At 35.5% G+C, this 144,179-nt stretch overlaps 1 pseudogene; it reads right to left on the reverse strand.

The window, feature by feature from the left end:
• Positions 1 to 23,109: 23,109 nt before the first annotated feature.
• LOC122728827 lies at positions 23,110 to 70,583 on the reverse strand (annotated as a pseudogene).
• Positions 70,584 to 144,179: the final 73,596 nt, after the last annotated feature.

Raw genomic sequence — 144,179 nt, forward strand, 5'->3', positions numbered from 1 at the left:
CATTTCTATTTATTTAAACCAACACTAAAAAGACATGCAATAAATATTTTTGTACACATAGGTCCTTTCCCCCCTTTATCTTTGACCTTTTGGGAATATAGACTTAAAAGTGGTATTGCTGAGTCAACGGGTATGCACAGTTTTATAGCCTTTTTGGCATAGTTCCAGACTGCTCTGCAGAACAGTTGGACCAGTTCACTACTCAACCAACAATTTAATAGTGTACCTATTTTCTCTCATCCCATCTGGGACTTGTCATTTCTGAATAGTGTGAGGTGCTAAATCAGAGTTGTTTTAATTTGCCTTCCCTAGTTAATATTGATTTAGAGTATTTTTATATAACTATACATACATTCAATTTCTTATTCTGAAAACTTCCTTTTTATATTCTTTGCCCATTTATCAATTAGGCTGTGGTTCTCTTTCTCTCTCATTTTAATAAATTTGTCTCAATTCCATATATATTTAAGAAATGAGGCCTTTATCATATTCATGTTCTCTGTCTCTATAGACTCCTAATTGCCCTAGCAATGATTTATTCTTTTTTTTTATTTTATTTTAAATTTTTTTACATATAAGGTATTTTATTTTTTCCATTACATGTAAAGATAGTTCTCAACTTTTGTTTATACAAGCTTTACAATTTCATATTTTTCTCTCTCCCTCCCCTCCCTCCCCCCTCCCCTAGACAGCAGGTAATATGATATAGGTTATATCTATATATCTATATACATATACATATATATAGATATATATTTATACACACATATATATATACACACATATATATACACATAATAACATTAATCCTGCATTAATAATAATAATAACATTAATTCTGCATTAGTCCTGTTATAAGAGAAAAAAATAAGAGCAATGATGAAAAACCTCAAAATAGAAAAAAAAAAAAACCAACAGCACCAAAAACAAAAGAAATAGTATGGTTCATTCAATATCTAAACTCCACAGTTCTTTTTTTTTTTTTCTTGGATTTGGAGATCCTCTTCTATCATGAGTTCCCTGGAACTCTTCTGTACTATTGCATTGATGAGAAGAATATAGTCCATCACAGTAGATCAACACTCAATGTTGATGATACTGTGTACAATGTTCTTCTGGTTCTGCTCATCTCACTCATCATCAGCCCACGCAAGAAGCTACAGGTGTCTCTGAACTCCTCCTGCTCATCATTTCTTACAGCATAATAGTATTCCATTGTATTCATATACCACAACTTGTCCAGCCATTCCCCAATTGATGGGCACCCCCTCAACTTCCAATTCCTTGCTACCACAAAAAGAGAAGCTATAAATATTTTTGTACATGTCGGTCCCTTTCCCCTTTCCATGATTTCTTTGGGCAAAAGACCTAAAAGTGGTATTGCTGGGTCAAAGGGTATGCACAGCTTTATCGCCCTTTGGGCATAATTCCAAATTGCTCTCCAGACTGGTTGGATCAGTTCACAGCTCCACTAATGCATTAGTGTTCCAATTTTTCCACAGCTTCTCCAACATTTATTATTTTCCTTTTTTGTCATTTTAGCCAATCTGATAGGTGTCAGGTGGTACCTCAGAGTTCTTTTAATTTGCATCTCTCTAATCATTAGAGATTTAGAGCATTTTTTCATATGGGAATAGATGGCTTTGGTTTCTTCATCAGAAAACTGCCTGTTCATATCCATGACAATTTCTCAATTGGGTAATGACTTGGATTCTTATAAATTTGATTTAGTTCCCTATATATTTTAGAGATGAGGCCTTTATCAGAAGTACTGGCCTCAAAAATTGTTTCCCAGCTTTCTACCTTCCTTCTAATTTTGGATGCATTGCTTCTGTTTGTACAAAAATTTTTTAATTTAATATAATCAAAATCATCCATTTTGCATTTTATAATATAATCTACCTCTTGTTTGGTCAAAAACTGTTTTCCTTTCCAAAGATCTGATAGGTAGACTATTCCTTTCTCTCCTAATTTTTCTATGGTATCACCTCTTATGTCTAAATCGTGTATCCATTTTGACCTTATTTTAGTATAAGGTGTAAGATGTTGGTCTATGCCTAATTTCTGCCATACTGTCTTCCAGTTTTCCCAACAGTTTTTGTCAAATACTGAGTTCCTATCCCAGAAGCTGGAGTCTTTGGGTTTATCAAACACTACATTACTAGTGTCATTTACTACTGCATTTCCTGAGCCTAGCCTATTCCATTGATCTACTACTCTATTTTTTAGCCAGTACCAGATAGTTTTGATGACTGCCGCTTTCTAGTAGAGCTCCAGGTTTGGTACCGCTAACCCACCTTCCTGTGAATTTTTTTTTCATTATTTCCCTGGATATTCTTGATTTATTGTTTTTCCAGATTGATTTTGTTATTATTCTTTCTAGCTCTATAAAATAATTTTTACGTAGTCTGATTGGTATGGCACTGAATAATTAATTTAGGCAGTATTGTCATTTTTACTATATTAGCTCTGCCTACCCATGAGCAATTGATATCTTTCCAATTATTTAGATCTGATTTGATTTATGTGAAGAGTGTTTGGTAGTTGTGTTCATAGAGTTCCTGGGTTTGTCTTGGCAAGTAGACTCCCAAGTATTTTATATTATCTACTGTTACTTTAAATGGAATTTCTCTTTCTATCTCTTGCTGCTGGACTTTGATGGTCATGTATAGAAATGCTGATGATTTATGTGGATGTATTTTATATCCTGCTACTTTGCTAAAGTTGTTAATTGTTTCAAGTAATTTTTGAGTTGATTCTCTAGGATTCTTTAAGTATACAATCATATCATCTGCAAAGAGTGATAGTTGTGTTTCCTCCTTGCCTATTCCAATTCCTTTAATTCCTTTCTCTTCTATGATTGCTAAAGCTACCATTTCTAGTACAATATTAAATAATAGGGGTGATAATGGACATCCCTATTTCACCCCTGATCTTATTGGGGAGGCCTCTAATTTATCTCCATTGCATATAATACTTGCTGATGGCATTAGGTAGATACTGTTTATTATTTTAAGGAAAGCTCCAACTATTCCTAAACTCTCCAGTGTTTTTATTAGGAATGGGTGTTGTATTTTGTCAAAAGCTTTCTCTGCATCTATTGAGATAATCATATGATTTTGGTTGGTTTTCTTATTGATGTGGTTGATTATGTTAATAGTTTTCCTAATGTTGAACCAGCCCTGCATTCCTGGTATAAATCCCACCTGGTCATAGTGTATTATCCTGGTGATCACTTGCTGTAATCTCCTTGCTAATATCTTATTTAAGATTTTAGCATCAATATTCATTAGGGAAGTTGGTCTATAATTTTCTTTCTCTGTTTTTGCTTTGCCTGGTTTTGGTATCACCACCATATTTGTGTCATAAAACGAATTTGGTAGAACTCCTTCTTGCCCTATTTTTCCAAATAATTTGTATAATATTGGAATTAATTGTTCTTTAAATGTTTGGTAAAATTCACCCGTAAACCCATCTGGCCCTGGGGATTTTTTCTTAGGGAGTTCATTAATGGCTTGTTCAATTTCTTTTTCTAATATGGGTTTATTTAAGGATTTTATTTCCTCTTCAGTTAACCTGGGCAGTTTGTGTTTTTGTAAATATTCATCCATTTCATTTAGATTGTCAAATTTATTGGCATACAGTTGGGCAAAATAATTCCTAATTATTGATTTAATTTCCACTTTGTTGGTGTTTACATCACCTTTTTCATTTTTGATACTGGTAATTTGGTTTTCTTCTTTCTTTTTTTTAATCAAATTAACCAATATTTTATCTATTTTATTGGTTTTTTCATAAAAACAGCTCTTAGTTTTATTGACTAATTCTATAGTTTTTTTGCTTTCAGTCTTATTAATTTCTCCTTTAATTTTCAGGATCTCTAGTTCAGTATCTAATTGGGGATTTCTAATTTGTACTTTTTCAAGCTTTTTAAGTTGCATGCCTAATTCATTAATCTCCTCTTTCTCTTTTTTATTCATGTAAGTGTTTAGAGCTATCAATTTTCCCCTGAGCACTGCTTTGGCTGCATCCCATAGATTTTGGTATGTTGTCTCCTTATTGTCATTCTCTTGGATATAGTTATTGATTGTTTCTATGATTTCTTGTTTGGCCCATTCATTCTTTAGAATGAAATTATTTAGTTTCCAATTGATTTTCATTCTACTTTTCCCTGGCTCTTTCTTACATGTAATTTTTATTGCATCATGATCTGAGAAGGATGCATTTACTATTTCTGCCTTTCTACATTTGCCTATGATGTTTTTGTGCCATAATACATGGTCAATTTTTGGAAATGTGCCATGTACTGCTGAGAAAAAGGTATATGCCTTTCTATCCCCATTCAGTTTTCTCCAGACATCTATCATGTCTAACTCTTCTAGTAATCTATTCACCTCTTTCACTTATTTCTTATTTATTTTTCAGCTAGATTTATCTAATTCTGAGAGGGGGAGATTCAGATCCCCTACTAGTATAGTATTACTGTCTAATTCCTCTTGTAACTCATTTAACTTCTCCTCTAAGAACTTGGATGCTATACCACTTGGCACATACATATTTAATATTGATATTACTCCATTATCTATAGTACCTTTAAGCAAGATGTAATTTCCTTCCTTATCTCTTTTAATGAGATCTATTTTTGCCTGCACTTCTTCTGAGATAAGGATTGCTACCCCTCCTTTTTTTTTACTTTAGCTGAAGCATAATATATTCTGTTCTAGCCTTTTACCTTTACTCTGTGTGTATCTCTCTGCTTCAAATGTGTTTCTTGTAAACAGCATATTGTAGGATTCTGGTTTTTAATCCACTCTGCAATTTGCTTCTGTTTTATAGCAGAGTTAATACCATTCACATTCACAGTTATTATTACTGACTGTCTATTCCCCTCCATTCTATTTACCCTCTTTGTACTTTTCCCCCCTTATTTCACCCTATTCCTCCTCACCGACATTTTAATTCTTACCCCTGCCTCCCCAAATCTGCCCTCCCTTTCTATCACCCCCCTCTCTTTTCTTTACCCTTTTCTCCCTTGCTTTTGTCCTCCCTTCTATCAGTCCCCCCCTTTCCCTTCCCCTTTTGCTTCCCTAAAGAATGAGTTGTTTCTTTATCCAAATGAACGTATATGTTATTCTCTCTTTGATTCAAATCTAATGAGAATAGGGTTGAAACAATGTTCCCCCCTCCTTTCTTTCCCTCTATTTTAATAGCTTTTTTTCCAACTCTTCATATGAAATAATTCATCCCCTTCCACCTCCCCTTTCCTCTCCTCCCCATAGACTCCCTTTTTAACCCCTTAATTCTTTTTTGTATCATCACATCAGAGACAATTTATATTTATACCCTCTGTGTAAAGTCCTTCTCTCTGCCCAAATACATTTACAGTTCTTGAGAGTTATGAGTATTATCTTCCCATGTAGGGATATAAACAGTTTAACCTAATAGGGTAACCTTTTTTTTTCCCCCTCTGTTTACCTTTTTAAATTTCTCTTGAGTCTTGTGTGTTGAGATCGAATTTTCTATTCAGTTCTCGTCTTTTCACCAGGAAAGATTGAAAGTCCCCAATGTCATTAAATGTCCTTCTTTTCCCCTTGAAAGAAAATACACATTTTTGCTGGGTAATAGATTCTTGGCTGCAATCCAAGCTCCTTTGCCTCCCAGAATATTATATTCCAAGCCTTGCGGTCCTTTAATGTTGAAGCTGCCAGGTCCTGAGCAATCCTGACTGTGGCTCTATGATATTTAAATTGCTTCTTTCTGGCTGCTTGGAGTATTTTCTCCTTCACCTGATAATTCTGGAATTTGGCTACAATATTCCTTGGAGTTTTCCTTTTGGGGTCTCTTTCAGGAGGAGATCGGTGGATTCGTTCAATGATCATTTTATCCTCTGATTCTATGATATCAGGGCAGTTCTCCCTAATATTTTCCTGGAATATGGTGTCTAGATTCTTTTTCTGGTCATGGCTTTCAGGCAGTCCAATGATTCTCAAATTGTCTCTCCTGGATCTGTTTTCCAGATCAGTTGTCTTTCCAATGAGGCATTTCACATTTTCTTCTATTTTTTCATTCTTTTGATTCTGCTTGACTGATTCCCGGTGTCTCATGGATTCCTTATCTTCCAACTGTCCCATTTTAATTTTTAAGGCATTGTTTTCTTCAATGAGATTATGCACCTTTTTTTCCATTTGGCCAAGTGAATTTTTTAAGGCATTGTTTTCTTCAGTGAAATTATGTGCTTCCTTTTCCAAGCTGCTGATTCTTTTTTCATAGTTTTCTTGTTTTGCTTTCATTTCCCTCCCCATTTTTTCTTCTACCTCTCGCAACTGATTATTTTTTGTTTGTTTTTTTGGTTTTTTTTTTTTTTAGTGAGGCAATTGGGGTTAAGTGACTTGCCCAGGGTCACACAGCTAGTAAGTGTTATGTGTCTGAGGCCAGATTTGAACTCCGGTACTCCTGACTCCAGACCAGTGCTCTATTCACTGCGCCACCTAGCTGCCCGCAACTGATTTTTAAAATCCTTTTTGAGCTCTTTCAGGAAGGCTCTTTGTTCTTGAAACCAATTCACCTTTCCTCGTGAGGCTTCAGATGCAGGCAATTTGAGGCTAGTGAGATTTAAAATTGGATATTAGATCATAAATCCCCCCTCTTTAACCTTTCCCTTAATTTATCTCCCAGACTAGTAAATGGAAGAAGCTTCTGGTTTTCTAGTTAGAGCTTTTATTGTATGGTAGTCACAAGGTGATGTTGATTAGAAGGATAGGAAAGTAGAAATACAATACAAATCGTCTTAAGTCTAAGTTTAGTCTATATTCCGTATAAAACTCACCAAAAGCCGAAGGCCACCTTTGGGGAGAGTAAGAGACCATGTCAAGCGCGTGCTGCTGCTAACTGCAACCCGGGCCCAGTCGAACTCTCGTCAGCATCAGCCTGTGCAGCGCAGTGAGGAGACCAGCAGAGCAGGAAAAAGCCCCCAGTTCTGTTCTCTCCTTGCCTTTTAAGCTCACACCCCGGAAGTGGAGTGCTAGCAGGCAGTCTGACGTGCGCAGCAGGCGGACTGGCATGTGTAGCTCATGCCATTGGTCTCCTCCCTGAAAGGGTGGTCCTTGAAAAACTGGCATCTCTCCATTATCTAACTGACTGTTAAAACTTTTTACCACAGGCTATTGTCCTCATCTTAGTTTGTGTTGGCTTTGTCCCTATTGATACAGAAGGTTTCAATGGAGAGGGCTCTTTTTTGCTTCTTACTCATTATTGCAGCTTATTTATTTATTTTTTAAGTTGAGGTCTGCTCTGGGGCCACCAGGGTCCCTGTTTTGGGTTTCTTGTGCAGGGGTATAGGTGCTGTGTGACCAGCCTTTTACTCTGAGGCCTTTATGGTGTGTGGAGATCCTCCACCCTGCACTTCCTGTCTGAGTGCGCTCAGCCAGCCAGGCGCCCAACCCCGGCGTCCATTCCCACCTGACCTGTTCCTGGCCCTCCCAGCTGGTGCAGGTTGGTTTTTCCACTGTCCTTCTTGGCCACCAGATTTTTGAACCAGGTTCCAGGGGCCTCAGTTGTTCGGCTGTGGCCCGCAGCTCCTGCTGACTTGCCCTGACCCCCTCGGCACTGGGTTGCTGCCCTGCGCTGGGCCTCCCTTTTGCCTGAGTCAGACCGACCTTTTCCTGAAGTCTTCTAAATTATCTCTGGTTGGAGGACTGTGTCTCTCTGTCCCTTTGCAGGTTCTGTAGTTACAGAATCCGTCCAGAGGCTTGATTTAATGTTCGTTTTGAGGGAACAGAAGGAGAGCTCAGGCAGCTTGCTGCTTCCTCTCCGCCATCTTGGCTCCACCCCTGGATTCAATTATTTATTCTTAACTTACATTTATTATATTCCCATATAGTAATGGAAACAGTTGAACTTTATTGAGTCCATTCTTACTTTTACTCTCCGTTGTTTATCTTTTTATGCTTCTCTTGCGTCTTGTGTTTCAATGCCAAATCTATTCACCTCTCAGCTTTTTATCAGGAAAGCTTCAAAGTACTCTCATTTAATGTCCATTTTTTAACCCTAAAGAATGATACTTAGTTTTCAGGGATTGCTTACTTGTTGTAATTCTAGTTCCTTTCCCCTCCAGCATAGCATATTCCAAGCCCTCTACTCCTTTAATGTGGCAGCTGCTAAATCTTGCGTGATGCTGGCTATACCTCTACAATATTTGAATTATTTCATTTTGGCTGCATGTAATATCTTCTCTTTGACTTGGGAGCTCTGAAATTTGGATATAATATTCATGGAAGTTTTCATGTTGGGGACTCTTTCAGGAGATGATCACTGGATTCTTTCAATTTCTATTTTACCCTCTGCTTGTAGGATATCAGGGTAATTTTTCTTTATAATGTCTTGAAATATAATACATACAAAAATTAAAAAAGAAATATACTTCCAAGACTTTTTTTTAATCATGGCTTTTGGGTAATACAATAATCCTTTTTTGGGGGCGGGGGGAGGGTTGGGGGGGTAGGACAATGAGGGTTAAGCGACTTGCCCAGGGTCACATAGCTAGTTAAGTGTTAAGTGTCAGAGGCCAGATTCGAACTCAGGTCCTCTCGGATACAAGACTGGTGCTCTATCCACTGTGCCACCTAGCTGCCCCAATACAATAATTCTTAATTTATGTTTCCTTGATCTATTTTCCAGGTCAGTTGTTTTCCTGCTGAGGTATCTCACATTTAAAAAAAAATTTTTTTTGATTCTTTTGATTGATTGTTTCTTGATGTTTTATGGAGTCATTAGTTTCCATTTGCTCAGTTCTAATTCTTAAGTAATTATTTGATTGAGTGAAGTTTTTTACCTCTTCATTTGGCCAATTCCACTTTTAAAGTTTTGTGGGTTTTTTTTTCCTTTAATGAATGCATATATCTCTTTTATTATTAGTCCAATTCTGTTTTTAAAGCTTTGGTTGTTTTTTGGTTGTTTGGTTGTTTTTTGTGTGTTTGTTTTGCTAAGTATTTCTTTGTGCCTCTTTTACTAACCTATTCTCTTTTCATACTTTTCTTGCTTCACTTACATTTTTCCCCAAACTGTCCTGTACCACTCTTATCTTTTTTGTCAACTCTTCCAGAAATTTTGCTTTCCTATTAACATTTTTCTCTTTGAGGCTTTTCTTATAGCTGTTTTCATATTCCTGTCTTCTTCTGAGTTTTTTTTTCTTGGTATTCCCTGCTAATGTAGTTGGTTTTAATGGACAAGTTCATTTTTATTGTTTGCATATTTTTTCATCCTATTTCTTGACTTTGTACTTTATGTTAAAGTTTGTCTCTGTTCACTTGAGTGTGGAGAGGTACTGTCTTAAGCTTCAGATTTTTTATGCCACTGTTTTTAGAGCTAGTTTTGTGGGTCAGCAATTTTTCAGTGCTTCCAAGGTAGTATGATACAGGGAGTGGTGTGGTCACTCTTCTCCTGGTCTGTGCTTTGCTATTTACCGAGGACGGGCCCCTAGAACTTTTATGAGGTCCTCTGCTCCCCTCTAACAGACCATAAACACTCAGATCTGCCCAAGAACAGTTACCCACGACTGCTTAAGGACAATGGAGTGCCAATCGTCACTAACTGCACTCCAATGCTAGTAAACGGTGCTTTGCAATTTACTTCTGAGCAGTTGTCCAAACCCATTATCTGTTCTAGGCTTGGGGCTCCTAAAGCTACTGCTGCTGTTGCAGCACCTCCCAAGCTCACCACTGGTGTTATGCCCATGTAGCCCCCACCCTGGTGTCACAGACCTTTTCTGCAGACCTTCTAAGTTGTTTTAAGTGGGGAAAATATAGTACTCCGACCTTTTGTTGACTTTACCACACTAAAATTTTATTTGAGGCATTATTTTAAAGTTGTTTGCAGGGGAATGTTAGGAAAGTTTACCTGGGTACCTTTCTGTATTCTACATGTCCCACCCCACCCGACCCCAATTGCATTTGCCACAAGATATTGGTTTCCTGATTTTACCATGCCCACATTTTGTTTTGAAGGGATTGTGTATAGTGATTTAATTAGGAGGTTCTTATTGAATTACTTTTTAGGGGTAATTAGGTGGTATAGTGGTTAGAATGCCTGGCTTGGAGACAGAACTTATTTTCCTGAGTTCAAATCTGACTACAGACATTTACTAGCTGTGTTGTGTTGGGCACGTCACTTAACCCTGTTTGCCTCAATTTCTTCATCTCTAAAATGAGCTGGAGAAGGAAATGTCAAAGCATTCTAACATCCTTACCAAGAAAACCCAAATGGAATCACAAAGGATCAGGCACAGCTAAAAAAAAAAAAGACTGAACAACATACAATAAAAAAATTGAATTCTTTGAAGGAATTCACTATTTTTCCATATTATCTGACTTGGAGAGTACCAGCCTGCATTAAGCAAAGGAATTTCTTCCCTTAGAGTTTGATATCCATGCAATCAGAGGTCCAGTCTATAACCCTGTCCTCTTAAATTAGTATCAGCACAAAAGCAACCATTATTTCCTTTTTGTGAAAATATTCTTCATAAACACTACAATGTTAGATGATCAAGATTCCCAGGAATTGATGTTTCTGTTGCTTTTGGATGAATCATAAAAACAACAACAACAGCAGCAAAACAAATACTCCAGTTCTTATATTTGTTGCTTTATGTGGAACTTGTATATTCTGCTGTTTTCTGGAACCTCCTTTTGCCCATTGCTTTCATTCTGCAAGCTAATAATGTCTGTATGCACATATATGTATGTGTACATGCATACATATATAACCAAACATACCTGCATATATTTATGTACACATAGAGTATCAATAGCTAAATTAGCAGGTAAGAGGATCCAGGACTTTGTATCACCTATTCAGGCAGTGTCAAGATGAACACTAAGATTCTTAGAACAGCTCTAGTTTAGGATTGACATAGAATCTGATTCTCTTTGTCATTTGGTCTGACAGCCTAGCATTAAAACTTTTTACTCAAATTGTAATTTTATGTAGATGACTTAAAGATAATAGTTACACAAGAAACAAAGATTAAAAAACTCATTTGTCTATATGTAGAAACTTGGTTTTAGGAAAAATTAATTTGAAATCCATATGCCAAATAATAGCATGAGTATCTTTCCATAAGAAGCAATCCCTTTAAAAAAATAGCTATGATGATGGTCTGTGGACACAGTATTATGTGTCTCTCATCCTTGGGCTTAATACTTTCTCATTTTCTCTTAATGTATTGAGTTTAATGCTGCTCTGTTTTGGTTTTTAAAATTAATGTGGGGGGCAGGTAGGTGGTGCATTGGATAGAGCCCCGGCCATGGAGTCAGGAGGACCTGAGTTCAAATGCGGCCTCAGACCCTTGAAACTTACTAGCTGTGTGACCCTGGGCAAGTCACTTAACCCCAATTGCCTCACCAAAAAATAAAATAAAATAAAATGAATGAGGAAATGTTTTAATAATTAGTAGAGTGGAAAGAGGAGTATTGACTAGATTGAGAGAAGTGGTCATTGAATTCTATTCCTAGTTCTTCCACTAACTAGCCAGGCAAGTCACTAAACTACTTTAATTTCTGCTATTGTAGAAAGAAGGGATTGACTTAAATGGTCTCTAACATTCTTTCTAATTAAAAAATTTGCAGTCCTTAGTGATCCTTTTTCAGTCACTTAGTGAGGCTCTTTAGGAATTTAACATATAATTATTTTATGAGACTTTTTTCTTTCATAATATACCACTCCCTTCTAGAAGTATACATTTTTTTGGGGGGGGGGCAGGGTAATGAGGGTTAAGTGACTTGCCCAAGGTCACACAGCTAGTAAGTGTCAAGTGTATGAGGCTGGATTTGAACTCAAGTCCTCCTGAATCCAGGGTCTGTGTTTTATCCACTGTGGCACCTAGGTGCCCCCGAAATGTACATTTTTAATGTAATAAGGAAAAAAAAAACACCTTCCTATAGACTTGTTTAATTTTGACTATCCATTATGGGCCTCTTCTAGAAACATTTAATTAAAAAAATACAGACAGACCTATAGATAGATAGATAGATACTTCAGGGATTTGATTCCATATAAGTTAATGGAACTGGAGATGTTTCTTAGCTAGACAAGTTAGCTGTGTTCAAGTATTTAAAGCTTTGATATAAAGGGATTATATTTTTGTTTGACCCCACAAGGGAAGAACTAGGAATACTAATAATAAGTGGCATAAATTACAATCAAGCACATTTAGGCTTGATGTCAGAACATGAAAACAAACTTCCTGACACTTGCAGACAACGGGTACAACTAGAGCCACCTTGTTTTGAGAGAGCCAATTATAAAATTTTCAATGTAATCATTTACTCCTTAGAAATCAGCAAAATTTACACATCTGGGCTTGATTTACTCTTTTGTTAATTGTTTACACTTAACAAGTCTAAATGTTAATGCATTTAACATTAGTGCTAATGCAGATTAAATTTAAAATATGTTATATCTTTCCTCAGAGAGCCAGTTGTTAAAACAATTACTAGAACACTCATGATAATAGGTATCCCAAAGTGGTACATACTGTTTCATAAGCATGTGGTTTTTCCCTCACTGAAATTTTTCAAGCAGAAGCTGGATGATTAATTATTGGATATATTATTGTTAAGGGCTAAAATTCTAGCTAAACTGTCTAAAATATCTAATGAGTGGTCGCCAATAAATTATAAGCTTTAGCAAGAGTTAGACTTTTAAGCATTTATTAAGGAGAATAAGAATTTGGTAAAGAGAGAGAAAAAGGCCTAGATTCCTATCTATTAAAGGGAGAGCACATTTCTAGCTCCACTCTCCACCAGAGTCCAAAGGAAAGAGCGCGAGACTGAGCGCCAGTCTCTTCCTTCCTCCTCCCACTAGTCCGCGTCACTTCCTGACTCCTGAAGAAAAGACTCCTGGTCTTGCCCTCAAAGACCTTCCCTTCATGGGCAGAACTCTTCTACAGTAAGTATCCAGCAGGTGGCGTTATTCCAATCGTTACAGTCCCCCCTGTTGTTCCTCAAGAAACAAAATGTTTCCTTGACGGAACAGTAAAAAGAATATAATAACTATTGCTAACTAATAATATGTGAACAACAATATAGAAAAGGAAGAGAGGAAAGTTTTGTTCAGAGGGGCGATTTTTTTTTTTTTTGTCCTCATGAACCGACGCTTTGACATTAGTCTTGCAAAGGGAGGGCCTCTGCAGAGAATACATGTTACAGATGGTGTATATTATAACAGAAAGAGAAAAACAACAACAAAAACAACAAATCAAAACTGTTCATTTAAAGTCTCTGAAAGTCTTTTCTCAGATGTCCTCTAGGTGTAGTCGTGGAATGGAAGTCTTTTCAGGGGTTGAGGTATGGATGCTGGTAATCAGCCAGGAAAACTTCCTACAAAATTGAGCTTAACACAACTTTAAAATAGCTTTGTCAATAATCAAATCAAACAATGAAAGTTCTCAAAAACATGTCTAAGGGAATTCAGAATCTTAGTTGTTACACATGAAACATATAATAAAACAAAAATTGAACCATTCTTTAAAATTATAATATTACTATAGTCCCCCCTTATGGAGGGTATTTGAGAAGACAATTGCTGCGATATTAATTTTTAAAAATAATTTTTATCTTTGTTTCATCACTTTTTGCATCATCTGCCTAATTATCCTCATGCCATTATGAGAAATTAAAAAATCTAATATAATTGGTAACAGGTGTCAAGGCCAAATTCAACACTGTATTTATCATGACACCTGAGATAATTATGGGGGTTACCATAAAAGAACAGAGAAATGATGGGATATGAGCATTCCCACACTTGAGCAATATGTACTGCCCATGCAGTATGCCAGGCTTAAAATAGGTGGATGGAATATATGTCCATGCCACCGAACATATTGGAGGAAACTGAGTCAGACTTAATCAGATGCATGGGATTGAGATGGTCCATGGCATCAGGCATATAGGAGGGAGCATAGAAGCCAGGTGTAGAAGTGAGATGGGTGGGATCAATACTTCCAGCCATCTGTACAATATTGTGGGGAAAAATAAAATAAAATATTAAACCAAGAGAATCCAACCTCAACATTAGTCAAAAGCCGTTCCCTCGGCCATACCTTGACTTCATGCATGTCTCCCCTCATGTGACAGTTCAGTGTCTGCTCTTGCATGTATTCCTCTTGTGATTGGATGGCATCTTGGCCAACTGGCATCTGATAACTCAGAATAAAGGCAATTAATGTTTTAAATGATAAGTTCCCATAATTCCAAGTCTCATATGGATTTAAAAATTGAGGATAATAAATGATTGCAAAAAATGTGAATACATCTTGACTCAGAACACAATATATAATTATGCAACAATTTCAAATAATACCCCTTTTTTTTTAACTTAGTATACAATTACTTTTTTGAAAAATCTGAACATATTTAAATACAAGTTAAAGCACAACACAATTTCAAAGAAAACTTTTACAAATGTTCCCCTCTTTTTTTTTTTTTTGGAATATGCTTATCAAAAATAATACTTCAAGAATCAATTTACACTTGCCATGGCAAACAATTTGCCAGGGAAATGCTTTAAAGAGTTTGATCAAATAATCAGTTGAGAAAAAATAACAAAAACAAACAACTCAGAATATGGGAGCACAATACTCCTAGAATTAACATTGTATAATAAAATCAAAACCATCTTGCAATGTTTCAAAATTAGATAGACAAATGAATAGAAGAAAATACACATGGAACAATAAAAGACAATGAAATTCAAACTAAGGAAATCTAAATGAATATGAACTTAATATTAATAAGAGTATTATAAAATATAAACTTGATCACATGACTATAAAAAGCTTTTACAAATATTCTCCTTGTTTTAGAAACTAAGTATAAGACACAATCTCAAAAGCATGAAAATCTCTATGAAAATAAACCCATACCATTAATTTCAAAATGTATATATAATAGCATAGAAATCCTATGTAACCTCTGAACTGATACTATTACTCTGAGTGAATTCAGAACACTTTTGATTCCGATATCTAAAATCCCCAATACTCATATCAATACCTTGCTGCTTACTTCTACATTTCTGTAAAATATATACCCTTCCATGGCAAAAGAAGCAGAGTCTTGAACTATGTTGATTGTCATTCTTATTCAGCTTAAGTTTTTCTTCTTTAACCCCTCTATATTGTCTGTCGGGCTTTTCACCATACAAATGCTTTATAAGATTACTAATTAAAGACAAAAACAGGTTAGCAAAATTATGAACAAAACGAGCATATCTGGAATTTAAAGAGTTTTCTAAGATTGTCTCAAAAGCACAGCCAGGCCGGGGAAGGGCTGAGCCTGAAGCTGCAAATGCAGGTAGAAAAAGTTGCGCATGCTCATCAGATCTCTGGACTTCCCAGGCAGGGGAAGCAATGGGTTTGGCCATGGGAGGAGTAGAGGGTGGGGTCTGGCGAGGAGGGGAGGGACCAGCGCAATTTGAATCAGACTTGATTTTGAACTCAGGCCTGGATTCCTCTTCCCCCACTTTGCCTCCAGGTGCTAGGGGATTAAAAGCTTCTAGAGGGTGGGTCATTGCCTCCAGGCATGCAAAATTAGAGCAACAATTAGTGTTAGAATTGGGAAAAGCTGCAGGAATCTCTTCAGGTTTCTCTGAAAAAGCATGGTTGGGAGAGGGAGAGATATTTCCTTGTGTGAGTAAGTTGCTGGCTCTTTTAACAAAAATAAAAAGAAAAATAGAAAATCCAGAAAAACAAAGCATTAACATGATCTTATCTCCCATTTGTCTGGTTAAACAGACTAAAATCAAAAATAGGGTAATTAGGGAGTTTAAAAGGTCCATTCGAAAAAATTTAAAGGGAAAACGCAGCCAGTACGCCAGTACTTAGCAGTTAAAGGGAGAGCGTGGGGGAAATTTCTTACCCAACCAGAAGATCAGAAGACTGAGGTTTAGCTTTCCTCTTCGTGGTCAGCCATCTGTTAAGGGCTAAAATTCTAGCTAAACTGTCTAAAATATCTAATGAGTGGTCGCCAATAAATTATAAGCTTTAGCAAGAGTTAGACTTTTAAGCATTTATTAAGGAGAATAAGAATTTGGTAAAGAGAGAGAAAAAGGCCTAGATTCCTATCTATTAAAGGGAGAGCACATTTCTAGCTCCACTCTCCACCAGAGTCCAAAGGAAAGAGCGCGAGACTGAGCGCCAGTCTCTTCCTTCCTCCTCCCACTAGTCCGCGTCACTTCCTGACTCCTGAAGAAAAGACTCCTGGTCTTGCCCTCAAAGACCTTCCCTTCATGGGCAGAACTCTTCTACAGTAAGTATCCAGCAGGTGGCGTTATTCCAATCGTTACATTATAGAGAAGTTTCCTTTTTTGTTTGTTAGTGGTTGGATTAGATGGCACCTAAGGTCTTCTTTAACTCTAATATTCTGTGATTTTGTGATGTTGTAGTAAAAAATATATATGTTTGTCTGTGGGTATTTTTATAGCCTTAACAATTTGTACTTCTACCAATCTTGGCTGAAAAAAGTTGTGAAACTTTGGGTTGCACCTTAGGCTATTCTAACATTAACCACAAGATACAAATAAGTTATTTTCACACCTCCTAAGTCCTTTTACAAACCACTATACCACAGATATGTTTGGTGCATCTATTTGTTGTTGTTGTTGTTGATCATAAAAGTATTTTATTATTTTACAGTTATGTGTAAAGATAGTTTTTTCAACACTTGTTTTTTTGTTTGTTTGTTTTTTGTTTTTTGTGAGGGGCAATGGGGTTTAAGTGACTTGCCCAGGGTCACACAACTAGTTAAGTGTCAAGTGTCTGAGGCCGGATTTGAACTCAAGTCTTCCTGACTCCAGGGCAGGTGCTCTATCCACTGGGCCAACTAGTTGCCCCTCAACATTTATTTTTGTAAGACTTTTAGTTTCAAATTATTCTCCCGTCATCCCTTCCCTCCCCCTTCCCCAAGACAGAAAGCAATCTGATATAGGTTATATATGTATAATCACATTAAACATGTTTCTGCATTAGTCACATTGTGAAAGAAGAATAAGAACAAAAGGGAAAAGCTGAAAAAATAAAAAAGGAGAAACAATATGGTTCAATCTCCATTCAGATTCCACAGTTTTGGTTTTTTTTTTTTGAGAGCATTTTCAGTCTTTAGTCCTTTGGAATTGTCTTGGAGCATTGTATTGCTGAGAAGAGCTAAGTTTATCATTGCACAATATTGCTGTTACTGTGTACAATGTTCTCCTGTTTCTGCTCAATTCACTCATCATCAGTCCACTTAATTCTTTCCAGGTTTTGTTTGTTGTATCTATGATATCCACTGTCTAATTGTTCAGCAGGCTTATGAATGCAAAGATCAGAGGAAAAACCATCAAAGTAGCTTAGTAGACTAAATCCACTGTTTTCCCCAAAAAAAACTTGGTGAGGGGAGTCTCTATACCTCAAATCACTTTCCATGAGGACTTCAGTTTTCCATTTTGTATCAGCAAAGTTGCTAACGTTATATGTCACCAGGAGCTTACCAAACAAAACAAAACATCAATAGCATGTATAAAAAGAAACACTCCATAAATATTCCCTCTCGACAAGAGAAATAACAGGCTGACTTTAAAGAGCTGATTAATTGGAAAGAACAAGAAATAGCTCTCTTTGGCTATTGGCTTAAGAGGCTGCTGTTAAATAGGAATAGCCCACCTAATAACTAAATTGCATTTGGGTAGTGTAGAAATTCTACTCCTACCCGTCCTCACCTCCGCTAATAAATATATAACACCACAAATAATTTCTACTACCTGCATTTCACTTTGCTTCTAACATACACTAAGTCTTATTGTCATGCAGAGCTACATAATCGAGAACAATAGACTCCAAAGTAGGGCATTCTTTTCCTGGGGGGGGGGGTTGGTTATATGACCCATTCAGATGCCCACACCCCTCTCCAGGCAGATAAGTAGGGCAGTAGGCAGGCACTCATTCTCTAGCCCATTCTGCCCTTCTTCACCACCACCACCACCCCTGCCCTAGCAGTGGCAATATGCACCCTTAACATGCCTTAGGTTTTTCCTCTTCCTTTTTCTCCAGGAGAATAATAGAATCTCATGACAGGCCTGGCAAGGAGCTACAGAGAGTAGAGTGTGAAAGAACAAGTATAGTACACGAAAGTATTTAATATCAGTGGGAAAGAGGTGAGATGCTGCAAAAGGTATTGTTGTCAGTGGGCTTGGCTTTCAAATCTTGAACCATAGAACTCTAAGATCTGTGACTTTGCTCTCAAGATACACACTGATAGGTACATACAAAATACCTGTATATAAATAAGTAAAGAGTATTATTTTATTAAGTATTTAATGCAAAGTAAGTAGGAAGGGGGTTCTAGCAGTTAGGTCTATCAGGAAAGGCCTCATGTGGAAGGGGCATTCAGGTTGTGCTTCCAAGGAAACTAGTCATTCTATGAAGTAGAAGTGAGAAAGGGCTACATTTCAGGCATGACAGAAGCCTCAGGAAAGTCATAGAAGAGGGACGTGAAATGTTGTGTATGGGGAGCAGCAAGTAGAAATCACAAGATTTAGAAAAAAAAAATAGACATGTGAGGGAATAGGAATAAAGAGAATGATTCTTGGATTAGAAAACCAATTTCCTGGGAAAAAAATGTTGTTTCCAGGGGCAACTAGCTGGCACAGTGGATAGAGCACCAGCCCTGGAGTCTGGATGACCTGAATTCAAATCCAGCCTCAGATACTTTATACTTACTAGCTGTGTGACCTTGGGCAAGTCACTTAACCCTCATTGCCCTGCAAAAAAAAGTAAAAAATAAGAAAAATGTTGGTTCCATCAACAAAAATAAAGGAGTTAGGAAAGGGTTTAGATTTTATTGAAGGGATAATTTACTCTCCTTTGATGTGTTATGCTTGAATTCCCCTAGGACATCCAAATGGAGATGTCATTAAGACAATTAATAATAAAGAATCTCAGATAAGGAGAGAGATGAGCGGTGAATTTTTAAATTTGGAAGTCATCTAAACAGAAAGGAGGTTCTTAGTATTTTTTTTACCATGAACCTTTTTGGCCTGGTGAAGCCTGTGAAACCCTTCTCAGGACACTGTTTGTTGTTGTTGTTTTTAAATTTCATTTTAAAGTATGTGTATGTGTGTATATATGATACATACAAATATATACACATGTACACATATACATACATACATATATATGTATGTATATATTTTAAAATTGAAACTATGGGAGGAAAAGGGGAGGAGGATGATAAAGAGGAGGAGGAGGAAGAAGAGGAGGATGTAGAGGAGAAAAAGGTGAAGAGGAACAAGAAGGACAAGAAGAAAGAGAAAACAGTATTGACAGGCATTGGGAAGGACTGACAGGTTATAAAAACATGTAAAAGTACATAAATAAATATTCTAAAAATAAATGCTTTTCCCATAGAAAATCAAACAAACAAAAAGAACATAGCCTGAGGACTATATCCCTTCAAAGAGGGCAAAATGTGAATGATGAAGTAACACAGAAATTTCAGAAATGGTCAGACAGGTAGGAAAAGAAAGGAAAATCTGGTTGCCCAGAAATTCTGGGAACAGAGAGAATCTAGGAAGAGTGATTGATTTCTGTTGGTGTAATTTCATGAAGAAATGCAGTCAGTGAAAGAATGTACTGAATGTGCCTGGCTCCACAGTGTCATTAAAACTTACAGCTCAATGATGAAAGAAAAAGCAAGAAGTTAACTTCAAAAGACATCACATCACACAGCATTTTGGGAAGATCAAATAGCTCAGTGGTTGTAGCAGGAGGTAAAGGATGTGTAGAGAGGAAACTACCTCCAAAATAAGGCAGTAGGCATTGCATTCATAAAGAGAAACTCAGGTGTTGTGTGTACATTGATGAAAGCAATTGCATTGTAACTTCTTAGAAAACAAAAACCAAACAAATGTAGTTTTGAAAAAAAAAGTTAGCCCTATTAAATGAGATATTGGAATATTAAAATCTACAACATTTCACATAATTTGCAGGTAAACAGGTGCTAGGAAGGTGAGCATTAATGCCTTTGTAGGACAACTCTTTTAAAATATTCATTAAAAAAAAGAACTCTGGGAAGAGAACAGGAAAATTATTTGAGAAAAAGGAAAATTTCCATAGAAATAAAGTCAATGCTAAATAGCTCACATTTACATAGATAGCTTTTGGTAGTTTGCAGAGTGCTTTTGGGCTCTGTGAGGTAAGTAGTGTAAATCTCAGCATTCCCATTTTATGCATTAGGCCTGGACAGGTTAGGTGACATTATTATGGCCTCACATTTAGTAAATGGCAGAACTATGACTCAAATGAAGGATTTCTTTCCACTATACTTTGTCAACCTTCTCCTAGGAAATGGGTCCAGGAATGAGAAGAACTTAATGTAGAAACAAATATAAACTGACATGTACTTTGGGATATGTTACTAAGACCGTTCACTATATATTCTTGCCAGGTAGAGAAAAGAAAAAGTAAGACAGTACCTTTTATGATGTATTTCCAATAGCTCTCTTGAGATATACTTAGCTGCTACCTGTGGCTCTCTGCAATGCTATAAGGGAAAGTTGTAGCTAGGATGTAACTCTCAGACAGTAAAAGATACTGTTCTGCCTTCCATACCTTGATGATGCATGATGCACAAAACCAACCAATTAACTGATAACATTTATTAAATACCTACAATGTGCAGATACTGTGCTAAGCACTGGGGAACACAAAAAGAGGGAAAAGACAATCATTGTCCTCAAGGAGCCTACAGTCTAATTGGGGAGACAACATGCAAATATATACAAAGTGATACAAATATGTACACAACAAATAAGAAATAATTAAAAGAAGGAAGGCATTAAGATGAAGAATGCTTTGAGAAGGATTCCAGTCGAGCAAAGGATTTTAGTTAGAACTTGAAGCTGAAGATGAAGGGATTAATCAAATTCATTAATGTTCTAATTGTTAGGTGAATTTAGAGTAACTTAAACAGAGACCTCATAAAGGATTCTATTTACTCTGACTAAAAATAGTATATTTCTCTGTACTTCTCACTCAGTTGTCTGACTGTCAGTACGTGGTGGTCTGCTGAAGTGAATCACTGGCAAAGTCTGACTATTCTCTTTTTTTCCATTTTTATTATGGGCTTGACAATCATCAACACACTCAAACATTTTAAGAAAAACAGAAAAGATTATATATTAAGCTGAATTTCTGTGATCTACTTTTTTGAAAGTACATATTACATTCGACAAGAATAAGAGTGGAGGCCAAGTAGTAGATCTGTGATTTCACTGATAGAAGGAATTTATAAAGAAATTCTCTACTGTTATAAGACATCATTTTTGGTATGAATTAGAGCCTTACACAGTCTGTCAACCTAAGCTGATGACTTATGAAGAGTGACATACTATGTTTCAGAGATAGGTCTTAAACCCATGTTTTCCTAGGATGAGGCAAGTCTTCTTTCTATCATGTCACCTTTGTAAAAGGTAGCATCATGGAGTTTTTGTTTATATGTATGTACTTTGTGTATTTTTATATCTCTAACTGATTTTTTACATCAATCATTACCTAATATCTAACATACCTTGCAAATTAGAAGCACTTTTTATATTCCAAAGCAAAAGAAAACCCGCAATAAGTGGGTTTAGACACAATAAGTGTCTAAAAACTATCTGGCCCCTTCCCTGTCTTGCAGAAGGCTGGATTCATCATCAGTTTGTTTTTTTAAATTTTAATTATTTTGTGTACACATTTAGTTTTATTGTAACAAAGCAACTTGTATATTTTAACATTTAAAACTGAGCATCTTCCTTTCCAGTGAAACAAAAAAAAGAAAGTTTAAAAATAAACAAGAACAAAATTAGAATAGAGAATGTCAATTCCAAATAAGAACCTATGGGTTTTGCTGATTCTCCTTGAGTGGCAGGGTTCAATGTCATCATTAGGAGAGAATTTTATTTTAAAACTGTCATCTTAAACTGCAAGGATGTCTGTTAAATACCACAATTAACCATGCCAAAGGAGAAGAAGCCATGTTGTCAAAATGCCCACTAAACCCACCCAAACATCTCAAACCCACGCTTACTGACCTGTTATAATCCCATGTTTTGTTTTGTTTTTTAAGTTTTTTCATTTGTTTAAACAAGATAAAGTGGTCAGATACATGTTGGTGTAATTATTGGAATGACGCCACCTACTGGAGACTTACTATAGGAAAGCTCCACCATGAGGAGGATGCCTCAGAGGGCAAGGCCATGCAGCTTTTCCTTGGTGTCAGGAAGTAACATTTGCACATGGGTACTGTCCACCAAGGCTACCAGCCAATCAACTTGAGGAGCCTCCCATTTTCTGGGAGGGGACAGGAAGGAGGAAAGAGGACCTGCGCGGAGAGGTCTCTCTCTTTTTGGTTCCTGACTTGACGGTGGTGGTGACGGTAGAGGACTTCACAGAAAATTTGAGGAAAGATAGGAATGCCAGGCTGTTGGAATTCTGTTCTCAGTCTTTCTCTTTCTATCTTTCAATAAACCCTTAAACACCTAAACTCGTTTTATCAGTGATTTTAGTCAGTTTCCCCCAAAACTGGGGGAACAGATTAGAACCTACATTTAGAATCTTAAATTATATGTTGGTAAATGCTAACTCTCCATATTCACACAGAGACACAGTGTAATCTCTGAGCCCAATTTACAGAGAAAGAAGGAAAAAAGTTATAATTCTATTCCCAACTACACAGGGGCCTAGCACCCTTCAGCTTCCAGCAGTGTGAAGGGAGCAGAGGTTTTCTTTTTACCCACAGAACACAGTGTGTGTTGATTCCATAAACAGTTTGTGTTGAGATAGGAAGGGATAAAAAATATGAACTTGGAACAGAAATGGTAGAGATTCTTTTCCCACTGTATTCTGCTCAAGGTATTTGCCCCCTTCCCCACCCAAAAAAAGTTGTGAACCATCGTGTAAAGAGAAGAGAAAGAGACCTAAAGAGAACAAAGCAAATGCGTACAAGAGAAAAATAAATAAATAAAAAGGCTGCAACTTGCTCCCAGGGACTGAAGAAAACTGGAAAGGTAAAAGGTTTGGAATCTATCAGTATTCTATTAGTTATCTTCTCCTTTATCTTCCTATTCTCCCTAATCATCATCTTCATCTTCATCTTCTTCACCTTCATCACCTTCTTCAACAATATCCATCAATAGCCTTCTTCTTCATTATCCTCATCATCTTCTCCTTTCCCTTCTTTATCATCCATATGAGGAACCAAGTAGTATTGTAAGGGATTTGTCCGGATATCATCATTGATGGCCTCTCCTAATTCATATGCAACTGCATCAGAATGGTCAGTGAACTAAGTGAAAAAGCTTTCTGGTTTTTCATTGCTGCCTCTTCCAGCTGGAGTAATTCTGTGTCTGACTTGAAAGTTTCCTCAGGTCCTTTTGCCTTCAGTTGACTTTGAAGATGGATCTCCATTTTCATTAAAATGAAACTCTTTGGAGAGAACATTAATTTTGAAGAAAGGATTTTCATCAAAATAAAAATCTTTTCTGTAACCTGATGTAATATCTTCAAACTCTGTCACTTCAACCCTGGTCCGTGACTCTTCATCCTCCTCCCCAAGCAGTGTGGACACTTGGGGGTGGTTAACAAATGTTGTTTCCCAGAAGTTTAGTATTTTGGCAACCATTTCTGACCTCTTCTCTATGAAGGGTTGGTAGAGTTTGTTATATTTCTGTTCTAATTTCAAAATTTCTTCACTGGTTTGCTCATTCAGTCTGTCTATTTCATTTCCCTTTCCTATATGGTTACATTCAAATTCTTGCTGGATCAGATTCTAAGCTCTATCCGTACCACTCCTAACCCCACACCAACCCTCCAACCCCCCAGGCCCCAACCAATATTTCTGGCAGGCTGTTCGTCCTAAGCTTTCCACATGAATTCAGGTCACAAGTATATATATATATATATATATATACATTCAGAAGAGTGCCCATCTTCACAAAGATGAATAAAGAAGCTTTCACCCACTGACTGCTGCCTGCTTGGATTCTTTGAGCAGCAACCTGCTAGCAACACTAAAGCTGCCAACACTTGAGCTGCTAACACTCAAGCTGCAACACTAGGGCTACTAACAATAGAGCTGCACAACACTATTTGAGCTGTTAACCATGTTTCTAGTATTATGGTATATGAATAGTCACATAATAAGCATTTACTGAACCCTTTCTACATTCCAGACACTGTGCTAATTGCTGGGGAATACAAAGATAGGTAATAATAGTCTCTTTATTTAAGGAACTGACATTATAAAGGGGGAGACAAATATGAAAGAGCTAAGTCTGTTGAACATACATGCACAGCAGATGAAAAGAAATTTCAGAGGGAAGTCATTGGCAACTAGAAAGAATGAGAAAGGCTTCCTTCTGTAAGGGCCAAATTTAGTATGAGTTATTGGGTGGCTCACCTTAATATTGAGGTAAGAAAAGAAACAGCCTCTTTCAAAAATAAAACAGGTTAATTAATGGGAACAAATTTAAAACAATATCTGAATCACACAAGTGAGATTAATAGAACTAGAAACAATATATAAACAATGTATAAATCTCTGGGGTAAAAAGGCCCTAGGTACCTGAACCTGCCTGCAGCCCAGCTAGCTCCAAGAACTACCTTTGCCTAAAAAAACAAAACAAACTCACCACACCCAAAATCCGTAGCTCTAAGGAGAATTAGTTTGCAGTCTCTTCTGTTTTGGTCCCAAAGTCAAACACCAGCAGCTCCTCTAATTGTCTGCATTCCTTCCTTCCACATTTTCCTCAGAATCTTCTCTAACTACCTTCCCCTCTCACTCCCTCTAACTGTAACTCTAACTGAACTCTCCCACAGGAAGAGGAGGGGCGTTTCTTAACCATGCTGAGTCTTCAATTGGCTCAGCACAGCCACATGGGCTGTCCCAATTATAATCTGGCCAGACCCACATGGGTTTAGTTACTTAGTTTCAATAAATGTTCCCTGTGGTCAGAGTTCCTCTTGTTTGTTCAATTATCACCCAAAGTACACATCCAAGCTTACATTTTTTTTTTTAGTCTGACCATAATAAAGCAGAGATAGGCTTATGAAAACCCTAAATCACAATTAATTCCTTAAACTTCAGAAAGTGGGAATTAAATTGATTTTAAAAACAACAACAATGACAATAAAAAGGGTGATTCAAAGGTTAGGTATAGTTTGATGACTTTGGGCATAGTTCCAAATTGGCTTGGTATTATTTGGAATAATTCACAATTTTGCCAATATGGATGCTCTCTCAAAGCCTCCTCATTAATTGCTCTTTTCCTCTTTTATCATTTTTGCCAATCTCATGAGTTTGAGGTAGAACTTCAGAGGTGTTTTATATGTTCTGTTTTTTTACATTTGTTAATGACATCTTTGTTTCTCATGTAGACTATATTTTTAAAAATGTTATAAAGGTTATAAGTTTGTTGTTATTGTTCTTACAATATCTTATTTGAATATAAATTTCAGCTATGCTTTTTCCATCCTTTCCATGTGTTTTTCTCTAGCCTGGGATATCTTATAAAAATGATCTTTCAGTTCTTTCAAGATTATACTGTTTCCTACAGAATTCCATTTGCCTTGACTTGGTCTGGTCCAGACACCCTTGCTAACTTTGCCTTCTTAACTATCATTTCTACATGTTTTGATAGTACATAATTTTTTATACATTTTATTATGATAAGGTGGAACTGTTCCTGAAAATAGGAGAACCTGAGTTCAAATCTCACCTCAGACACTTACAAGCTTTTATGGCTCTGAGCAAGTCACTTAACCCCAAATTGCCTTAAATATTCAGAGCCACCTCCAGTCGCCCTGATATATATCTTGCCACTGGACCCTGATGGCTCTGGAGGAGAGAGTGAAGGTGGTGACCTTGCAGAGCCCTGCCTTACTTAAATCCAATTCACTGTAAGTAATGACATCACCCTAACAACATGGTCCTCTGAGAACAAAGGAGAAACAACAATGTGAGAATTTGAGGCAACTCTTTAAGACTTGAAGTTTCAGAAAAGAAGCTTACACTGGAGTAGGGCATTTGCACACAAAGAAGTTCATTATACTTATGCTATACGAGGTCAGTTTTCAATTCTATCCTATTTCTATAATCAGTGATCCTTACTGAACAGGTTATCCCTTCCCTCTTAAAACAAACCTTAATGTTTAGATTTTGTTTTATTTTTTGTTTTTTTTTTCACTTGTTTGTTTGGGGTTTTTTTGCATGGCAATGAGGGTTAAGTGACTTGCCCAGTGTCGCAAAGCTAGTAAGTCTCAAGTGTCTGAGGCCAGATTTGAAATCAGGTCATTCTGAATCCAGGGCCAGTGCTTTATCCACTATGCCATATATCTGCCCCCAGATATTTTTTAAATGTTATTTTATTATTTTCCAGTTACATATTACATATAAGGATTTTTTTCAACATTTGTTTTCACTGGATTTTTAGTTCCAAATTTTTCTCCCCCCCCCACAAGCCTTTCCCTCCCTCCTCCCCAAGACAGAAAGCTGTCTGATATAGGTTGTATATATACAATCTCATCAAACATATTGTTACATTAGTCATCTTGTGAAAGAAGAATCAGAGAACAAAGCATAAACCTCAAACAAGAAGGAAAAGAAAAACAGTCTGAAAGTAGAAACAGTATGATTCAATCTGCATTCTTAATTCACAGTTCTTTTTTTCTGGATATTGAGAACATTTTCTATCATGAGTTCTTTGAAACTATTTCGTATTGTTGTACTGCTGAGAAGAGCCAAGTCTATCCCCATTGTTCATCACACAATGTTGCTCTTACTATGTACAATGATCTCCTGGTTCAGCTCCTCTCAGTCAGCATCAGTTCATGTAAGTCATTCCAGCTTTCTCTGAACTCCTCCTGCTCATCATTTCTTACAGCACAATAGCATTGCATTACATTCATATACCACAACTTGTTTAGTCATTCCTCTATTAATGGGCATTCCCCTGATTTCCAATTCTTTGCCACCACAAAGAGATCTGCTATAAACTTTTTTGTACATGTGGGTCCTTTTCCCTTTCCTATGGTCTCTTTGGGGTACAGACCTAGCAGTGGTACCAGTGGGTCAAAGGGTATGAACAGTCCCATAGTCCTTTGGGCATCATTCTAAATTGCTCTCCAGAATGGTTGTATCAGTTCACAGTTCCAACACAAAGCATTAGTATTCCAATTTTTCTACAGCTTCTCCAACATTTATTATTTTCCTTTTTTGTCATATTAGTCAGTCTGATAGGTATGAGGTGATACCTCAGAGTTGTTTTAATTTGTATTTCTCTGATCGATAGTGATTTAGAGCATTTTTTTCATGTGGCAATAGATAGCTTTGACTTCTTCATGAGAAAACTGCTTGTTCATATCCTTTGACCATTTCTCAATTGGGGAATGATTTGGATTCTTGTAAATTTGATATAGTTCCTGATATATTTTAGAAATGAGGCCTTTATCAGAAATGCTGGCTGTAAAAATTGTTTCCCAGTTTTCTGCTTTCCTTCTAATTTTGGCTGCATTGTTTCTATTTGTACAAATGCCTTTTAATTTAATGTAATCAAAGTCTTCTATATTGCTTTTCATAAAATTCTCTATCTCTTCTTTGGACATAAATTGTTTTCTTCTCCATAGATCTGAGAGGTAAACTATTCCTTCCTCTTCTAATTTACCTATGCTATCACCTTTTATGTCTAAATCATGTACCCATTTTGACCTTATTTTTGTAAAAGTTGTAAGATGTTGGTCTATGCCTAATTTCTGCCATACTAACTTCCAGTTTTCCCAGCAGTTTTTGTCAAAAACTGAGTTCTTATCCCATAAGCTGGAGTCTTTGGGTTTATCAAACAGTACATTACTAGTCATTTACTACTGGGTCTCCTGTGTCTAGCCTATTCCATTGGTCCTCCACTCTATTTCTTAGCTAGTTCCAAATAGTGTTGATGACTGCCACTTTATAGTATAGCTTCAAGTTTGGTATGGCTAGCCTACATTCCTGGGCATTTTTTCCATTAATTCCCTTGATATACTTGACTTTTTTCCCAAATGAATTTTGTTATTATTTTTTCTAGGTCTATAAAATAATTTTAGGTAGTCTGATTGCTATGACACTGAATAAGTAAATTAATTTAGGTAGAATTGTCATTTTTACTATAATAGCTCAGCCTATCCATTAGCAATTAATATTTTTCCAATTTTTTAGATCTGATTTTGTGTGGAAAATGTTTTGTAATTGTGTTCATAGAGTTCCTGGGGTTGTCAGGTAGACTCCAAAGGATTTTATATTGTCTGCCATTACTTTAAATGGAATTTCTCTTTCTATCTCTTGTTTCTGAGGTTTGTTGGTCATGTATAGAAATGCTGATGTGGGTTAAGCTTATATCCTGCAACTTTGCTAAAGTTGTTAATTGTTTCAAGCAGTTTTTGAGTTGATTCTTTAGGATTCTCTAAGAATACCATTATATCATCTGCAAAGAGTGAAAGTTTTGTTTCCACTTTGCCTATTCTAATTCCTTTAATTCCTTTTGCTTCTCTTATTGCTATAGATAACATTTCTAATAAAATATTAAATAATAGAGGTAATAATGGAAATCCCTCTTTCACCCCTGATCTTATCGGGAATGCCTCTAACTTAGCCCCATTACATATAATGTTTGCTGATGGTTTTAGGCATATACTGCTTACTATTTTCTAATATGGGTTTATTTAAGGATTTTATTTCTTCTTCAGTTAACCTGGGCAGTTTGTATTTTTGTAAATATTCATCCATTTCATTTAGATTGTCAAATTCATTGGCATACAGTTGGGCAAAATAATTCCTAATTATTGATTTAATTTCCACTTCATTGGTGGTAACATCACCCTTTTCATTTTTGATACTGGTAATTTGGTTTTTGTCTTTCTTTTTTTTAATCAAATTAACCAATATTTTATCTATTTTATTGTTTTTTTTCATAAAACCAGCTCTTAGTTTTATTGATTAATTCTATAGTTTTTTTGCTTTCAATCTTATTAATTTCTCCTTTAATTTTCAGGATCTCTAATTTAGTGTCTAATTGGGGATTTCTAATTTGTTCTTTTTCTAGCTTTTTAAGTTGCATGCCCAATTCATTAATCTCCTCTTTCTCTTTCTTATTCATGTAGCATTTAGAGCTATAAATTTTCCCCTAAGCACTGCTTTGGCTGCATCCCATAGATTTTGGTATGTTGTTTCATTATTGTCATTCTCTTGGATAAAGTTATTGCTTGTTTCTATGATTTCTTATTTGGCCCATTCATTCTTTAGAATGAAATTATTTAGTTTCCAATTGATTTTCATTCTACTTTTCCCTGGCTCTTTCTTACATGTAATTTTTATTGCATCATGATCTGAGAAGGATGCATTTACTATTTCTGCCTTTCTACATTTGACTATGATGTTTTTGTGCCCTAATACATGGTCAATTTTTGAAAATGTGCCATGTACTGCTGACAAAAAGGTATATGCCTTTCTATCCCCATTCAATTTTCTCCAGACATCTATCATGTCTAACTTTTCTAGTAATCTATTCACCTCTTTCACTTCTTTCTTATTTATTTTTTGGCTAGATTTATCTAATTCTGAGAGGGGGAGATTCAGATCCCCCACTAGTATAGTATGACTGTCTAATTCCTCTTGTAACTCATTTAACTTCTCCTCTAAGAACTTGGATGCTATACCACTTGGTGCATACATATTCAATATTGATATTACTTCATTATCTATAGTACCTTTAAGTAAGATGTAATGTCCTTCCTTATCTCTTTTAATGAGATCTACTTTTGCCTGCACTTTGTCTGAGATAAGGATTGCTACCCCTGCCTTTTTTACTTTAGCTGAGGCATAATATATTCTGCTCCAGCCTTTTACCTTTACTCTGTGTGTATCTCTCTGCTTCAAATGTGTTTCTTGTAAACAGCTTATTGTAGGGTTCTGGTTTTTAATCCACTCTGCAATTCGCTTCTGTTTTATAGCAGAGTTCATCCAATTCACATTCACAGTTATTATTACTGACTGTCTATTCCCCTCCATTCTATTTACCCCCTTTGTACTTTTCCCCCCTTATTTCACCCTATTCCTCCTCACCGACGTTTTACTTCTTACCCCTGCCTCCCCCGATCTGCCCTCCCTTTTTATCACCCCCCTCTCTTTTCTTTACCCTTTTCTCCCTTGCTTTTGTCCTCCCTTCTATCAGTCCCCCCCTTTCCCTTCCCCTTTTGTTTCCCTAAAGAATGAGTTAAGTTTCTTTATCCCAATGAACGTATATGTTATTCCCTCTTTGAGTCAAATCTAATGAGAATAGGGTTGAAACCATGTTCCCCCCTCCTTTCTTTCCCTCTATTATAATAGGTTTTTTTCCACCTCTTCATATGATATAATTCATCCCATTTCACCTCCCCTTTCCTCTCCTCCCCATAGACTCCCTTTTTATCCCCTTAATTCTTTTGTATCATCACATCAAAGACAATTTATATTTATACCCTCTATATAAAGTCCTTCTCTCTGCCCAAATACATTTACAGTTCTTAAGAGTTATGAGTATTATCTTCCTGTGTAGGGATATAAACAGTTTAACCTAATAGGGTAACTTTTTTTTCCCCCTCTGTTTACCTTTTTAAACTTCTCTTGAGTCTTGTATGTTGAAATCAAATTTTCTATTCAGTTCTGGTCTTTTCACCAGGAAAGATTGAAAGTCCCCAATGTCATTAAATTTCCATCTTTTCCCCTGAAAGAAAATGCACATTTTTGCTGGGTAATAGATTCTCGGCTGCAATCCAAGCTCCTTTGCCGTCTGGGAATATTATATTCCAAGCCTTGCGGTCCTTTAATGTTGAAGCTGCCAGGTCCTGAGCAATCCTGACTGTGGCTCCATGATATTTAAATTGCTTCTTTCTGGCTGCTTGGAGTATTTTCTCCTTCACCTGATAATTCTGGAATTTGGCTACAATATTCCTTGGAGTTTTCCTTTTGGGGTCTCTTTCAGGAGGTGATCGATGGATGCTTTCAATGATGATTTTATCCTCTGATTCTATGATATCAGGGCAGTTCTCCTTAATAATTTCCTGGAATATGGTATCTAGATTCTTTTTCTGGTCATGGCTTTCAGGCAGTCCAATGATTCTCAAATTGTCTCTCCTCGATCTGTTTTCCAGATCAGTTGTCTTTCCAATGAGGTATTTCACATTTTCTTCTATTTTTTCATTTTTTTTATTCTGCTTGACTGATTCTTGGTGTCTCATGGATTCCTTATCTTCCAACTGTCCCACTTTAATTTTTAAGGCATTGTTTTCTTCAGTGAGATTATGTACCTTTTTTTCCATTTGGCTAAGTGAATTTTTTAAGGTATTGTTTTCTTCAGTGAGATTATGCAGCTTTTTTTCCATTTGGCCAAATGAATTTTTTAAGGCTTTGTTTTCTTCAGCTTCCTTTTCCAAGCTGCTGATTCTTTTTTCATAGTTTTTTTGTTTTGCTTTCATTTCTCTCCCCATTTTTTCTTCTACCTCTTGCAATTGATTTTTAAAATCCTTTTTGAGCTCTTCCAGGAAGGCTTTTTGTTCTTGCGACCAATTCACCTTCCCTTGTGAGGCTTCAGATGTAGACAATTTGAGGCTATTGTCCTCATCTGAGTTTGTGTTGGCTTCTTCCCTATTGATACAGAAGCTCTCAATGGAGAGGGCTCTTTTTTGCTTCTTACTCATTATTGCAGCTTATTTATTTATTCTTTAAGTTGAGGTCTGCTCTGGGGGCACCAGGGTCCCTGTTTTGGGCTTCTTGTGCAGGTGTATAGGTGCTGTGTGACCGGGCTTTTACTCTGAGGCCTTTATGGTGTGTGGAGATGCCCCGCCCTGCACTTCCTGTATGATTGTGCTCGGCCAGCCAGGCGCCAGACCCCAGCGTCTGATCCTGCCGTTCGTGGCCCTCTCGGCCGGTGCAGGTAAGTTTTTCCACTGTCCTTCTTGGCCACCAGATTTTTGAACCAGGTTCCGGGAGCCTCAGTTGTTCGGCTGTGGCCCGCAGCTCCTGCTGACTTGCCCGGACCCCCTCGGCGCTGGGTTGCTGCCCTGCGCTGGGCCTCCCTTTTGCCTGTGTCAGACCGACCTTTTCCTGAAGTCTTCTAAATTATCTCTGGTTGGAGGACTGTGTCTCTCAGTCTCTTTGCAGGTTCTGTAGTTTCAGAATCCGTCCAGAGGCTTGATTTAATGTTCGTTTTGAGGGAACAGGAGAGCTCAGGCAGCTTGCTGCTTCCTCCCCGCCATCTTGGCTCCGCCCCCACCCCTTTCATTTTTGATACTGATAATTAGGTTTCTTCTTCTCCTTCTCCTTCTCCTTCTCCTCCTCCTTCTCCTTTTCCTTCTCCTCCTCCTTCTCCTTCTCCTTCTCCTTCTCCTTCTCCTTCTCCTTCTCCTTCTTCTTCTTCTTCTTCTTCTTCTTCTTCTTCTTCTTCTTCTTCTTCTTCTTCTTCTTCTTCTTCTTTTCCTTCTTCTTTTCCTTCTCCTCCTCCTTCTCCTTTTCCTTCTCCTCCTCCTTCTCCTTCTCCTTCTCCTTCTCCTTCTCCTTCTCCTTCTCCTTCTCCTTCTCCTTCTCCTTCTCCTTCTCCTTCTCCTTCTTCTTCTCCTTCTCCTTCTCCTTCTCCTTCTTCTCCTTCTTCTTCTTCTTCTTCTTCTTCTTCTTCTTCTTCTTCTTCTTCTTCTTCTTCTTCTTCTTCTTCTTCTTCTTCTTCTTCTTCTTCTTCTTCTTCTTCTTCCAGGGCAATGAAAGATAAGTGACTTGCCCAGGGTCACACAGCTAGTAAGTGTCAAGTGTCTGAGTCCAGATTTGAACTCAGGTCCTCCTGAATCCAGGGCCTGTGTTTTATCCACTGTGCCACCTAGCTGCCCACTCTTCTTTCATTTTTTAAATCACATTAACCAATGGTTTGTCTATTTTATTGTTTTTTTTTCATAGAACCAGCTTATAATTTTATTATTTCTATAGTTTTCTTGTTTTCAATTGTATTAATTTCTCCTTTGATTTTCAGGATTTCTGATTTACTATTTAGTTGGGGATTTTTAATTTGTTCTTTTTTAACTTTTTTTACTTGGATGCCCAATTCCTTGATCCCCTCTTTCTCCTTTTTATTCATGTAAGCATTTAGAAATATAAAATTTCCCCTAAGCACTGCTTTGGCTGCATCCCATAGATTTTGGTATGTTGTCTCATTATTGTCATCCTCTTGGATGAAGTTATTGATTGTTTTTACGATTTGTTGTTTGACCCACTCATTCTTTAAGATGAGATTGTTTAGTTATCAATTAATTTTTAGTCTACCTTTCCATGGCTCTTTGTTACATGTAATTTTTATTGCATCATGATATGAGTAGATGAATTTACCATTTCTGCCTTTCTACATTTGACTATGAGGATTTTGTGCCCTAATACATGGCCAATTTTTGAGTATGTGTCATGTACTCCTGAGAAAAAGGTATATTCCTTTCTATCCCCATTCAGTTTTCTCCAGATGTATATCATATCTATTTTTGAAAATATTTTATTCACCTCTTTAACTTCTTTCTTACTTATTTTGCAGTTAGATTTATGTAATTCTGAGAGGGGAAGGTTCAGATCAGGTCTATTTCCTCTTGTAACTTATTTAACTTCTCCCCTAAGAATTTGGATGGTATACCACTTGGTGCATACATATTTAATATTGATATTACTTCATTATCTATCATACCTTTTAGCAAGATGTAGTTTTCTTCCTTATCTCTTTTAATTAGATCTATTTTTGATTTTGCTTTGTCTGAGAAAAGGATTGCTATCCTTGCTTTTTTGACTTTAGCTGAAGCATAATATATTCTGCCCCAACCTTTTACCTTTACTCTGCATGTATTTCTCTGCTTCAAATGTGTTTCTTGTAAACAGCATGTTGTAGGATTCTAATTTTTAATCTACTCTACTATTTGCTTCCATTTTATGGGAGATTTCATCCCATTCACATTCACATTCACAGTTAAAATTATTAACTGTTTATTTCCCTCCATCTTTTCCCCTTTGTACTCTTTTTTACTTTCTTTCACCCTGTTTCACTTAACCAGTGTTTTGCTTCTGACCATTCTCCCTCAATCTACCCTCCATTTTATCAGCTGCCCTTCTTTTCCTTGTCCCCTGTTCCCCTACTTGTGCCCTCCCTTCTGTCAATAGCACCCTTTTTCCCCTTCCCCCTTTGTTTCCTTAAAGAGTAAGCTATGTTTATTTATACAAATGGGAGTGTATTTTATTCCCTCCCTGAACCAAATCTGATGAGAGTAAGGTTGCAACAATGCCCACCCTTCCCTTCTTTCTCTCTATTGTAATGTGTTCTTTTCGTGCCTCTTCATATCATATAATTAACCCCACTCTGCCTCCATGATATTTAAATTCTTTCTTTCTGGCTGCTTGGTGTATTTTCTCCTTCACCTGATAAATCAGGAGTTTGGCTACAATATTCCTTGAAGTGTTGTTCCTTTTGGGGTCTCTTTTAGGAGGTGATTGGTGGATTCTTTCAATGATGATTTTTTTTTTTTAGTGAGGCAATTGGGGTTAAGTGACTTGCTCAGTGTCACAGAGCTAGTAAATGTTAAGTGTCTGAGGTCAGATTTGAACTCAGGTCCTCCTGCCTCCAGGGCCGGTGCTCTATCCACTGTGCCACCTAGCCACCCCTCAATGGTGATTTTATCTACTGATTCTACAATTTCAGGGCAGTTCTCCTTGATAATTTCCTGGAATATGGTATCTAGACTCTTTTCTTGATCATGGCTTTCAGGTAGTCCAATAAATCTCAGATTATCTCTCCTGGAACTATTTTCCAGGTCAGTTGTTTTTCCAATGAGGCATTTCACATTTTCTTCTGTTTTTTCAGTATTTTGATTCTGCTAAGCAGATATTTGGTGTCAGATGGAGTTATCAGCTTCCATCTGCTTAATTTTAATTTTTAAGGCCTTATTTTTCTCAGTAAGCTTTTGCACTTCTTTTTCCATTTGGCCAATTTTTTCTCCCATTTGGCCAATTAATTTTTTTCTCATTTGGCCAATTGTATTTTTTTGCAGGGAAATGAGGATTAAGTGACTTGCCCGGGTCACACAGCTAGTAAGTGTCAAGTGTCTGAGGCTAGCTTTGAACTTAGGTCCTCCTGAATCCAGAGCTAGTGCTTTATCTACTGCACCATCTAGCTGCCCTCCAGCCAATTGTATTTTTTATAGAGTTGTTTTCCTCAGTCAATTTTTATGCTTCTTTTTGCAGTGTAACTCTCATTTCTCACATTTCTTTTTCCATTTTTTCTTCTACCTCTCTTATTTGGTTTTTAAATGTGTTTTAGAGCACTTCAAAGAAGGCTTTTTGGTCTTGAGACAAGATCATCTTCCCACTTGAATCTTCACTTATAGGCATTTTGACCAACTCATCTGAGTTTGAGTTTTACATTGTAATAGCAGGCAGAAATAAAATCAGAAAACAATACTAGTAATATGTGTTTGCCACCAGGCTTTTTTTGAACTTCTATTCTCCCCTAACTTTCAGCTTCTTTTTATCTATTGTATTGCCAATTAGAATGAAAGCTTCTTGGCATCAGAAAATCTTTCTTTTTGATTTTATATGTATGCTTTTCACTTAGCACAGTACCTGGCAGTTAGCAAATATTCTGTAAGTACTTGTTGACGCAATGAATTATGAACTGATATACTTGGGTTAAAATTCAAAATGATTTTTCACTTTGCTACCTCTTTAAAATCAGTCCATTCCTTGATTGAAGGAAATTGACATGGTTTAAAATATATTCTCAACAACACAATGATCTGAGACAATCCCAAAGGACTACTGATGAAACACACTATCGACCTCCAAAGAAAGAACTGATATTGAAAGAACAGACTGATGCATGCCATTTTCCACTTTTTTTATTTATTTCTTTCATTCAAGATTTCTTGTACAAATTGACAAATATGGAAATGTTTTACATAATCATATGTGTATAATCCATTTCTGATTTTTTGCTGTTTCAATGGAGGGGGGGAGGGAAAGAGGGATAAATATAAATGTTTCTTATTAAAAATTATATACTCTTGCACATATAACAATACATAATATATATATAAATTATATATAATGTATAATTGAATATGCATATACATAATTATATATCTGTGTATACATGTGTGTAAAATAGAAAGAAAAGATGTAAATGTTAGCTTATAAATTAAAGTGGAGGGAAACAATTTCCTTGAGTATACTCATTACTAAATGGGTTTTGATTTACTAATAGGTAATATATATGTTAATTATTAAAATTTAATTTAGAGCTTTATTGTAAAGACAAGTAAATCTAACTTTTAGCTTAAATGAAATAAATAGGTTTTCTTTGATCACCTAGCAACCATTTGTAGAATATTTAGAAAATGACAATTCTTTTTTGTTTTCTAGTGTGAAAGATTTGAACATTGCTTTCCTGATTATTGAATAGTTTAAGAAATCTAGTCAATTCTCACTTAACTGCAGGGGGCTTATTTCCATCTTAGTATTCTTCCTGTTGGCATTATTATCTTATCTGCCTAAATAACCCTTCTTTTGATGAAACTGTCTTCATTTCTATTCTGGCTTGAGCTATAAGGAACAAAAGTGTGAGGTACCTTTTTTTTTTTTAACCTAAAATTCTGAATCATCTCCTCAAATGTCAGGGAGTATGTGAAACATCCCAATATTAAAAACAGACAGAGTTTAGACTAGTGCCCTGGCAACAGGGAGGGAGATAAATAGAAGGACTTGAGCCTTTAAAAATGGGAAAATTGAACAGTGTTAGCAGAGTTTGTTAAGATTTTGAGTTCATTTGTTCTGACTGGATTTTTTTAACTATGACCTCATAAACTATATTCTTACTGTCCACATTCTCAAGTAGACAATTGATACATTTGACAAGCAATGCCTATGGTATTTGTAGACAGAAAAAGATAAAATTCAAAGGGGGGGGGGACATAATGAGAAAAAAATGAAATTTTGACAAGTATGAGTAATTTATTTGAGAATAGGATTTTCTTGCACAGCATTTCATATAAAGTAGATGTTCAATAAATGTTTGTTGACTTATTGATCTTGAAATAAAATATTCAAGGTTTTAACAGATAATACAGGAAGTGTAGATAAATTGGCAATATAAATAATAGCTAACATTTTTATATAGCAATTATTTTATGGCAAGCACTGTGCTAAGTGCTATATAATTATTATCATAATTGATCCTCACAATAGTCCTGCTATTATTATTCCCATTTTGCTGATGAAGAAACTGAGGGAAAAAATAGGTTAGGTTACTCCCAAGGTCACACAGCTATGATTTTCCTGAAGCCAGATTTCAACTCCCTTCTTCCTAATCACATACCTAGCACCCTATCCTTTGTACCAACTAGCTGCCTAATAGGGTAATATAGGTAAATACAGACAACTACATCAAGCATCAATTTGTCTCTGTAGTTTTCTAGAAGGCACAAAGTTACTAGTCAGTTAAGTTTTTCTGCTTTGAAATTTCTCTAGGTAAATTATACTTTGTGTGTTCTGAAGTGGTTCAGGGCTGGAAGACTATATCTTTCCTACCTATTTCTGTCCCTTTTGTAACGATTGGAATGATGCCATCTGCTGGAGACTTACTGTAGAAAAACTCCGCCATGAGGTGAAGGTCTCTGAGGGCAAGACCATGAGTCTTTTCTTTAGCATCAGGAAGTGATGTTTGCTTGTGGGACGAGGAAGGGGAAGCCTGGCACTCTGACTAGCTATCTTTTCTGAGGACTCTGGTGGAGAAGGCAGCTAGAAACGCGCTCTCCCTTTAATTTCTTTCTCTCTTTACCAAATTCTTATTCTCCTTAATAAATACTTAAAAGTCTAACTCTTGATAAAGCTTATAATTTATTGGTGACTACTTATTAGATATTTTAGACAGACTAGCTAGAATTTTAGCCTTAACACTTTGTAATCTACCATTTAATTTAAAAATATTCATGTTTTCATGGATAGATACTGTTACCAATCATATTTAACAACATATAAAGATCTATCAATATATTGCTTATTATATACTCAGAGCTCAATTCTATGGTACATGGAAATCAATGGGCCATGAGTAACATTTTCAAAAATCTTATATAGGAACAGACTGGATGGATGCAAGTGAAATTTTTACAGAAAGAAAAAAAGTGAATGTAAAATTTTACACATCAAAGAACTTATAGAAAAGGAGAAGATCTACATCCGTTAAAATAATAACCTGATTAGCCAATACTAGAAAACTTAATTGGAATTTGCAGACAGACAATGCAGGCACTAACCAGATAGCACCACATCTAAATTTAGATGTCTCAGCTAAATTAAATAGGGGTAATAAAGCTGAGCTAGAAATTCCTCTATCACTAAACTGAGGTAACGTTTGATACCTCAGCTAAATTCTTCAAGTTCCAACCTGTGATGGGATTGTCTTATCACAAGGATGACAATATTGGAATTCTCTTAATACAATTTGATCAGACCATCTACATGGGAGTGAGGAGATACTTTATTTCTTCCTTAATAGAGTTAGCAGGAAGGATCCAGCTTACTAGAAACTACTAGGAAAAATAGAAGGAATAGTCTGAAAGGTAAACAAGGTATAAAACCTTGAAACACTGATCACAACTGATTAATTAATACTGGCTATTTAAGTTGAGAAAAGAAAAACACATTTTGATTCTCTATAGCTAGAAAGAACTTGATACCCTTGTAGGTCTTTTATAAGGTAATGATTCCAAAAATACTCTTCTGTTCAACTGATGACATGAAAAGATGTTGGAACTTCTGAAACATTCTGATTTTCAAGGTCAAATTAAATTGGAGGCAATCATTCCTCATTCAATTTGTAGAGCCAGATATTTTATCTTAGAAAAACTAGTCCTAAGAATGTCCATTTTGCTCATTTTGTAGATAAGTGGTTAAAGTACCATTGTAAAATCTTTTTGGAAAACCATCCAGAAAGTATTTACAAGCCATGGATATGTATCACCTTATAGTCTGACACATCTCTTAACTGTTAAATCACCTGAAAGATTATCTTATCATTGTTTTAGGGGGACTCTGGATCACATAGCTGTTTAAAATTTTCTTTATAAAGAAACCTCCTGGGATAATGCCATCTCATTTTTATTTTTACAGCTCAAAAAAGAATTTGTTCAATTTTCTTTTAATGTCATATTTCTTAAAAGCTACTATTGTATTAATTTTTAAAATGTCAGCTTACAAACTGAGCATCAGACTACACACTAGGCAAGCAGTATGAATGATTATTTCACCAGTGTTCTAGCAATAAAGAAAAACAAAGAATTCCATCACATTTGTCCTGGGGCTCTAGGAAAAAACACTCACTCAAGTGAGTATCATTGGGTGAGGATGATGATAAACAAACATATAGTGCTTTAACATTTAGAAAGTGCTTTATATATATTATCTCATTTGAGCTTCACCAGAACTCTGTGATATAGCTGTTACTATTTTCACCATTTTACACTTGTGAAACCCAAGGCTGAAAGAGTTTAATTGACTTGTCCTGGTCAAACAAGTACTAAGTATCTGAGGCAATATTCTAACAGGTTTTCCAGACTTTTGAGTCTACTGCTTTTACAACTGGATGAAGCTGTATAGAGTGTTGGGTTTTGGGTCAGAATGACCTAAATTCAAATTTGGCCAAATTCACTTACTAGCTATATGATCCTGGGCAAATCACTTAACTTCTGTCAGCTTTAGTTCATTCAGTTGTAAAATGCAGATAACAACACCTACCTCCCAAGGTCATTATGAAAATCAAATAAGATAATATTTGTAAAGCTCTTAGGCACAGTGTGTAGCATATGGTAGGCCCTCAGTAAATGCTTATTTCCTACCTCATGTACCACCCAAATGCCTACCTGGAAACTAATAATTGGAAAGACCAATTTTTAATACATTTAGGTTTTTGCATGGCAAGTCATAGAGAATCCTGGAATAAGATTAGAATAGGATGACTTAAGCTATGGTCAACCATGATATATACTGTAGATATAATACACTGTCATGGTAATGAGGAATACCAAAACACAATTTGTTAAAGCATAGCTTAGTACATACAAAAAGACTAGAATTTTAAGATCAAATATTCAGAATTGGAAGAGACCTTGACCATCATCTAGTCCAACACTCTAGTTTTACAGATGAGTAAATTAAAACCCAGAAAGGCCATGTGATTTATCCAGTCACATGGGTAGCAAGGGGCAATTCTGGAATTTGAACCAGGGTTCTCTGAATCCCAATCCTGTCCCTTTTCTGGCACCATGCTGCCTTCTAAAACATTGTATTAATAAGTAACAGAGTCTGGATAAATTCTTAATTACAGAATAGGATGAAATGATGCTTTGAGCAAAGGAAAGGCATCACTGGCAGGATTTGTCAAAAAGCAAGGGAAGTACAGTCCAATGTTGAATAATCAATCACTCCTAAATTTCCAAACACAGTGTCTCAGTTTCATGTGTAATGAACCACTTTGTTACACAACATAGAATCTCAATATAGGTTATAACTTATTGTAGACAATTACTGAAGAAAACAAGTTTGACTTTGAAACTTCCATTTCAGAGCAGAAATGGTATTGCCCAGTTTTAGTGGATGATTTTGTCTCGCATGATTGTTTGAAAAGATAAATGGGTAATTGTTTTCCTTCACTGAATCTGCCAGAAATGCCTAGCTTAGTGAGATGTACAAATGGTGTTTTGATATATTTGGAGAGCATCTTGTCAACAATTAAGTACAAGTGGTCTTCACGCTGTCACTTAACACAAGATACAGGGTATTTACTCTCAGGGAGATGATAGGAGAAAAACAGTAACAATGTCAAGAGCCAATTGACCAGTTTTTAATTGCAGAACACATTATGCTGTAGTGTGTACTAAGATAAAATGTGTACAACTTGTTTTTGCTTTCTTGAAAAAGCAGAAATCATTCTTTCCAGTAGTAATTAAAAGCAAAAAGTAGTCATTAACTTACTATAGGCTTCTGATGACCATTGAGCTTAGCTTCTCTGCATGGATGATTTATTGATCTGGAACAAAGCAATTCCACAATGAAGCTATCTTGAAAATTAAAAAAAACCTTCATATGTAATAGATATTCAAATTTTCTATAACAACAGCTTGTATTTGTAGTTTTAGATTTTTTTAAATGTGCTCTTTTACTCACTTCAACTTGGCTACCAAGAGAAGAAGCCTGGGAGGCATATTATTCCAAAAGAATAGATTTGGTCATTTTCCTCCCTTTCTCAATACATTCCTGTGGCTCACTGTTAGCTCCAAGATCAAATAAAAACTCCTTTGTTTAATGTTTAATATCCTTCACAAAATGACATCAACCTGCCCTTCCAGCCTATTATAACTGACTCCCCGCCACACACTCTTGGCATAGCCAGACTCTTCTACTTGCTATACAGTCTTCCTCACACATTCCACTACTTCTCTCATCTCTGTGACATTTTGCAAGCTATCTCTCCATTCCTGAGATAAACTCATCTATGGAAATACCTAGTTTTCCTTCAAAGCCCTACTCAAGAACCTTTTACATGATGACTTTATTGATACTCTTCCTTTTAGTATGCCCATCCCAATTATCTTGTGTATCTTATATATATATATATAAATACTTTTTAATATAATTGAATGGATGGATGGAAGAAGGAATGGAAGAATAAATGAATGAGTGAGTGAATGAATGAATGAATGAATGAATGAAAAAGCACTTATTTATATGACTGGCATTATACTGAGTGTTAGGATGCAAATATAGAGTCCCTGCCCTCAAGAAGTTTATATTCTAATAAAGGAAGGCAACATATATAGGGGAGTAGTACTCAGGGAAGGATATTTCGATGGAGGAGTCATGGAGATACTGAGATGACATAAAAGGTAGTCAACTGATACATGTTTTAAACTATGAAGGTGAGTTTGATCTGATGCTGAAGGCCAGTAGTATCTAGTGGGCTAAGTGGGTTAGTTGAGATTTATTCACTCATCAATAAGATGGACTGGGCTCAAAAGATGAATAAATTAACATCACCATTTCCTGAAAGCATATATTATGGAAGGGGCTGATCTAATGTATAAGTAGGACAGTAGTCAGATACTAATATGACCTAGACAGGTAGATGGAAATAAGAGCAAGTTAAAACAAGTAATTATCACTGTTGATTTGTTGTCTACTCTGATAAAATGTAAGCACCTTGGGGGCAGCTAGGTGGTGCAGTAGATAGAGCACCAGCCCTGGAGTCAGAAGTACCTGAGTTCAAATCCGGCCTCAGACACTTAACACTTGTTATCTGTATGACCCTGGGCAAGTCACTTAACCCCAATTGCCTCACTAAAAAAACCCCAAAAAACAAACATGTAAGCACCTTGTAAACAGGTATTGTTCAATTTCTGTCATTATATTCTGATTTCATAGCATATTGTAGTAATAGTAGTAGTAGTAGTAGTAGTAGTAGTAGTAGCAGTTGCAGCAACAGCAGCAATAGTCATAATAGCTAGTATTTATATAGTACCTACTATGTACCAAATAGTGTGCTAAGCACTTTACAAGTGTCATATCATTTAATCTTCACAACAATGCTAGAGGTAAATGCTACATATTTTATAGATGAGGAAACTGATGCTAACAGAGGTTAAATGACTGACCCAGGTTCAAGTAAATGAAACTGCCTTTCAGTGTATACAAAATTAAGAACCTTGCCCTTCAATTAAAAATAAATAAATAAAAACTAGGGCTAACTAAAATTTGAAGCTGACTTTTCTCAACCTGAAATTTTAGTGGAAATAATCAATATAACAAGATTGAGGTCTTTAATAAGGCAGAAGAGCTACAGCTCCTGGTACTGTAAAGCAGGAGCAGAAATACTCAAGGAGAAGGGCTAGGAATAGGGGTTATATAGGGTACTGTTGTTGTTTGTCTTTGTTCTTGAAGAAAACCATGCCCCTGATGTTAAGACTTACACTAATTTGGATTTAAGGTCACCAACCTCACTCTCTCCTCCAAAGTCATCTGGGTCCAGTGGCACAGTAGATATTTAAGGCAGTTGGGGTTCAGTGAGTTGCCTGGGGGTCACACAGCTAGTAAATACCTGAGGCAAAACTTGAACTCAGATCCTCTTGACTCTAGAACAGTGCTCTATCTACTGCACCAACTAGCTACCCCACATAGGACATCAAGACTTGAAGAATGAAGAGGCTGGTTTGGGGCAGGTTTGAGTATCTCAGAGTTTCACCAGTTAAGTTCTTTTGGTATAACAAGCAAAAGTCCTTAAAGAAAGTTTCTGAATCTTGGTAGGGGAGAATTTAGGAAATTTACAAAATAATCAGAGGCCTGAATGACAATATCTTGTCATTTCTAGAAAATTCAGTGTCCTCAGAACTTGAAGGAGGTCAGGATCAATCAGTTCTCAATCCATTTTGTTTGTCACTTTCTATTAATTTTAATCCTACTACAGGTCATTTAGGTTATTTCCCTTCCCTCTTATCCCCCCCCCACATTGCTTTTTCTATGAGTTATAGCATTAGACTTAAGAAATAAATGAAATGCCCAGTCAATTGACTTGACAATTTTATTGGAATGTAAATGAAAATTCTAATCTATGCCTAAGTAAATTAGAGAAGTAAAAGTTGATGTCTACAAACAAAATGATAGAATATATATATATATGTGTGTGTGTGTGTGTGTGTGTGTGTGTGTGTGTGTGTATATGTATATACGCAGGAAGGAAATAGGAATTTATTAAAGTGCCTATCATGTGGCATGAACTGTATTGTATTTACAAATATGATCTTATTTAATCTGCACAAAAACCCTGTGAGGTAGATTCTGTTAATATACCCATATTACAGTTGAGGAAACTGAGGTAGGTGGAGATTAAGTGACTTGCTTAGGATCACACAGCTATAAAGAGTCTCAGTTAAGAGTTCCAATTATATTTCTTTCTTTCTTTCTTTTTTTGGTGAGGCAATTGGGGTTAAGTGACTTGCCCAGGGTCACACAGCTAGTAAGTGTCAAGTGTCTAAGGCCAGATTTGAACTCAGGTCCTCCTGAATCCAGGGCCAGTGCTCTATCCACTTTGCTACCTAACTGCCCCTCTCATTACATTTCAAATACACAAAGTTAATTTCTGGCAAATTTGAACTGAGATCTTCCTGACTTCAGGCACAGTGCTCTATCCACAGCATAATCTATCTGCCAAGGGTTTGTTCTTCCATGTTGTCATTCTATAAATAAAATAGAAAATGCATAAAGTGAAAAGCGTGTCATATTCATGTATATTACATTTTGTTAAAGCTTGAAATATTGACCTTCAAAACAGAAATCTACATAACCCTACAGCTAAAATGTGCTATAATTTAGCATCATAATTAAACCTTTAATATTCATATTTTATCATTATATTATCAAATATTTCTAAAGTATTTGCATTTTTATTCAGAGTTGAATTTGGTTGCCATTGTCTGCCAGTCACTTTTTGTGATGTTTTCTTTTAGAACAATGAATTATAAAAATCAGTATGTGAAAATCCCACCTGGCCACATCTGGGTAGAAGGGGATCACCATGGACACAGTTTTGACAGTAATGCTTTTGGGCCGGTAAGTAACCTTCCTCAGACTCATTTGGAATTGAGAATTAAAAACAAGAGCATATCAAATTGGTTATTCAGGTAATTTGACCAACAAATGCTCATAGATTTCAAAGTGGAAGTTCACTTTTAGAAAATTTCTTTTTAATCAATTTGGATAATATAAGCTGCTAAATCAATTTTAGGAAGAAAAGAACTAAAATGATGAAGCAAATGTTACTTTCAGATGAAGGCTTGATCCCACCTAGCAGCCAGTAGCAAAATTTGTGAGAATGCCTATCTTTGTAGGAATGTTTTTAACTCATTCTCTTCTTGAAAAAATAGTGTTTAACAGAGCCAGTGCCTCAAATATTTAAATGGATTTTTCTAACCTTTCATTTTCAGTTTAAATATATAGTTCTCACTGAGCTCATAGTACCAGATGTTAACAGTGTTTTCATTACATATATATATATATATATATATATATATATATATATACACACACACACACACACGAGTATATATGTATATATGTAGATGTAGATATATATACATACACACATATGTATGTGTATATACATGTATTATCTATGTGTATTTCAGAGAGAGAGAATTGTTGTTTCTTAGTCTTTCATTCTTGAAGAGGATAAATTATATCAGGAAGCTGATATCTTTAATTGCAGGTGAACTGGATTTAAGTAAGGCAGAGCTGTCATCAGCCTTACTCTCTCCTCTAAGGTCACACCCCTTATGGAAGACTAGATCCATGGTAGTATTATAAGTTTATGGGACTACATGGCTTGCTGCAAGTTGGAGTTTAACATAAAAGTGCATTGCTTGACTTTTTAGTTACTCTTTGTTTTTTGCCTTTGGTTAGGGTGGGGACTGTATAGAGGAAGTTAGTCCTCTTAAGTAATTAGGACTGTATTAGTTCATAGGAAATGGATTTAACCATAGACATAAAGAATAATATATTAATTATTAATGGGCCAACAGGTGACTCCTTTGTGTGAATTTTATTGTTGTTGTTGGATTAAAGTAAATGAAGTCTCATAGTTTTAATGTTTTTGTTGTTGTTGTTTTTACCATTAGGGTTTAGGTCCTTTTTCAGGTCCTGTGGAGAGCTAAAAAAAAAACCAAAACCAAAACCAAAAATACACAATTTAAATGATCCCAAGGGAAAGAAGCTTTATCTATAAAGCCAGAGTTTCAGTTTGGGGTCATAAAAACATAGAAGAAAAGATTTTGAACATTGCTAAATAACACCATTCATAAAGGTTTTTGAGTTCTGTGCTTATAACTATTAGAAAAATAGAACTAGAATTTTATTAGCTAAACAGGCCTAACCATATAACAGGAATTAAGTACTTATTTTTTTGAAGTTAACTTGGATGACTATTGTGGTACTATAATTATGAAGTTTACATTTACTGGATTTTTCAAAGACTTAATGAATCACCATAAAGTTTGCTCTTCTCTCACCAAAAAATATAAAGTCCATTGAGTAGCTAGTATAATTATCCAAGTTCACATATATATGTCACATATATATGTCTGGACACATACATATTATATACACACACATACATATATACACATACATATATATGTATGCATGTACACATCTGCTACCAATTATAAATTATTTCCTAATAAATTATAATTATTATTTAATATAAAATATCAACATTAAATATTGCTATTAAATTGCCACGTAGGTGGTGCACTGGATAGGCCTGAAGTCAGGAAGACTCATCTTCCTGAGTTAAAATCTGGCCCCAGTTATTTATTACCCATGTGATACTGGGCAAATCACTTAGCCCTCATCTGTATAAGGGGGACACAATGGATCAGGGAATCAGAAACCACTAACTATCTATTTGCTAAGAAAACCCGACAGACAAAGTCCATGGTGTCATATAGAGTCCTACATGATAGAATGATTGAAAAACAACAAAATTTGAATAGTAGTCAATAATTTTGTTTTGTTTCTTAAATTCAGATAATGTTTGCTCTTTTATTTTGTGTACATATGTATAATTTATATATAATGTCACAATCAATATGATTTCCATTTCAATTACCTATCTAAATGCCATTAATGAATTACATTGTTAGCCAGTGTTATTTTCCTTTGAATTAAACAAGATGGGGGCAGCTAGATGGTGCAGTGGATAAAGCACCAGCCCTGGATTCAGGAGTACCTGAGTTCAAATCTGGCCTTAGACACTTGACACTTACTAGCTGTGTGACCCTGGGCAAGTTATTTAACCCCAATTGCCTCACCAAAAAAAAAAAAATTACACAAGAAATCTTGCTTAGATTTTTTTTAATCCATGTCCAATAAGGTGGAGGAAAGGTAGTGACTTTCCTGAGCTCTCCCTCATACTCTCCAAATACCTTCAAATAATGCCATATGACAATTCCTGGAGCAGCAGAACCTGAAAAAGGACAGGGTGAAATAATTTTCCAGCCAAAGATTACTTAGAAGGTGGGCAGTAAAGGTCTGTCACACTGTGGTGAGAATAGAGCTTAGTCGTGTGCAAGTCATGCCAACCCCACCAAACCAGGAGCAGGCTTTAGGAGCCACTGAATCAACAGCAGCAGTGACTGCTTCTAGAACTCAGCCCACAGAAGTTAAAGGGGTCAGACAATTGGACAGAAGGAGATTGCATCTGACCATAGAAAGTTACTATAATGACAAGGAAGATCAAAATACACATTTAGAAGAAGAAAACAAAGTCAAAGATCCTACATCTAAAGCTTCCAAGAAAAAAATCAATTGGACTCAGGCTATAGAAGCACTAAAAAAGGACTTTGAAAATAAAGGAAGAGAAGTATCAGGAAAAATGCGAAGAGAAATGAGAGTGATGCAAGAAAATAATGAAAAATAGTCAGCAACTTGGTTAAGGAGACACAAAAAAATACTGAAGAAAATAACACCTTAAAAAACAGTCTAGGCTGAATGGTAACTGAGGTGCAAAAGGGTAATGAGGAAAATAATGCTTTGAAAAGCCAAACTGGCCAAATGGAGAAGGAGTTATAAAAGCTCAGTGAAGAAAATAATTCCTTAAAAATTAGGATTGTGCAAATGGAAGCTGATGACTTTATGATAAATCAAGAAAAAATAAAACAAAACCAAAAGAATGAAAAAATAGAAGGCAATGTGAAATGCCTCATTGGAAAAAAACAAACAACTGACCTTGAAAATAGAACCAGGAAAGATATTTTAAAATATTATTGGACTACCTGAAAGCCATGATCAAAAAAAGAGCCTAGACAACATTTTCCAAGTAATCCGCAAGGAAAACTGTTCTGATATTCTAGAAACAGAGGGTGAAATAGAAATGGAAAGAATCCACCAATCACCTCCTGAATGACTTGCTAAAATGAAAACTCCCAGGAATATTATAACCAAATTCCAGGTTTCACAGGTCAGGGAGGAAATATTGTAAACAGTCAGAAAGAAACAATTCAAACATTGTAGAACTACAGTCAGAATAACACAAGATTTAGCAGCTTCTACACTGAAGAATTGGAGGCCTTGGGATATGATATTCTGTAGGTCAAAGGAACTGGGATTACAACCAAGAATTACCCACCCAGCAAAACTATGTATAATCCTTTAGGGGGAAAATGGGCATTCAGTGAAAGAGAGGACTTTCAGGCATTCTTGATCAAAAGATCTAAATTCAATAGAAAATTTGACTTTTAAATCCAAAACACAAGAGAAGCATAAAAAGATAAAAAGGGAAAAGAAATCATAAGGGATATTAAAAGGCAAAACTATTTACATTCGTACATGGGAAGAGCATAAGAACATTCTCATTATTAGGGCAATTGGATGGAGTATATTTAGAAAGAGGGCATAGGTGTGAGTTGAATATGAAGTAATGATATCTTTTTTTTTGGTGGGGCAATGAGGGTTAAATCACTTGCCCAGGGGCACACAGCTAATAAGTGTCAAGTGTCTGAGGCCAGATTTGAACTCAGGTTCTCCTGAATCCAGGGCCAGTGCTTTATCCACTGTGCCACCTAGCTGCCCCCTGAAGTAAAGATATCTTAAAAAAAATAAAATGATGATTGAGAGAGGAATGTCCTGGGAGAAGAGGAAAGGCAGAGGTTGAATGTGTTAAATTATCTTATGTTAAAAAAAAACAAGAAAAAGCTTATCCAGTGGAATGGAATATGGGAGAAGTACAGGAATGAGTGAAGCTTACTCTCATCAGAATTGGCTCAAAGTGGGAATAACGAACAACTCAGTTGGGTTTAGAAATTTATCTTAACATGCAGTAAAGTAGAAGGTGAAGGGAAAAAGGGGATTAATAGGGGCAGTCAGAAGCAAAACACTTTTGAAGAGGTACAGTGTGAAAGAAGATATAACATAGAGTAAATGTCATGGGGATAGAATAGGATAGAGGGAAATATAGTTAGCAATAATATCTGTGAAAAAAATTTTGAAGCAAGTTTGTCTGATAAAGGCCCCATTTCTTAAACACATAGAGAGAACTGAATCAAATTTATAAAAATAAGAGTCATTCCCCAATTTATAAATGATGAAAAGATATGAACAGTTTTCAGATAAAATAATCAAAGCTATCTATACTCATATTTTAAAAAATGCTCTAACTATTGATTAGAAAAATGTAAGTCAAAACCATTCTGGGATACTACTTCACACATATTGGATTGGATAACAGGATAGCAGAGGAATATGACAAATGTTATATTTGGATATTGGGATATGGGGTAAATGCTATATTAATGCACTGTTGGTAGAGTTGTAAATTGATTAAACCATTCTGTGGAGTAATTTGGAAATATAGCCAAAGGTCTATAAAATCATGCATATTCTTTGACCTAGCAATACCACTACTAGTTTGGTATCCAAAAAGAGATAAAAAACAAAAAGGAAAAGGACAAATATGTACAAAAATATTTATAGCAGCTCTTTTCTGGTGGCAAAGAATTGGAAATTGAGGGGATGCCCACCAAATGGGGAATAGCTGAACAAATTGTTGTATGTGTTTATGATGGAACACTATTTATGAGGGAACACTATTGCACTATAAAAAAAATGAGCAGAATTCTCTCAGAAAAAACTGGACTTACATGAGCTGATGCAAAATAAAATGTACTGTATACAGTGGCAGCTAGGTGGTGCAGTGGAGTCAGGAGAACCTGCGTTCAAATCCAGCCTCAGACACTTACTAGCTGTGTGACCTTGGGCAAGTCACTTAACCCCAATTGCCTCACCAAAAAAAAAAAAAATGTACTGTGTACAAAGTAACAGCAATATTGTAAGATGATCAGCTGTAAATGACTTAGCTATTCTCAGCAATACAATGATCCAAGACAACTCTGAAGGACTTATGATGAAAAATGCTATCCATGCCCAGAGGGAAAACTGACGGTGTCATTTATTTGTTTTGTTTTCTTTTGGTTTGTTTTCTATCACAACCTAATATGAAAATGTTTTGCATGACTACACATGTATAAATTATATTGAATTGCTTGCCTTCTTAAAGGTTAGGAGGTTAGCAGGTGAGGAAGGAAGAGAATTTGGAACAAAAAATTTAAAAAAAATGAACGTTAAAAATTGATTTTACATGTAATTGGGGAAAATAGAATTCTAAATAATTTTTAAATCCATCATTTTGTTCTGATTTCATTGAAATAAATGTGGAATATTAATGCAGTTTTAGGGAAATGATATAGTTTTACCTAAAAACAATTTCCTGATGTTTTACAGTAGAGTTATATTTATGCCTGTGAAAGCCTAATGACTTTCCCAATTCCAAGCAATGATTTCTAAGCAGAAGTTAGGGGAAAGGAAAAAAGACAGAAACAGCTGGATCAAAATGTTTGTCTAATGATTTTTAAAAATGTATTTTTGGGGCAGCTAGGTAGTTCAGTGGATAGAGCACCGGCCCTGGATTCAGGAGGACCTGAGTTCAAATATGACTTCAGACCCTTGAAATTACTAGCTGTGTGACTCTGGGCAAATCACTTAACCCCAATTGCCTCACCAAAAAAAACAAACAAACAAAACAAAACAAAAAAACTTAAAATTGACAAATATTTAAGAAGTTAAAAGCTTTGTTTTTATTTTCTTCAAGCATCTCAGATTGTATTTTCTAGTTTATAAATTAATTAGAATAATTATATGATAGTTTCCTTTAGCAATCTCAAGTTACTTTGCATAATCAGTTTAGGCCTTCCTTTCCTACTGGAGTATTCATTTCCTTAAAGGCTACGTGAAAGAAAAAACAAACTACCATCCTATCTGCAAGGTCATTTAAAACCAGTACCACCTATGTAATTTTGCTGTTCTTGCTTTTTCAGACATCACAGTGTTGCATTATTCAAAGCATTTGAAATCACTAGGAGAATATGATTCAGAGTGTGTGTGTGTTTGCACATTTGTATATTCATTCCCTAGCTATTCAACTCTAAACCAAGCTCATTGTCCATCTATAATACCAATCTATATATACACTGATAGGCTAATTCAAAACATTTCCCATCTAATTGCGTTCCATAATCTGGGCAATATGCATTCTTCATGTTTGCTTTTCTTTACCCCCATGTGGATTGTAAGGCAGGGTTTTGTTTTTGTTTTGTTTTTTGAGTGCATATAAATATTTCTTAGGAAGTTCAATAATTTTCTGGATTTTAATGCAATCTGGAGAACTGCATCATTTCTATGGCAGCTCTTTCCCAGTTGGACTCTTTGTAAGTTGTTTTCTATATTGAAATTGAACTTCGGGGCAGCTAGGTGGCGCAGTGGATAGAGCACCAGCCCTGGAGTCAGTAGTACCTGAGTTCACATCTGGCCTCAGCTCAGACACTTAACACTTACTACCTGTGTGACCCTGGGCAAGTCACTTAACCTCAATTGCTTCACTAAAAAAAAATAAAAAGAAAAAAGAAATTGAACTTCAAAGCCGGCCTCAGACACCTGACACTTACTAGCTGTGTGACCCTGGGCAAGTCACTTAACCTTCATTGCCCCACAAACAAAACAAAAAAAGAAAAAAAAAAAGAAATTGAACTGTTTTAATGGCTACAATCCTTTTTTAAGTCATGCTTTATTTTGTTATGAAGGTCACTGGAAAACTTACTTTGGTGGTTTTCATTTTAAACAATTTGTATTATAAAATACAAAGGATTAAGTCCTGTTTTTAATGCTTCTTTGTTGCATGGGAGTTATTTTGGTTTATTGAAGTATTCCAGAAGAGCATTGATATTCTGGTAGTATGCAGCAAAGTGAAAAGGTTTTGAATACAGTCCTGTTAACAAGTATTTTGTGTTTGGAATAATGTCTAGCTCTATACGGAAGGATTCATTATCACATGTTGGCTACTTGCTAATGGAGGTTTTCACTGTCACAACTGTGGAATGACAACAGAAACAAAACCAAAATGGCTTCTAATCCTATATATATCCTTCCTCTATTTAATCCTTCCTCTTCTGCTGGCAGAGCAGTCGAAAGATGGCAGAGTTGCTAATAATCAATTTTTAGACTCTGTTTAAATACAAATGTAATGAATGGTCAAGTATGATATCTTTGTTCAATTACACATGAATAGATTTGAAACACATATTTTTCATGATAGAGAAAACAAAAAGACATGATATTGCTCATAAGCTCTTCTTGGATTGGAACTGAAAAGGATGTGAGAGTTGGTTTGATACTGCACTCAGAAGGAACATAACAAATCATTGGTCATCTTGAGTCATTATAACTATCCACAAAAATATAACTATGAACATAATTATAATTTGTGCACCAGTTATTATAGAAAACAAAAAGGGAAATTGCGTTTTATGAAGAAACTGATAATTCCTTCAAATCAAGTGAACAGTTGATACTCAATGAATTTAATAAAAAGTGGGCAGAGGAGAGATTGTCAAAAAAATGTTGGAGAACCTGATTCAGATATTAAGAACTGAAATAGTTGAACAACTTGCAGAATGCTTATAAGCCAAAGGTATGTATTTTTTACTTCTTTCTTCAAAATGGAAGTAGAAAGAATTCGACATGATAAAGAGCTAAATAGCATTACAAAAAAGATGCCATCACCAACAAGAAACTACAAGTGCCTGGAATGGGAATAATTTCAAAATCAAATGTTTCATATTATCCACTTGTTAGAGCACAGGCTATTATGCCAAATTTTAAAAAAAAGATCAGGATCTAAAGCTAGGCTTGTATAATTGTTAGATATCCAAAATGATCTATCTAGAGAAGCCTTTAGTGCTGATTATCACCATTTCTTAGAATAGTTTAACAGATGAGAATTCAATGAGGAGTCTAAAGAAACTTAAGGATTTCTACAAACATTTGCTTTGCTTTTGATCTTGAAGACATGGTAGCAAAGGGTCACTTTGGTTTATAGTACAAATGTCCTGTAAGAGATCACTGAGAAATATGATGGAAGATTATATTATATTATATTATATTATATTATATTATATTATATTATATTATATTATATTATATTATATTATATTATATTATATTATATTATATTATATTATATTATATTATATTATATTATGTCTTTCATTGCAAAATAATAAAAAAGTAATAGAGGAGGGAAAGGCTTAAAGAAAGTTAGAAGATTTAAGCTACATATTATTGAGAGCATTTGTAGATGAAATTGGAATGGCAACAAATAAATGAAGCCTGGAACATGATTATCAGGTTATCTGTAATGAGTTATCTTATAATAAAATAACAAATAATATTTATGTAATACTTTAAAGTTTGCAAAGTATGTTACAATTTATAATTTTTTTTGTGGGTCAATGGGGGTTAAGTGACTTGCCCAGGGTCACACAGCTAGTAAGTGTCAAGTGTCTGAGGCCGGATTTGAACTCAGGTACTCCTGAATCCAGGGCCAGTGTTTTATCCAATGTGCCACCGAGCCACCCCTCACAATTCATAATCTATACAGCATGTTATGATTCACAAAGTACTTTGCAAATTTTGTCTTATTTGATATTTATCATGACCCTAATTATTATCCTCATTTAAAAGTTGAGAAGACTGTGGCTGAGATAAGGGACATTTCCAGAGTCCCATAGCTACCAAGTGATTGTGGTAGAATTTAATTTTGATTTGTTTTGCTTTGTGGGGCAGTGAAGGTTAAGTGACTTGCCCAGGGTCACATAACTAGTAAGTGTCAAGTGTCTGAGGCCACATTTGAACTCAGGTCCTCCTGAATCCAGAGCCAGTGCTTTACCCACTGCACCACCTAGCTGCCCTATGGTAGAATTTGAAATCAGATCTTCCTGAATCCAGTTTTCATGTTCTTATTCACTTCACCACCCAGCTGTCTCTATTTTGTGATGGTGTTATCATCATATTTCGACTAGAATAGATCAGTTGCTGATATGTTTTATGAAAAAAAAAAGACCAGTAGATAGCTATTAAAAGTGATTGGAACTTACCAAATAAATGGAAGAAATTCATGCAGGAGGAGATATAGTTGAAGATGAACTCAGGTATCAGTTTTTAAGATATTAATTATGATAGTATTCCAAAAGAATGGGAAAAATGACCGATTACATTATTTTTTAAAAAGCTATGTGAAAACATGTCTGCTACTAATCATAAATTCTACAAAATCTTTGACTTATATACACATTGAGTATTCTTGATGATAAGTAAAGGGAATACAGTAGGAATGGTTTTGTGGATAATTTAGAAAATAGGAACATAGTTCTTAACATAGTTCACTCAGAGGTACACAATAGCCCAATATGTTTCTTGATTACCATCATATATATGTACACACATACATATGTACATATCTATATATATAGATATATGTATTATATATTGTTTTATTAAAAATTTAAGTTTTTCTTAAAGTCTCTAAGAAAGTATCTCCCACTTATATGTGACTATCATAGGAATTTTTGATACATGCAACCAAAGTGAACTATATATTTTAATAATGACATGTTGAGCAATTTTAACTTCATAATTCTACAAAAATTTCCCAAGGTACTATTGTTAGAAAAATAGTTCCTTACTTAATAGACTTAATAAAGACCATTTTATAGTTTTCCCTTTTTATATTAAATCTTTAGACTTCCTCTTTGCTAATTCCTCTTAATACAGTAATTTTTTTCTGTTACAGGTAAAAAAAATACCTAGCCAATTTTGAAAAATGTGTTTTAGCAAGTTTTAAAATCCTAAAATTCTCCAGAGACCCTTGTTAGGTTAATTACTTATATAAATTTATTTTTTTAAAGACTAATTGGTCTGATGTATTTGTTCAAGAGAATTTAGAATATGTGGAAAGTCTTTTTTAACAGAATTTGCTTTTTCTCTGTAATATAACCAATATTCCTTATTCAATAAGAATACTTTTTTTGGTACTCTTTTTTCTTATTTGAAGGAAGATGTTGGCATTTAACACAGTTTTACAGATGAAACTGTTTAGGTTAGAAATATTAACATAATGTATTATTTTGGAACTAAAGGAAAAAATAATTATATAATATAATAAATCACTTTGGAATGTGCTAGGCATTGGCCTATTACCCATGTCTATGTAAAACTGCACTTATATTAAAATTAGCCAAGGTTGTTGAGAAAAGGAAGATACTTGCCTGAGCTCTCCCTAAAATCCTCCTAACCCCTCTAAATACTTGCATCAAACAATTCCTGGAATGGTAGACTATGTTGCTTTGCCCATACTCAGATCCAGGTAGCATTCATGGGTGGCAGCCCCAGGGCAGGGAGAAGCACTAACACACTACAGCTTGTGGATTCAGTGGAGCAGGGAACCTCCTCACAGTTCTAGGGCAGAAAGAATGTTTGTGGTAATTAGCACAGGCCAGAAGAGAAGTAAATACACCTCTCCTTAGATCATGCCACCTTGGAAGAACTGAAAACTTACAGGTCCCTAAAAGTATCTCTGAAAAAAGCTGCACAAACCTTTTGCTTGGGACATTGTGCTCTCTACCCTGGAAGCAGTGCCCCACTTTAACAAAGAGTTAAAAATCAAGAAATAGGCTGGAAAAATGAGCAATCAGTAAAAAATTGATGACCCTAGAATATTTCTACAGTGACAAGGAAGATAAAATACACCCTAAGAAGAAAATAACAAAGTCAAAGCTCATACTTCCAAAGCTTCCAAGAAAAATATGAATTGGTCTCAGTCCATAGAAGCTCTCAAAAAGGACTTTGAAAAAAAGTAAGAGAGGTAGAGGAAAAAATGGAAAGAGAAATGAGAGCAATGCAAGAAAATCATGAAAGAAGTCAACAGCTTAGTAAAGGAGACACTAAAAAATACTGAAGAAAATAACACCTTAAAAAATAGACTGGACCAAATGGTAATAGAAGGTACAAAAAGCCAATGAGGAAAAGAATGCATTGAAAAGCTGAATTAACCAAATGGGAAAGGAGGTATAAAAGCTCTGTGAAGAAAATAATTCCTTAAAAATTAGGATTGATGGCAAAGAATTGGAAATTGAGGGGTGCCCATTAATTTGGGAATGGCTAAACAAGTTGTGGTATACGAATGTAATGGAATACTATTGTGCTATAAGAAATGATAAGCAGGCAGATTTCAGAGAAACCTGGAAGGACTTACATGAACTGATGCTGAGTAAGATGAGAAGAACAAAGAGAGCATTCACATATTATCAACAACATTGTATGATGATCAAATGTGATAGACTTAACTCATCTCAGCAATACAATGGTCCAAGATAATTCCAAAGGAATCTTGATAGAAAATGTTCCCCACATCCAACAAAAAGAACTTTGGAATCTACATACAGATTGAACCATACTGTTACTACTTTTTTGTTGTTTTCCTTTTTTATTTTTTGAGGTTTTTCCCTTTTGTTCTGATTCTTCTTTCACAACATGACTAATGCAGAAATATGTTTAATGTGATTGTACATATATTACCTCTATTGTTTGCTATCTTGGGGAGGAGGGAGGGAAGGGAGGGAGGTAGAAAAATTTGGAATGAGAAATCTTACAAAAACCAATGCTTGGATAGAGCACCAGCCCTGGAGTCAGGAGTACCTGAGTTCAAATCCAGCCTCAGACACTTAATACTTACTAGCTGTGTGACCCTGGGCAAGTCACTTAACCCCAATTGCCTCACTAAAAAACAAAAAACAAACAAACAAACAAACAAAACCAATGCTAAAAACCATCTGTACATATAACTAGAAAATAATAAAATACTTTTATTATTTAAAAAAATTAGGATTGAATGAATGGAAACTAATGACTATGAAAAATCAAGAAACAATAAAACAAAATCAAAAGAATGAAAACATAGAAGACAATGTGAAATATCTCATCGGAAAAACAATTTACATGGAAAATAGATATAGGAGAGATTGGACTACCTGAAAACCAGTATCCAAAACAAAGCACCTGAGATATCATATTTCAAGAAATTGTCAAGGAAAGCTGTCCTGATAATCTAGAACCAGAAGGTAAAATAGTAATTGAAAGAATCTACTGATCACCTCCTGAAAGGGATCCCAAAATGAAAACTCCCAGGAATATTATAGTCAAATTCCAGAATTCCTAGGTCAAGATGAACATATTGTAAGCAGCCAGAAAGAAATTGTTTAAGTATCATGGAGCTACAATCAGGATAACACAAGATTTAGCAGCTTCTACATTAAAGGATCAGAAGGCTTAGAATATGACATTGTAGAAGGTAAAGGAGCTAGGATTATAACTAAGAATTACCTACCTTGTAAAACTGAGTATAATTCTTCAGGGGGAAAATGAACATCCAAAGGAATAGAGTATTTTCAAGTATTCTTGATGAAAAGACCAGAGCTGAATAGAAAATATGACTTAAATATGTAACAATTGGAATGACGCCACCTGCTGGAGACTTACTGTAGGAAAGCACCACCATGAGGAGAAGGCCTCTGAGGGCAAGGCCATGCGTCTTTTCTTTGGCGTCAGGAAGTGATGTTTGCTTGTGGGAGGAAGAAGGGGTGAGACAGAAGCTCTGGTTCTCTCTTTCTGCAGGACTCCAGTGGAGAAGAGAGTGAGAATTGTGCTCTCCCTTTAATAGATAGATGAATCTAGGCCTTTCTTTTTCTCTTTACCAAATTCTTATCCTCTTTAATAAATGCTTAAAAGTCTAACTCTTGCTAAAGCTTATAATTTATTGGTGACCACTCATTAGATATTTTAGACAGACTAGCTAGAATTTTAGCCCCTTAAAAATATGTCTTAAGAGAAGCAAAAAGAGGCAATCAGGAAAGGGAAATCATAAGGGTCTTAATAAGGTTATGCTATTACATTCCTACATGAGAAGATGATACTTGTAACTCATAAGAATTTTATCATTATTATGGCAGTTAGGAGCATATATAGACAAAAGGCAGAGGTGTGAGTTTAATATTAAGGGCTGATATCTAAAAATAAAATTAAGGGGTGAGCAAGGAATGCTTTGGGATGAAGGGAAAGGGAAAGATAGAATGGGACAACTTATCTTACATATAAGAGGCAAGAATAAAGCTTTTACAGTACAGGGGAAGATGGGGGAGGTGATATAGAGGGCATAAACCTTACTCTCATCAGCATTGGCTCAAAGAGAACATAATATAATCAATTGGTTATAGAAATATATCTTACCCTACAAGAAACGAGGAGGAGAAGGAGATGAGAGAATGGGGGGAGGATGAAAGGGAAGGCAAATTGGGGGAGGGGATAGCCAGAAGAAAAACACTTTTGAGGAGTGATAGGGGTAAAAGGAGAGAGAATAGCCTAAACTGGGAGTGGGGGGGGGTGATAGGATGGAGTGAAGTATTGTTAGCAATAGAAATTATGAAAAAAAATGATGCAAGTTTCTCTGGTAAAGACCTAATCTCTCAAATATATAGAGAACTTAGTCAAATTTATTAAAATAAGAATCATTCCCCAAGGGTTAAATGATCAAAAGATATCAATAGTTTTCAGATGAAATAATCAAAGCTATCTATAATCATATGAAAAATATCTTCTAACTCACTATTGATTGGAGAAATGCAAATTAAAACAATTCTGAAGTACTACCTCATACCTATTAGATTGGCTAATAGGGCAGGAAAGTAAAATGAAAAATGTTGAAGGGTATTTGGGAAAAATGAGACATTGATCCACTATTGGTAGAGGTTGTAAACTGATTCAACCATTCTGTTGATAATCACATGTGTCTTGGACCTAACTCATCCTTGGTACAACAATGCATTCCATTCCATTTTTGGATAGATTCAGTTTGTTAGGAAGTTCTTCCCCATATTGGAACTCACTGGTCTCTTAGCCCCCAGTGTTTCTCTTCTCCAGTTCATCCTGTGCATCACTACCAGAATAGTCTTCCTATGGAATAATTATGAGACTTTGCAACTAAAAACCTGTTATGGGCATTACCTGCCAATGTTTAGCAAATAAGACATAAATTCTGTTGCATGGCTCTTTGAGGTCCTCCACAATTTAATTCTAATATCTTCTAATCCTTAGCACATTTGCCTTAATGAGCTTTATGTTCCAATCAAACCATTCCCATATACTCCTGCTATCTCTTGCCTCCTTGTTTTTACCCTATTTACCATGCTAGGAATGGTGTATACTTTCACGCTCACCTACTCTTGTAACCTGTTAAAAAAAAAAAACAAACCCTGCTTTTCTTTAGTGCTACTATGTACATAACCATTATATTAATTTTTTCATCTCCTATGTCGTGTTACTTATAATTCCTATAATTTCTTACACAGGTTTGTTTGGACATCTTGTCCATGCATTTGTCATGGAATTTGCATTATGGTTGTTTATATATTTTTCTTGGTAAAGTGTACTTTACTATTAGATTATAAACTCCTTGAGGGAAGAGACTATATTTTATTCACCTTATTAACACTAGTGTTCAGGATAGTTCATTGGACAAAATAGGCAATTATTTATATTTTGTTTGGTTTTTTTGTGAGGCAATTGGGGTTAAGTGACTTGCCCAGGGTCACACAGCTAGTAAGTGTTAAGTGTCTGAGGCTGGATTTGAACTTAGGTACTCCTGACTCCAGGGCCGCTGCTCTATCCACTGCGCCACCTAGCTGCCCCTTATTTATATTTTGTACCCTGGTTCTTTTATGGAAATTATTAGATCTTTTTCATCAAGGCACGTCATCTTTAAATTTGTTAAATATGTTACATGTATCCATTGAGGTATTTCTTAAAATGTTGAATAGAACAGAGAAAATAACAAACCATGATGCAAGATTCTACAAACCTCTTTTTATATTGAAATTGGCCCATTGAACAAAAACAATAAAAAACAAACAAATTTAAAAAAAACCTTTGGGGGCCTTTGCTTACCTGATTACAAGCTATTTAACGTTATTAACGTCAACCCTTTTCCTATCTTGTTCAACAGGACATTCAGTCATTAATTAAACAAACATTTATTTTGTCTACTATATGTCTTGGGGTGAGGAAATTTATAAAATTCTTTCTTAAAGTCCATATAGATTATTTCCATGGCATCCCTTTGATTTTCTTAGAATCCAAAAGTTCATTTCAATTCAACAAGCATTTATTAACTATTTACCATCAGCAAGACCTTATGCTAGGCACTAGATTTTGTAAAAAAAAAAAAATGAAATGGACTCTGATACTCAATAAGCTTTTATTCCAGTCAAAGGAGACATGTACCCAACAAAGTAAATGTAAGATAATAAATATACTAAAATCAATGTAAATCAATCATACTGCAAAACAACATCATTCTATAATGATTTTGTTTTACAAGCAAGATGTCAGAGCTCTAAACTATCAAACCTATGCCAGCCTCCCTGACATGTTTTGCATATAAAAGGACAGAATTATGTGGTGGGCTATCTGAGGACCTGTTATCTTTTCACACACTTTTGAAAGAATAATCATTTTTAATAAAGTTTTTCTCTATGGATGTTCAATTCAATAGTTGTATAATTGTAGCTTTAATTATTTGGTTTGAAATAAGGAAAAATAATATCAGATATGCTTGTGAAAAAACAAAGTTCTAAATGTATCCCTTCCCAATGGATTTTCCTTTATCACAAAATGTCAATCTACTCTGCTATGGGTCACCTTCAGTCTGCTCTGTAAATATCAAATATGTACTTAAACATTTGATTAGAATGTGAATTCCTTTAGGGCAGGAGCCAATTTGTTTTTTGCTTTCGTGTCCATATGACTTATTATAGTGCCTAGTATATAATGTATGATTGATAAATGATTGCTGACTGACTAAATATCCATGAAATTGTGTTAACTGAAAATGTCCCCTCCCCCCATGATCCCCACCCAGGCACCATTAGAATGTATGAGCTTTAGAGGCAGGGACTGTGTTAAGTTTCTTATTTGTGTCTCCAGCACTTAAGAAAAACTAAGCAGTTAATAAATGATTTCCAGTTGTTGAAGAATTTTTAAAATGGTTAAATAAAACTAGCTGCTACAATTACTGCATCTGACAGCATCTGTAACCTTCTATACACATAAATCCCTCTTCTGGAATTGAACTGATTCAAGCAGGTCCTTGCTAGCTTATATATGATAATGGAATAAATTGAGATGTTCATGCATCATTAAAAAGTTAAAAAAGGTGAAGGATGTTCATATGGGTTAGATATTTGAGAATATTTAGTGAGGATAGCACATTGATAGAGCTGAGGATAGCTTGTTGTGTTGGTCCTTCTGCATGTACATCATCAGGAACCTCTGAGACGGAGCTGAAAATCTTCATGAACTATTTTCTACTCAGGTGATCGAGGAGGCATCTTGACAATCCAAGACATGCCTCTGAGTCAATGAAGGATTTTAGAACATACTAGCATAGCTGATGTGGCAGAGACATATCATATTATTCCAATTATACCCTGCCCCCTTGGTGGCAAGGTCATGAAGGCCATCCAGATCAGTGGTGTCAAACCAAAATTTTAATAGATCCCTTTGGGCTATATATTGCCTTAGAAAAACATCATTTAACATTACTTATGTTATATTTTAATTATATTGCCAAATGTTGCCAGTTTTATCTTAATCTGGCTCCTTCACATAGTTTTGTTGAGTAGTATGCCTTGAATTTAACACCCCTGTACTCTAAAATACCAAATCTTTACTTTTTGTTGTTGTTGTTTAGAATGTTATTTTCCAAATTACATGGAAAATTTTTGACGTCAATTTTTAAAAATTTTGTGTTCCAACTTCTCTTCCTCCCTCCCTCCCCACCCCCCTATCCCAAGAACTCAAGCAATTAATATGAGATATACATGATTAGTCATGTAAAACATCTCCACATTAGTCAGGTTGTGAAAGAAAACAGACAAAAACAAAACTTCAAATTAAGGGACGATCAAAAAAAGTTATGCTTTAATCTGTTTTCAGATGGCATCAGTTCTTTCTCTGTAGATGCATTGAAATTTTCATAAGTCCTTCAGAATTATATTGGATCATTGCATTGCTGAAAATAACCACATGCTTCCCAGGAGATCATCTTATACTTTTCTTGTTTTTTTGTATACAGTACATTTCACTGTGCTTCAGTTTATGTAGGTCTTCCCAGATTTTTCTGATAGAATCTTATTCATCATAATTTTTATATAGTACCTTAAACTTGACACAGAATTTTCTTCACAATAGCCCAACAAATTAGGTACCATACATTTTGCCATAATAATCAGTCATTATAACTGTTTACCTCCATTCTATTCCCTTCCCATGATATTTATTTTATTTTCTATCTTATTTTACCCTATACCTCCTCAAATGTGTTTTGCTTCTGACTGCCCTCTCCCCCACTCTGCCCTCCCTTCTTTCACCCTTTCCTACTTAACCCCTTCCACTCCTATTTTTCTGCAGGATCAGATAGATTACTCCACCATTATGGGTGTGTATGTTATTCCCTCCTTGAGCCAACTCTGATAAGATTAAGGTTTTTGAGCTAATTCTGATATGTGGAAGGCTCCTTCACTTCTCCACACCTCCCCCATCTCTCCCCCCCACACACTCTATATGCCCTTTCCTGCTTCTTTCATGTGAGATTTCACCCCATTTTGCCACTCTCCTATCCCCTCCCCCAGTGTATTCCTATCCCTTCTAAATTTTACCCCAAATATATCATCATATAGCAGCTGGGTGATACAGTGGACAAAGCACCAGCCCTGGACCAGGAGGACCGAAGCCCAAATCCGGCCTCATATGCAAGACACTCATCAACCCCAAAGGTTCCCTCCCATCCCCCCCAAAAAAAAATTAAAAAAAAAGCTTTACAGATATCATCCCTTCATAATCAATTCCCACCTGTGCCCTCTGTCTAAATTTCTTTCTATCATCTGCCCTAATACTCAGAAGGCTCTTATGTTTTAGGCATATCATCTTCCCATGTAGGAATGTAGATATTTGAACCTCTTAACATCTCTCATGATTTCTTTGTCCTGTTTATCTTTTTATTTTTACTAGGGTCTTGCATTTGAAAGTCAAATTTTCTATTCAGTTCAGGTCTTTTCATCATGTATACCTGAAGGTCCCCTTTTTCATTGAAGTACCATTTTCCCCCTGAAAGATTATACGAAGTTTTGCTGGGTAGGTGATTTTTAGTTGAAAACCCAATTCCTTTGCCCCCTGGGATATCATATTCTGTGCCCTCTGATCCTTTAATGTAGAAGCTGTCAGATCTTGTGCTATCATGACTAGGGCTCCACAGTCCCTGAATTGCTTCTTTCTGGATGCTTGCAGTATTTTTTCCTTGACCTGGGATCTCTGAAATTTGGCTATAATATTTCTGGAAGTTTTACTTTTGGGATGTCTTTCAGGAGGTGATAGTTAGATTCTTTCAATTTCTGTTTTACCTTCTGCTTCTAGAATATCAGGACAAATTTCCCTGACAATTTCTTGGAAGATGATGTCTAAGCTCTGTCCTTGATCATGGTTTTCAGGTAGTCCAATAATTTTCAAATTATCTCTCCGGGATCTATTTTCTAGGTCAACAGTTTTTCCAAAAAAGATATTTCACATTGCGCTCTATTTTTAAAATTCATTTAGATTTGCTTTATTGTGTCTTGGTTTCTCATGAAGTCTCTAGCTTCCATTTGTTCAATCCTAATCCTTAAGCAATTATTTTTGTCAGAGTGCTTTTATATCTCCTTTTCCATTTGGCTTTTCAAACTGTTAAATTTAAAAAAAATCTTTCCTGCATCACCCTCATTTCTCTTTCCATTTTTCCTCTCTCTCTCTCTAACTTTATCTTCAAAGGTTTTTTTGATTGCCTTGGTGGCCTGAGACCAATACGAATTTTTCTTGGAAGCTTTAGATGTAGGGGCCTTGTTGCTATCTATCCTCTTCTGAGGGTGTACCTCAATCTTCCTTGTCACTAAAGAAGCTTTCGATGGTTCTCCACTTTCTTTGCCTGCTCATACTGCTGTCTTTCACTTGACTTTTAATTCCTTCTTAGTGTGGGGTCCTGCTTCTATGATATACTATCCCAAGCTTCAGGGGGTCCCAGGTGTTATGATTTAATGAGGGGCAATTTCTTCAATTGCCTGGCCCTTTCTCTGGTTTATAGATAACCTCAGGCCAACTTGCTAATTAACCAGGCAGCAATACTTTCTATGCTGTTGTTTCTCAATTCTGATGAGCCTGCAACCCTCCCCCACCATGGCCACCACTGCTCAAGGTTTCCTCCTGATTCCCCACTGGGGTAAGACATACAAATCTTCTCTTAGCTCCTGCATACACCCCCATAGACTCCCTCACCCCCACCTGTACTCCCCTGGGCCGCCAGCCATTCAGCCCTCTCACCAGACCATGAACTTAGTTCCAGAAGATGCTGGCACTGCAGCTAATTCAGAGGCTCTGGGGTAAGTTTTTATTGTGCAGTCTACTTGGAGCTGGATCTGTGTGGGTATGATCACAGGGCTGGACTTCACTCCCACCTGGCTCCCCGTTCTGTCAAACTTCCAAACTGTCTTTTGCTGGAAAATAATCTTGGCTGTCTTTTGGTGGGTTCTGATGCTCTAGGAGTTGTTTTCTGGTGGGTTTGGAGGGGTTTTTTTTGGAGTAATTGTGTCAGGAAGTCTGAGCATTTAATGACTTTTCTCCATCATCTTGGCTTCACCCCAAACAAATGGTTTTAAGATTGTCGCTGGACAACCCTGACTTCAGAGATAAAAGAAACCTATCAGGCAGCCCTGCAGGAGAAAAGGAAAAAATAAACAAAGAAACCAAACAAAAAGACAATAAACAATATATCCCCCCCCACCCCCATACACACATACCCAAAGCCACAATCAGATATGGGAGAATAAAAACCAGATACCATTGTCTTTGCTTTTACTCTTTAGAAGAATTAACTAAGACCCAAGTCTAAATGATCTGGTCCAGGTAGCAGGTGATGCCACATTTTTCAATTCAGAGTAGGATTCCTGATATAGAGAAGTGAAGAGAACACAAGGGAAACATTGGAAATATTAGGGCTAAAGAAATAAAATGATACATCCAAAAGTCACCTTGATGTCTCAGGGTCATTACTTTGGTAAGTAACTAAGAGGTCATTGCCCTCTTGTATGACAACTGTCACAATATCATGGTTAAAACTGAGAATTCTCCTCTTCCAACACCTACTTAGTGATACTTGGCTTGCCAGCCAAAAGCTCTACCCACATGAGGGCCAGAAAAGGAGGAGGAATATATAATCTTTGCTCCTTTAGAGACTTCTTCAAAAGGACTACCTCCTTTTCCAATAGGACCTAGTTAAATCCCTTCATCTTCCCCCTTGTGGTCATTTCTCCTATCAAAATCCACCACCACCACTAAACCAAAGGACAGAGGAACATTTTATCATGTCTTCTTAAAGTGACAAGAATAGACATCAACTTTTCCATGTTCAATTTAGCTTATTTTTTTCCCTATTGTTGTATTTATTGTATATATTGTATTCCTGGTCGCACTTGCTTCAGTCTACATCAGTTCAAATAAGTTTGTTAATGTTTCTCTGAATTTTAAAGAGAAATTCAGTAAGTCTGATAGAAAAGCACATATAGTAACTGGGATTGCAGTCAAGAAGATTTAAATGCAATTCTGGTCTCAGAAACTTATTAGATATATAGTCTTAGGCAAGTATCTTTGCATCAAGTTGCTTAACTGTAAAATATAGATCACAATAGCATCTCTTTCTCAGGATTCTTGTATCAATTATGATAATATTTGCAAAGTTCTTAGCACAGTTCCTAGCATATAGTAGGCACTATATAAATGCAATCATTATTATCAGTATCAATATCATCATTATCTCTTCTTTAGGGATATGGTTGTTTTAAAATTTCTTTTTAATTTTATGCTATCAATATTGTCTATTTTATCTTCAATGATTCTTTTTATCCCATGTGTGGTCATGATTTATTCCTTTTCCTATAAATCTGCAAGGTAGTTTATTCCTTACTCCTCTAATTTGTTTATCATATGGTGATAAAATAATGGGATTTAGTAGATACTCAAAGGCCCACCTGGAGTTTAATTTAAACTGATTGAATTAAGTGAGAGTGATTGACTGCTGATTAGCCTACTTCAAGTTAACTAGATTGTAAGAAAACTTGGCTAGTCCTTAAGAAGTTATTGTTCTCAGAAGCTAGACTTTGAACTTAACTTGAGAAGACCTTCAAGTCCAGTGACCAATGGATTTGGATGACACTAACCAATCAGCTTGAAGCAGTGTGTAAGGACTGGCTCTGCTCTGGACCTATAAAAAGCTTCCACACTCAGTTTGAGGAGAGTTCCTGATTGAAGCATGCTCCTGGCAGAGGACTTGAAGAAGAACTGGACCAAGCTGGACCTTTAGGCTAGATAGGCCTTTTCTTAACTTTCTGAACTCCGTGTGAATACCTGTATGCTTTAATAAATGCTTAATGCCCAAAGACTGATGCTAAAGCTTCTAATTTAAGGTGACCACACATTTAGGTTTTAAACATCACAATATTATCCTTTAAGTCTTGACTTATTATTATCACTATTATTTTTATTTTGAGCTGATCTTCATCTATTGAGTGAAATATTTGTTTATACCTAGTTTATTACTTCTTTGTATTATCATTTGATGTATGTGATATTGCCAGAACCACTTTGTTCTCATATTTTTCACCATTTCCTTTGAGGCTCTTGACCAATTAATTAGATTACTCCAGGTGAATTTTGTTATTGATTTTTCTAGGTCTATAAAATAATACTTTGTTAATTTCAATGGTATGACACTGCTTAAGTAAATTAATTAAATTAGTATAGTCATTCTAATTATATTAGCTTGGCTTACCCATAATTATTTGGTGGCACATTCAAAACAACCAAATTCTAGTAAGCAAAAGAAATTAAGCAGTTCTGTCAAGTTCCCTTGGGCCTATATAGTAAGATCACCAAAAATACAAGTGATCAGTGAGAAGGGTCTAGGGAACTGCCATTTGAGAAAAGATAAATGTGAAACAATTCCCACTTCACTGGGAGGAGAGATAATCTATGCTTCCATCACTACCAACTCAAATTCTGTCTTCAATTTTAATGACTGTGCTACTATAAAAATCATTTTCCACATGATTTCTTTTTCAGATGGGAGAAATGTCAGCAAAGTTGTCATTAGACTTCATTGCTACAGCAGATACTGTTCCTTTGGGCCATTTAGTCACAGAATTAAGCATACTTATTGTATTAGAAATGCATATTTACAGAGAGTGGGTCAGAAGCCAAAATATAGTGAAATATATACTGGGTTATTAATTTAGCAGTTTTACAAGATATCCTCTTGAAGTCCAAAAAACCCCAAATATCTCTCACCTTTCAAGTGTGGAAAATATATATTTGGTGATTCTTCTGAACATAGCCTAGTCTGAGTAGTAAAAATGACATGGGAAAATAAGTCAATTACCTGGAAGATTCAAGGAGAAAATCTGCTATTGAAGCTAAGGATTGACATTGAATCTTCTAGATTGATTGACCTCATGGATAATATTAGATGGAAAATCACTTAAGTTCCTTCATATAGCCACATGGTATTGTGAGAACATTACTCTCTAGAGCCCTCTGCTGAGAAAGCATGAGGTGACCTTTCTGAGGTTTCTAAAGTTGAATTGATGTCCTGTAAGTTGCCTCATAGTTCATGGACCTCCTTTAAGTCATGTCAATCAATTGACTTGAATGCTACCAGCCAATTAGCTTGGAGCTGTGTGTGGGGACCTCCTCTCTTTCAGTCCCACAGGGAGCTTCCTGGGGAACTGAGTTAGGCTAATTCTCTTTGGGAAGTGTGACCTTCTAGGTGAAGGCAGTTCTCTCTCTCTCTCTCTCTCTCTCTCTCTCTCTCTCTCTCTCTCTCTCTCTCTCATTCTCTCCCTCACCCCCCCCCCCCACATAGATTTAAGCTAGGTTTTTCTATTCTTTCAGAGTCATTTGCTCTCTCTTTACTAACTTCTAATATACTTTAATAAATGCTCAATGCCTAAACTGTTGCTGAAGGTCCTGATTTATAATTCCTAGCTAGTTTCCCATCGCCCCCACACTGGGGGTGGGGCAGGAAAGGTGATTTAGTTTTACCATTGTCACAGTTTTGGCTGAGTGAAGAACAAAGGAGGTTCTGAACCCCTTAATCTTCTGATCTTCACTGCAAAACAAGTTGGGTAAGAAATTTTTTGTTTCTCCTGTGTTCCTGTCCCTTAAAATTTCAAAGTAGTGCTAAGTACCTGCTTTTCTTTTCTCTTGAAATTTTCAAATGGGTTTCTTTAATTCACTAAGTACCCCTTTTCTAACTTTAACCTGGCTAATCAGACAAGCAAGCAGGTGGGGTAGCGGGGAAGATCATGTTAATGCTTGGTCAGTTTGAATTTCATGAATATTTTTTATTTTTATTTTTACTTATTTTTGTTTTGTGATAAGGAAAGTTTTGAATGTCAGGGAGAAGATTAGAAAGAGCACACCCAGTGAAATTCCCCTGGATTCCCCATTAGGAAAGCCACTCATGGATTGAGATGAGGGAAAAGTTACAGTGAAATCAACCATGACCAAAGGAAAGATTATTGAACTGTGTTTTATGTGGCATAGCATATTAGAGGAAGAATGGTCCGAACATGGGTCATTTATTCCTCAAATATTGAGGCATTGAGGCATTTCAAAGAATTCTATGCTACTGATCACCTAAACATTCACTTTACTGGAAAGTCTGGTTCAAAGCTAGCAGGGAACTGATACATGGGGATACAAAATAAGGAAGATCCAGTCCTGAGGTTGAATCTGAGCATGTTTCTCAGGCTAGAATGCCAAATGGCCCAGTTTCTATCTCATCTCTCTCTATTTCCTCTATAGAAAATTCACCTCTAGAGGAGACAGATAAGTCAAAATTTCTTCCCTTTCAAGAGATCCTTACCCATGATCAAAAGGGTACTGTAGTAAAGCTCAGACAATATATACCTTTTGGGCCCAAAGATTGGAGTTCATGGAAACGAAATATTCCTAAATTTTATGAGGATCCCACAGTAGTTATCAATCAGTTTAGAGCAATTTTCAGAGGATATCAGCCCACTTGGGGTGTTGTTACTGATCTCATAGAAACTATATTATTCCCAGGGGAAAGAGCTGATGTATTCAATGCAGCAAACTCCTTATAAACATCAGAAAAAGTTACTATTCGATGACCTTTAGAAGACCCTAACTGGGACCCTGATATCCCTGAGTATTTTGATAAGTTGCAGAAATCAAGGGAAACTTTGTTGAAGGCAATGGAATCCTGTGCTAGTTAGACTGACAAATGGCAAAAATTTATAGATACAGTTCAAGAACGTTATGAAAGATCTAATAGACTATGACAAACTGTGTAAGAGTGCCAAACAAAATACTAGACTAGACCCGTTAGATTCTAGAGATGCCCATTTTATCTGTAGACATTTTGGGCACCAGTCCTTGCCAGAAATACAGAAATATTTAGAAAGGCAGTGTCCAGTTTGGGATGCCCTGAATACTGAAAGAATAGCAACATATATTTATGAAGGAAATGAGAGGGAAGAAAGGAACAGACAAAACATTTTAGCTCCATTACAGAAAACCACGAAGCAGTGAGGTCAGGCAGTTGAGAATCAACCCCCTAGATTTTGCTGTTACTGCAATAGACAGGGGCACACAATGCAGTACTGTAGGACTATTCAAAGGGAATAGAATCAAAACCGATATAGATTCTCTCAGAGAAGTACAGAGAGGCAGAATCAAAACAGTTATAGATCTTTTCAAAGGGGTACAGAGAGGCAGAAACAAAAAAGTTATAGACCCTTTCAGAAAGAGAGAGGGGCAAAATCAAAACAGTTATAGACCCTCTTAAAGGGGTACAGAGGAATGAAACCAAACTACTTATAGACCCCTTCAGAAAGCTACAGAGGTCTGATGGTATAGGGAAGGGGAAAGGACAGTGGAATTTGAAGACTTTACCTTTCCAGACCCTGAAATCTTTAGCCCTCTTGTGCCAGTCCATTCACCTCCCGAGAATAATGAACCCCATGTACCCTTAGGGTTAGGGATACTTATTATGATTGTTTATAAGATATGAAAGTCTCAAGATCAGTCCTAGTGAGCAAATCTGGCACTGAATGTACATCTATTGGATCTCTAAATGTAGTTGGAGTCTCAGGAAAAACTCAAACATTTGCAAAATTAACCCCTCACATGGTTTCTATGGGCCCGTTAACAGTAGAACATTCATTTCTACTTACGCCCAACTCCTACAAATCTTTTTGGTTGTGACCTCCTTTGTAAACTTAGACCAACCATATCTTGTTCTCTAGATGGTGGCATCTTCCTGGAATTGCCAGAGGATACTGTCCACATGCTGCCAATTTTGATCAATAACACTCAGGAAACAGTGAGGGATAGATTTGAAATCCCTTCTGATATTCCTGAGTACCTATGGGCTTCTTCCTCTTCTTATGTAAATCTCCTTAAATCTGCTGTGCCTGTTACCACAAAGACAAAGGGTGGCCCACCACCATCCATTCTACAATATCCCTTATCTAGGGAAGCCATTGAGGGAATTGCTCCTATAATTGAGGCTTTTCCAAACCAAGGTTTCATTGTCCAATAGTCACATCTTACAGACAAGGAAGCTAAATCCAGTGAGATTAAATGAATTATCCATGGTTACTCAGGTGTTGTTACAGAACAAGGAAATTCCTTTCATTTTCACAGTAAAGGCACAATGTTTTTAAGGTACTGACATAATGTTGCTCTTTGGCCTATAAATACTTTTTTTTCAATGTAGACACCTACATTATTTATTTTAGGTCCAACATGTTTTGTGCTCCTGAGTCTAGTTTAGCAATATCCCATGTTCAAAAATGACTAGATACTACATACTATGGAGACCCAATTTATGTACTAAATCCTATATCTGAGAAGGTAGGGTAGCTGAAATTGTTATTTGCCATGTGGGAATAAGGTTGGAAATTATGAAATCAAGTTTATACAGCTCAAAATATTACTATTTGAATTATTTCAAATGTTTAAACATGTTAGATAATTCACACCAAATAGTAGGTTGTGCTTATATATATGTGTGTGTGTGTGTACATTCATTCATTCATTTATTCATTTATTTGTTAAACCAAATTAAAGTTGATTCAGTTGCTTGGGTATTCTTAAAGTCTGATAACACAGTAGTCAGTTGAAGCTCTCTAACATCAGCAGTTAGATCCAATTATTACATGGCTGAAATATCCCCAATTCACCACTTTTGAGGTCCACTTCATACTTTTCTTTTTCTTTTGTTCTTTGAAAGATATTGTTTAATTGATTGGAGTAATCTCCCCCTCCCACAGGTGTAGATAGCAATGTCTCTACATTTCATGGTAACTGCAGCAGAAAAATTAATTGCCTAGTACACAACTTTCTAGTGATGAGTCTCCATGTACTCAGCCAGACTTCCTCAGAATGTAGACAGTCTGCTGCTGGGCTTTTACTAGAAACCTTTCCAGCTTGATCATATCCTTCAAATCTTAGGACATAGATATTGTAACTTTCAAGAACCTAGGGCTACCTTCAAACCATAAATATCAGAGTAGGAATTAATGAAAATTTTTATCATTTTATCTGAATTAAATTAGCCATGTGGCAATGTAGTGGATTAATTGGTGAATGTGTTTGGCAAGAAACAAAGCACTTCTAAATTATTAAATAAATAACTAAAGAAACAAACAAATAAATTATTTTCAACAATCCTTTATCTAGTTAGTGGTTTCAATTCAGTCACTTTGAAAGAGGAAATATACTCTGATCTCCCCCCCTCCCCATTTGACCCATTTGGATTATTTTCTGACATTTTCTGTGTGTAATTGAGGGAAGGTCTTTACACCTTAGGATTATATCCAGGAAATTTTTGACCAGATCCATCACTTTGTTGAGGATATATATTTCTTCTCAATTCAGATTCCCCCATTTTGTTAAGGAAGAGTCCAGAATAAAGCCAGGCTAGATTTGTATGACATAGTATGTTAAGGAGTTAATGTAGCATACAGTCTACAAAACAGCTTCCTTGAGAAGGTGAGCACAAGGCTAAGGTTAAAGTCTGTGTTGCCAGTATAAACCTGAAGTGATGCTAGAAGTCAGATTAGATGGGAAATATCAGGCTTTGAGTTACACAAGTGAGTTTTTGCTGCCTCCAAATATATGCTGTGCAGGAGGGAACAGACAGAAAAATCATCATAATTTAGAGGTAAGGGAGGAAGTATCTAAAATCTCATGCCAAGAAAGAAACAGGTAGATTCAGATCCCAAATGTACAATCATGGGTCAGGATCTTGGGAACAAAATGATCATGAGGAAAGGAAAGAAGGTACAGAATTCAAATCCAGTAACTGGAACAGTGTCTCAGGATGTTGAATGACCAGGAGAGCACTTATACTAGAGGAAACAGCCCACAATTGGTGATCCCAGGATATGGAATTTTTGTTATCTGACCTCATTTTAAGTAACCTTCCTGGTGAAGTTAGGCATGCACCTGAAGACATTTGCTGAGTGAGTGAGTGGGGAGTGGGGCTGGTCATTGTTGGGGCAGTTGAAGAAGAAGAGATGGGATATAAACTGGATAATCAAGGGATAGGTAGTACTTAGAAAATTGCAGAGAAATAGGTATCCCAAGCATGGGGAATGAAAGGAGGTGGCAATAGTCATGGAATATCCAGGGAATGAATAGATCTCTCCCTGTGTATTGGTTGCTTTGCTGCTACTTAAAAACATACATGTCTTTCACTATACTGAAAGATATACTTTCACCTTCTTTTTCTCCCCCCTTGCCCCTTCCCTAAAAATTAGATTCTGCTATCATCATTCAATTGAAACAACCCTTTTCAAGTCACCAATGAACTCTTTTTTTTTTTTTTTTTGGTGAGGCAATTAGGCTTAAGTGACTTGTGCAGGGTCACACAGCTAGTAAGTGTCAAGGGTCTGAGACTGGATTTGAACTCAGGTCCTCCTGAATCCAGGGTCAATGCTTTATCCACTGTGCCACCTAGCTGCCCCTACCAGTGAACCCTTAATTGAGAAATTTTAGTTGCCTGTTCTCAGTCCTTGTCCTTCTTGACTTCTTTGTGGCATGACATTGTGGATCACTCAATCCTCTTGTCTACTATAACTTCCCTAGGGTTTCAAGACACTGTTCTCTCTTGGATTAATTCACCTTCCTTGATGGTTCATTGTTGACAACACTCCTTCTAACCTGGAATGTGACCCAGTGCTCTGTCCTGGGTCCTCTTCTCTCTCCATGTTCTCCCCTCTTGGTAATTTCATCAGTATGCACACGTTTAATTATCACCTCTATGAAATGACCAGCTCTAATCTTTCTTGAGCTGCAGGCCAACATCACTTACTTCCTATTAGACATTTTGGATTAGATGCTTTGTAGAAATTTCAAATGGAAGATATGTAAAACAAACTCTTTATCTTTTTCCCTAAAGCCATGCCACTTCTGAATTTATTTCTATTGAGAGCACTGTCATCCTTCCTGTCACCTAATTTGGTGATCTCTCATCCTCAACTCATCACTCCCACTCTCACTCCGATTCCCATTCCCATTTCCACTCTCATTCCCATTCCCACTCCTACTCCTCACATATCCAGTCACTTGCTAGCTCTTATCATTTCTATCTGCACTACATGTTTTCTCTTGGCCGTCTTCTTCTTACTTACATAGGTACCTCCTTAATTCAGGTTTTTATCACTTTTCACTTGGACTACTGCAATAATTTCATAATTAGTCCCCAGACTTAAGGATTTCTCTTATCCATATCAGCCTTAAAATAGTTGCCAAAATTATTTTTCCAAAGCATAAATCTAACTATGGTACTCTTATTCAATAAACTCCACTGATAACCATCCTACTCCCTTCAGAATTTCATTCCATTCTATCTTTACGACCTTGTTATACATTATTTTCCCTCTTGTACTCTATGATACAGCCAAACTGGTCTTCTCTTTGTTCTTTACACATGGCACTCCATCTCTGGTTCTGTGTCTTTGTACTGGTTGCCCTTAATTCCTGGAAAGCATTCTCTCTTCATTTCTGTCTCATGCTAAAGAATCCCTCTTTTCCTCCAAGACACAAATCAAGCACTATCTTTAACCTGAAAACTTTTCTAATTCTCTACCCTATTATTAATATGCTCCCTCCCTAACTCGCTTGTATTTATTAAACGTTGATTTGTATTTATATTCTTTATAATCATGCTTTATACACACACACATATATATATATATATATAGAGAGAGAGAGAGAGAGAGAGAGGGAGAGAGAGAGAGAGAGAGAGAGAGAGAGAGAGGGGGGAGAGAGAGAGAGAGAGAGAGAGAGAGAGAGAGAGAGAGAGAGAGAGAGAGAAGAGAGAAGAGAGAGTGTATATTACTTCACCTAATGGAATCTAAGTTCCTTGAATATAAGTATCAGTTAATTTTTTGTTTGTATCCCTGTTGCCAAGCATGTAGTTGATTTCTAATAAAATCTCTTTGATTTATTAATTGCAAACTGCCTCCTTGCCTCATATTTTCAAACTCGTAATTTTCTTCACATTTAAGCTTATCTGACAATTTATATATGAGGCTTTTTCTTATCCTTAGTTCTACTTGCTAGTGCCTTCACCCCACAAATCACCTTATAGCCGTCTTAGATCTATTTTATTTCTATTCTCATATGTATATATTGTCTGCCCTGAGTAGAATAAGATACTTGAGGACAGAAACTGCATTTTCTCTGAATCCCAAGCAGCTAGCATAAAGCTTGGTATATAATAAATGCTTAATAGTTATAGCTGATCAATTCTTTGATCAGTGTGACTAGTGGAGTATTGGTGTAGAAGAATAATTAGAGATAAGCTTGGAGAAGTGAACAGCAGTGAGATTACAAAGCATCTTTTATGCCAGACAAAGAAGTTTGCATTTTATCCTTTTGTCAAAGAGGAATTACTGATAATTTCATACCAGGAAGAAAATTTATGTAAATAACTGGTTTAGGAAGAAAACTGCCTACATAGATCCGCCAAGCCAAGAGAGAGAAAGACAGACAGACAGACATAGACACAGAGTCAGAGAAACACAGAGACAGAGAGACAGAGACAGTACTACAACACAGGAAGAATAGCAGAATAAAGGATGAGTAATTCACAATAGATAATATCCCAAAAAAGAGAATAAAAAATAAATTACATGGCTTTAGATATCTATTTACATATAAATAAAGTATAGGTGATGAACAGAATAAACTAGAGTTTTTAAAGCAAAGAAGGAATTCCAACCTAATAGGAATCACCAAGATTTCATGGGTTGGGATTTATGATTAGACAATTAACTTGGGAGTGTATAGTTCATTGAAAAAAAAGCAGAATAGATAAAGTGATGATAGAAGAGTACATATTAAGAAGATATACATATGTAAAATATAGCTAGGTAAAGCAGTGGATAGAGAGCTAGGCCTGGAGTCTGCAAGACTCATCTTCCTGGGTTCAAATCTGGCCTCAGACACTAGCTGTGTGACCCTGGGCAAGTTGTTTAACTTTGTTTGCTTCAGTTTACTTATCTGTAAAATGATCTGTAGAAGAACATGGAAAAGCACTAGAGTATCTTTGCCAAGAAGTCTCCAAAAGGGATCACAAAGAGTCCCACATGACTGAAAAATGACTAAACAATAACATATGTGAAGGACTCCAGGAAGGTAATGGGAAAGGATTGGTGAAGCACATTTGGATGATAGTAAGGAACAAATAGAAATTATACTGTCATAGGAATATATTGCAAACCATCTGGACAAAAGGAGTCAAGAAATATACCACAACATAACATGTAGGCATGAAAGAGTAATATTTGTGAAATCAGCTACTCAGACCTCTTGTAGATAATTATAATCCAGTTTGTTTGATTTCAATTCCAGATAAAGTAGTAGAATTAAGGAGCATTTGTGAGCATTTAGGGCAGGAAGTAGAGATCTCTAAAATTCAGTATAGTGTCATCAAGAATAGTTCATGCTACACATAACTTCATTTTCTATTTTGACAAGCTAATTATACTGATAAAATAGGGAAATTTTAAATACATAAACTTCCTACATTGTATCCTATGTCATCTTTGTAGGCAAGATAGAAACTTGGTTCATAACTGGGCACAAGAAGGAGTCAATTCATCAGTATAAATTAGGAAGAAGGTCTCTAGTAAATGTATCCTGGAATTAATCTTTGACTCAGCTATTTAGAGTTTTTATTATTGACTTAGGTGAAGGCAAAGGTAATGTACTTGTCAGGTTTGCAGATAATATGAAACTGGAAGATATAACAAATACAGCTTAGATATATGAGTTGAATTTTATAAAATTACATTTACTGCAGAGGTAGGTATAAAGTTCTATACTTTGGTTAAAAAATCAAGTTGATAAACATAGGATAGAAGACGCATAGCTACATTTTGCATTGTGTATGTGTATAGATGGAACCTCATGGGTATGTTTGGCTTTGTATGTGTGTGTTTGTGTGTGTGTGTAAGAGAGAGACACACAGAGAGAGATAGAGAGGGGTAGTTCATATTGCCCAATGGGCCTGGGATCTCATCAATAAATGTACTGCCTCCAATGATACAAATTACAACTTACCCACCAGCTGTTGTCCATGTATTCTAGGGCTTTACTCAACAGGACTGGTGTACAGTGGGTTCTAAGTGAATTAACTCTGACATGTGGTGGACTATTACTATCACTGCCTGTACTGAGATAAGTATAATGTCCAGAATGATATATAGATAGCAACCTCTTTATGCCTACCCACCATTGCAAGCATTGATATTTCCACTGAACTCAGTCCAAATCATACAACATTGAAAGTATTGTGCTTAGTGTAGAGAACCAAGTATCAGAAAAGGATATTGAGAAACTATGTATCTAGAGGAGAAAAAAAAATACTGGTATGATGAAGCTGGTCAACATATGATGACTGATGGGATGAACCAGTGATGTTTATCCTGGATAAGAAAAGACTTACAAGAGGTCATGAAATGTTTCCAAAAATTTTAAGACTCTAGGAAGAGAAATTGGTTTTATTTGTTTGGCTCCAGAGCTCAGAACTAAGGATGATAGTTGGGAGGTTCTGAAAGATAGATTTAGGATTATGGCGAGGACAAAAAAAAAATCCCTCATACTTAGAACTGTCCCAAAGTAGAATGAAATGTCTTGAGAAGTAGTGTGTTTCCTTTCCTTGGAGATTTTCAAGTAGAGGTTGGTTGACTCTATGTTGGCAATGTCAAAGGAGATTTTTGATGAGATACACTTGAGACCAGGTAGTCTCTGCAATCCTCGGATAATGTAAAATTGGCATAGGGGAGCGGAGAAATTAGATATTAGCAACTAGTTTTGAGACTGTTGCTATTGTTTTGTCAGCTAATAAGTGCCTCAGATTTGGTTAGAATAAAAAGGGACAAATAGGTATTATGACTTGCTCATAATAGGCACTTAGCATCTTATTATTTCAGTTTAAATATTTAAACGATGTTCTTAAAGTCTTTGCATTTTATATCTTTGAATACTGATTGAACTTGTATTTGTTGCTGTCTTGTGTTTTGAATTGATTTATAAGACCCAATTCGAAGAATAAGTGAAGTGCAACAGTTAACATGTTTAGATGTCTAAGTGACTTCAGTTTTATCTCTTCTTCATCAAGTTTCAAGCCATTAAGAACATCCACAGCTTAAGATAAAACTTGCCATGACATGTTTTGATAAATGTAACTCATGAATAATTCTAGAGTAAGAGTTAATAACTTGTGTGTGTGTGTGTGTGTGTGTGTGTGTGTGTGTGTGTGATGGAGTTCTTTGGCTAACTGGAGAAGCCTATGAAAACTGCACAATACTATTTCTTGTCTGTATTGATACTTGAAGGAAATACTAAATTTCAGGTAGAGGTAAGGGAAAAGCAAGATGTATGTTTTCCATTCTAATTCACTGACCCTTTAGGACTCCAAGAACCGCAGGATAAGAGCTCCTATTCCAGACATTATAGATAAAAGAGGGGTAGTGAGCATAAGTTAGAAAAATCTAAAATAAGACAGGAACAGAGAAAATTTGTGTATAGTAGGTAAAGGTACAACAAATGTATGAAACTCTTTTATGTTGAATTCTCTTGTTTGTTTGTTCTTGTTGTCATTAGTAATGGCTCACAGACTTATTAATTTAACCCATAGTAATTTAGGGAAGATTTATATTTTATCTATATGTTTGAAAAGTAGTTGGGGTAAAAGTCAATATCTTTAAGTGAAGATTATGCAGTCATATGTAATATTTCAGGGAGAGCTACAGGCAAATATAATTCTTAGATCTCAGAATAATGATGACTAAATTGAATTTCACTCTGATAAAATGTAAGGTTATATAAATTATTTTATAACTATTAAATCATTATGACAAGTAGGATGTATCAAACTAAAGTTATTAAAAAATATAATATCCTTAAAATTGGTCCATAGGTTTATGAATCAACTTCTTTCAGATCTTATTCAGATATACAAGATGTCTATTCCATCTTTCAGATAATATAGTAAATGTAGTGAAAAACATTGCTTAGAATGTTCGTATGATAAAACAACTTCAACCTTTTCATCTAGAGCTGTGATTAACTGGGTCAGTATTGCTTTGGGTTGGTTTCTAAATCTAAGCCATTTTATTGAGGTATCTAAATTACTAATGGATACAGAATAGTATCTGATGCTAATGGAGACCCTTAAGTGAGGACACAAAATTTTCTACCTGAATGGACATTTCACACTGATTGATTTTCTATATATTTTCAAATATTATCATACCTTCAAATCACCAAAGTAAATTTTGTGAAGATTTCTACATAAACTTAATAAGATTGAATTCATTTTTGCTTTGAATATTGTCATATGGTATTTATCTTTCCATTTCAGGCAAAACAACCACTTTGCATTACACTAAAGAATCTTTCCCTTTGTAGATAAAAGGAAAAATGTTAAATTGCTTTTACATTATGTAAAAAAATATATTTCCAGGCATGAGAAATTTCATTCATAGTTTTCATTTTAACACTAAAATCTATGATACTACTTCTTTCTCTCCTCTCTCTTCCCCTCAAATTTCCTTTGGACTCCATTTTCTACAGTGATCTTTCCTTAATATTTTTTATGACTTTAAAACAAAAACACATAAGATGTTAACAGTTATTTAAATATATGTTTATATAAATCCAATCCACATAGTAGACAGCTAGTAAATTATTTTTGATTGGTACAGACAAGTCATGAAGAAAATATAACTGTCAAGTTGTTTGACTATACCACACATATGCATATAATTAGAAGCCTAAATTGATAAACTGCCACATTCAAAAATATGGTTGTCCTTAGGTAGATCCTGTCTGTATCTTTCTATAACATTTAATATGCTCCAAAATTGTTATTGAGATTGAATGTGACATTTAATATTAAATTTAAGAATGTTCTTTATTTAAAAGTTGTTTGTGATTTAAAAAAAATGAATAGATGTTCCTTCTTAAATAACATGAAGCAGATCTTTCTGAATTTAAAACTACTTCACAAAAATACCCAATTTTTACAACTTATTTTTTTGTTCTGGCCCTGTTGGAGATAAATAGTTTCTAGCCTAAGATTGTAAAGCTTTAGAGAATTCTTTCTTTCCCAATACACTTTTTGCATCAAGGTTTCCTGCTCCATTAACCTATCAAAGCAGATCTCTCCCAATCTTGATACTTGCTCACTAAATGTAGGTGAGTAGATAGGAAAGAAAGAAGGAAGGAAGGAAGGAAGGAAGGAAGGAAGGAAGGAAGGAAGGAAGGAAGGAAGGAAGGAAGGAAGGAAGGAAGGAAGGAAGGAAGGAAGGAAGGAAGGAAGGAAGGAAGGAAGGAAGGAAAGGGAAGGGAAGGGAAGGGAAGGGAGAGAGGAAGGGAGGGAGGAAGGAAGGAAAAAGGAACCATTTGTGGAATTATTTTACCTGTATAAAAAAATAAAAGATTGTTACTAAAGTTTAATTTCAGCTAGGCATTTAAATTTTAGTCATTATACCTCTAAAAGGAAATGAATCTCTCCCTTTTTTAAAATGTTAAAACAGTTTTAGTACCTCAGCATGGAAGTGAGGAATATTTGCAGTGGCAGTGACTTAGTGCCAAGTAAAATTGTAAGGGGATTTCTATTCTCCCTTTTGATGTTTTCCCCCCAAGAAGAGGCCAATTTGGGTTATCAGAAAATTATGTGGCCCTAGAAACTGATTTATCCAATCTAAAAAGCATTCATTAAGAGTATGATATGTGCAAGGTATAGAGATACAGTCTATATTTCTCAGTATTGTTACTTTTTAGTATCTAGAGCCTTCCCCACTTCCACCTTCAATCCTAACTTCTCTACTAGTTTGTAAAGTCAGAACACCTCTCTTTCTGCCATCCTATAACACTTAGCTAGAAATGTTATGTTTTTTGTTGCATTTGGTAAGATTGTAGTTTTTATTTATTCCTTTTCTTCCTATATTGTATTTGCCTTAAATCTATGTCTACATCCTTTATGTTATTAATACCACAAATTTTGAAGTATCTGATGAAGTAATGCAATTAGAATAAAATCTATTTGTTAATAATGATGATATTCATAAATGTAGTGACAAAATTTAGGAAAGATAGTGTTCTAAGCGATTTACCTTGCTGGAAGGAGGAAATATTGTTCAGAATTAGTCCCTGGATGAAGAACAAATGCATTTTTCTTCAAGAGTCCCTAAGGAAGCAAGTATAGGCGAGAGAGTCACTTCACTATTGTGCGGGCCAAAATTTGATATATGGAGCATTGATTGGGTGACTTGTCAGAATATTGGGGTCCCAGAAATATGAGGGACCTTTAGGTTCACCCTCCCCTCTGAAATGCCCTTTAAGATATTTCTCCCAGGCCAATAAGAAAGGAGCCTTACAGCTTTAATTCACAGAAGGATCAGATTTTATTACTTGGGAATTAATTAAACAAAAAAGGTGAAAATAATACAAATCAAAGATAAGGAAATAGGAAAAAAAGAAATACAGATAGATACTCAACTCTAAATTTAGCCTACGCAATCCACAGATCATTTCCAATTTAGCTAATTCAAAGGAATTTAAGGTTTTCCATAATTAACTCACCAAAACCTGGAAAGTCTACAGTTGCTCATGCCACCAGAAGGGCAAAAGACTGAGAGAGAGAGCTAGCTTTCTGGAAGTGCCTCCGCCTCCCCTCAGGGAGTGTTCAATCTTTCCTCCCCCAAAAGGGGAGGTACTTCAAAAACTGCCTATGGAGAGTTCCCCTTCTAACATCAGTAGCATACATAACTTCATGGTGGGACAGGTGTGGCCCCTCCCAAATGAGTCAGCTAAAACTCCAATAATTTTTACCACAAATAATTTTTACCACACTATCCTGTGCCTCAGTTTCCTTTTTCATAAAATGAGGTTATTGAAGTAGATGATCCCTCTGCTCTACATTTTATGATTATCTAGATTCTTTACATATCATAATTAGAATTGCAGTCAACAATTTTTGTGGTTCTATTCATCCTTGGGAAAAATTGTCACAGAACTTTCTTTTTTTATGTATAAGTATTTTATTTTTTCTGTTACATGTAAAGATAGTTCTCAACTTTTGTTTATACAAGCTTTACAATTTCAGATTTTTCTCCCTCCCTCCCCTCCCTCCCCCATCCCCTAGACAGTAGGTAATCTGATATAGGTTATATCTATATATCTCTATACATATACATATAGATATAGATATATACACACACATATATATATATATATATACACATAATAACATTAATCCTATTTCTGCATTAATCCTGTTACAAGAGAAAAAATCAGAGCAGTGATGCAAAACCTCAAAATAGAAAAAAAAAACAACAGCAGCACCCAAAACAAAAGAAATAATATGGTTCCATGAGCATCTATACTCCACAGTTCTTTCTTTTTTTTTCTTGGATTTGGAGATCCTCTTTTGTCATGAGTTCCCTGGAACTCTTCTGTACCATTGCATTGGTGAGAAGAATATAGTCCATCACAGTAGGTGCTAATATCTTATTTAAGGTTTTAGCATCAATATTCATTAGGGAAATTGGTCTATAATTTTCTTTCTCACCTTCACAGTTATTATTACTGACTGTCCATTCCCCTCCATTCTATTTACCCCCTTTGTACTTTTCCCCCCTTCTTTCACCCTATTCCTCCTCACTGACGTTTTACTTCTTACCCCTGCCTCCCCCGATCTGCCCTCCCTTTTTATCACCCCCTCTCTTTTCTTTACCCTTTTCTCCCTTGCTTTTGTCCTCCCTTCTATCAGTCCCCCCCTTTCCCTTCCCCTTTTGTTTCCCTAAAGAATGAGTTAAGTTTCTTTATCCCAATGAATGTATATGTTATTCCCTCTTTGAGTCAAATCTAATGAGAATAGGGGTGAAACAATGTTCCCCCCTCCTTTCTTTCCCTCTATTGTAATAGGTTTTTTTCACCTCTTCATATGACATAATTCATCCCATTCCACCTCCCCTTTCCTCTCCTCCCATAGACACCCTTTTTAACCCCTTAATTCTTTTGTATCATCACATCAAAGACAATTTATATTTATACTCTCTATATAAAGTCCTTCTCCCTGCCCAAATACATTTACAGTTCTTAAGAGTTATGAGTATTATCTTCCTGTGTAGGGATATAAACAGTTTAACCTAATAGGGTAACCTTTTTTTTTCCCCTCTGTTTACCTTTTTAAACTTCTCTTGAGTCTTGTATGTTGAGATCAAATTTTCTATTCAGTTCTGGTCTTTTCACCAGGAAAGATTGAAAGTCCCCAATGTCATTAAATGTCCATCTTTTCCCCTGAAAGAAAATGCACATTTTTGCTGGGTAATAGATTCTCGGCTGCAATCCAAGCTCCTTTGCCTTCCGGAATATCATATTCCAAGCCTTGCGGTCCTTTAATGTTGAAGCCTCCAGGTCCTGAGCAATCCTGACTGTGGCTCCATGATATTTAAATTGCTTTTTTCTGGCTGCTTGGAGTATTTTCTCCTTCACCTGATAATTCTGGAATTTGGCTACAATATTCCTTGGAGTTTTCCTTTTGGGGTCTCTTTCAGGAGGTGATCAGTGGATTCTTTCAATGATCATTTTATCCTCTGATTCCATGATATCATTTCCTGGAATATGGTATCTAGATTCTTTTTCTGGTCATGGCTTTCAGGCAGTCCAATGATTCTCAAATTGTCTCTCCTTGATCTGTTTTCCAGATCAGTTGTCTTTCCAATGAGGTATTTCACATTTTCTTCTATTTTTTCATTTTTTTTTATTCTGCTTGACTGATTCTTGGTGTCTCATGGATTCCTTATCTTCCAACTGTCCCACTTTAATTTTTAAGGCATTGTTTTCTTCAGTGAGATATTATGCACCTTTTTTTTCCATTTGGCTAAGTGAATTTTTTAAGGTATTGTTTTCTTCAGTGAGATTATGCAGCTTTTTTTTCATTTGGCCAAATGAATTTTTTAAGGCTTTGTTTTCTTCAGCTTCCTTTTCCAAGCTGCTGATTCTTTTTTCATAGTTTTCTTGTTTTGCTTTCATTTCTCTCCCCATTTTTTCTTCTACCTCTTGCAATTGATTTTTAAAATCCTTTTTGAGCTCTTCCAGGAAAGCTTTTTGTTCTTGCGACCAATTCACCTTCCCTTGTGAGGCTTCAGATGTAGACAATTTGAGGCTCTTGTCCTCATCTGAGTTTGTGTTGGCTTCTTCCCTATTGATACAGAAGCTCTCAATGGAGAGGGCTCTTTTTTGCTTCTTACTCATTATTGCAGCCTATTTATTTATTCTTTAAGTTGAGGTCTGCTCTGGGGGCACCAGGGTCCCTGTTTTGGGCTTCTTGTGCAGGTGTATAGGTGCTGTGTGACCGGGCTTTTACTATGAGGCCTTTATGGTGTGTGGAGATCCCCCCCCCCCCCTGCACTTCCTGTCTGATTGTGCTCGGCCAGCCAGGCGCCAGACCCCAGCGTCTGATCCTGCCTGACAGGTTCGTCTCCTTCCCGGCCGGTGCAGGTAGGTTTTTCCACTGTCCTTCTTGGTCACCAGATTTTTGAACCAGGTTCCGGGAGCCTCAGTTGTCCGGCTGTGGCCCGCAGCTCCTGCTGACTTGCCCCGACCCCCTCGGCGCTGGGTTGCTGCCCTGCGCTGGGCCTCCCTTTTGCCCGAGTCAGACCGACCTTTTCCTGAAGTCTTCTAAATTATCTCTGGTTGGAGGACTGTGTCTCTCTGTCTCTTTGCAGGTTCTGTAGTTTCAGAATCCGTCCAGAGGCTTGATTTAATGGTCGTTTTGAGGGAACAGAAGGAGAGCTCAGGCAGCTTGCTGCTTCCTCTCTGCCATCTTGGCTCCCTGCCTGACCACAGAACTTTCTTAAATAGTATCAAAACCTGATCACCTTTGGTCTATCTGTTCAACTGGTAAAAAAAGAGCAAGAACTCGTCATCTTGAATTCTGACTTTGCCTCTTATAGGAACATGCTTATCTGCCATGGGTATACTATAAAGCCAGCTGACTATTCATAATGTAGTTAATTACTCTTTTGTTTATTCCTAATAGTATTTTATTTTTTCTTATTACATGTAAATATAGTTTTCAACATTTATTTTTGTAAAATTTTGAGTTCCAAATTTTTCTCCCTCCTTCCCTTCCCTCCCCCCTCCCATAAAACAGCAAGCAATCTGAGATAAGATATACAGTACAATCATGTTAAATATATTGCCACATTAGTCTTATTGTGAAAGAAGAATCAAAACAAAAGGGAAAAAACACAAGAAAGAAGAAACAAAGCAAAAAAAGAAGTAAAAATTGTATGCTTTGATCTGCTAATTACTCATTTTTAATGTTGCTCTTACCACTATATTGAGGCTTCTTGTTGGTGCAGTGGTTAAAACACTGGATGTGGAGTAAGGAAGACCTGAATCAAAATTTAACCTCAAATACTACTTATGTTAGCCTAGGCAAGTCTCACTAAAGTTGGCTTCACTTCCCTCATCTGTAAAGAGCAATAACAGTACCTACCTCCTAGAATTGTTGTGATAAAATAAAATGATAATTGTAAAGTACCTGATGTAAAGTACCTGATGCATTGTGCATGCTTAATAAATGCTTATTTTTCTAATAAATGCTAATTTTTCTAAGGATTCTTTTGTTTTGAAAAAATGTATGATTGAAATTGTATTTTAATTTAGTTTCAAGATATTTTTCTCTCATTTGTTTTGTCTACAAAGCTGGAGGGCACTGAGGGAGAAGAAAAGGGATAGATTTTTTTTAGCACTATAAAGTAAATTTCTCTTAATAACTGGTAAAATAATTTTAGTTTTTAGTCTAAAGATTATGGCATGCAAAAAGAATCTTTGTTCAATGTTGCTCCTTATTGCATTCAAAAGTGTTCTTCTTATAAGTAAGATAGAGTCAAGCCAAAAGATTAAATATGTGTTTATTACTCTTCACTGTATTATGTGGGCTTTGTTCCATGTGGTACCATCCCACTGCTGAAAATCAGTTGCAAGTTTTACAGCATGACTCACCCCAAGACTAGTGTAAGGTCTCCAGTTTCAGTGGGGAGTGTGCTGGAAAAGATTAATATATTCTGTTCTAAAACTGTGTGATGTTTTCATGTAGTTTCAAGATTCCCTTTCTCCCTGTAGTCCATGCAAATTCATGTTCTGTATAATTTAAATTACAAAGAGGTGATTTTTGACTACTTAACAAACGAAATATCAGTACTAAACATCAAATTTTGACAGTTATACCATGGAGGGAGAAGTAGTAAGGACTGTATTTATGAGCAATATAATTTTAAAGTATATTTTGCTTAGATATTCTATGAGTTAAAAAAAAAGCAGTTGTAGTATCTCTAGAATCAGGATATAGGTTCTTGTTATGCCTAGAGGTAGACAACATCTGAGATACATACTTATTCTGTATTTCAAATGGTTATTTGTATACAAGGTTGGTAGACATAGATAAGCATATATACATGTATATACGTAATACCTATATATGCATATATGAACATACATATCTTTATATATCTATATGCATGGTTATATATGTATACATATATACACATAAATATATTAATCATTATAGTATCAGTCCTTTGTTCAATCTATTCTTCTATTTGAGTTTCTGATACATGGAAGTCAGCATGATTGTATAAGGACATTGAGTCAAAGGGACTGAAATTCCTGTCTTTAAGGATCAGTCTCTAGATGAATTAATTTGCTTCATTAACTTCTTATGAAGGAAAAACAGAAGAGTATATTGCCAAAAATTCCATTTGCTTCCATGATTATAGAAGCCTTATTAATGACAAAGTAAATGATTGTAGATTGTAGTAATTTTATCTAATCAATGACATCAATTGTTTACTTCAAATATATGAGATCTTTATGTGTCAATCATTCATGTGCAATATAGGGAAAAATCCCAGGTATATGTCCTTAGCCTTGTGCTATTTGAATGCTTTTGTCATTAACTTAGTAGATGAAAATAGAGATGCATCCTTATTGCCTTTTCAAATCACATAAACCTGAAGGGGAGATGGTTAACAATTTTATGACCATGAGGAAGTAAAATGATTAATCTGATGGGGTAGAACCTTGGTTTAAATCTAGTAAGATTCAATTTAATTGGAATAAATTTAAATTTCTACAATTGGGTTAAAAATAGACTTCACATTAAAAACAGGGGAGCTTTGGCTATTGATATGAGAGATCTGAGAGTCTCAGAAAACTCCAAGATCAACATGAGCCCACATGTGTGATGTGTCAGCCAGCAAAGTTTATGGTGTCTTGGGCTGTATTGAAAGGCATGATGGTGAGGACTAAGTAGGTGATAATACCATTATAATAGTTATATAAAGGCCCGGGCAAGTTTGGATCATTCAGTTGAGTACTGGCTGCCACATTTTTGGAAAAAAATTCAGAATATGGAAAACATACTAATTATATCCAAAAATTATCCTGTCTATATCTTATTTATTTGTACAGCATTATTTAATTTTATCTGCCTCTTTAATTAGATTGTCATTTCCTTGAGAGTAGGGGTCCATTTGATTTCATTTTTGTTTCTTTGTTTTGTTTTATTTTTGCCTTTCTTTGTAACTTTAAAACTTACCATAGTGTCTGCCACAGAATAGGTACTTAATAAATGCTTGTGTATTTGACTTGACTATAGAGAACAGCATTCAGCATGGTTTAAGAATTTCTGTGTCATGTCATATGAAGAGGAGTTACAGCAATTGGAGTTTTTTTTAATCTATAGAAGAGAACAATTAAGGGGACTAATATTTTAATATTTAAGGAACTTTCCGAGTGAAGGAGAATTAGATTTGTTATATTTGGACCCAGAGGGTAGAACTCAGTTTCATTGGTGAAAGTTGCCAAAAGACAGTTTTAGTTTTGATGTAAGATAATTAGAAAAATCCAAGTCTAACAGGCTTCCTCAAGACATAGTAAAGTATCCATTCAATAAAAGTCTTCAAGCAAAAACTAGATGCCCACTTTTTAGAACTGTTTTAGGGAGGATTCTTTTTAAAGTACATTTTAGACTAGAAGGTCCCAGATACTTCCCAACTATGACATTCTGTTATTCAAAAGTGTAATATTTTGAGCAAAAAAGATAACATGATCTTAGACCATATTAGGGTCCAAAAAGAAGTTAAATTTTATTTTTAGGTAATGTTGAATTAGGTAGACCTCACAGATATCAAGAGGTAGACACAATTTCTAAAGTACAGAAGAATTCATTTTAATGTCACATTTTCTTTTTTTTTTTAATATTTGAGCTCCTTGAGAATAAAGACTTTTATTTTTGTCTTTCTATCCCCAGTGCTTAGCATAGTATCTGATACATAGTAGGTGAGTAATAAATATTACTTGAATTTCAGATGTTTAGAAATTCAAATTATTATCAAGCAAATTATTACCTCCATAATTTAAAAATCAAGTCTATAATTAGAAAATTTTGTGTACAGCCTGGAAGATCATCATATTCTAAATCAATTTTCAATTATAATAACCCTGAATTATAACTCCTTCTACTAATTTTTTAGAGAATCTAAAGTCATCTCGTCCAACCCCAGTCTAAACATTAATCCGTCCTAATAATACTCAAAAGGTCATCTACTTAAAAGTTTACAGTATACAATGATTGAGAAACTTTCTGCTTAGAAATAATTCTAATTCTAATTCCCTCTTTGACTTTGCTATCTAGAGCATTTTTTTTTTTAGTGAGGCAATTGGGGTTAAGTGACTTGCCCAAGGTCACACAGCTAGTAAGTGTTAAGTGTCTGAGGCCAGATTTGAACTCAGGTACTCCTCACTCCAGGGCCGGTGCTCTATCTACTGTGCCACCTAGCTGCACCTAGAGCTTTTAAAAATAAGTCTCATTCCTGTTCTACAAAACAGTCCTTCATGTCATCTTCATATGAGTCAGTAGTATGTTAGGGTAGCCAATAAAACTAATGCCATATTGGGCTACAAATTTTGTGGTCATAAGTGTGGCTAAGATCATATTAACTATTTTGTTTGTCATGGTCTCAATGAGTTTACAAAATCCCCAGCTCTTTATCATCTGTTTAATCCTACCTTACTTCAACCCCAACCCTCAGAATACTATCATGGTATATTTGGATTTCAGGTAGACAAGTGGGACTTTATATTAAATCTGTATTTTAATTTAAAGGCAATGTGATAGTGGATAGTGAATTACTCTTGGAGTCAAGAAAACCTGAGTTGAATTCTATAACACATATTGGTTATGAGACCCTCAGTACATAACTTTACCCTTGAGGGTTCTATCCATCTGTTAGAGATTATAACTTGCAGACATGTATTAGTACTGGGAGTGCCCCTAGAGAGTTTCCTGACATATCTGATCTCCTATAATGAGCTCTGATCAAATCTAGTTTCTATTCATAGCTTTCATTTTATGAGATTTGGGTCATGGTTCTAGACTAATAACATTTTTTGAGGCAATTGGGGTCAAGTGACTTGCCCAAGGTCATACAGCTAGTAAGTGTCGAGTATCTGAGACAAGATTTGAACTCAGGTCCTCCTGAATCCAGGGCCAGTGCTTTATCCATGGGGCCACCTAGCTGCTTGTACTGATATATTTTTGGATACCACTTTTTTATTCAAGATGTTAGTTAACCATCCTAACTTTGTGTCATATGTAATTTTGGTAACTATACCATTTTTACCCTTCTCTAAGCCATTCATACATAACTATAACAGATGGCAACAACTTGAGGGCAAAGACTGTGTTTTGCATCTTTTTCCCCCCACAGTATAGCATAGTGTCTGGCATGTAACAGGTGTTTGATGACTGTTAATTAATTGATTAATTGAGGAATTCCATTAGAAAAAGCCATCTAGCTTGACATGAACCCATTTTAATAATTATTTTGGCCTAACTAACCAGTTCTGCATCAATGTGATTTTCCTTCCTTTCACCTGGGGTTATTATAAATCTTGCTTCTCAATGATCATTTTGATGGGCAGATCTTCAGGCTTAGGCCTCTATCCAGAAATTCCTGAATGTCAGGGTTTTTTTTGTTTAATTGAAGTTTTCACACTTTCAGAATTGCCTGATACCACTTGCTTAGGAGCCTTTGATCTGTAGTCAGTAGATTTCTGAAATACTGTTATTTTTTAAAAAAAACTATGATTATCTGCAAAGTGTTTTTTTTTTAATTTCCAGACACTTCTCAACTCTTCCTTTTCCTTCTCCCCAGGACATCATGTATGATCAGACATCAGAGCCTGCATACTGGTGTCTTCCATCTTTACTTCACCACTCTCTTCTGTCTCTTGCCTTTTCTAACAGAAATTCCATTTCTAGGCAGCTACATTTATACTGCTATCAAACTTGCATTTTGAAGATTTACCTGGAATAAAGTTTAATCTGAGTAATTGGGGATTTATATTATGGAAATATCCAAAATAATATAAGGTAAGACATTCTAAAATTTGTGGGATGCAGCTAAAACTGTATTTAAGGGAAATTTTATATCTCTAAATGAACAGATCAATAAAAGATAGAAAAAGCAGATCAGTGAATTGCTCATGCAATAGAAAAAAAGCTAAAAAATTAAAATCTCCAATTATATAACAAAATGGAAATCCTGAAAATCAAAGGAAAGATTAATAAAATTGAAAGTAAGAAAACCATTGAACTAATAAATAAAACTAGGAGCTGGGTTTAGGGGAAAATAAAATACATAAAACCTTGGCTAATTTGATTTAAATTATAAAAAATTTAAATGAAAAGTACAAATACAACATGAATGAATATGAAGCTAAAGTCACTACTAGGAGTTATTTTGCCCAATTGTACGCCAACAAACCTAAAATTCTAAAAGAAATTGATGAATATTTAAAAAAAATATAAAATGCCCAGCATCACAAAATTGTAAATAGAATACTTAAATACCTCTATATTAGAAAAAGAAATTGGACAAGCCATTAATGAACTTCTTCAGGAAAATATCCCAGCATCAGCTGGATTTACACAGGAATTCTCCCAAGCATTTAAAGAACAATTACTCCCAATATGATTTAAACTATCTGGGCAAAATGGCAAAAAAAATGTGCTTTATGAAATAATTTTTTTAGTGTAAATGTCTCCAAACTTTTATTTTATTGTGTGCCCCTATCAGTTTTTTTAAATAATAAACTGATCCACTTCTCTATTTCTTAGCCAATACCAGATTGTTTTGATAATTAGCACTTTATAATAGTTTGTATGTTTTGTATTTTTTCCATCAATTCCTGTGATATCTTTCTTTTTCCAGATTAATTTTATTATTTTCTAGATCTATAAAATATTTTTGATAGTTTTATTGGTTTAGCACTAAATATATAAATTAACTTAGGTAGGATCGTCATTTTTATTATATTGGGTTGACCTACCCATGAACAATTAATATTTTTCCAATTATTTAGATCTGACTATTTGTGTGAAAGGTGTTTTGTAGTTCTCATCATATAGTTCCTGGGTTTGTATTTGCAGGTAGATTCCCAATTATTTCATATTGTCCATAGTTATTTTACATAGAATTTCTCTTTCTATCTGTCATTGTTAGACTTTGTTGGTAATAAAAACAAATGCTGATTATTTATGTGGGTTTATTTTATATCCTGCAAATTTGTTAAAGTTCTTCATAATTTTAGACAGCTTTTTAGTTGATTCTCTAGGTTTTTCTAAATATAGCATCATATCATCTGGAAAGATTGATAGTTTTGTTTCCTCATTACCTATTCTAATTCCTTTAATTTTTTTCTCCTCTCATTGCTATAGTTACCATTTATAGTACAATATTAAATAATAGAGGTAACAATGGGCATCCTTGCTTCTCCCCTGATTTTATTGGAAAGGCTTCTAGTCCATCCCCATTACAGATAATACTTGGTGATGGTTTTAGATAAATATTACTTATTTTAAAGTAAGCTCCTTTTATTCCCATACTCTCTAGTGTTTTTAATGGGAATGGGTGCTATATTTTGTCAAAGGTCTTTTCTACATCTATTGAGATAATCATAGGATTTCTGTTGCTTTTTTATTGATATGTTCAATTACACTGATAGTTTTCATAATATTGAACCAGCCTTGCATTCCTGGCGTAAATCCCACCTGGTCATAGTGTATGATCCTTGTGATGTATTGCTGTAATCTTTTTTGCTAGTATTTTATTTAAAATGTTTGCATCAATATTAATTAGTGAGATTGGTCTATAATTTTCTTTCTCTGTTTTGGTTCTTCCTTGTTTGGGTATCAGTACCATATTTGTCTTATAAAAAGAATTTGGTGGGATTTCTTCACTTATTTTATCAAATAATTGAAATAGTATTGGGATTAATTGTTCTTTAAATGTTCACTTGTGAATTCCTCTGGTCCTGGAGATTTTTTTCTTAGGGTGTTCATTGATATCTTGTTAAATTTCTTTCTCTAAAGTTGGATTATTTACATATTTTATTTCTTCTGTTAATCTTGGTAATTTATATTTTTTGTAGAAATTCATCCATTTCATTTAGATTGACAAATGTATTGGCATATATTTGTGCAACACAATTCCTAATAATTGTGTTCATTTCCTCTTCATTGGTGGTGACTTCAGCCTTTTCTTTTTTCTTTTTTTTTTTTTAGTGAGGCAATTGGGGTTAAGTGACTTGCCTAGGGTCACACAGCTAGTAAGTGTTTAGTGTCTGAGGCCGGTTTTGAACTCAGGTACTCTTGACTCCAGGGCCAGTGCTCTATCCACTGCACCACCTAGCTGCCCCAGCCCTTTCATTTTTGGTACTAGAAATTTGCTTTTCTTCTTTCATTTTTTGGATCAAATTTACCAAAGGTTTGTCTATTTATTTGTTTTTTTTATAAAACTAGCTTCTAGTTTTATTTATTCAATGGTTTTCTTACTTTCAATTTTGTTAATTTGTCCCTTGATTTTTAGTATTTCTAATTTGGTATTTAGTTGGGGATATTTTATTCATTCATTTTCTACTTTTTTTAGTTGCATACACAATTCGTTAATCTGCTTTTTCTCTTTTATTGATGTAAGCCATTTTTTACTATTATCTTCCTCTATATTTATGTCTTGATCTTCATTATAAAGGAAGTAACTGTCAATAATCAAGTGGTTTTTTTCTTATTTGTGTGCCTTTTTTTTGCCTTGATGTTTTGATGAGAGAGTTGGGCTCTATTGCTGCACTGTCCCAAGTTTTTGTGCTGAGGCTCTGGGTATTGCTGGTGGCTTCACGGGGCTTCAGAGCTTAGCTTCTTGCTTTCTCTGTAGGGTAAGCTTCCATTCTGATTTTTTGGGCCCCCCCCCCAGGTGTGTGTGGGCCTTCTCTAGGGGTGGTGTCCTGGTGCTAGGCTGCAAAAGTTAATAATGCCTTTTTGGTGACTAGCCCTGGAGGAATGATTTTTTTTTGGTCAGTCCTAGGGGTGTTGCCCTGCTTCTGGGTTGCTCTGCTAGTAGGGCCTCTTAGTTAACAGGCCCTGGAGGAGTAAATTTGTTGCCAATCAGCCCAAGTGTGGGGACCCTGCTACTTGATTGCTATGGTAATTGAGTCACTCTGCAGGCCCTGGAAGGGCAATTTTGTTGCAGATCTGCTGAGGGTTGGATCCCCCTGCTACTGGTTTTCTGGAAGAGTCTTCTGGTAGGGCCCCAGGACAGGAACTTGCAGTGTAGTAGTCTTGGGAGGGGTTTCACTACTGGTCAGCAGTGGGGTCAAGTCCTCCCTGGAGGTCTGTGCTAGCTGTGGGATGCTTGGTGAGGGTCCCTACTATGTTGCCCAGACTGCTCACTTGCCTAGGGGGCTGCTGATTTCTGAGTGGGTGGGGCCTCATCAGTGATTTTCCCCAGGCTCAGAGCCCTGCCTCAGGCACCCTGCTGTGAGCCCAGAAGCTGCTGTTGCTCTAAAACCTCACTTCCCTGCCACCCAGGTAAGACAGAGCTTTCATTTTTAGCTGGTAGGCTTATTCCCTGCTCCTGGAATGATTCAGAGGTAGTTTTATATTGATTCGGAGAGGAAATTTGGGAAAGCTCCAGAGGGTTCCTTACTCCACCACTTTGGCACCCGAAGTCCCAAATTACTGTTATGATACAAATATCATTTTGATACTTAAAGTAGCGAGAGCAAAAACAGAGAAAGAAAACTATAGAACAGTTTCCCTAATGAATATCAGCACAAAAATTTTAAATAAAATAATATGAAAGAGATTATAGCAATATTTTACAAAGATCATACACTATGCCCACATGGTATTTATACTAGGAAAGCAGGATTGGTTCATATTAGTAATAGTAGCAGGATAATTGATCATATCAATAAAAACAGGAAAATAATATGATCATATCAATAGATGTATGAAAAGCCTTTTGACAAAATACAACTATTCTTATTAAAAACACTAGGAGGCAAATGGAGCCTTTCTTAAAATGATAAGTGATATCTATTGAAAACTATCAGTGAGCATTATCTGTAACATGAATAGTCTTGAAGCTTTCCAAATGAGGATCAGTGGTGAAGCAAAGATGTCCATTATCACCACTATTATTCAGTATTGTATATAGAAATGCTAGCTGTGGCAATAAGACCAAAAAAAAAAAAAGGAAATGAAGGGAAATAAGCAATGAGGAAAGAAGCTATTTTTGCAGATGATGTGATGGTGTATTTAGAGAAACTAGTTAAAACAATGAACATTGAACAAAGTAGCAGGACATAAAAGAAACCCACATAAATCATCAATGTTTCTATATAGTACCAACAAAGCCTACAAGCAAGAGATAGAAAGATAAATTCCATTTACAATGACTGCAGACTACATGAACTATGTGGAAGTCTACCTGTCAAGACAAACCAAGGGACTGCATAAACACAAAACATAGGTCAGGTCAATATAATAAAAAACAACTATAGTACCTAAGATAATTTACTTATTCAGTCCCATAACAATCCAACTACTAAAGAATTATTTTACAGAGCTAAAAAAAATACTAACAATTCAACCGGAATTGGTCAAAAATATCAAGGGAATTAATGAAAAATGTTTAGGAAGATAGTCTCAGAATTATAGATTTCAAACTATACTACAAAGCAGTAATGATCAAAACAATTTCGTACTAGCTAAGAAATAAAATGGGGGATCAGTGGAATAGATTAGGTACCCAATATCCAATAGTAAATGACCATAGTAATTTAGTGTTTGTTAAACTCTGATCTTCAAATCGGAGTAAAAGCTCACCATTTCACAAAAATATCTGAGAAACCTGGAAAGCACTTTGGCCAAAATTATTTATAGAATAACATATCAAGTTTTATACCATGATAAGGTCAAAATGGATAAATGATTTATACATGAATAGTATTATCACAAGTAAATTAGGGGAGCATAGGAAATGTACCTGTCATATCTATGGATAAGGGAAGGATTTATGACAAACAAGAGATAGAAGAATTTGCCAGGGAAAAATAGATAATTTTGATTATATGAAATTCAATAGGTTCTGTGTGAATAAAACAAATCCAGTCAAAATTAGAAAGAAAATAGGAAACTTTGGAGGTGGGGGTTACAGTAAATTTCTCTGATAAAGGCCTCAAGTTTCAAATATAGAGGGAATTAAGCCATTCCCCAGTTGATATATGGTCAAAATATATGAACAGTCAATTTTTAGAGGAAGAAATCAAAGTTATCAATAGTCACATAAAAAAGCTCTAAATCATTACTGATTAGAGAAATGCAAATTAAAATAGCTCTGAGATACTACTTCACACTATTCATATCAACTATGACAGAATACCTGGGTTTCAATACTCACTTAGCTACTTACTCACTAGTGATCTTGAGTAAATTATTTAATCACTTCAGGCCTCAGTTTCTGTATCTAGAAAACTAGAGCATTGGACTTTATTTGGACTAAATTTCTTTCCAGATTTAAATCTTTGATCTTGTGATTTTTTTTTTTTTTAGTGAGGCAATTGGGGTTAAGTGACTTGCCCAAGGTCACACAGCTAGTAAGTGTTAAGTGTGTTAGGCCGGATTTGAACTCAGGTACTTCTGACTCCAGGGCCGGTGCTCTATCCACTGTGCATTTTTTTTTAGAGTGGCTACCTGAGCAAATGGTCCCTTGGTAGTATGTCAATGGTATCACCATAGATTCAAGACTGGTTTATATCATAATATATGTATATAAAATAGTAAAAAACCTTGGTTGATTTAGTGAGAATTTACCAGTAGGAAGATCAGAAATTTGCAATGTCTCAGTCTTAGAGAGTAAACTCTGAGAGTTTAATTGATTTGACAATAGTCCCATAGCATGAAAAACATCAAAAGTTCCATTTGAAAAGTACCATTTAAACCTATATCTCTATGGTTAGCTATCCAGCTCCTTTTTAGATTTCTGCACAATATATTAATATATTGTGAATATATTACATTATGATTTGATCTTCTATAAAAATCCTATTCTATTATCATTTCTATTTGACTCTTGCTTTCACCCTTGACTTTTGTGTGCGTCTTGAAATAAATTTCTTAATGATGTCTATGTTGTTGTCCTTTGTTGTTTTATTTGTTTAGCTTATATAATTCTGAGGTATTTGAAAAGTCAATAATTTATTCAGTTTGTGTGTGTGTGTGTGAGTGCGCATTTGCATTCCCACTCAGTTATTCTCTTTTGTTTCTTTGGTGAGACTAGTCAACAAAGATATATTTTTTTTCCTATTCTGCCATCTAGACCATAAATTCAGCTTTCCCAATTTGTATTCCTATTTTAAAACATTTAGGAATATTCTTTTTTTTTTCTTTTTTCTCTTTTTTTTTTGGTGGGGCAATGAGGGTTAAGTGACTTGCCTAGGGTCAAACAGCTAGTAAGTGTCAAGTGTCTGAGGCTGGATTTGAACTCAGGTCTTCCTGAATTCAGGGCCAGTGCTTTATCCACTGTGCCACCTAGTTGCCCCCGGTTAAGTGACTTCTTGCCCAGGGCCACATAGCTAGTAAGTGTCAAGTGTCTGAGGTCGGATTTTTTTTTTTTTTTTAGTGAGGCAATTGCGGTTAAGTGACTTGCCCAGGGTCACACAGCTAGTAAGTGTTAAATGTCTGAGGCCAGATTTGAACTCAGGTACTCCTGACTCCAGGGCTGGTGCTCTATCCACTGTGCCACCTAGCTGCCCCTGAGGTCGGATTTGAACTCAGGTCCTCCTGAATCCAAGGCCAGTCCCTTATACACTGTGTCACCTAGCTGCCCCAAGGAATATTCAACTATCCATGCTTCTTTGTTATTTGGGGAATGTCCAGGTTTTGCCTTGTTACTTGTTGATTCAGTTTCCTTGGTTTTGTAATATTTATTCATTGATGTTTGGATTCTTTTATTTTATCTAGAGGCCACATTCCCTTTTGTTATTAATATATCCCCCATTGGTTCATCTGCTTATTCTTAAGGTCTTGTCATTTTCCTCCTCCTATAATCTTCCATAATTTGTCTTTTTTCTCCTTTATGTTCCCCTCTCTACCACTTTCTGTTCCCTTCCCCTTTGAGTATGTTTTCTCTGGGTACTGAATCTCAAAGCTTTATCCCAAGTTGGGCAATTCACCAGCCTCAGTCATGGTACCAAGTCACTTTTGAGAGGACAGAACTGACTCCCATCACAAGGTGGGGTCTTTTGCTCAGGAAAGTGTAGTGCCACCTATCCTGGTTGGTACAGGTTAGCTGCCCCAATTCCCTGTTTGTCAGTTCACTGGCTGAGCTCTACTGTAATATAGAGTGCTGTTCTGTTGTGTACCTTCCTAAGCAACTCTCTGCCTTCTGATTTTCCAAGGCATTGTGAGGAGAGGGATATAGAGTTGGAAGTGTTACTCCTGGAGTAATGGGAAGTGGGGATGCTGAATGAATTAGGGCTGGAGAGTAATCTTTTTTGTTGTTGTTGTTGTTCATTGACTTAGCTCATTAGAGTTTTTTGTGTCTTAGACAACTCACTAGATTGTAAGCTCCTTAAAGACAGCAACTGTCTTTTGATTCCTTTTTTTTTTTGTTTGTTTGTTTTATTTTTTTTTTTAGTGAGGCAATTGGGGTTAAGTGACTTGCCCAGGGTCACACAGCTGGTAAATGTTAAGTGTCTGAGGTCAGATATGAACTCAGGTCCTCCTGACTCCAGGGCCGGTGCTCTATCCACCGAGCCACCGAGCTGCCCCAAAATTTTATTTTTATTTTAGTGGGGCAATGAGGGTTAAGTGACTTGCCCAGGGTCACACAGCTAGTAAGGGTTAACTGTCTAAGGCCGGATTTGAACTCGGGTCTTCCTGAATCCAGGGCAGGTGCTTTATCCACTACACCGCCTAGCTGTCCCCCTTTTGATTCCTTTTGGTGTCTCCATTGCTTATGACAGTGCCCAGCACATAGTAGACATTTAATCAATGTTTATTAACTTACTAACTAGATGAAGGAAATAGAAATTACATTATATCTTGTGCATAATTCATATCTTGGAGAATTTTAAGGAGTTGTGAGGATTATAGGAAATACCTAGTTCCCCATCTTTTTAGTCACAGAACCCCCAAATTCCTTTTCAATAGAAATAGTTGTTTCCTCTCAGTGTGTATTTTATATAATTTATTCTTTTTTTTTTGGTAGAAGTTGTAAAGATAACCATCTTGGTGATAGTAATAGCTACTCACATGTATGTGTCTGTTCCTTTATTGTTTGATATCTTCCTCATAAGAGCCTTTTTAATTTGGATGTTCAGTTTCTATTAATCCCCATTTTAGAGATGAGGAAAATGTGGCTCTGAGAAATAAAGTGACTTACTCATGGTCACACAGATAGTAAGCATATTGATCCAACATAGATTTTGTTATGAAAATATTGAATTATTTACATTTTACTCTCCTTTGGTTCTAGAATGAGTTGGGGGGCTAGAAGGAAAGCAATTGAGAATGCAAATGTATGCATTCCACTGGAAGCACATTTTGTTACTCGTTTTTATGCTGTATCTCATTCTTGCCTGTAGACATCACTGAATTTAAAACATGGTTATATAACATTTAAAATATATACTTTGTAGGAAGAAAAACCCACAGAAATAAAGTGCAAGTTTGTATGTAGCTTTGAAAGTCATATGCTTTAAAGTTAATCACTATAACTTGTCACTCTTGATCCACATCCTTTTTTGTCTTGTCATGAAAAGACCTAGGGTGTCTAGGGAATGACATGCCTGGGATGACTAGTATCTTCATTCTGCTACAGCAGGTTTCCAGGGTTGAGAGGTGTCATCACCAGAAACCTCAACATGAGGAGATGGGTTGAGGCAACTCAAAAGCCAAGAGATTTCAGAGAATGAAATCTGACTGTATTCATGCGTACATTTAAAGTGCAGGAGCTTGAGGCATGCCTGTTGAAGGAAAGAGGTTTCAAACAAGAGCCTGAAGGAGTCTGGATTAGAAGTTGCTTTAAGAGTCAGAAGAAAAGAGCTGCTGCATCTTAATCCTGAATGAAATGCAGAGACTAGAGGAAAGAAGACACCCTTAGAGGAAATGAAGTTTCCTGTGAATTTGGATTTTAGAAACAAGTAATAATTGGAAGAAGCTGTTTACTTTGGATTCAGTTTTTTTTTTAAATAAGAGATTTTCTTTTTCATATTTTCTTACTTGTTATTGTCTTTTTTTAATTAATAAAGTATTTTATTTTTTCCTGTTTTATATAAAGATAGTTCTCAAATTTCTTTATACAAGCTTTGCAATTTCAGATTTTTCTCCCTCCTTCCCCTCCCTCTCCCCTTCCCTAGACAGCAGGTAATCTGATATAGGTTTTATATATATATACATAATAGCATTAAACATATTTCTGCATAAGTCATGTTATAAGAGAAAAATCAGAGCAATGACAAAAACCTCAAAATAGAAAAACATCAGCACCAAAACCAAAAGAAATAGTATGTTTCATTCAGCATCTATGCTCCACAGTTCTTTTTTTTCCTGGATTTGGAGATCCTCTTCTATCATGAGTTCCCTGGAACTCTTCTGTACCATTGCATTGGTGAGAAGAATATAACCCATCACAGTAGATCAACACTCAATGTTGATGATACTGTGTACAATGTTCTTCTGGTTCTGCTCATCTCACTCATCATCAGCCCACGCAAGAAGCTACAGGTGTCTCTGAACTCCTCCTGCTCATCATTTCTTACAGCACAATAGTATTCCATTGTATTCATATACCACAACTTGTCCAGCCATTCCCCAATTGATGGGCATCCCCTCAACTTCCAATTCCTTGCCACTACATAAAGAGAAGCTATAAATATTTTGTACATGTGGGTCCCTTTCCCCTTTCCATGATTTCTTTGGGCAAAAGACCCAAAAGTGGTATTGCTGGGTCAAAGGGTATGCACAGCTTTATCGCCCTTTGGGCATAATTCCAAATTGCTCTCCAGAATGGTTGGATCAGTTCACAGCTCCACCAACAATGCATTAGTGTTCCGATTTTTCCAAAGCTACTCCAACATTTCTTATTTTCCTTTTGTGGCATTTTAGCCAATCTGATAGGTGTCAGGTGGTACCTCAGAGTTGTTTTAATTTGCATCTCTCTAATCATTAGAGATTTAGAGCATTTTTTTCATATGGGAAGAGATAGCTTTGGTTTCTTCATCAGAAAATTGCCTGTTCATATCCTTTGACCATTTCTCAATTGGGGAATGACTTGGATTCTTATAAATTTGATTTAGTTCCCTATATATTTTAGAAATGAGGCCTTCATCAGAAGTACTGGCCATAAAAATTGTTTCCCAGCTTTCTGCCTCCCTTCTAACTTTGGATGCATTGCTTCTGTTTGTACAAAAATTTTTAAATTTAATGTAATCAACATCATCCATTTTGCATTTTATAATATACTCTATCTCTTGTTTGGTCATAAACTGTTTTCCTTTCCAAAGATCTGATAGGTAGACTATTCCTTTCTCTCCTAATTTACCTATGATATCACCTCTTATGTCTAAATCATGTATCCATTTTGACCTTATTTTAGTATAAGGTGTAAGATATTAGTCTATGCCTAATTTTTGCCATACTGTCTTCCAGTTTTCCCAACAGTTTTTGTCAAATACTGAGTTCCTATCCCAGAAGCTGGAGTCTTTGGGTTTATCAAACACTACATTACTAGTGTCATTTACTACTGTGTTTCCTGTGCCTAGCCTATTCCATTGATCCTCCATGCTATTTCTTAGCCAGTACCAGATAGGTTTTATGACTGCCGCTTTATAGTAAAGCTCCAGGTTTGGTACTGCTAACCCACCTTCCTGTGAATTTTTTTCATTATTTCCCTGGATATTCTTGATTTTTTGTTTTTCCAGATGAATTTTGTTATTGTTTTTTCTAGCTCTATAAAATAATTTTTAGGTAGTCTGATTTGTATGGCACTGAATAAGCAAATTAATTTAGGTACTATTGTCATTTTTACTATATTAGCTCTGACTATCCATGAGCAATTGATATCTTTCCTATTATTTAGATCTGATTTGATTTCTGTGAAGAGTGTTTGGTAGTTGTGTTCATAGAGTTCTTGGGTTTGTCTTAGCAAGTAGACTCCCAAGTATTTTATATTATCTACCATTATTTTAAATGGAATTTCTCTTTCTATCTCTTGCTGCTGAACTTTGTTGTTCATGTATAGAAATGCTGATGATTTATGTGGGTTCATTTTATATCCTGCTACTTGGCTAAAGTTGTTAATTGTTTCAAGTAATTTTTGAGTTGATTCTCTAGGATTGTTTAAGTATACCATCATATCATCTACAAAGAGTGATAGTTGTGTTTTCTCCTTGCTTATTCTAATTCCTTTAATTCCTTTCTCTTCTCAGATTGCTAAAGCTAACATGTCTAGGACAATATTAAATAATAGGGGTGATAATGGACATCCCTGTTTCACCCCTGATCTTATTGGGAAGGCCTCTAATTTATCTCCATTGCAGATAATACTTGCTGATGGTTTTAGGCAGATACTGTTTATTATTCTAAGAAAAGCTCCAACTATTCCTAAACTCTCTAGTGTTTTTATTAGGAATGGGTGTTGTATTTTGTCAAAAGCTTTCTCTGCATCTATTGAGATAATCATATGATTTTGGTTGGTTTTCTTATTGATGTGGTTGATTATGTTAATAGATTTCCTAATGTTGAACCAGCCCTGCATTCCTGGTATAAATCCCACCTGGTCATAGTGTATTATCCTGGTGATCACTTGCTGTAATCTCCTTGCTAATATCTTATTTAAGATTTTAGCATCAATATTCATAAGGGAAATTGGTCTATAATTTTCTTTCTCTGTTTTTGCTTTGCCTGGTTTTGGTATCACCACCATATTTGTGTCATAAAACTAATTTAGTAGAAACCCTTCTGTACCTATTTTTCCAAATAATTTGTATAATATTGGAATTAATTGTTCTTTAAATGTTTGGTAAAATTCACCCGTAAACCCATCTGGCCCTGGGGATTTTTTCTTAGGGAGTTCATTAATGGCTTGTTCAATTTCTTTTTCTAATATGGGTTTATTTAAGGATTTTATTTCCTCTTCAGTTAACCTGGGCAGTTTGTACTTTTGTAAATATTCATACATTTCATTTAGATTGTCAAATTTATTGGCATACAGTTGGGCAAAATAATTCCTAATTATTGATTTAATTTCCACTTCATTGGTGGTAACATCACCCTTTTCATATTTGATACTGGTAATTTCATTTTCTTCTTTCTTTTTTTTAATCAAATTAACCAATATTTTATCTATTTTATTGATTTTTTCAGAAAACCAGCTCTTAGTTTTATTGATTAATTCTATAGCTTTTTGCTTTCAATCTTATTAATTTCTCCTTTAATTTTCAGGATCTTTAGTTTAGTATCTAATTGGGGATTTGTAATTTGTTGTTTTTCTAGCTTTTTAAATTGCATGCCCAATTCATAATCTCTTTCTCTTTTTTATTCATGTAAGTGTTTAGAGCTATCAATTTTCCCCTGAGCACTGCTTTGGCTGCATCCCATAGATTTTGGTATGTTGTCTCATTATTGTCATTCTCTCGGATATAGTTATTGATTGTTTCTATGATTTGTTGTTTGGTCCATTCATTCTTTAGAATGAAATTATTTAGTTTCCAATTGATTTTCATTCTACTTTTCCCTGGCTCTTTCTTACATGTAATTTTTATTGCATCATGTTCTGAGAAGGATGCATTTACTGTTTCTGCCTTTCTACATTTGACTATGATGTTTTTGTGCCCTAATACATGGTCAATTTTTGAAAATGTGCCATGTACTGCTGAAAAAAAGGTATATGCCTTTCTATCCCCATTCAATTTTCCCCAGACATCTATCATGTCTAACTTTTCTAGTAATCTATTCACCTCTTTCACTTCTTTCTTATTTATTTTTTGGCTAGATTTATCTAATTCTGAGAGGGGGAGATTCAGATCCCCCACTAGTATAGTATTACTGTCTAATCCCTCTTGTAACTCATTTAACTTCTCCTCTAAGAATTTGGATGCTATACCACTTGGCACATATATATTTAATATTGATATTACTCCATTATCTATAGTAACTTTTAGCAAGATGTAATTTCCTTCCTTATCTCTTTTAATGAGATCTATTTTGGCCTGTGCTTTGTCTGAGATAAGGATTGCTACCCCTGCTTTTTTTTACTTTAGCTGAAGCATAATATATTCTGCTCTAGCCTTTTACCTTTACTCTGTGTGTATCACTCTGCTTCAAATGTGTTTCTTATAAACAGCATATTGTAGGATTCTGGTTTTTAATCCACTCTGCAATTCACTTCTGTTTTATAGCAGAGTTCATCCCATTCACATTCACAGTTATTATTATTGACTGTCTATTCCCCTCCATTCTATTTACCCCCTTTGTACTTTTCCCCCTTTCTTTCACCCTATTCCTCCTCACCGACGGTTTACTTCTTGCCCCTGCCTCCCCCGATCTGCCCTCCCTTTTTATCACCCCCCTCTCTTTTCTTTACCCTTTTCTCCCTTGCTTTTGTCCTCCCTTCTGTCAGTTCCCCCCTTTCCCTTTCCCTTTAGCTTCCCTAAAGAATGAGCTACATTTCTTTATCCCAGTGAACGTATATGTTATTCCCTCTTTGAATCAAATCTAATGAGAGTAGGGTTGAAACAATATTCACCCCTCCTTTCTTTCCCTCCATTGTAATAGGTTTTTTTATAGGTTTTTTTTCACCTCTTCATATGATATAATTCATCCCATTCCACCTCCACTTTCCTCTCCTCCCCATAGATTCCCTTTTTAAACCCTTAACTTTTTTGTATCATCACATCAAAGACAATTTATTTTTATACACCCTGTATAAGGTCCTTTTCTCTGCCCAAATACATTTACAGTTCTTAAGAGTTATGAGTATTATCTTCCCATGTAGGGATATAAATAGTTTAACCTAATTGAGTAACCTTTTTTTCCCCCTCTGTTTACCTTTTTAACCTTCTCTTGAGTCTTGTATGTTAAGATCAAATTTTCTATTGAGTTCTGGTCTTTTCATCAGGAAAGATTGAAAGTCCCCAATGTCATTAAATGTCCATCTTTTCCCCTGAAAGAGAATGAACATTTTTGCTGGGTAATAGATTCTTGGCTGCAATCCAAGCTCCTTTGCCTTCCGGAATATCATATTCCAAGCCTTGCGGTCCTTTAATGTTGAAGCCTCCAGGTCCTGAGCAATCCTGTCTGTGGCTCCATATTTAAATTCCTTCTTTCTGGCTGCTTGGAGTATTTTCTCCTTCACCTGATAATTCTGGACTTTCGCTACAATATTCCTTGGAGTTTTCCTTTTGGTGTCTCTTTCAGGAGGTGATCAGTGGATTTGTTCAATGATGATTTTATCCTCTGATTCTATGATATCAGGGCAGTTCTCCTTAATAATTTCCTGGAACATGGTGTCTAGATTCTTTTTCTGGTCATGGCTTTCAGGCAGTCCAATGATTCTCAAATTGTCTCTCCTCAATCTGTTTTCCAGATCAGTTGTCTTTCCAATGAGGTGTTTCACATTTTCTTCTATTTTTTTCATTCTTTTGATTCTGCTTGACTGATTCCTGGTGTCTCATGGATTCCTTATCTTCTAGCTGTCCAATTTTAATTTTTAAGGCATTGTTTTCTTCAGTGAAATTATGCACTTTTTTTCCTTTTGGCCAGATGAATTTTTTAAGGAATTGTTTTATGCAGTCAATCTTTGTGCTTCCTTTTCCAAGCTGCTGATTCTTTTTTCATAGTTTTCTTGTTTTGCTTTCATTTCTCTCCCCATTTTTTCATCTACCTCTCTCAATGGATTTTTTTTTTTAGTGAGGCAATTGGGGATAAGTGACTTGCCCAGGGTCACACAGCTAGTAACTGTGTGTTAAGTGTCTGAGGCTGGATTTGAACTCAGGTACTCCTGACTCCAGGGCCGGTGCTCTATCCACTGCACCACCTAGCTGCCCTCTCAATGGAATTTTGAAATCCTTTTTGAGCTCTTCCAGGAAGGCTTTTTGTTCTTGAGACCAATTCAACTTCCCTCTGGAGGCTTCACATGTAGGCAGTTTGAGGGTATTGTTCTCATCTGAGTTTTCATTGGCTTCTTCCCTATTGATACAGAAGCTTTCAATAGAGAGGGCTCTTTTTTGCTTCTTACTCATTATTGCAGCTCATTTATTTATTTTTTAAGTTGAGGTCTGCTCTGGGGGCACCAGGGTCCCTGTTTTGGGCTTCTTGTGCAGGGGTATAAGTGCTGTGTGACCGGCTTTTTACTCTGAGGCTTTTATAGTGTGTGCAGTTCGCCCCCCTGCACTTCCTGTCTGAGTGCACTTGGTCAGACGCCTGATCCCACCTGTCCTGTTCCTGGCCCTACAGCTGACAATTTGCATTCTCGGCTGGTGCAGGTAGGGTTTTCCACTGTCCTTCTGGCTTCCAGATTTTTTACCCAGGTTCCTGGGGCCTCAGTTCTTTGGCTGTGGCCCGCAGCACTTGCTGACTTGCCCTGACCCCCTCGGCGCTGGGCTGTTGCCCTGCTCTGTGCCTCACTTTTGCAAGAGTCAGGCCTACTTTTTCCTGAAGTCTTCTAAATTATCTCTGGTTGGAAGACTATGTCTCTCTGTCTCTTTGCATTTTCTGTAGTTTTAGAATCTGTCCAGAGGCTTGATTTAATATTCTTTTTGAGGGAACAGAAGGAGAGCTCAGGCAGCTTGCTGCTTCCTCTCCCCCATTTTTGCTCCCCCCCAAGACTTAAATAAGAGATTTTCTTAAAGAATTATCATCTTCAAACCTATAAACATCCCCCCTTTTCCTCATTTTTTGAGAATAAATATATTGTATGGGGTGTCTGGGTTTTAGGGAACAAGTCGTAACTGTATTGTAAAATTTGGAAAAGAAAAGCTACTCTCAGGATTGGTTTTGCTTATAAAGGCAATAGACAACTGTCTACAAAATTTCATTTGAAGGACAGTCCCTGAACAGTCATTTCAATTTAAAGGCATTCAATTCAAAAGACTTGTTTTTAAACTTCTATTATAATCATTCTGTGTTAGGCATTGGAGATTTGAAGATGAAAATATAATCCCTGCCTTCAAGGATCATATAGTCTACAATGGGAAAAAAGAAGGGAGAGTGGAGTATAGGAGCAAAGGAGAAACTGAAAGTTCTCAAGGAAGAGAATAAGTATAGAACACATACCTGAGAGGATCAGGTAAAGTTTTATATAGAAGAGAAACCTGAGCTCAATATTATATAGAAGGTTTTATGTAGAAGATAAATCTGAGCCCAACCTTAAGGAAAGAGAAATAATGTTTTATTTGTGCTGATGAAGCAGGAGTGCATTTGACAGTGTGGGTGACAGTACCAGTAGATGCACAGATGTGGGGAACATTAGATGAAAATTAGGAACACCTACTAGACCAGTTTGACTGGAATGCATGAAGAGCAAGAATGTGCAATTAAATTGGACAGGTATGTTGAAGACAAATGGTAATGAATCTTTAACTGCTAGCATAAGGGGTTTGTATTTTATCCTACATTGGTCCCATGCATTAGATAATTTTGGCTGCTACATGAAAGATGAATTGGAAAGGGAAGAAATTAGGGACATAGAGACCAGTTAGGAGGCTATTATATCAATATATGTGAAAGGGATGATGATAGCTTGAACTGGAGTGGGAGCCAGTTGAGTGAAGAAATGGGAGAGATCTTGTGCAGGGAAAACCAACTCATAAAAGTTTCATTCATTTAGGTTAAAGCATCTGAGGTAAATGCTTCTGGATGGGTAACACATTAAGCTATTATCATCCTTTATAACCTTAACACAGCTTAGTTTATTATATGATAGCTGGAAAACTGTATTTTCTTGATTGAAGGGGGGCATAAGAGAGGTATGGTTTGGTGGGTAATAGCCCTATGATGAATGAGATAGCTTGGCAGGAAAGACAGCTTTTGTTGTAGGTACTGGGCAGACATGGAACAGGATAAGGGCATGAAGCGCTTGGGAAAAAATAAGTACTAAATCAAAAGAAGGGGGAAATATTAAAGGGAAGAGGACTCCTGCAAATTGGAACTTTATTATATGTCCATCTTTGCTGCTTTTGATGTGTGTGTTTGTATTGTCTGTTTCTGGGCTTAGGGAATCTCCATTGCCAAAAACCCTGAGTGAATTTCTGTCAGATACCTCCTTTTTCATTTTCCCTCTGCCTCTGTAAATATTGACTCTCTTCCCATGTACACATCTTCACTTTGCATTCTTTCCAATGGGGTTTCCTAATATAGTACCATACTTTTATATAAAACTTAACAGTTACAAAGTACTTATGCATATTAAATCATCTAATCCTAAAAATAATACTGTGAAGCAAATTAGGGAGTATTTTCTCCATATTAGCAATGAAGCACCTGAGACTTAAAGAGGTCATATATTTCAAGTTTTAAGTCAAGATTTAAAACTATGTCCTCTGACCATCAAGTGAAGTTTTCTTTCTATTGCATTGGATGCATCACAGAGCTAACTCTTATGACATTTCCTATTTCTTTTCCTTTCTGGACCCCACTCCAACCTGAGTGCAAAAGTACAGTGATAATGGTGGTAATAAATACTAAATCTAACCAATGTTATTTTCATTTAGCAGATTGACTGTAGTCCAAATAGGAACATTTAAACAGGAGTTTTCCTTGAGAAATTCACTAAAGCTACAACAGTGAAACACATTGAAGGCCATTGAACAGGACATAGAAATATCTCTTCAAGATAGACTCTTTTTTTATGTACCATTCATTTATAATAACAATTTACTTGCACTAGTTTATTAGCACTACAAATATGTCCAGGTCTACTCTATCCTGTAAAAACCAAACAAAACCAAAACACCCCCAAAAAACAATCAAACAAACAACTTTCACTTGACCCCTACAACACATTCAAGTTCCTAGACTATATTTCTCCTTATTTTCATAGCTACTTTCTTAGAAAACACTGCCTGTTCTCTTTGTTTTCACTTCTACTTTTCATTTCCTTCTATTGCAGCAGTCCAGGTAAGAGCTAATGTTTGCTATACAAGAAATAAAGAGAATAGGATAGGTATCAGAGGTATTGAGGAAGTAGATGGGCAACTGATTGGACATGGAGGTCTGAGTGAGAATGAATAAAGTTCTTTGAGGTTCAGGAACTTATATGACTGGAAATATGATGTCACTACTTAACAGAAAGAGATAGGCAGGTTCGAAGACGGGTACATCTACTTCTTAGAATCTCTATTTTTCTTCAAGTCTTTGTTGATTTCCCAGTCCACCTCCATGTCCACCCCCATATGCTAGTGTTTCTTCCATTCACTTCCCTTATACCTATTTTGCATATCGTCTTCCAGAATAAAATGTAAAGTTCTTAAAAAGAGATGTTGTTCCATATTTGCTTTTGAAATTCTAGGACCTGACACAGTGTTTAGTACACAGTAGAGATTCCACACATACTTAATTGTTTGCTTTATTAATTCTTTTTCTGTTTTCATGGCATTTCTCTCTTAATTGTCCTGCTCAGTCTCTTTTTATGGATCATTAACTATCTCCTGCCCAGTGATTGGGAACATCTCCCAGAGTTCTACCCTGGTACCTCTTCTCTCTCTACATTGCCTCTCCTAATGATATCTTCAGCTCCTATGTGTTTAATTATCACCATTATGAAGAGCGTTTCCAAATCAGCCTATCCAGCCCTAATCTCCGTCCTAGGCTTCAGTCCTACACTGCCAACCGTAAGCTGGATATCTTCATTTGAATGTCCTACAGGCATCTCATAATCAATATGTCTGAACTATAATTAGTTATCTTCCCTCTCACTATCTAATGTGTCCCTCCTGTAAACTTCCTGATTTCTGTAAAGGATACTACTGTCCTTTCACAGAGGATCAGAAGCTCAAAGTGTTTCACTCACTCTCACTCACCCCTCTATGTCCAATCAGTTATCATGACTACCCTATCAGAATCTCTCACATCCATTCCATTCTCTTCATTTCTTACATGACAAACATGAGCTCTTGCCTGGGCTACTGAAATAAACTCCTAACTGGTATCCATGCCTCTGGTCTCTCCTCTCTTTAATCTTCTATTTAGCTATGAAAATCTTCCTAAACCTCTGAACAATCCATTCCTCTGTTAAATATTATTGGTGGTTCCCTATTGTCTCTAAGGTAAAATGTACATTCTTTGTCTTGGCATTTAAGCAGTCTTGTACCAGTGTAACTTTCTAAACATTTCACCTTCTTGTGTTAAGTATACTCAGGGTTGTAACCTAGGTGGTATAATTGTTATTTCCCAAACTCTGCATTCTATCTGCTACTTTGATTTATTTACACTTGTGACATATCCTGCATACCAAAAAGGTTCCCCCTCCTCATGTGTGGCTCCTAGAATCCTAACTTTCTTCCAAGGAAGATCCTAAATTCCTTTTGGGGGGGATATTTGTATTGTTCTTTCCGTTCTCAAAATGTTCTATCCCCCAGAATAATATTAGCAGATCCTCCAAAGGAGGGACTTCTTTCATTTTGTCTTTGTGTCCCTAGTGCCTGGTGTGAGTGATATATCACATACACACATGTTTGTGTGTGTGTGTGTGTGTGTGTATAACGTGTGTTTTATATATATATATACACACACACACACACACACACATATACATTCTTAATACTTAAAAAATATTTGTTTTTCTTATTTGAAAACAAATGACAATAAGGTTGTTTACCTTTTTTCTCATTCTCAGAGTCCCTGATCTCTAGGCCAATCCAATTACCAATAGAAATATATCTGTGTTCCTTCTTATTACTTCTTTAAGGATATTATCAGCAGAATACTGGGTTTTGAAATCCGTACCTGGATTTGCTATTGCCAGACTCTCCCCAAAGAAATATTGCACTCTGGAATGAGTTCAATATTCTCTTAGCTAATTTTCCAATCAAAGGAAGAAAACTGAGTATCAGGTTAAATAATTGGAAAACTGCCCTAAGTGTTAGCCCTTTTAATTAACAAGTGGAGAAAAGATACAAAGAAATCCATGACTAAAACGACTTTTTCTCTTGGTTCATTGATGTCTGCCTAGATGATTGTTTTATGAAGGAGAATATGTCTTTTGTGATTAAGTCAGTTGTCAGATTTGCATTGATATGCAAAGTCTCATTTTATATCTTGAGAATATCAGCCATCTGGTGTGAAAATGTCTTCTGACAAAAAGTTCAAGAGAATAGCATGTGTAAGGTAAAATTATGTCTATGTGGCTGATAATCAAGGAGGGAAACCTAGAATACATTCCTGTTGAGTCAATAAAACAGAGAACAGCAGTAGCAAAAAGGAGTGAGAAAGAAACTCATATATTTTGAGAATGTTAGAGTTTTAAGACATAAAGCCTGAATTTAAATCTCAGACTCTAGTCCAAGGGGCAAAAATGTCCTGATGATGATAAAGATTTACAATAAAATTTAAGGAACTGTGAGAAGAGAAAGAAAAGCTGAATCAATACTCCATGGATTAAATACTTTGATGCACTATAAGTGAATCTATACTTTTTTTTTTCTGGGGGGGAACAGGATAGTTCAGTTGGAAGATGCATGGATAAGAATGGAAGTGGAAATTTATTCTTCTCTCAGGCCATATGTGAACAGAAAAAAAAAAGATAATTTTTTTCATCTATCAATAAGAGTAGGGTCTATGAGAGAAGAGGATAAAAACAAGAGAGTGAAGAGGCTGGTATGTGGAGAAGCATAAAGGGGGTCTCACTACAGGAAGGGAAAGGAAAGGATAATATTAAAGAGCATTTTTATTGAATGTGTGCATCTGTGTGCATGTATGTATGTATGTGTATGTGAACGGGAGTGTTTTCTTGTGACAGGAGAGAGGGTCTTTATAATGAATTTCATATTCACACATTTAGATACCACTTTCTCTGAGCAAAGATTGTACCTTGTAGGACTACCATTCACTGTGGGAAAGGAGACATGTGAACCTTCAAGGTGAACCAGTAGACAGGTGGTTGTGGTGATGGGGTGGGGTTCAAGCATAAAATCAGATGGTATAACTTAAATTTAAAAGTAGTGACTTATCCTGATAAAGCAAAAGGTAGGACTAAGCCTGAATAATCTGAAACCATAGGGACTCTGCTTAGGTTCAATATTGCTTCCTTAATGAATTGGCATGTCTAAAAATGAAATGCATGAGATAAAAAATAAAGGAAGATGGAGTAAGATCGACAGCTGCCAGAATGTAAATATGGAATAGAAGAATCAATTTATATTTTATTTTCCAGGATCTCTACCCTCATGAAGAATAAGTGAGATGAGAAGAAATAGAGGCAGTTAGTAGAAATAGCTTTTTCAAAGTTTTTTCAAGAAAGGGAGAGATATACTTTGATAACTTGAGGGGATAGTTTTAATGAAAGTTTTGTAAGGATAAGGAAGACATAGACATGTTTGAAGGAAACAGTGGGGAAAGAACCAGGAGAGTAAGGAGAAGATGGGAGGCGATATTATCAATTATGTATTAAATTTACCTCATCCTTAAAAAAACACCTTTACTTGGGGCAGCTAGGTGGCACAATGGATACAGCACTGGCCCTGCAGTCAAGAGGACCTGAGTTCAAATTCGGCCTCAGACACTTAACACTTACTACCTGTGTAACCCTGGGCAAGTCACTTAACCCCAATTGCCTCACCATAAAAACAAACAAACAAAAAACCCAAAACACCTTTACTAAGTCCTGCCATGGTCTTAAATTACCATCCATGTACCATAATTTGTTTAACCATTCTCCAATTCATGAGCCTCAACTTTGTTTCTAATTCTCTATCATCAAAAGTTATTTGATGCATAAAAGTACTTTCTTCTCATTGTTGTCTTCCTTAGGGTATAAGCTAAGTAATGTAGTATGTTTCAATGGTTATGTACATTTTATTCATTTTGTTTGCCATAATTCCAAATTATTTTCTAAAATGAGTTTACCATTTCAGAGCTCCACCAACAATGTATTAGTTTGCCTATCATTCATAACTCCTCAAATATTAACTGTTGCTATTTTTTTTTCATTTCTATCATTTTGCAATATGCACGGTAAAACTTCATGGCTATTTTTATTTGCATTCCACTTGCTATCAATTATTTGGAATTGTTTTTGTAAATATTTTGCATATTCATAGGTGTGAGAAGTATATGATATGCCTCACTTCTGTTTTTTAATAGAATGATCTTTAATATTAAAATGTATATCTATGTAGAAAGTATTATCTAATATAGTATAAGGTGTTGATCTAAGCCTAATTTCTACCAGACTGCCTTCGATTTTCCCATCTTTTTTTTCAAATAAGGAGTTTTTTATAGATAATTTATGTTTTCCACTTTGTTCAGTACTGAGTTACTGAGTGCTCTTATTCCTTTTTGCCCTTGTCTACTTTGTTTGATTGATTTATCTTTTCATTTAAAAAATCAGTATCAGGTAGTTATGACTATTTCTTTATGATACAGTTTGAGGTCTAGAAATGCGATTCCCTTTTTATTGTTATTTTTATTTATAATTTCCTTGCTATTCTAGATATTTTTAAAATGAATTTTCTTATTATTTTATCAATAAGCCATTTCCTTGGCGGGTTTTTAAAGCTTAAAGTTATATTAAGACTTTTGGGACATTCTGTTTGTCTATAAGTATAGGCTTCCCTACTCATGATTAGAAAGTAAAATCCTTAAGGGTGGCGACTTTCATTTATGTTTTTGTATTCCAAATTCTAAGTATTGTGTCTGACCCACAGTATGATGGTATGTGTTTAATAAATGCTTAATGACTGATCCATTGATTCCTCATATTCCTATTAAGTAAACCTTAGTCCAGCCCTGTGACCAAAATTAGTGGCACTAAAGCCAGAAATACAGAATGTGAGTGACAGGGGGAAAGAAGAGAAAAACTATTTTACGAGGGCAAATTAAATTCTTCGGTTCAGAATACATTGTCTGAGGTGATAGTGAGAGCTTTCCAATAAAAAAGAATATGCAGATCATTGGAGATAATGGATCTAGATTTTAGATGACTGATCCTGACTGGAGTGAAAGGTATGGAAGAGAGCCAAAAAATAGTAGTTCAAGTTCTAAAGATAAGTTCTAGGGAGAGATAATAAAGAGAGAAAATAATATCCTGGAGAATGTGGCATAAATCGAAAGGATAAAATGGAGGCAGAGAAGGAAAATGAAGAAGGGAGCCACTTTTCTGGGCGATAAAAGCCAAATGTTGGGGAAAGACTAATGGAATGTTCAATTACTGTTGCTCAAATACTTTATGCTCATGTCCTCCTAGTATTTGAGAGGTACAATAGAGAGAGGAACAAGTTTAGCAACTTTAGCCTATAGGCTGAAAGCAGCCAAAAGGGTTTTTACTTGTATGAAAATCTTATATATCATAGGATGGGGATGTGAGTAGATAGGAGCAGACTTTGGTGGAAAGAGCGGTAGGTGATAGAACATGAAAATAATGGTGCTGATATTGAGGTGGGAGCAGGGAGGGTAAAGCAAGTTTTAAAAGCAATCACAGATTCTTCTGTCCCCTGAAGTTTTAGTTTTAAGCTCAGAAGGGTCATTGAAGAAGCTGGGGATTTATTCTTGCTACAACAATGAAACTAGCAGCTTCGTAGCAAGATAAGATACTTTGTACAGCCAGTGGGAAGATCCTCAGCTGAGGAGACTTTTTTCAAACTTACCTCTGACCCAGAAACCTTGGATAAAAAAAGCAGCCTGGCCAGCAGATAAATGCTGTTGGGGCAGAGATTGGGTAGATTTCTAGAGGCTTTACTTGTAAGAGGATGAATAATTTCTGTCTAATCCAATCAGTAAAACCTAGCAAAAAAAAGAGTATATATTCTGACAACCTTGTTGAGGACTATGGAAAAACAGTGATGTTAACCCTTTCTGGCTGGATCCAGTGACCCTACACTCCCTGCTTGCTATTCCCCATACAAGACATACAATCTCCCAACTGTGAGCATCTTCAGAGGCTTCTATCTCTAGAATCTGTAAAGTTTTCTCCCCACTCATTTCTGTCACTTTCCTCCAGTTCCTTCAAGTTCTACCTGAAATTCTACCTTTTTACCAGAAACTTCACCTTATTCCCCTTAATATTAATGCCTTTCATCTGTTTACTAGGTGCAATTTTCTGTATACATGGTATCCAAAAACTCATGGTTGAGTCTTAAGCTGCTGAAGCTTAATACTTTTGGAACCCTCAATATATCCTCTTTGTACATAGTTGTTTGTATAGTGTCTTCCCCATAAGACTGAACTTCCTGAGTGAGGAGCTGTCCTTTGCTTTTTTTTACAACCCTACAGCTTAGCACAGTGCCTGATGTATAGTAGGTACTTGAGAAAAATTTCGTTGAATTCCTGACTAGTAGGCTTTCTTATCAGGAACTATGCTTTGCCAAGCTTGAAGTAGCTAATTAGGCCACTGGAAGCTACAATGCTATTTGTCTCTTCTTCCAGAAATTCCATGGCAGGATAAAATTTTTGAAATAATATTTTCGTAATATTTTTGAGATATAAAAGAGGAAATCAAGCCCATGTACCCCTCCACTTGGCATTTAAAATTCTTCCCAAACTTCTCCCTTCTTGCCTTTTCAGTCAGTGTTCTTATGAGTTTCTTTCCTTCATTCACTTTGTGATCCAGTTAGACCATCCTACTTGCTACTTCTTACCCATGTAACTATCTCTCAACCTTTGCATTGGCTGCCCCCCCCCATTCCTTGAATACACTCCCTTCTCATGTCTGCCTCTCATCTTCTGCAACTCATGGAGCTCAAATTCCTTGTTCTATAAAGGGCCTTATTCTGCAAGCCACTGGTACAGTCAACCCTGAAACCACATTTCATCTACTCTTTATTTATCCTGCATAAACTTGGTTATCAGGTTTTTCCTTTCCATTAGAATATGGGATCCTTGATGATGGGGTCTCTTTTTTCTTCTTCTTTGTAATACTAGAAGTTATTACTGTAACTGGAATATAGGACATGCTTAATAAATGCTTGATAATTACTGATTTTGCTTGGATGTTTCTACCATGCATGTAGATACCAATAATCTTCCAAGATTTTCTACACATTTGGTGACATAAAAGTTACCTGATAAAAACAGTGCTCAAAAGACGACTAAGGTTATAAAGCATTTTAGGAGAAGAACAATCATCAGTCATCAAAAAATCAACAGAATTGTACTCTCTACTAGATGATTTTAAGAGAAAGCAGAACAGTGCTTCAAGAGAGCCTTAGAGATGGCAAACACAATCCTAAAGAATTCCACTGGGGCATTTTATGATGTCCACTAACTTATGGGCTAGTTAAGGCTGCTCCTATTTCATTATTTTTTATTATGCTTTAATTTGAATAACATCATCAGTATTGCTTCATGTCTTTTACAGAAGATTAAAAACCAATAGTTGAAGAATAGTTTAGCTCTTAGAAATGAGCAGATATCTATGTGCAAACACACATTAGCTTATAATAAAAAATTTGGCTACCAGCTGGCTCGTTTCATTAGGCCATAGCAATTTTCTAAGCCATGCAGAATCTGTGACCTAAATGAATACAAAGAACACCAAAATATATGCTATAATATGTCCTTGAATTTTTAAATATGCTAGCGTATAGTATGAGTACAATTTACTTGTATGTGTATAGATGCATAGATATCTAAATATATCTTTACATATAAATATGCAGGTCCTGTTCAAGGAAAAATATCCTTCTTTATTTAAGAGTAAGGCCTGCATTTTTATGTCAGTAGTTGTCTTCTCTACCATTTATTCATTCATTCATTTCTGTATTTAACTGTGTGTGTGTACGTGTGAGTACGTGTGTGTGCGTGTGTATAGAAGGCCAAAGACCTGATCTCAAATCCAGGAAGATCTAGGTTCAATTATTATTTCTGACACATATTAGGTATAAAACCCTAGGCCAGTCACTTAATCTCAGTACTCTAGAAAAAAAACTCCAATACTAGTGGTTGCAGATAAAGTGCTGACCTTCATTGTTTTTTGGGGGTTTTGCTTTTGTTTTTTTGTGGAGCCATGAGGGTTAGTTAAGTCACTTGCCTAGGGTCACGCAGCTAATAAATATCAAGTTTCTGAGGCTGAATTTGAACTCAGATCCTCCTGAATCCAGGGCTGGTGCTTTATCCACTGCGCTGCCTAGCTGCTCCCTGACCTTCATTGTTAAGAAGGTATTTATTTACCCGAGAGTGTTCCTAATACCTTGGAAGTCACAGGTCTTGTTTGGATCCCCATTCTTACACTTATGTTTGCATATTATGTTCTCGCCAAAAGGCTTTCAGCTTCTTAAAAGTAGGGATTATTTTAATCTTTGTGTGTCTGGCACATGGTAGATGCTTGATAAATGATTTTAAATGGATTGATTTCATCCACAGCAGTTCCTGAGGTTGTCCAGTACACCTGAAACTAGATGGAATGGTTTGGCTTCTCTCTCTATTTCATATGTTTTCTTTTTAAAAGATTGCACTGAGATTCCAAGGAATTGATGATTGTTCATGTATTCTGCCTCTTGACAGAGAGATGATAGATTCATGATTTCCAATGAGACATATATTTTTAGCCATAAACAATGTGGAAATTTACTTTGCTTGAATAGGCATATTTATAGCAATGGTTATGTTTTTGTTTTTGCAGTGGTGAGAGATTGTGGAAAAAGAGAAAGCAAAAGATTCATAATTGGGAGGTAAAGCATTAGATAAATGAGGGTTATTTATAAGGTTGGGAAGAAAAATGATCTGACCTTATATCTCCCCATTTTCCTCTTTATAATTGGATTAGTTTTTTGTAAGAACATGTGTTTCCCTTTTGGAATTAGCAAAAAATAGAAAGAATTGCTTTAGAAAGTGGGTGCACCTCCAAAGAAGTCTTCAAACAAAAGTGATGGATGTCCATTATAATATAGAGGGTGTTTCATTCAAGTAAGCATTTGAAGACCATTGAAGTCCTTCCTAAGTAATAACTCCATAACCCCCTGAATATCTCTCCCCTTCCCCACACAACCATCTAACAACAACAAAAAAGTGCAAGACATAAGTGGAAGTTTGGTGTAGTTAAAGGAATACTGAAATTATTGTAAAATAACATAAAACTTGTGTTCAAGTATGGCCAATATGACTGTAAGCCACTGGTTTCATGTCTTTGGGGCAAGTGTCTTCATTTAGATCAATCTTCCTTAATGTCTTACTTATATTGTTGAAGCCACTGTTCACAGTCTTTCATTTTACATCTTCTTTTACAAATCCTTCCTATGTTTCTGTGGGTTCCTCTCTGTGTTGCCTTGTCCCTTTAGAATGTGACTTCTTTGAGAGCCGGGACCATTTCTCTTTCCCACTGGTATCAGCAGGGCTTCCCACAATACTTGACCCTTGATTATTCATCCTTTGTTCTCTAAGAGGACCAGTGACATCAGGAGGATATGTATATGTGTATGTGTGTTAATTTTTAGAAAATTGGATCCAGATTACTATCTGTGTAGTGTTCAAATCAGTACACTCCCCATATAGGAGGTAGCAATTGATCTGAGCTTACATTTGAATCATTTAATTTTCAGATTGATGAATTCAAGCAAATTTATTATTTGAATCTGAGTAAGTTATGTTTATAGCAGTTTGAGCCAAATTTTATGTAAAGTGAAAAAGACAGTGTGTAATAGATTCATTAAACTAGAGTTAGCATCTGGGCTTATGTTTAGAAAACAATAATATATAACTTTCTAGGTGACACATCACTATGAATGGACCTTACCCCTTTGACCTAAAATGATTTAATTCTCCTTCCAGTGAGGAACCTTTCTTTGCCAATTTAGATTGACATCTGTTCTGAAATTTCGCGTTTTAGATAGTTGATTGTGGTTTTGAGAGTTCGATGATTTGTCCAGGATCACACAACTGACTTATGTCAAGAGTGGGGTTTGAACCTGTGTCTTGCTAAGTTCAAGACCAGTTCTACAACACTCTGCCTTTCACTAATAGATGCACCTACATAAAAACAAAAATCAAATTTAAACTTTATGTAAAGTTTAGTGGCCAGCTGCCATTTAATTTTGACACCAATGCTCTAGATAAGTTACCTACTGCTAATTATTGTGAAGTTGTGATATTGGTGTTTGCTAAAATAGTGATTCAGATACCTAGTAAAAAGATAAGGAAGATAATTGTACAACTATATCTGTAAGAAAGAGTAGAGCCTAGAAAGAACAAATTTAGTTTAGTGGCCAGCTTCTATTTGATTTTGACACCAATGCTCTAGATAACTTTTCTTTCTAGGCTCTACTCTTTCTTACAGACATAGTTGTACAATTATCTGACTCATTATTTTAGCGAACACCAATATCACAACTTCACACTGATTAAAAGTGGTTAATTTGATTTTGCTTACTTCAAAGGAGATAGGTATAGCATGGTGCCATGTAAAGAGTTCTAGATTTGAAAAAAAAGTTCTAGATTTGAAGTCAGACGATCTGGATTCATATTCTAAATCTTCAGTAAAAATTATACAGACTTAGGCAAGTCAATCCCTGGGGCTCAGCTTCTTCCATTGTAAAATGATAGTGATGGGTTAGATTAATGGTGTTAAACATAGGCCCTTCCAAACTGCAGCCAGAACTACATTAAGATATAATAGGGGTGGGGGCAGCTAGGTGGCACAGTGTATAAAACACTGGCCCTGGATTCAGGAGGACCTGAGTTCAAATCCTGCATCAGACACTTGACACTTACTGGCTATGTGACCCTGGGCAAGTCATTTAACCCCAATTGCCTCACCACCCCCCAAAAAAGATATAATTTGGAAAAATGTATCAGTATAAGTAAAAAACAATAGAACATAGATAATATTAATATGTGGTTTTCTATGTCAACATATATACATCTAAACCAATCATATGCATGATTTATTGGCCTGCCTATCGACTTGAGTTTGATTCCACTTGGCCAAATTATCTTGAATATCCCTTTCAGCCTTCAATCCATAATGCTATGCATTGAATAGCTCAATTTTCAAATCAGTGGGCTCAAGGCAGGTGGTTCAAAATGGTCAGATATGTAATGAGATTTATATATTACAAAAAGAATGGTTTGTTCACAAGTATGACATCTTCTTTGTCATAGATAGAGCTTTGAATCAAGTTAAGAAGTAAGGGTATTCATGAACAAGTTAAATATATATTATAATATGTTAAAGAATGCCTAAATGAATATATTTTGGGGGAGAGAAGTTCTATCTTTTTGCTCTCTCTACCATCTAAAGGAACTAAAGGAACCCCAAAAGTAGTTCTTTCCTCTTCAGACCCAGAGACAGGTTACTGTATTATGTGGAATGGGAGGTAAAAAAAAATGTATTAAGAATCAAATCTATTTCCTACCTAATTATTCATTGACCTCAAACATTTAGTTGGTTGAATTTTTTCTTTCCTGAATGCTGTTTTGTTTTCATACCAATTCTTTGCTTGACAAGAAAGAGCAGCGATGCAGAAAAAACCATGACATTAGTCAATTTGGAATGAATATGTTCACGATTATTACATTCCTTTGACAAAAAAAAAATGGTACTTGTAGTTACTTTACATTATTATTCAGAGGATGTAAGTATCTGAATTGATGCCCTTCCTTTATTGTAAAGAGCTAAACTATTCAAGTCAAATGAAGTTGGCGAGCTTTGGAAACAGAGGTTATTGCAGACACTGTGATAACTGGGAATGTTTTGTTTAGCATGAGAATCCCAAAAGAACATGCATTCTTCTGCAAGAATTTATCTTTAAAAGTGCTACCTTTCTAGAGGCATTAATGGTTTACACTATGTATGTGTGTATATTTGTATATATATATACATGTACATTTACATATGTATATACATATGTGTGTATATATGTATACACCCATTATATATCTCTATATCTATCTGCATCTGCATATACATCTTAATCTACATGTAAATCTATATATCATCTAAATATATAAATTTGTATGTGTGTGTGTGTACACCCATCCATAAGGAAAAATAGCAAGGACTAAAGCTATCAAAGATTCCTAGGAAAATAATGTAAACTAAGGTAATTGTTAAATAAAAATACATAGAAAGCATCTATCCTGACATTCTTCTTTTGGAAATATTTTATACTTTTTCATAAAACAATATTATTACACTTAATTAGTAACTAAATTTCTGTATCTTCTGAATCTGTCTTGGGTTTTAGGCTTCCATTACAATGAAATACTTATATTATCAAAAATTATATGTTTTGATAATTATGTTGAGCAGATAATTTTCCCCAATTAATATATCTTTACATCCATTGTTAAGGAAATTTATAATTAAGAATGTGCTAGAGATTAGCTACATTATTTAGAAACAAGTATTTTAGGAAATTTGTGCAAATTAATTTCAACTTTATCACTTGCAGTCATTTAATACTGGTCCATGATAACAACAAAATGCATCTTCAGAAATGCCATTTATTTAACTAATTTTTAATTGTGGTTAAAAACCATGCTGGATTTCAGATGCAACATGTCTCAAACTGTTGCAGATACTTAGGTACATAAAGCCCTGAAAATACCGTGTAACTCTTTCCCACTCCTAGCCCCTAGTCCCACAAAGAAACATACACAATTTCATAGCAATTATACTTCCCTAGATTCTCATATCTTTCCAAGTAACTAAAATAGTAAAATATTTTCTATTGTATTAGCTTTTTTTTACCTTCTCTCCCTTAAATGGCTCCTTCTCCCACCAACACTTTTTCAAATGCACAGCTTGTTGTAAATATTAGTCCTTTTTACTCTTTTACATTAGGATAAAAGAACTTCCTTTTAGAATGTAGTTTAGTAACTATTAGACATATTGTAAGGTATAAAATTCATTATAGGGAACAATCCCTATCTAAACTTAGTATAGAACACAGAGATCATTATAATACTCTAGGCCCTTGATTACTGCCCATTGTTCATTTGAATCACCCATGTTATTCATAGCATTTGTAGTTACTATTTAATAGTCTCTGTGGAAGTTCCATGTATATTTGGGTACTTAATAAATATGATTTCATTATCTACATAATGAATTGGACTCTTGAAACAGTTTTAGAAAAATGTGTCTTAAATGATCCAGAAAATTATCTGAGAAATTTCCATTTCAATTTTTTGTGTTTTCTTTTTTTCTGTCAAAAGTATCTTTTAGAAATTAAACAATAATTAGACATTTCTAACCTCAGCTAGGTGGCAGAGTAGATAGATTATCAGGTCTGGAGTTAAGATGACTCATTGTCTTGAGTTCAAATCTTACTTCAAACACTTATTAGCTATGTGATATTAAGCAAGTCACTTAACTCTATTTGCCTCAGTTTTCTCATCTGTAAAATTAGCTGGAGAAGGAAATGGTAAACCAATGCAGTATCCTTGCCAAGAAAACCCAAAATGAGGTCATGAAGACTCAGACATGACTGAAAAATGACTCAACAAAACTTCTGTTGAGGGCTGCTCATTATAATTTTGGAGCTAAGAATGACAATATGAAAGCAACTACTATATGTGTATCCTCTAAATTGGTGGTGCCAAAGATAGAGTAATTTTTTTCCTGTATAGTTCTACAGAAAATCATAGCTACGCTAATCCAGTTATACAAATCTCAAAGTCAATTATCTGATAATACCCTTTATTAGGCTAACAGTGCTGTATTGACAGACACATGTTCAGGGTAAAGAATTTCTTTTGCTGGCTTCCAGAAAGAATAGTTTTCAATTCAAAAAGTATGCCTTTCGGGGCAGCTAGGTGGCACAGTGGATAGAGCACTGACCCTGGAGTCAGGAGTACCTGAGTTCAAATCTGGACTCAGATACTTAACTCTTACTAGCTGTGTTACCCTGGGCAAGTCACTTAACCCCAATTGCCTCACTAAAAAAAAAAAAAAAAAGTATGCCTTTCAATATTAAATAGACCTATAAAAGCTATTACCTGAAACTTGGTGCTGCCTTTCAGATAATCTGGCTAAACCCAAGAAAAAAAAGATATAGTAATTGATTGAAAGTAAACAGATTGACACATTTTTGAAAAATGAAAACAGAGTAAAGTTGTTTTTTTTCCTAATTTGGATGTCATCTATCTTTTGGGACTAAGTTTCATCATCTGTGAAATGAGGGAGTTCAATTCTACAGCTTTGATTCTATGATCTTGTGGTTTCAAAATACTTTCTCACCTGAAATAATTTATTCTTAATGTGGACAGTTCACAGTAAATAGGAGCTAAAGATTTCTATGTATATAAAGATAGGAGGAGACTTCTGGAGGTGGAGTCAAGAGAGTGTAAAGAAAAAGCACTCAGCCAAACTTTCTCAGCATTCCCTTCCAAATTACTTTAAAATAATGCCTCAGATCACATTCTGGAATGGATGAACCAACAGAAAGTCAGAGAAACATTCTTCTAGGCCAAGAAAACTTAGAAGGTTGGAAAGAGAGATATGTGACAGAGAGGTGAAAGCTGGCCCAGAACAAACATGGATGAAACACCAGTGGTGGGACTACATGGTGGGAGCAGAAGCAGCATCAGCTTCAGGAGTTCTCAAGCCAAAGATAATAAGAGGACCTGGCACCTGATCAGAAAGAGATTACAGGAGACCCCTGTGCTGGCAATGAATTAAGGAACAGATGCTGCTCAACAAATCCATTGACTATAACAACTTTTCAGTTATAGTTAAAGGGTGGAGAGGAGTATTTTAAGTCAAGAGGGAGCTAAAGGAATAGAGAAAGAACAGATCAGTGAATTTCACAACTAAAAATCAAGAAAAATAAATGAAAAATACCTAATTAAACACCTAAATAGAAATCCTGAAAATCAAAGGAAAGATGAATAAAACTGTTACAAAACCATTGAACTAATAAAGTAGTAGCTGTTTATATATATATATATATAAACAATAACATAGATAAGCCAGTGATTAATTTGGCATAACAATGAAAAAAATCACTAGTATCTAAAATGAAATGGGTGAATGCATCACCAGTGAAGATGAAATTAAAGCAATTATTATGAGTTATTTTACCCAATTATATTCTGGTAAAACTGACAATCTAATGAAATGGATGAGTATTTTTAAAAAGAGTACATTTCCAAGAATAACAGAAGAGGAAATAGAATACTTAAATAATACTATCTTAGAAAAATGAATTGAACAAGCCATTAATGAACTTCCTAAGATAAAATTCCCAGGACAAGATAGATTTACAAGTGAATTCTTCCAAATAATTTATGGAACAATTACTACTTCCAATATTATTTAAATTATTTGAAAACATAGGTAAAGAAGGAGGCCTACTAATTTCCTTTTATGGTAAAATATAGTTTTGATATGTTCTAGGCAAAGCAAAACCAGAAAAAGAAAACAACAGACAACTTTCCTTAATAAATGTTGATGCAAATATTTTAATAAAATTCTATGAGAAATTATAGCAATATATCACAAAAATCATACACTATGACCAGATGGGAAATTTATCACAGGAAAGCAGGGTTGGTTTAATATTAGGAAAAATATATTGATCATACCAATAACAAAACACAACAAAAATCTTTTGATTATATTAATAGATGCATTAAAACTTTGATAAAATGCAACACCCATTCCTATTAAAAACACCAGAATGCATAAGACTAAATGAAAACCTTCTTACAATGATAAGTAATATCTATCTAAAAGCAAGAACAAGTGTGATCTGTAACCAGTATAAATTTGAACCATTCCCAATGAGATCAGGGTAAAGTAAAGATGTTCATTATCACCACTATTATCCAGTATGTTTCTAGAAATTCTACCTATAGCAATAAGACAGGAAAAAATAAATTTATGGCAGAAAAATAGTCAATGAGAGGAAAAAAACCTATTACTCTTCATAGATCATAGGATGTTATACTTATAGAACCATAAAGAATCAACTAAAAAAAAGCTTTTGAAAACATGAACTTCAGCAAAGTTGCAGGACATAAAATATATCCACATAAATATATTTTCTAGCAACAAAACCCAACACATAGAGACAGAGAGAAATTCCATTTAAAATAGCTGTAAACAATAAAAATATCAAATCAAAGCTATTTATAGTCATACAAAATGCTCTAAATCACTATTCCTTCAATAAAACAATTCTGAGGTACCACCCCATTTCTGTCAGATAGGCTAATGTGACAGAAAAAGAGAATGACAAATTGGAAGGGGTATAGAAAAAATAGGTGAACAATTTGGAACTATGCCCAAATGGCTATAAAACTGGGCATACCCTTTGACTCAACAATACAACTACTAAGTCTATATATCCCAAAGAGATTGGGGGGGAGGAAGGAAACACACTTATATGTACAAAAATATTTATGATACCTCTTTTGTGGTGGTAAAGAATTGGAAATTGAGGGTATGCCCATCAATTAAGTAATGGCTGAACAACTTGTGGTATATGATTTTGATGGAATTCTATTATGGTATGAGAAATGTTCAATAGGATACTTTTTGGAAAACCTAATATTAACTGATGCAAAGTGAAGTGAGCAGAACCAGAAGAACATTGAACACAATAACAACAATATTGTAAGGATGACCAACTGTGAATGACATAACTATTCTCAGCAATACAAGCATCCAGGACAATGCTAAAGGACTTCTGGTAAAAGAAAAATCTGTCTACCTTCAGAGAAACAACTGATAGAGTCCAAATGTTGATTGAGTCCTACTTTAAAAAAAATGTTTTTCTTCTTTTTGGTCTGTGCTTTCTTTCACAACATGACTAACATGTAAATATATTTTGCATGACTGTACATATATAATGTACATTAAATTCCTTTCTTTCTCAATGAGGGGGGAGTGAGAGGAAGAATTTGAAACTCAACAAAATGGATGTTGGGCAGCTAGGTGGCGCAGTGGATAAAGCACCCGCCCTGGATTCAGGAGTTCCTGAGTTAAAATCCGGCCTGAGACACTTGACACTTACTAGCTGTGTGACCCTGGGCAAGTCACAACCCCCATTGCCCTGCAAAATAAATAAATAAATTTTTAAAATGGATGTTAAAAATAATTTTACATGTAATTGTAAGAATTTTTTTAAAATATAAGGAGAAAAATACTATAGTTTTTGCCATTATTTGTATTTAATATTTTTGTATCAAATTTCTTTAATGATATTGATACATTGTTCTGTTTTTCTGCTTTTCCACTTCCGGGTTTAAGAATAGAGAGAGTAATCCTTTGATATGAAAAAAATGGTTTGGTTAACTACAGCCTTTTGAAAACAGTTTTTATGATGTAGGGATAATTTTAAAGAAATATTTGATAGACTCCAATTGTAAATATTTCTTGTCCAAGGTGTTTCCCTTCTCCTTTTTCTTTTTAACAATTTCTTTGTTTCCTTTATTATATTTGGTTGTTTTAGTTACATAATTCCTATTTTATTAACTTTTGTCTCATATTTTTTTACATTTTTAAAGTTTTTTTTGTATAAGAATCCATTTTATTGGCCTACTATTGGAAATAGAAATTTATGATAAATTGATTTTTTCTTAATAAATTGTGAAATTCTTTCACTATGGTACTCAATTTATTTTCTTTTTAAAAAGTTTCATTGACTCCTTAACAACAAAACAAAACAAAAGCAACATAATGACTTCCTGACAGCGCTTGCATCATTCCAAATCCATACTCCCCTATAGTATTATGAAGAATATATTATCTTTTCTCTTTTCAGGTACCAAGTCAATCACAATCCTAATCCGTTTTGAGTGGGATTGTTCTCTTGTTTTTTTTCTTTCCATAAATGTATTTAATATTTTCTCTAATTTTAAAAATTGGTAAATCATTCTTCTCACCCACTCCTCTTTACATCTTTCAACAGCATCTTAGATTTAAAAAAAAGGAAAGACTTTGCAATCAGAGAACCCACCCCACCTCTGCTGCCTTTGTTACCCTGAATAAATGATTAATCTCTCTAGTCCTCAGTTCCCTTACATATAAATGAGAGCATTGGACTAGGTACCCTCTATGAACCATCCCAGCTCTATCTTTATGATCCTAGGTTATTCTGTCTCCTTTTGGTGAAATCTTTTCCTTCAGTTTCTAAGAGACTTTTTGGTTTCAATGACCTTCATATAAGTTAAAACTTCAAATCCAAAATAGTATTATTAACTTCTAATATCATTTAAACATTGTCAAAATTTATTTATTGCTTTCTTTTCAGTCTGGTTTGCTTTGTTAAATGTTTGTTGCTTCATCTTTTTGCATCTCAGAGGCTTTAACTAGGTGTAGTTTCTTTAGCATGAAGGAAAGTCTCTTAAATCATTTATCAATTATCTTTCCTCAAGCTATACTATACTCAGCATTTCAAAACAGGTAATTTGGGGGTCAAGGTGGTTTTTCTTGCTTTCTACAGATCACATTCTAGCATCTCCTTTCATTTCACATAGATTTTTTTGAGTAAGAGTATGCAGTTTAAATCATTGTTTTTTGATATGTGAACTGCATAGTTTTGGACAGGTATAGTATAACATTTTTGACCTTGAAAATCTGGAATTTAGTGACATTTCAAGGTAATTTAACTTTAAGGTTCCTCTGCATTAGCATCCTCTGCACTCTATTAATCTGTAATATGTTCTGTTTCCAGTGTTTCAAAGAAACTTCTTATCATAAACATAGTGAGGACCCAACTTAGTATCTTAGTACATATATATATATATATATATACACACACACACACACACACGTATATATATGCATATACACACATCTACATGTATATCTATATGTGTGTATATACATACATATATGTATGTGTGTGTATATATATATATATGTATGTATATATTAGGAAGTGATAGAAAAAGAAGATTTTGTAACTAAGTTTTGGTTATATTACTAACAAGTTCTTCAGTGATTGTCACTACTTTGCATTTCCTGTTCCTGATATAGCTTTCATGACAATGTTAGCATTATTAAGAATTCCCTTTGTCTATTTCAGATATTTCTCCATTTCTAATGAATTGGAACTCTCAAAAAATGGCAATCTGCATTTGTTTTTGTGTGCTTGTACTGGTTTTTCCAATCCATGTAAACATTGCCTACACTCTTGAGCCAGGTGTTTGAGTAGACTACAACTGTAATAGAGTAGAATGCTGTGTCAGATATTCCTTCAAACTCATTCATCATCACTCTGCCAGGTTCCTAGTCATATAAACTCTGTTTCTTTTTACTTTTTCCTGCATGCTTTCTGAGGTCTCTGACAATACTCTGATCCTTCCTCTATTCTAGCAGTTTATTGTTCATCTGGATTCTAATGTACCAGGGATCCTACTAACTGATCCTTAAAATAATTTAAGTTGTACTTGACTATCTAATGAGTAGAATTTCCTCCTGGTCTGTGATTGTTTGAATCTACCAAAATTTATGTGCTTTATGGGCATACTAGTACCTCCTCCTTAATCACAACATTATCCTTACAGTGTGCCTTTCTCTTTGCATATACCTTCAACTCATGAGGAACTGAACCTTGAAACCTTGAAAGTTTCCTAAAAAGGACTTCTCTCCCTCATTTGCTATAACAACCAACCAGGCAGTGAGTAAGCATTTATTAACTACAGTTATGTGTCAGACACTGTCTTATGTGTTGGGGATATACAGAAAAGCAAAAAATATTCCCTGTTTTCTTTATTATTATTATTATTAAAAATTTTTTTTTTATTTTTTCAGGGCAATGAGGGTTAAGTAACTTGCCCAGGGTCACACAGCTAGTAAGTGTCAAGTGTCTGAGACTGGATTTGAACTCAGGTCCTCCTGAATCCAGGGCCAGAGCTTTAACCACTGTGCCACCTAGCTTCCCCTGACACTCCCTGTTTTCAAGAAGCTCAATCTATTGGAGGACACAACATACAAACAACTATATATAAATAAGATATACATGTATATGTATATGTATGTGTATGTATATATATGTATATATATGTGTGTGTGTATGTATATATCATATTTATGGTAAATTTTAAATACTCAATAGATAGAAGACCTTAAAAACGAAGGATTCTAGCAAAAGATAGAATTTTAGCTGGAACTTGAAGGAAGTTAATCAGACATTCTCCCTCCTATTTTTTGAATCATAAAGGCCACAAGAATCTGATTAATTGCAATGGTAAAAGGTTAACACTTAATGAGCAATCCATATTGTAACATAACCCACTTTCTACTCTTAGTCTCCAGAAAAATGAGTAAGGAAATTTTTATGTGATTGGACAGAGATGGGCTGTTGAGTTAATCTGTAAGATCATCTTTCTGAGTGCCTTCATAAGCAATCACTTTTAAATACCTGCAATTGCTCCCCCCAACTTTTTCTTAATTGTACCTACTGCAGTTTGTCTTGATGTTATGCTAGCTGTTGAGCTCTTTCAAGGAGAATCAGATATACAACTTCTAAGTCAAATCTATGAATATGCCATCACGATTCAGATATTCTCTTTGATGTTCTGTCCCTAGAGCAGCACTGAGTGCAGACATGAAGCCCACATGGGGTCTCTCTTCCAGGGAGTCAACACTTGGGATCAAATACCACAACCACTATAATAATGATCATTCATGCTTATATAACCTGCTTTCAAGTTTGCAAAATGTTTTGCATACATTCTCATTAGATTGTTAAAATAACTACTATTATTCACCTCATCTTAAAAATGGGGAAATTGAGGCAAAGAGAGGCTAAATGACTTGCCTATGGGCACACAACTATTAAGCATCAGAGAAAGGATACGACTCTTCCAATTCTCCCTGTCTGGAAGTCCAGCACTCTACCTCATATGTCAACCTCTATCTTTACACAAGAGAAGAGAAAAAGAGTACTGGAGCTTCTACAAAGCACCTTCATTCATCATCTCACACATCTGCTTATGGTTACCGTGATGGATTGGCTGGTTGGATGTCCATACCTTAGCACTGACTGCGGTGCTTAACTTGTCTAACAGTTGTGTTCTCTCTATCCTCCAGAGCAGTTCCAATAAATGAGACCACCACTCCCTATTGCTAACACATTGTCCTAGAACCTTCTGAAACTTTCAAAAGATTTTGTTTGTTTTGTTTTGCTGCTTATCAATTTGGGAGAATAAAGCTCCTTTCTATGCCTTCATCCTCTTTTCTGCCCCTAACTTCTTTTATTTCATTTAAACTCTGCTTGTAGGGAAATATGAGGTCATAAATTGTTATCATCGTCCAACCTTATATTTGCAGAGGTCTGTATGCTTCTCGAATCTTTTTCACATTATTTTGAGTTTCATAACAACCTTGTGGAATCGGGTAGGTATTATTATCACCATGTTAAGATTCAGAAAGTTTAAATGATTTGCTCAAGGTCTTCTGACTCTAGTGATGGATCTTTGCTTGTAAAGGGTAAAAGTAGGAGTTATCTCAATTTCAGAGGAAAACCACAGTCAAGCTATTCTAGGCATTCAGGGAGAGGAAGATAAAGAGATGGGATATTGGCTGGGGATTTGTTACAGATCTACTCTGGCTCTTTACTGGCACCTGGGTGGCACAGTACTAGAATAGTGGACATGGAGTCAGAAACACTTGGATTTAAATCTGGCTGCAGACACTTAACTATCTTCATGGCTTCTTTTTGGATCTACAGCACTCAGCACAGTCCAAGTCAAAGGGTACGTGCTTAATAAATGTCTGTTGCACGATTGATCGGTGGTGTGCAAATCATTTAATCGCTGTGTTTTCCTCAGTTTCTTCATCTGTAGAAAGAAACTACTTCACAGAGTTATCATGAGGATAAAATGAGAAAATATTTGTAAAGCAATTTGTAAATATTAAAGCACTATACAAATAAGCAACTTTTATCATCACCATCACCACCACCACCATTATGATCGTCATCATCCTGGCATTAGTGGGGGTGACAGTGGTTTTACAGGTTGGAAGTTCAGTGTAAGGTTTTTTACCTTTCCCTAATCCCATCCCTTCTTCTTGATCATTGATATTCTTGCTAGTGCAGATAGTGTCTCACTCCTGAACAGATGTAGGGGCAAGAAAAGACTAAAAGGGAGCAACCAGATAAAAGTCCAGCTGGAGGATAGGCACGTTTATGTACAAAGGATAATTGAAGGAGAAAGGGAAATAAATTTCAATCAAGCTAAAGTAGCAGAGAAGGCAGAGGAACTGCTAGTCAGTAGGAATTGAGTGGCCTTTTTTTTTAAACAAAAGGGAAGCAAACTCCTTACTGGCAAGATCTCTCTTTTGTATTTGTATTTTTGGTGCCTAACATTGTGTCTTTCCCATAATATATATTTAATAAGAATTTGTCAGATGATTGGTCAGCCTTGTGAAAGTAGGGACTGCAGTATTATTATGATCACTGTTATCTTGTTCTTTTTCTCTTTCTGATGGAAACTCAGATTAAAATGTACCTGGGGAAAAAATCACTGCCCAACTACTCTTCTTTTAGCTTTAATTGTTATCTCGGCTATTTCACAGGTGGATAAACAACTAACTGCTTTTTTGTAGGTGGATAAATGTATTAGGCTGTGACTCTCTGAAAGCATCTTTGGTACAATTTCAGTAGCAGACAAGATATCAGGAATGATCTGTACCTCATTCTGTTTCTTCTGCTACATTCTCTATTGTTAAAGGCTTTTTTTCCCCAAATGTGTAGTTGGAGGTTTGTGACATTTAAAATCATATTGGGTGGCCCTATTTCTGTCCCAAGTTTTAGAGAAACATAGCTGGGGTTTCTAAGATATAGCTACTTAGAAATTAGAGGCTACTGCCCCAGTTTGGGGTATTAAGCATTTATTCAAGCATATTAAATATTAGTAAGTAGGTAGCACATTGCTCAGAAAGATCAGAAGGCCTACCTAGGAAAGAGGGGAGAGAGAATAATCTGCATCCTTTCTCCTTGAGCATTAAAAGCCAAGAGCTCGTGTCAGAGCCTGTGAGCTTCCTGTGGTCAGGAGCAGAGGTGGCCCTTACACACTGCTTAAAGCTAATTGGCTAGCATCATTCAAATCTATTGGTTTTGGTTCTGCGCTGTACTTGCTGATGTTCTCATTATATTGTTAAAATAACTACTATTATTCACCTCATCTTAAAAATGGGGAAATTGAGACAAAGAGAGGCTAAATGACTTGCCTATGGGCACACAACTATTAAGCATCAGAGAAAGGATATGACTCTTCCAATTCTCCCTGTCTGGAAGTCCAGCACTCTACCTCATATGTCAAGTACAGAGTACAGAGGGCAGACCCTTTGAGGGGAAAAGCTTTCAGGTAGGTGTGGTTTTAACCTCTATTGTCTGTGTTCACAGTCCAAAGTCCAACTACATTTCCTTTGAAATTCTCCTGACTCTGGACTGGCCTTAAGAAAGGTCAGACCAGGCTCCCTGAGTCTCATAGAACCCCATTATTTTCTAACAGGTTATGAATATTTGTTATGTCACCATTTATTAAAATATTCTTATTGTGCTATTATTGTTAATGATAATGACTAAGGTTCATTTATATAATGTTTTAAATTTTACACAGCATTTTACAAATATAATCTCATTTGTTCTTAGTTATTCTATGAGATTGGTCTCTTACAGGTGTTATTTACCTTTTTGTAGATGAGAATAATATTAACAATTAGTAGTTATAAAGTATTTACTATGTGTTATACATTTTGCTAAGTGCTTTAAAATCATTATTTCATTTAATCAATACAACAATTTTGGGAGCTCCTAGGTAGTATAATTATCATCATTTTATAGATAAGGAAACACTGGCAAAGAGAGGTCAGGAGACTTGGTAATGAGTGTCTGAGCTTAGATTTGAATTCAGGTCTTCCTGATTTTAGGCCTGGCATGCTAGCTGTTATAATTTTTATATGAGAAAACTGAAACTCAGAGAAGTTAGTTAAGGCACCTTGACAATATGCCTTGGAAGTGTCAGAGTAGAATTTTAACCCTGGTTTTCCTAGCTTCCACTTCTGGCACTTATAATTCAGCATTGTAGTATCTTGTTTATATATACTTGGGAATATTAAACATAATGTCTTCTTTCAAAACAAAATTAGTACCTCTATAAAACTCAGTACCTTCTCTCAGCAGCCCACCTTGCAGAACTCATTGTAACTACCCTTTTCTCTCCTGGTGGTTTGTATAGTTTGTAATCTAAGCATATGATAAAATGTTCTTCAGGCTGAATCTTTATGTGAAATGTCTTTAGGTGCTGAGGTTCAGTTGACTGTAAGTTTTCAGAATTAATGACAACCTTGAAATCTTAGGTAGATCACATATCAAACATCTGTCATTCCTATTGTATTTGGCTGGATTAACTTTATTTGTCATGGACCTCAAAGCTCAGTAAGATGGTGTCCTATTCAGTAATATTTTAAGTGTATGATTCAAATGAAGCCATTATTAAATTGGAAATGAAAGAAAACATTTACATTATTTTGACAAAATGTACCTTAGTGCAGTAGTTTAATAGACTCCAATGTTTTCTAATAATAATAAAAAGACCACCTATTCCTTTTCTGTGAATTTACCACAATTGCTTAGAATAAGTGTGTGCCCACTGTTGCTATTTCCCCAGAACTCAGAAGGATTTAGCAAAGCATAATGAGTGTTGTATTTAAATGCAATCTTTATGCTAAACAGTTTCCCACTGATTTCTACTCTTGGCACAAATGGAAAAGCAAAGCACACTAAATGGAAAAACTAAGCTGTGCTATTTCTTTTTTTTAAAAAATATAGTACAACTGTGTATTTGTTACAATATTGAATAATATCATACCTGTATGTTAAAACCCATACTCACGCAAACTAGAAGTAAGGATTTGGAATTGCCCACTGAAAGATTAGCAAGTAACATGGTTTTCATTTTTTCAATAATTAATTTACTTAGTAAATATTCAGTGCACATTTTTAGACATAAAATAATGCTTCCTAATGCAGCTAAATCACTGGTAATGCATTTTGCATTCCATGTTCTTGACTACTGATGTTTTTGGAGAGTCATGCAATTGAAATGTAATCAATCTGATAGAAAATCCAACCTGCCAAATCCTAAACTACAAATGAGAGTTAGAAATGGGAATTGTACTACATGATCCCTTAAAACTCTTAAGAATTCTGTGATTCTTTAATTCTTCCAACTTAGATATAGAATTTAAAAGTGACTGAAACCCTGCATTTGGTTAACTTTCTTTTATTTATTTTAAAAATATTTTTGTTAGGGCAAGTAGGTGGTAGAGTAGATACAACATTGGCCCTGAAGTTGAAAGGACCTGAGTTCAAATCTCACCTTAGACATTTACTAGCTGTGTGACCCTCAGCAATCCTTAATCCTAATTGCCTTAAGCATTAGGGAGATCTCCAGTTGTCCTGATATGTATCTTGCCAATGGATCCAGATGGCTCCGGAGGAGAGAGTGAGGTTGGTAATTTTGAACAGTCCTTCCTCACTTAAATCCAATTCAGTGCAAGGCATTACATCACCTAATGTCATGGTTCTCTTCAAGAATGATGGACAAACAATAACAGCAACATTAATAAAATAATTTGCTTAAGTAATCTTTTCTAATATTTTATTTTAGTCAGTAGTAATATAAACATATATGACTTTTGTAGCTGTATTTAATCATACTTCCATAACCATCATTTTATAATAATAATTTGTGTGATTATTCTATATCTTATTAGACTATCCTAGATCTTATTATACTCTGTGAATGAAAAGGATATGTTTTCTTCTTCTATGTATACACCAAAGTCATTCACCCAGAGTAGGTACTCATTACTTTTTTGATGAGTAAATGAATGAATCTCTGATAATTATGCATAATCCCTTAGAGCTATGAACCACTACAGTCATGGGTATGCCTGGTCCCCCAGAAGCTCAAGGTAGTCTGTAGGTCCTTGCTATAGATCATAAACCTATAACTCACTAGGCTCCCCCAATATAGACCCTTTAATAGTCAGCCAGAGGACACAATCAGTTCTTGGCAAAGATATTTACTGGTATCACATAGTAAGAAAAGTAGCAGTAAACATAATCTTAAATAAATACATTCATTTATCATCAACAGGGAGAATTGAGACTCATAAAGTTCACAAGTGGAAAGGCACACTTGTAGGTAACACATGTGACCAAGGAAATTTATACCTCTTAAGATACAGACATCCAATATTTCATAAAAATGCTCTTTTATTCTTCCTTGAGGGATACAACATCTCTGGTAGTTAAGTCACTATACTGCATCTGCTAGGCTTACTCTAGAGTGGGGCACATGACTATGATATTTGTCCGTGTGCTCCACCTTCTTTAGCTTTAGACTCACTTAAACTTTTGCCTTTTGATACTGCCATACATTTTTAATAAAACTAGAATTCTTATTCTAGCAGAAGTACTTGGCCATAACTTCCACTCTTTCCAGCTTTAGGGTCAGCTGAAATTCTAGTCTATACTGCTATGTTCTTTCAGAAAGAACCAGAACCTTGGGGCAGCCAGGTAGCACAGTGGATGAAAAACCAGCCCTGGAGTCAGGAGGACTGGAATTGAATCTGGCCTTAGACACTTGACACTTATTGGCTGTGTGACCCTGAGCAAGTCACTTAAACCTCATTGCCCCACAAAAAAAAAGAACAGAACCAGAACCTGTACACTTGGACCAATAAAAATCTCTTATCTGGGGCTTGTCATTTGCAAAGTATGATCCCAGATCTGGGAACCAAACAAATAAATGACTCTTCTCAAAGACTCAACTCTTCCTAGAACCCTAAACTCAGTGTCTCCCCTTAGGGTATATCAGTGATTAGGTTGAGAAAAGGCAGTAGGTAGGCTCACTCACTATCTTTGCTAATCCTTATTCTAGAATGATTACATTTGCATATGTAAATGTGCCACTCAAAATCTTGTTTATTGGAATTAAGTGATTAATATGTGCCAGACACTGTGTCAAGTGTTTGAGGGTCAAAGGAAGGCAAAAACAGTCTCTGCTCACAAGAAGCTCATATTCTAATGGTGGAGATAAGATACAAACATTATATATACACATGAAAAGATATGTTCTACATTTAAAATAAAATTGGAGATAATCTCAGAGGAAAATCATTGAGAAGAACTAGAAAAGGCTTTTGGATTTTAGCTAAAATTTGAAGGTAGCCATGAAAGCCAAGAGGTTAAGGTGAGAGGAGGAAGAGCTTTCTAGGCATGAACCAGTGAAAAAAATAGAATTGGCTTCAGATGGGCTAGTCTAAGTTTGGAAAGGGCAAAGTCTTAAAGTACATTGTATTACAATAAATTAGTTCCTTTGAAATTGACATATGGTTTATAACAAGAATATATGAGATTTAGAGAAGAATAGAGAGATAATTGCAGATAAAAAAGGGATGTAATTCAAGTTCAAATGTTTGCCTGACAGACATAATCCTCCCTTAACTGTTCTCATTTTATTCAGTGGTCCCCACCCTATTTCTTTTCTATACTATACATTCACTATTTCAGACAGTCCAATCTGTTTTCAGTATTTTCTGCACTGATCAATTTCATTTTTGTCTCTGTGCCTATAAACATATTCTTCCCTCTTTATCTGAGACATTTACCCTCTTGACTTATCCAGATTTTAGCCATATTTAAGCTCAAATCCTACCTCTTTCATGAAGCCATTCCTAATCACACAAGCCCACACTGATCACCCTTTAGTGTTAGTTTCTACTGCCCGTTCATGTGGTCCATATACTGTGTTTTTAAAATCATTTGTGCTAAATTGTACTTTATAAAATTACTGCTATTAATATATTAATGGCTATTGTGCCCATTTTGGCAGTAAGCATTTACTATATATGTATATATGTATGTATATGTATATGTATGTGCATATGTGTATATGTATGTATGTATATACATATACATACATATATACATATATGTGTGTGTGTGTGTGTGTGTGTGTGTGTGTGTGTATATATATATATATATATATATATACCAGTAAAGAAATGACAGCGTGAGAATAGCCCACACCCATTTTGTCCCTCAGAGAGACAGCACCTTGTCTCAAGGCCTAAGAAGAAGAGTACAAACAACTGCATTCCAAAACAAGGGAGCAGGTCCAGGAAACCAAGAGAGCCCAAGCCTCTTGTGATCAAGGTTTTTTATCCTCTTTTGACAGAGGTGGGTCATTATATATTGATCAAAGCTAATTGGTTAGCATCATTCAATTCCATTGGTTGACATGACTTTAGGGTGGTCCAAATTAAAATGAACACTACAGATGACATCAGGGAAAAGAATTCAAAAGATCCTCACTTAAGTTGCTAGAGGGAAAGTCCATTATCTAGACAAAATAATTTATCTCTATTTCTTCGTTCTCTTGTGCTTGTCCCAAATAGGATTACAACTTCCTCAAGAATTGGACTTTCTGGTGGGAAATGGAAGGGGGAGAGAAAAGGACCTAAACTGATCTGGGTCCCTCCAAAAAATTAATCATTAATAATTATTTTCTCACATTACAAAATATAGTAGTTGAAATCTCTGGTAACCGCTAAAGCATTCTGATAATGAATTGTTGCATGGAGATATTCCTAGCCTCTTGAAACTTTTTCCAGGTCTGAAATAAATAGAGAAGGAAATATTGTTTAGTAGAAATAGTGCTGAATTTGATGTCAGAGTTCTTTGGCACAAATCCCAGTTCTATAACTCAGACCAATCCTGTTGAACAACACACTTAGGATTTCTGGGCTTCCCCCGTTCCTTCATCCAAAAAATGAGCTGGTACACATAGATGACCCCTAAGGTTTCTTCTCATTCTAAAATTATGATTTGGAATTTCACTTAGCTTCACTTATCACTAGCTTAATAATAGGCACATTTTCCTAAGGTACCCAACTCCCACGGTCAAGATATTTCCCACAAATTCTTCATGCTGAATTACTGTTGGTAGCTGTGGATATTAAAGGCAGTTAGCCAATACAGAATAACCTGGCTAATTCAGAGTTCATCTGTCAGCTTCTGCCATCTGAAACTCAGCCTCAGAAAAGTCCACTAAACAGCCAAAATAAATGTCTCAGAACTCTTGCTTTTGAATAGCAGTCATTCAGAGCATCTTTACTCTTTAGACATAATTACAACACATTTAATTGAATTTAATTGATCAAATAGTTATTAAGTTCCTACTCTTCCCAACCTAAAACATAATAGAAGAAGAAATGTACTGTTTAAAGGCATTTACACCACTGATACCAATGAGAAATGACAGTTGGCATTTTAGAAGAGGGAGAAAGATTGTCAAAAGCCATTGAAAGAAAAGGTCCAAGAGGCATTTAGTGTAGTCACATAGCCTCCTACACATCACCATGGTTCCATATATTGCACCCCAATACAATAACAGGCATAGGTAATGGCCATTTTAAGTCATTAATATAAGGTTAAATCATCTTCTGTATATCCTCTTTGTGGTGGGACTGGGGTTTACAATATATTTTAGAAAGATATTATTTAATTTAATTAAATTTTTGTTTGTTTTTTGTTTTGTTTTGTTTTTGTGGGGCACTGAGGGTTAAATGACTTACCCAGGGTCACACAGCTTGTACGTGTCAAGTGTTTGAGGCTGGATTTGAACTCAGGTCCTCCTGAATCCAGGGCTGGTGCTTTATCCATTGTGCCACCTAGCTGCCCCCCCCCAATTAATTTTAAAAAATTTTGATCACATACAGGGGTGTGTGTGTGGGGGCGTAAAATAGGTTGCTTATATGATCTAACTCACTGCGTCCTATTAAAGGAAAATAAATGGAGATACATATCCTTGAAAATAATAAGAATTTTCCTCATCCTTTTTTTTTTTTTTTTTTGCGTGAGGCAATTGGGATTAAGTGACTTGCCCAAGGTTACACACCTAATAAGTGTCAAGTTTCTGAAGTTGGATTTGAACTCAGGTCCTCTGACTTCATGGTTGGGACTCTATCCACTGTGCCACCTAGCTGCCCTGCCCTTATCCTTCTTTTCAAGTTTAGTAAATTCAATTCTTTTTTTACTTTCCTCAAAAAAATATATTTTTCAACTCCTAGATTATTTTTGTCATGTTTTCTAAGTGGGTTTTTTTTGGTATATTACTTTTTGCTTAATTAAAAAAAAACACTTCAACATAATACTAAATGTTATATAATGTAAAAGTATTGTATCTAAATTGTGGAAATTGTTTTGTCAATTCTTCAAAAGATCTGCTCTTCCAATTCTTTAGATCTTACTTCCTCTGATGCAGTTCACCAGCTGCCTAGGCTTTGATAGATGGACTTCATGAGTTGTCAAAGACCAAAGCAATTTATCATCTGGTGAATGAGCTTTTCTACACCCAACTAGGTTTGTCCTCAGAAATCAGGCACGGTCCATCGCTAGGCCCGAACACTTCCTGTTATAGCCTTTGGGAGACTAGGGTCACCTTTGTGTCATGATGAAACATCAAAGAAGAACTTTTGTGGAGGTCTCATATATCATTCTCCACTGAATATACCTGGGGATCATGCTGTGGATTTTTTTGTTTTTTGTTTTTTCACAGTGACACTGAACTGCTGACTCTTACTCAACTTGTGATTAGCTCTGACTCCAAATATTTCCTACATATATTTTTGCCAACTTAGTGTGTTTTTATGCTTTATTATTCATAGCAGGTGCTTAACACATGCTTTTTGAAGAGGATTGAAGGGAAGAGGGGTTTGGGTATTGCTAGACTAACCAGGATTATTTAAAATCTTACATGAAAAACAGCTCCCATGATAAGAAAAACAATGAAACAAGTAATATAATAATTATGCTATTCATATTCAGTTATGGATCTTATCATCTTTAACATTCCCTACAAATGAGAGAGTACACATATTGCATAGTGGCTACATAAATACCATTCACCAGATCCCTAATTTTGCTATGTCTAGAAGCAAATTCTCATAAAAAATTTTAAAAACAATTCAGAAATATTTACTGACTCCCTACTATGTACCCAACAAAGTTCTAGGCATTCTTAAAACATATCATTATGTGTTATGCCTGTTTGATGAAACAATATGCTTTAGGGAAGGTAATTTGGTATTTGTTAAGAAAAAATAAATTAGATGGGTGAAAATTGAGTCTGTAAACCTTTCTAGGAAGTATAATTCATAGATTAGAGGATAATGGCTTTGACTAGGCTAATAACTGGAGGAGTAGAGAAGAAAGAATGACCATGAGAGACATCATGTAAGAAGAATCTCTAGAACTTAGTGATAAATTAGATACTAATGAGTAGCAGGAAAAGAAATTAATGGATCAGAGACTTGGAGCTAGAAGAAATTTTAGGCAATCTAGCCTAACCTGCTCATTTGACAGGTGAAGAAACTGAGGTAAAGTGTGGTTGAATGTTGTTCTCAAGGTCACAAAGATAGTAGTAGTAAAAGTCAAAAGGGAGTTCCAGGTTTCAAATCTGAATACTGTGTAATGGTGGCAGAACTAAAATGGATAAATAGAGAAGATGAGTTTAAATTAAGAGGGTAAATTCAGGTATGTGCTTCTGATTTTTTTTTGAAGTGGTTTAAATTCATTAAAAAATGTTGAAGGTTTGGATGAGAAATAAAATCTAGGTAGTGTGACATAGTGACAAATCCCCAGAGTAGTTAGCAGTAGCTCTGGATCTCCTTCATAGTTCTATCAGTACCTAGTTGTGTGATGTTACTTGACTTAACTGAATTCTCAGTGCCTTAGTTTCCTCTTAAATCTTTGTTATATACAAATCACTATGGTAGGGCCTTGTACTGTGATTTCATCAATTCAGAAATTCTTTCCAGTCCTGCAGATTGCAACCTATTCATGTCCCTTAATGTCATAGTATGTCTCTCTTCCCCATTTTCCCTCTCACTCCTCCCACCCCACTAGAGCAAGATGATACCATAATCTATAATTGTTAAATTCCAACAAATGTTGAGTTACCTCCAATTGAGCCTCACTATAATCACCACTAGAACATGAGAGGTCTGAGTGAGGTGAGTTGAATAAAAAAGGAACCTGATCAGGTGATATAATTATATATTATAATGAAATAATGAAATAAATAGGAACTTTATGAACTTTTGGATCTAAACTGAATGAATGGGAACATTTACTTTACTACACCATTTCCCCTCCCCTGTAACAAATCTTAATTAAACTTCTTATTGACTATCTTTTTAAAAGTCCTCCAAGATTACTTGTTATTTTGGCGGCATTAAAATTAATTCCACTAAAGATTTTCATACATATTTTATATGTATTTGCAAACAGACACAATGCTTTTAAAGTTTTTCTTTATTTTTGTTACTCTTTGCAAAATCCTCAGGTTTATAACCACCAGCATGGGGTTGGATGTAGAGAATATCTAGAGTAATCTAATAATGACCATATATTTTATCTCAGAATTTTTTATCCTGTTCGATCTAGCTAATTTCGTTTTTCTAAGCTCTGGTTTTAAATCTAATTAAGACATTTCAAATTGCTCAATTTCCATTTGGGGAGTCTGCTTTGCCCATAATTTTCAGGTGTCAAGACTGGTCTAATGAATTTCTTTCTTTACTTTTTTGCAATTAAGCTTATCTTCCATTAAACACCATCCGGCTTAGTCATAAGGCATCCTACTAACCAATCAGTGTCAATAATTAAAAGCAAAAGAGAACTATAAAATAATTCCTTTGCATACAAGGTAAGTAGAAAAATGACATAGCCTCTTTGGATAGTTTCCCTTGGGAAACTGGACTATTCTGTTTTGTCTTTGGTAGTTGACATAGCGCCATTCTACTGCCCATCTTTGCCCCTTTTTTCCCAGTCACATTATTGTGGATTCAGACCCAAGAAGACAGAATTTGGTTTGCCCTTTTGCAAGAGGCCTATACTGATAGTTGCCAACTCCAACTCCTCTGTGTTTAATACATCACTTACATGGCACAATCTGCCTCTGTTGTCCTGTGGCCTGTGAACCTGAACTCAAGCTTCCATTTGCTGAGGCATTATGTTGTTGCTAACCATCTGGTCAATGAGTTCCTGCATCCAAAGAGGTTTGGATTAGGACTGTAGAACAGCTAATTATGTTCAGTGAGTGTTTCATGATAAGCTAGACTGGCCAAATAAACAAAAATAAACTGTTAAAATATTTTCCCTCTGTTCTCCCCAGTTCATATGATTTGAGGGTGTTGAGAGGACCACTCTTCCAAATGTTTTAGGAAGTATTGGAATAGCCATTTGCCCACCCTACATAACAAATCCTGCATATGTTCTAAATTGTAATCCTTTTAGACCTTTTAGTTGACAAGAATGCTGAATGTGTTTATGTCCTATAAAGGGGAGTTTTCAGACCAAATATTTTAATACAGGCCTGATTGAAGTGTTAATGGATCTCTTAAGGTGGCAAATTTAAATAGCTTTGAACAGCTTTTATGAATTTGTAATTTATTGATCTGGTAGTTGTTTATTCTAAGACTTTTTCATATTCTTATCCTCTAAAATATTAGAAATATAAAGGAGACACGTGCATATTTCTAAAATATTATTTATTCTTGGAATATTTGATAATACATTAATTCTTTTCCCCTAATACTTCACATTTCAAAAGGTCCAGGCATGTTCAATTTATAGCAAGTGAAATGTTTCCAAAACTTGACCTTTTCCAGTACCTTACTTTACCTTGGAAAAAGAGCTATTATGTTTTCATAATTTCTTTTTATTATATTTCAAATTATGTCAATTAAAACTTTAGTAGATATATAGCAGAGGCTGTGTTATCATAAAGTCATGATAAAGAAAAGGAAAATAAGAAGCTATGAAGCACATTCGCACAAACAAAATCCTTGTGGAAATTTTTGTCTAAACCATGCCAGAGCTTAATGGTTTTAGATCAGCTTTGTTAGTCATGTGAAAAGCCATAAATAGATCACAGAGAAATTTACTTCTTTTCTAGTTAATCTCTCTCTCTTTTTCTGTGTCTATTTGTCTCTGTCTCTTTCCGTCTCTCTCTCTCTTTTTGTCTTTCTGTAACTCTTTGTATATACACATACATACATACATACATACATACATACATACATACATATATGGGGGGTGTCCCAAGTTCAGTAGATTGAGTTCTATTGGTTGATTTTGAACCTTTGACTGATAGACCTCCAGGGGAAATGGCACAATGGGAATAAAAAAATAATTGGAACATTCCTAAGCCCCTAAATATAATTTACATTTATTAAAGATTGATATTGTTGTACTTGCTAGGAAACAACAACAACAACAACAACAAAACAGATCTTCTCTCTACCCAGTAAGTTCACAATGTAATTAGAGAAGGAAGAATATAAGGACAGACTCAATGGATCATGTACTCCAGGCAAAGATTACTGTCAAATGTGGAAGGAGTCTTGAGTGATTGAAATGCAAGAATAAAGAAAATGCAATTTTGAGAGAGAATTTCAAATTGACAGCTCAGTAATTTAGTCATCCTTGGGATTGCTTACCTGGCTCTGTTTTTACAATTCACAAATCTGCCTGTTCCAGGTCTCTCTGAATTTCTCCTGATGCCAACTGTTCAGTCATCATCACAGACCAATAACTACTTGAGAACCCATCTCTAGAATGGAAAATAGAGATCAAAAGACAGAAATTATTGTGCAAATTTGAGGGAGTTTTCTAGTTTCTATATTAGGAAATCAAATGCTTATCAAGGGTAGTTCTAGTCTTATTCAAAGACGTTTTCAACAGGTCATCTACAATCATTTCTATTCTTATCATTCATGTCTAAAATCAGTAGGAAACATATAGGGTCTGTTTTTCTACTAGTAAGGATGAATTGCATTTGGCTACCCTTAGTGTAGTGCCCATTACTTCCCTACTTACTGGACATTTTATTTGGAATCTCCTACTTGGTCAAAGTACAGAACTGAGGGTAAAGAATTATATAACTTGCAAGTTGTGAATAATAGGCTCATTTTCTTTCTATCCTAGTAAAGTAGAAAAAGTCTGATGAATAAGAGCAACATCAAAAATGTATAATTAAAAATAATTTGGAAAACATAAAAAATTATATTTACAAAGGTAAAAAACAGGAAAAGCACAATATATAAAACATGAATCATTATATATTTTTAATCTTTCATTAACTTTTATTGTTTTTGCATTACTGTTTTGTGTGTGTGTGTGTGGGACAATGAGGGTTAAGTGACTTGCCCTGGGTCACACAGCTAGTAAGTGTCAAGTGTCTGAGGCTGAATTTTAACATATCCTCCTGGTGCTTTATCCATTGTGCCACCTAGCTGCCCCTAACTCTTATCCTTCTTTCTAATCCCCAAAATTCTCTCCCGAGGAAATTATATGCAATACTTGTGACAAGAAAATATGATGAAGTGAAACAGAGTCACATGTTCATTATGTCTGAATATATGTCTAATGCTGCAACTTTAATAAATTATCTCTTTGCTAAGAAGTGGCAAATATGTTATTAGCCTTCTGATGTAGCATTGATCAGATTTTATAAACCTCTCTAAGTTATGTTCCTTTACATTATAGTAGTCATTGTATAAATTGAACTGCTGGTTCTGCTTGTTATATTCTTTATAACAGTTTATACATTTTTCTCAATTTTCTCTGAATCTTCAACATTTCTTATTTATTATGGTTAAATCATCAACAATAAAATGTTGTTATAAATAGTTTCATGCAGAAAGATCTTTTATTTCTATCTTTGATTCTTTGGGGGTTTTGCATGTAGTACTTGTCTTTTCCATGGTGTTAAGGGTTAAAATTCTAGCTAAACTGTCTAAAATATCTAATGAGTGGTCG

Source organism: Dromiciops gliroides, chromosome 5, assembly GCF_019393635.1.
Source record: "Dromiciops gliroides isolate mDroGli1 chromosome 5, mDroGli1.pri, whole genome shotgun sequence".
Lineage (NCBI taxonomy): Eukaryota > Metazoa > Chordata > Mammalia > Microbiotheria > Microbiotheriidae > Dromiciops > Dromiciops gliroides.